Consider the following 144,179-nt stretch of genomic DNA (forward strand, 5'->3'; position numbering starts at 1 on the left):
AGGCACTAATGCCTTGTCGCTGCTTAAACTTCTGTTCTTGTGTTGTATAGAATCAAGGCTCTTGTGAACAGCCCTCTGGTTGTTACTGTTGGTCACCAACCATAACAGGATTAGGAGGTGGAAGAGTATTAATTTGCTGTAAATGCTGTGATAATAAGTAGGTAGGTAGAGAAGCAGTACTCTAGATCACAAAAACTGAGGAAGGAGGATCAATGCAAATTTCTCCAGTAGGCACCAGAGACACCACTGTGGAGTGTGGCCTTGTAAGTCCTCCAGTTGGGGGGAAAAAAACAATTAATTATATTTTGTATCAAACTCAGTAACCAGAAGCCATGAATCTCAAGGAAAGGAATGCTCCTTAGTTTGGTAGGGGGAAGGGGAGTTTTGTGGGGGTTTTATGTACACAGCATTGTTGTTAGCTATCACTATGCTTACCATAGTAGTGCCTACAGCCAAACTGAAATGAAAAACCTATTTGTGTGGTGTGCTTAACTTTCCTGCTTTCCTTAGGAGAAAGGCAAGATAGTGAACTAATTATGGTACAGACAGTGCTATGCATATGTCTTCCAAAGTTTGAACCTTAAGTCTGCAAGTCTTGAGTTTTGATTAACACTGTTATGGTTACCTTGAAATTCTGCATTGAGAATCTGAAAGCTTTAAGAGCTTGGGAGACAAACTACTGTCCTCTCTCTGGGTTCTATCTACTGCAAAAATGTTTGGCTACGGCATGGTGTGTCGTATTTTGATTGACTAATCTCTGGAATTCATGGAAGAATTCTGCTCAGAGGGGCTTTTGGAGACTGCTGCCTTCAGCCTTTTGCCAGGACCCTACATGGTTAGGTTTTGACTTCCTACAGCAGTGGTCTCCAAACCTTTCTGATCATGCAGCCCATCAGTAAAGATGTTTTGAGCATGCACCTCTGATATGTACATTTTTAACTATATACATATAACTAAATACTACTTAAGCAGCATGCACACCAGAATGCACACACAACAAAATAAAGTATAAGGGGAAAAATAAAAATGCTGTTTAAAAATATTTTTTTCTTTATCAATGACAAAAAAATATTTTCTTCCCACACTGCAAGGGATTGTATTGTGCCCTCCCCCCTCCTCCCCAGGGAGCATGCCACCCCACTTTGGAAACCACTGATCAACAGGACTGAGAGATTTGCCATCTCTCAGAGCAATCTGTGACAGTGCTGCACCACTATTATTGTGAAGATGTCTTTCTCCCCCTTCCTCTTAAGGCCAGACAGAAGTCTCAACAAGCATCCACCAGGTAGTGGTATCCAGGCAGTAGATGATCCCTGTTTACTCTGGTGCTCTGAGCTTCTCCTTGTCTTTCATGGGCCTAAGTCCAGTGACAGTCTTTGTGGCATCCCTCTTATACTGGGGAGGAGGAGGTGGCTGGGAAGAGCAAAATTTTACATGGTATTTTAGATGTCACCTTATAAATGAGGAGTAGTGGGTTATAATCCCTCACCCCATCGACTGTGCCTCTCTGCTAATACAGCCCAGTATGCTGTTAGCCTTCGTTGCTACGAGGACATGTGCTGCTGACTCATGTTGTTTTACCTTGGTGATCCAGCTGATTTAATGCTGATGTGTTTTTCAGAGACCGCCCTTAAGATCAGCTGCTAGTCTCTTGGAGATAGAAATGCTGATCCTTTGCATGTGCAGAGGAAATGCACTGCCCAATGATCTCAGCCTTACAATATTATTTAACCCCTAATGAACAATTGATGGAATAAAACCCGGAGTTGTATATGTCTCTAGAACATGAGAGTAATGCCATGCAACATTAAAGGACCAAATCTGAATATATTTAAGGATTGAGTTAAATGGTCATTGCTATTCAGGAAGGCAAGCTTGCATGCTGAACTGCTGAGTGCAACTCAGTCTTTGAGCACTAACATCATTTAGCCTTTTGGCTTGTTAGTGTAATCCATTCCTTAATGGTTCCTTGGATGCAAGTCTGGGGTCTAGAAACAAATCACGTCCAGTAAATGTAGATGCCTTCCCATTGTTTCAGCTTTGATAGCCTTCAGAAAAATCTTTCAAACTCTTTTCAAATTCATATAAGGAAAAGGAACAGCAATTTGGTTCAGGGAGTGGGGAATAGGTAGTTTGCTACCTAAGTCTCATACAAAGCATTAACCTACCCAACTTGGTTGAAATCTCAGGAAACTTTGTATTTCTCATGTGTCCTAAGACAGAATCAGTGCAGATTCTGAAAGAATAGTGTCAGCTGAGTTAGCAATCCTGAATTACACTTTAAATGTCTATTACTAGTTCAGTATATTCAGTGGCAAGGCAAGAAGTGAGGTAGCTGTTCATGCAGCAGTTGTTGCTCTGCATGAGTCAGTATGGATTTCTAAATAACCATCCCTTTAATACGCCACCAGTAGAAAATTGCTTCTCAGCTGATTCTGAGCTTAGCAACAGTGTATTTACCTATCTGTTCATCTGATGTGTTGTCTTCCAAGTCTGATGATCCCTTTTAATATGTCCACAAGAATGGTGTAATGAGTTTGCCTTAAATAAATCCTTAGATTTATCCCATGTGTTATTTTACCCATTCTGGAGGCTGCTGCATCCATTGGGTTTCAGTGGTGCAGGAAAACTAACAATAGGCTAGTGAATTGTTTGTAGTGGCTCTGCAGGCTGAGCCTTACCTGTTGTCCAAATTCAAGCTGCTTTTCATGTGTCCTTTTCAAAACATCACTAAATCCTACTAGGAAAGTAGCTGGAGTTAGAAGAGAGTTATATCATCCAGACCAGTTTTATGTGGAGTAAGGCTGGAAATATGGTATGCACATACTTCACTTTCATTATTTTCCATACAGAACAATATTTTCAAGATGTAGTTACTCTTACTATTTTGAACAGATACCAACAATTTTAAGCAGCAAATCTGAGAAAGCTTGTTATGCTATTCCAGTATGGTTATGTGCAGCCAGAGGCAAGGAAAATATTCTCTGTGTTGCAAAATGAGGAATACCCATGTGTTTGGCTGTCCAATTCTATTATTCTACCTATTTCAGAATCAGCCCTTCAAAGGATTGGAGGGAGGGTGGGGTGGGTTTGGTTTTGATTTATTTTATTTGAAGAATAACTTTATATATAAAAACATTTTGTTATGTGTAGCTCTTTGTTATGTCATGCCATTTTAGCGGAGTGAAATGACTCTGTCCCCCTATCATTGTCATGGTTTGTCATTCCAGACTTCCTTCTGACTTCCTTTCCTCTGTCAGACCTGTCTCATCCCTTTTTCTTTTTCCATGAAAGCCGAATTAAAAATATGCTCAGTAATGAGAAGCCTAGGACAGATACCTTCCCTTCCTATTGGAAAGTCGCATACTGTCCTGGTTTTTGGCTGGGATAGAGTTAATTTGCACAAGAAGCTGGGAGGAGATATGGCCAGGATAGCTGTCCCAAACTAACCAAAGGGCTATTTAATATGATATCATGGTGAGTATATAGCTGAGCCGTGAAGGAGGTGGTTTATTATGACCCAGACAGCACATAGTTACCCACAGATCCTGATGAAGACACAACCCATATAGCAGAAATTTGTATGAGCACATCATTATATTCCAACTCGTTGGCAGTAATAAACTGGAAAGGTGAAGAGGCACCAATGGTGGATGAAGTGTCTGGCTCACTCTAGCACTATGAAGAAAGTCTCTCTTCCTCTCTCATCTCATCTGTGAAGAAACTGTCCTGCATGGTTGAGCAACCCGAATAAGCTATGTCCTGTTCCCCACCTCTGCAGACCAGTATCTCAGGTGTTAGGAGTAAACGAGAGAGGATACAAACTGGCACGCACCACAAGCACCCTGTGGTTTTACCTACATGACCATGGAAAGGACATGAAGAAATGAGTTGGAAAATCTACCTTGAGGCGTGGATATATGAATTGCCAGGAAACACAATCGCACAAGGGGATTATTCCAGGAAAAATGCTGCTCCAGTTCCCAGCAGGCAGTTCCCCCAACAGAGTGGAAGGCCTGAACTTATGATCCTCTTGAAGGGACTTCTGAGTCATCGTATGATGGGTAGGATTGGAGGGGCCCTGCTTCCAACTAGGTGGAAGAAAAGGACAAACAGGTTTACTGGACTGTGTGGATCCAATGTCCTGGCATACCAGACCCCCAGGAGTATAAGATTGTAGTAGGCACCAGGGCACAGCATACCCTGATACCATCAAGCTGTGAAGGGGCAGAACCCATCTGTATTTCTGGAATGACAGTAGGATCCCAACAGCTGATAGTAGTAGAGGTTGAGGTGAGTCCAACTTGGAGTGAGTGGCAAAAGCACCCTGTTGTGACTGGCCCAGAGGCTCCATACATCCTTGGCAAAGACTACCTCTGGAGAGGGTATTTCAAGGACCCAAAAGGGTACTGGTAGGCTTCTGGCATAGGTGCTTTGGAGATGGAGGAAACTGAACAGCTGTCTACCTTGCCTGGTCTCTCAGAGGATGAAGGCTGAAGAACAACAGGTGCCAATTGCTGTCACAGTGGTGCACAGTACCATGCCAACTGAGATGCCCTGATTCCCATCCATGAGCTGATTCATCTACGGGAGTCAGAGAGCGATCAGCAGAATATACTCACCCTTTAACAGAACCATGTGGCTGGTGTGAAAGTCCAAGGGCGAGTGCGACTAACAGCAGACTATCATGGCATGAATGAAGTCACACTACCCGTGAGCCCTGCTGTGCCATACACACTGGAACTTCAATATAAACTGGAATCAAAGGCAGCCAAGTGGTACATCACAACTGGTAATCGCTTATATTTTTTTCTCAATCCCTTTGGTAGCAGAGTACAGGACACAGTTTGCTTTCACTTGGAAGGGCATCAAATACCTCTGGGATTGACTGCCCCAGGGGTGGAGAACAACCCCACCATTTGCCATTGGCTGACATGACTGCTCTGGAATGAGGTGGAGCTACGGAACACCTGCAGTGCATTGGTGACATTATTATATGGGGCAACACAGAAGAAGTTGCCTTTGAGTCATTTCTTCTAAAAGACATTTTTTCCAAAGTGAGGTCAAGGGACCAGCACAGGAGATCTGTTTTTTAGGAATGAAATGGCAAGATGGACATTGTCACATCCCAGTAGATGTGACCAGCAAAACATCAGCTCTGTCAACACTGGCTAGCAAAAAGGAAACACAAGTTTTCTTAGGTGTTGTGGGACTCTGGAGGACGTGTGTTCCAAATTACAGTCTGATTATAAGCCCCCCCCCCCATCAAGTGACCCAGAAGAAGGCGGCCCACAGCAATGACAAGACTTTGAACAAATTAAACAAGAAATAGTCCGTGCAGTATCCCTTGGGCCAGTCCGAGCAGGACCACATGTAGATGTGCTCTGCACCATGGTTGGGAAGAATGGCCCTACCTGGAGTCTCAGGCAGAAAGCACCAAGGGAGACTTGAGGTCAAGCCCAGGGGTTTCGGAGTCGGGGCTACAGAGGGTCTGAGTCCCGTTACACTCCAACTGAAAAGGAGATACTGGCAGTGTATGAAGGAGTTTGGGCTGCTTTGGAAGTGATTGGAGCTGCAGCCCAGCTCCTCCTGGCACCCCGACTGCTCATGGTGGACTTGGGTGCTCAAAGGGATGGTTACCTCTACACATTGTACAACTGATGCTAAGTGGAGCAAGTGGGTCACACTGATCACACAGCAGGCTCGAATAGGAAACCCTAGTCGCTCAGGAATTCTGGAAGTGATCATGGACTGACCAAAAGGCAAAGATTTCACAATGTCACTAGAGGAAGAGGTGACATGCTCAAGAGGCCCTGGTGTATAATAAACTGCCAGACAATGAGAAGCAATATGCCCTGTTCATCGATGGGTCTTGTTTCATTGTGGGAAGGCACCAGCAGTGGAAGGCTGCTGTATGGAGCCCTATACAGTGAGTTGCAGAAGCTGCTGAAGAAGGTGAATCAAGCCAGTTTGCAGAGGTGAAAACTGGCCAGGTAACTTCAGACATTGCTGAACTGTGGCTGGTGATCTGTATCTGTACTGACTCATGGATAGTGATGAATGCCCTGTGGGGGCAGTTAAGTGGAAGCAGAGAAACTGGCAGCATAGAGGCAAAAACTCATCTGGGCTGCCCTGTTGTGGTAAGATAATGTTGCTTGGCTGGAGAAGCTGGTTGTGAAAGTACATCTCATAGATGCCCATGTACCCAAGAGTTGGGCCATGGAGGAACATCAAAACAACCAGCAGGTGGATCAGACTGCTAAGACTGAAGTGGCAGATTTGGACTGGCAACATAACAGTGAATTATTTATAGCTCTCTGGGCCCATGACACCTCAGACCATGAAGGAAGAGATGCAATATATAGATGGGCTTGTGATTGAGGAGTGGACTCAATCACACAGATCATCCACAAATGTGAAACATGCACTGAAGTCCAGTAAGCCAAGCAAGTAAAGCCTCTCTGGTATGAAGGACAATGGCTGAGAGATAAATACAGGGCGGCCTGGCAGATCGATTATGTCACACACCCACAAACCTGCCATTGCAAGCACTATCTACTTACAATGGTGGAAACAACCACTGGATGGCTGGAAACACATTCTGTGTCACATGCCACTGCCCAGAACACTATCTTGGGCCTTGATAAACAAGTCCTGTGCCCAGAGTCAACAGGACTCATTTCTGAAACAGCCTCATAGACACTCAGGCCAAAGAGCGTGGCATTGAGTATGTGTATTACATCACGCACCAGCCTCTGGCAAAACCAAAAGATACAATGGGCTGCTAAAGGCTACACGGAGAGCAATGAGTGGTGGGACCCTCTAACATTAGGGTGCACATTTAGCAAAGGTCACCTGACTAGTTAAGTCTCGGGGTCTACCAATCAAGCTGGCCCTACCTAATCAAAACTCCCACGTACTGTAGAAGGGGATAAAGTTCCCATAGCGTACATGAAAATAAATTGAGGAAGGCAGTCTGGGTTATCCCTGCTTCAGGCAAAGGCAAACCCAGCCAGGACCTGGATGTACTTGGTGGGAGATGTGGAAGGATGGGGAAGTTCAGTGTGAAACTCAAGGGGATTTGATTTTGGGTGAGAATAGACAATGAATTAAACTGTAGACTGTTAATTGCTAAATAACCCTGCTGCTGTCGTCACTACTACACTTGCTATATCCTGTATTGCTGGTATTACAGTAAGAATCATCCAAATTAATGAAGGATGAATTTTGATGAAACCATGCCAAGTGCAGTGATGATGGAACTAAAACTGGCTTCAGCAACTGGCACCCAGCAACTTCCTTAAAATTGACATCTTCAGCCTGTAGACCGTGAGCATGGACCGCATCAGCCAGATCAGCCATGAGCTTCAGATGCAGCATGCAGCAGCACACAGCATCTCTCCTGCCCTGAAGTCATGGACTAAATGAAGGGATGAGGGATGGCCCATAGACTGAGGGAATGATATCATTATGTGTGTCTATATATGTATATATCTCAAAGGCAGGAGGAGTGGTGGTAATTAATTGGAAAGTGTAGGATCTGTGCATGACAGATGCTATAGAATAATGGGTGGATGGTGTCCTGCTGTTTAGCTGGGATAGAGTTAATTTTCACTGGGAGGGGATATGTCCAGGACAGCTGACTCAAACTGGCCAAAGGTGTATTCCATAACTTACGATGTCATGCTTGGTATATAAGGGGGAGGGGGAGAAACTGGTCTGCAAAGAGGGATTACAGCATGGGCTGGGCATTAAGCAAATTGCATTGTCTATCACCCACTTTTTATATTCTTTTGTTAATATTATATTTATTTTCCTCTTCCTTTGCTCTGCTGTCAAACTGTCCTTATCCCAACCCACGAGTTTTACCTTTTTCTGACAGTTCTATTCCCCATCCCACCAGATGGTGCTTAGTTGCCGGCTGGAGCGAAACTAAACTGTGGCACACGCTCAACAGCTCTGTATTTACTGTTAATATTTAAGGTCTGTCTGTCCAGTTCTAATCCATGTAATATGTTTTCTTTGGTTTTGTTAGAAAAATATTGTGTAATGCCAAATCAGGTTTAAGATTGTTTTTCTAGTTCTCTTATTAGTACCTTTCCCAGCAATACCTGTCACCTGAAGATTCTCATCAAGTTAATTGGATAAGCTTTTTTCTATAATCGTGCTTGTGTTTTAATTCTTCACAAGTAACATCCAGTGTCATCTACTAAATTTTGTTTGGTCTGAGATGAATGTTAACAGGCAAACATTTGCCCTTTTACAGTAGAGTATTTAATACAACACTTCGTGTTTTACTTAAGACTTCTAAGACTTTCCTAGGACTTTTTCAAAGATCTAGATAGACCTCTTCTGTAAGTCTTGAATGCAAGATATCTGGGTTTGCTGATTTAAAAGCTCTGTCTATACCCATTTGATATCCTTGCACTGAATGTAATATAGTGCTCTTTATTTGCAAGATAAGTTTATTGAGCACTTCTGCTTATTTTGAGGCCAACCTTTTGTCCCTTCTGTCTGACTTCCTTCTGCTGCACAGTGCTTTCCCTTTTTGAAATCCCTATTTGTCCTCATGTCTAACAGGAAGAGGCACCTGCAACTGGTGGACGTACCAAGTCTTACTGCCTGACCAGAATATATCATTGACTTGTACAGGTTGCTGCCCTTTGACCACTGATAGGGAGAAGACTTTTGATGATACATGTAGTGTAGACCCACACTGGTATGGAGTTTAAACCTTTAGTCTTCAAGACTAGTTCTGGGGCATTGCAGAGAAATCTAATATGGTATTGTCAAGAAAGCATTGATTTATTTTTTCCCTAGATTAATTACACAATCTGACAGGTAGCACTTTTATTATTGTTGTAGAGGGTGTCAGGAATAACACCATACCTAGTACCTCCTGTCAGGGTTTACTGATGACCAATGTGCTTCATCTCAAAAATAATTCAAACACTAGGATCCTGACATGGAATTCAGCTCTGTCCCAGTGAAAGCACTGAAGGCCATGTGCCAAAGGTGGGGTACCCATCTAAGCAGTCGGGTGCTTGTAGGAACCTAATTTTTGTCCAAAATTGTATCATTAAACACCTCTGCAAGAGAATGAATGAACCTGAGACCAAATGGTATATATGTCCAGAGCTGATCGTGTCTCAGAAGGGCTGATCAAGTTGTCATGACTGTCGTATTCTGTTCAGTTTGGGTTATGTGTAATTCTCACTATTAGACAATTTGATAGACATATGTTGATTTATGCCTAATTAATAGTGATAGTCCTGAGTGCATCATAAGTTATGGATTCAGTCAGAAGTTATTATGCATGATAAAGGAGTTAGTGCTTTCTTATGTAAGAGACTAGCTATTAGGCTTGGGAATAATGAGCTGCATTCAACTTAAACCTGGGGAAATTCAAGCCAGCTTAGTCTGAGAGTATGTGGTATTATAGCTTAGAGCATTGGAATTACCTTTCTGCCTGTGACATTGTAGATAAAAGGACAAAATAGTTGGAGCTATAAGATAAGAAATGACATAAGAGCAAGCTCGTCTGTAGCTCTCAAGGGAGGAGGAATGCCTTGTTTCTAACCCATGCTTCCAGGCTGCGTGTTTGTTTCACATTGAATGGTCATTGGACAATATCCTGGGAAGCTCACCATCAAACTTGCTAGCCTGAAAGATGATCCAAGTAATTTTCATCAGCCCTTTGCTACCTGCAGAAGTGGTGGGGACTGCCTGTAGCCGGGAGGATTTTTGATTAGTGGGAAAGCTTTTAAAGTAAGGTAGGAATATAAAACTCTGTCCTCATTACTTGGGAGGCTAATTAGTCTGGGTAATCAGGTATAAATGACTTGGCATGTGTGGTGATGTTAGGTTTCAAAATCTTCTAACCTAAAGATATATTTTTTTAAACTTGGCAGAATATGCCAGGAAAGTAAATGAAACATCTAAAATAACTTCAAAGTGCCTCTCCTGAGTTCACAGTTTTATTGTAGGACAACCTTCAGTACTGGAAAAGCTAACTCATCCTGTATATATATGAGAGGCTTTCAGTGCTTTGTTAATGCATTTTCTAGAAAATGTGAAGTCCTTTTTCTGTGTGAGTCTTCTTGTACTGATAGAACTGTATTACAAGTTTCCACCTGCGTAACACCTAGCTTAGAGGGGCAAACAAGTAAAAGGAGTCAGTTGGGTGGGATGAAAGTAGCTTTAGAGAATACTTCTGAGTAGCAAGCTGTAACAGCAACTCTTAAGTTAACCAAATATCATGTCTAGAACTTTGAACCCAAGTCAGTGTCTTAAGCTGACTGTATCACTCCTTGAATTTTATCAGGTATCTTTTTGTTTAAAATAAATTTTATGTGCTGTAACTCATGAGTGTCTTACGTTTTTGAGCAGATCTGTGATAGAAGTTTAGAAGTAGTTGTAGAGACTTTCATTAGCTAGATGATACCAAGGCAAAACTTTAAAAGCCTGTGACAGTACTGTCAGGCTCTGTAACTTTAAAATCGTACCTAATTATTTTCACCAGGCTACTACAAGTACTGGCTAAGAGAGGCAGTTCTGCCATAGGAATACTGTACAAGCTTATTCTCAGCTTAATCTTCATGTTTTTATGTTAAACACTGTTTTCACATGCAAAATGTGATTATCTTGTGGGAATTTTGAATCTACCATTCACTTATAGTGAATTCTTTCCATCTTTTTGTTTTATTAAGAAATATAAATTTCTCAATTATTGTTGATCTTGTTCTTTTTTCTCCCCGCCCCTTCCCCCCCAAGCTAAGTGTACTGAGCCTGGCTGGGATGGAGTTGACTACTATAACTTTGAGACTTTTTTTTCCTTTTTTTCCCCTTTCCTCCCATTTTTCTTTTTAAACAAAATCAAATACAACTTCAAAAGCAGCTTATTAGACTTGCAATACATATTTCCAGCATGGAAAAACAGTAATCTTAAGCTTTTCTGGTCTTAATTTTTCCATCCAGTCTTCATATAGCATTAATACACAACAATATAATAAAATGCATTACTTATGACTTGTTAATGTAATTGAAGGGGACGCTCGGCTGAATCTTGCTTTCTGTTACGCTGTTACTTGACACTCATCAGGGTTGGAAGTGGATCACTGCTTTCATGGGCCTCTTGCCTGGGTGGCTTTTTATCCTGTCATCAGATTTCATATAACTTTACAGTGTATGTTAGTGAGGGCTTTTTTTGTAATATAGTTACGAGGATTATAGTTCTGTGTGTAGACGTTACCTCTTCCTCCCCTAAGTTTTAGCTGCTGGTAAAGCTGTTAATGGACCTCTGGATGTCCAAATGACACAGCTTTAATTCTGAGTGTAATGCTTTTTTAAATTAATGTCAGATTTTGTAGATTTTTTTCCCCTTGTTATTAATTTATGTCTCGCTTCATCTTCTTCTAGTAACTAGTTGTTCCAAAAATAAATGTCTTGTTCGTTATAATAGTAGAGCAAATGAGTTGATGATTGAAAACAACCAACCAACCCCACAACCTGTGTCCCTGTCCGTAGCTCTCACGTTTTAACCAGGTTCATATGAACAGGAGCACTATATATGTAAGTTCTAAGGCACCTGCACTTCCTACTCCTCCCCAGTAGGCATTTTGTCAGCAGTACCAGTCAAATTTAGGCAAGATCTTGGTTTGTAAGCAGAACTACAGGACGGAGGTTTGCCAGCGCCGGGGCCGCGCTGTACCTTCCTCTGAGGTTCAGCCGCTAGAGGGGGCCTAGGCCTACCCTCTGGTCAGGCCCGCGGGAGCTGGCAGCTCACCTCTTCCTGTTCACACCTTCGCTGGAGTGTTGTGGAAGCATAATTCCTAAAGGTGTCCGTTTTCATAATCTTTTTAAGTGCAGCTGATTATTTTTTTTTAAAGGATAATTGTTCAAAAATATTTATATAGTTGTAACCATCTGAGTGATTTTTCTTTGCAGGTGATCTTGTGAATCCGTGTACCATCAATGATGGCAGAACATCCACCGTTACTGGATACCACTTCGATTATAAGTAGTGAAATCCCTCTTCTAACTTCCCCTATTGTTAGCGGGGATGGAGCTCAACAGGTAAGGAAACTTCAGTATCTTCTTTTTTTCTATTTTTTTCTTTTTCCAACAGCATCATTGACTGTAAAATCTAGTAAACCTTCATCTGCAGTATTTTTGTGCAGCGTTGGTCACATATGTGTTTTAGAGATTGAGGTGCATAGAAGAGATATGTAATGAATATGAAGCAAGAAACCTGTCTTGTAAAAAACCCATCTGTCTTGTGAAAGAATATCTTCATAGAAGGACGGGACCAGACAGCTTGGCAGTTGTGCTCAAGTCTTAATTTGGAAGCTATATGTTTATATTACCATGTGACCTTGTTAAAGGTAATAGACCTTCGCCTATGTTTGAACTTACTACCTGTGGCACAACATGAGCTAAAAACTGTATGGCCTCGAGACTAAGACTTACAAGTAGGTATCTTGAATGGTAGGACTTGTTTTTGTGTGTTAGTATCTGCCCAGACAAGATATATCTATATATATATTTAAAATTATTATTTATCTTTTAGACAAAATCAGTCAAGGTGATAGAAAAACTTATAATTGTGGTTTCAGAACACTTGAGAAAAGTCAGCGCCAATGAGGAAGGAATGTGGAGAAAAAAACATGCATACTCCATATCTTTAACCTAGGAAGAATACTTTAAGCCCCAGCTAAGCACAGTTCTGGAGAAGCTTCCAATAAGAGAGAAAGAGGGAAAAATAAGTAGTTAGCAGTATCTGAATTGACTGAGATCACTGCCTGTCATAGCAAAAGCCTGGACTTGATCATATAGCAAAGTTCCTGATAGTCTGTCATTCCCAAGCTTGATCTTTATGCAGAAGAAATAATTGTTTATCATAAAGAGGAATTAATTTGTAGAGTAAAAACACATAAAAGAGCTCTAAAATGAGAGTGGGGAATGGGTTGCAACAGTTCATGAGATAAGATTTAGGCTGCAATGAGATTTTCACAATGTAGGGGAAGCTTAAATGCAGAGCTGATAAATCTTTTTTTAAAATGAATTTATGGATAAAACATTCCAAAAAAAGGGAAAAACAATACCCAAACTTGCTTTCTCTTCCAGTTATTCTTTCAAATACTGACATTTAGAAGTAGTAATCTGTAACATATGAGAGGACAACTGTTATTGTTTCCTTACATGTTCTTCTTAAAAACTTTCAAACAAAAAAGAATAAAACATATCTACATAAAATTAAACATACCACTGCTTTTTTTTTTCCTGAATTTTGAATATTCTTTCTTTTTACTGTTGTTTAAAAATTCTTGTAGATGTATCACAGAACCCTTGAGGTTGGAAGGGACTTCTGGAGATGAGACAGTCCAGCTTTCCCCTTACTCAAAGCAGAAGCAACTAGAGCAAACCATCCAGAACAATGTCCAGTTGGCTTTTCTATGTCTTCAAGGATAATGAGCTCCACAAACTCTGTCTTGCAGCCTGTTCCTCAATATTCAGTGCACCCCCACAATGCAATAAATACGCTTTAGTGGAATTTCTCTGTATCAATTTGTGCCTGTGACCTTCCATTCTTTCTCTGGGCAAAGCTGAGAGGAGTCTGTCTTGGTTTTGTTTATTCCCCCTACCCTGAGGTATTCACGCACACTGGTGAATAGTCCCAACTCTCTCAGCTTCTCCTCATACAGGAGATGCTCCAGGCCTTTCATCATCTTTGTGGCCCTTTGCTGGACTCTCTCCAGTAAACCCATGTTCTTGTACTGGGGAGCCTACAACTGGACACAGAACTCCAGATATCTAACCAGTGCTGGGTAGGTGGCTGGCAGTGTTCTTCCTAATGCAACCCAGGTCCTGTTGGTCTTTTTAGATTTGAGGGTTTCTTGCTGACTCAACATTCAGCTTGTCCTATTCCTTTTCAGAAAAGCTACTTACCATCCAATCAGTCCCCAGCATGCACTGGTGCACAGGATTGTTCTTCCTCAGGTGCAGAACTGCGTTTTCCCTGCTTTGAACTTCATTAAATTTCTGCTGGCCTGTTTCTTCTGCTTTTCAAGGTCCCTCTGCACCACTAGTGCAGCCATCTAGCGCATCAACCACTCCTCCCAACTTAGTATCATTTGCAAATCTTGTTGATGGTGCACTCTGTCCTGTCACCCAGGTCTTTGAAGAACATAGTAAACATTATCTGGCTCAGTTTCAAAGTCTGAGGTAGATGACTAGTGAATGGCATCCTGCTGGACTTTGTGCTGCTGATCAAAACCCTTTGAGACTGGCAGGTTCAGTCAGTTTTCAGTCTACCTTAGTACCTGTGTTCACTCTGTACTTCATCAATTTCTGTGTGAGGATGTTATTAAAGACAGTGTCAGAAGCCTTGCTGTAATCGTGATAAACAGCATCTACTGCTCTCCCCCCATTCACCCAGCTAGTGTTTTCATTGTAGAATGCCACCCAGGTTTGTCAGGCATGATTTCCCCTTCGTGAGTGTATGCTGACTACTCCCAATCACCTTTTTACCTTTAAGGTGTTTGAAAATGGCTTCAAGGAAGATTTACTCACTTTATCTTCCTAGAGTTGAAGGTGATGTTGACCAGCCTGTAACTCCCTGGATCTTCCTCCTTGCCCTTTTTTGAAGATTGCAGTGACATTTGCTTTCTTCCAGTACTTGGTAACCTCCCCTAATCACCATGACCTTTCAAAGATAGTTAAGACTGAGTTACTTGTTCTGCTTTCCCCAAAAATAAGACTTATTAAGCCGTGCTGGGAAGCTTACTGTGTAAGGGTGCAAAATTTTGAGTCAGATATGAGCTTAAATGTTATTTTGAGGATACTTTTTCCTAAAAATGTTGTCTCTTTTTCTCCTGCCAAGCAAGATTAAAACTGGAAAACAAGCAAAGATTCTCTTCAAAGTAATGGATTTGTGGGGGCTTCTGTTAATCTTCTTAAGGGAAGGATATCATATATACTGTCAGTGTCCTTTTTTGCTTAAAAAAAACCCTAACACACAATGCTTATTAAGAATACTGTCCAAAGTGGAACCGATAGTGGTAGTGTTTATTTTAAAAAAGAGAAAAAGAGAACCTTCAGAAAGCATTGAACAGATTCTCCAGTTGACAGTAAAGTCAGTTTCATTTCATGAAAACTGGCAGTTATACCACAGTGTTGTTTACTGTTCTGTGTCCCACAGTGTCTGGTGAAAGTCATGACTTCCATTTTCTGTCCTTCCTTCACATCTGACACAGGACTCCTGAGGAACCCGCAGATGCATTTGCTCAGTGGCGGGAGAGTTTAGTGGAAGCCCTTTTTGCATATGGCCATTTAAAAGCCATCGCTAAATGGAAAATATCTTGTATACCTGAAATGCAGGCAGGACAGAACTGTTTACTCTGTCAGGGTTGCTCAATTAAGGCTTTGGCCACAGAAATGTCAGGCAGGCCATCATTTATATATAAGGGTCTTAAAATTATTTGCTATGTTTGGTTTATATAGTACACTAGTGAAAATTATATATACTTTCAAATCAAGTGTAATGTATTTAACTACAGCAGATTGTAATTCTGAGCCTTTTTCATATTTAAAAAAAAACAAAAACATTTTAACCTGAATATTTTAATGGCTTAAAATTGCACCAGGGGAGATTTAGGTTAGATATCAGGAAGAATTTCTTTTCAGAAAGGATTGTCAAGCATTGGAACAGGCTGCCCAGTGAAGTGGTGGAATCACCATCCCTGGAGGTATTTAAAATGCATGTAGATGAAGGGCTTAAGGACATGATCTAGAAGTGGACTCTTCAGGGTTAGGCTGTGGTTGGACTCGATCTAAAGGATGTCTTCCAACCCAGGTGATTCTATAAATACTTTATTGTATTCCCTTTTTTTTTTCCCATGTAAATTTTGGTGCTATGAGGAGTGTGAAGATTTGCCTTCATGATGGAGTTGCTCATTTTTTCTGAAAGTCTCCTCTTTACTTAGCTACAATATACAGATTTTATAGGGGCTACTTCCTTAAAATACAAAAAGTACTTCTGCAGTTTCTCTTTTAACAGCATCATGGTGTTGGATTGGATAGTCTGTAGCATAATTTGTAGTGCTGACAGAACTCAATTGTGTCCCCACAATCAAAATTCAGACCTGGTTTGTCTGTGTAAATAAATGTATATGTACTTCATGGTGTATAGCTTAGACTGTAGCTGTTCTAACTAGTTTTAGCTGGTCCTGACTGAAAAAGGTATCGAAAATCTAGTAAAAAACTCTTATTGAAATATTTTGTTTATATTTTGGTATTTCCTACATTAGACTAGTTTAACTGTATCCTAGAATTAGCAAGTCTTTTTTCTGTTGTGAAACATCTGAGGACTTTTAAAATCATTTCCCCCTCCTTGCATCTTACCAGGATTAACTATGATAAATACTGTGATTTAAATTCTATATATACTGCATAACTGAGTTACCAAATGGTTATAGACCATTCAGTACCTTTCTAGAACAGTTCATATCTTCACGATAACCTATTTCAAATACTTGAAATTCTCCTAGCAGTTTAAATGGGAAATAGCCGGACAAATATTTGAACATGTTGAGATGAAAGGTCATATGCTTCAACTAGGGGAAGTGCCTGATCAGGTTAAAGCTGTAACTTTCCACCATGGTTAAAAATAAAACAATCTACAAAGTTAGAGGAATGCATGCGTTCAGACCAGAAATTTGGGGAACTTAAACTGTGTGGATGTTCATATGCTACTTAGTGCTGCCATGGGAGACTGCCTCATCCTGTGTCCTGCAGAACGAGGGACTTCTGTTAGTTTCACAGGACAAAACTGGGGGAAAAAGGCAAAGCCCATTAGCTCCTCTCTCTCTCTGTTTAGTGCACTAGTACTGCTTTTGTACTTTCTTGTCACTGTTTAACGTACAGTAATGTACTCCCTGTATCTTGGTGGTGAGTAAGGCTGTGGATAAATTGTGGAGAAGATCCACAGGAGTTGATAGAAACCAAGTGGCACTAAGAAAACATGGTATGAGGCCATGTGCTTGAGGGTTTTTTATGTAAGGGTAACTACTTGCAGTGAGGCTCTACTGATTATTGCTGAGGCTGGACAGGAAGGATGTGTGTTTGATTACATGAGTCCTGATTTGATGAGGGGAGGTAAATTCATGATTGAGAGGAAAATGAGGAGACAAGAGTTCAAACTACTTTCTTTAACAGGCACTTTGTTTTCCTGATATTAGACTGATGATAAATTGTTTTGGAAAGTTTCTATAGCACCCAGTGCTATTCCAAGACAAACCACTTAAATTGCTGACACAAATATGCAGTAACCCTGGAGTTTGGGACCCTCCTCTGCACCTTCCCACTAAAGCTAATGGTTGCAGAGTGAGGCATCTCTATGTAACCTTGGTGTCCTTTATTACCAAAAAGTTAGATAGCACTCTCAAAGTAGCCCAGTACCTGTTAATTGTTTCCTTTTCTTTGGGGAGTGGAACACATAGTGTTTGACCTTTAGCTAGCTTTATTTCTCAGCAAGGTGTAGTGATAAAAAGTAAATACTTCTAGCTTGGGAAGTTGGTTGCTTATCCTCCAAATTTTGTTCAGAAGTTTAGATGCTTTGTGGGATTTGGAAAAATCCTACTGTATGGATATATAACGGTGGTATATGTTTCTGTGTGTATGTATACATAATATGGGAGGGGTGTTTTATATATATATTAAAAAACTGTTAAGTGCAAATTCTTTGAATTGAAATGGATATTTAGCATCAAATCTGCAAGTTAGTATTTCTAAAACCAATTTCTTCTTTAAATATTAGATCTTTTGATCTTAAAGTTGTTATTATCATGTTATAGGAGGAAATCTTCAGTCAGCAGAGTAATAGATGGTTATAAAAACAAATGAAATAATTCTGAGAATCCCCTTTTTTGTTTTCAGATTGTTTATACATGTGAAGTCACAGCAGATATATTATGGTGAAGATGTAAACTGCATTACTATATTCTTTTCCTCAGTTTTAGTTCTGATGCTTCTGTCTCTGAAAAGCATATGGTACATTATCAAGTTCCAGCTTGCTTTGTTTTCGCCTTGCTCCTGAAAATCAAGTCTAGAACTGCATATGTTTCATGATCTTAAGTTGTTTAACAACATACACTGTTAGAACTATTCTCACTGCTTTCCATATTGTGCTGTGTTTTGATTTTACAGAGCACACACACGACTGCTTCTGTCTTTTTTTTTTTTTTTACTGTTTTGTTAGGTGGGGGGGATGTTTGGTTTTTGAGGTTTGTTTGTTTGTTTTTAACTTCCCTTTGGCTCTATTGAATTAGCAGATATGTCTAACTTTTCCTTTTGGAGATTCATTAAGGAGTTCTTCAGTTGACAATTATTTTTCCATCCTTCAGTGATTTCATAGCATTTGAAGTGCACCAGAACTATTTACTAGAATCATTGGAACTCTACTGCATGTAATGCTGCAGTGCCAGTTTATGGAAGATGATAATCAAGCTGTATCTTTTTCCAGGATTGATTAGTACTTTTGTTTAGCAACCATTAATGGAAAATACACACCCAAACTTATATGGGACATTCTGTATACCAAAATTTTTTTCATAAAATTTTTAAACTGGTTGATTATTTTGATTTTTTAAAAAACAACAGAAAAAAACCACAACAAACCAACAACTATGAGGATGTGAGTTTTGATGCCTCGGGGTTATTAGATCCTTTTGTTACCTGAGTTAATCACAATTATTGGTCAGGAAGAGTGAAGTTCTGTCTTAGTTGGTGTTGTGGTTTTGTGTGGCAAGGTTCTGGTAGAGGAGGGGGTAATTTATTTTTTTTTCCCTTTGAGATCATAGTTTTCTCTTAAGTATTTAAACTATATCCTTGATTGCAAGATGCATTGAAAACTTGCTTTACATTTCCTAGAAGCAGCCATCATCCTGAAAAGATGGTGAGAATTCCAAATTCTTTGGTGTATAGTTATGTATGAATGCTGTGCTGCTTTTGGTGAGCAGAGAGCAGCATCAGATTTATTGCACAATTTATACTAGCATCCAAATATATTTTAATACTGGCTGTCTGAAAGTAAGTGTAGTAACAAGTGAAGGCTGTGTAGTTCATAGCCTTTCCTACTTGTATTGAGGATGAAAATTCATGGAGCAAAGTATTCTTATAAACCTCTGAGTAATCCTCCTCCTCTCTCTAAAACGTCTGTTTTCATTTGCGTGATATGAATCCTAGATTAATTTTGGTCTCTGATACAGTAGATTCTTCCCAAGGTACTTGAGGCAAGATTTCCCCTGTTGAATGAGTCTCTTCAGAAACTGACATTTGGGAGAATTGGATGACATGTGAAAATCAGATTTAAAGTCAGTTAGTCACTGTAGGTTGCTAACACAGTCAATCGGGACAAATAAGCATGTCCAGAAGATGATATCTTTCATGTTTTAGGAAGGTGACTAAAGATCTGTATGGGGTTTTTTGGTGTTTTGGTGGGTTTTTTTCTTTTTTATGAGGTGAGGAGGTGCAAGTTGCCTGGAACTTTAGGCACTGAGGTAGGCCAGTTCTTCTCTGCTATGTGTTGCAAATGTGCCCAGTTCCTGAGTCTGGTACTCCTCTATCCAAACCCTTGAGTGCCCTGCACTGAGGCGTGTTCCTTGGATCCTTTCTCTCCCCTTCTTTGTGCCACGGGACACTTAATGCCAAGTAAGTCAGGACCTGAATGCCAGAGTCCAAGACCTATGAAGTCACCCTTATTGCTTACATACATTTCCTCAGAAGACAGCTATTGTAATCTCTCTGTAACTGCTTTGCACAGTCATATTTTTTAACTACATAAACTCTGCTCTTGGAATATGTGAGAATTATGTGCTTTGCAAACAGGTAATGTGAACCACATCCCCTGGTAGCTGAAACCTGTGGGGGTTTTTTTGTTGTTGTGTTCCCTACCTCCATACCTGGTGATTGAGAGGTTTGTTTATTCATAACTGGGCAAAGTCCACCTAACCTTCTGCATATTACAGAATTATACACTTGATAGAGCAGCCAGAATGACACTCTCCAGGAAGAGTTAGGCTCAGGTTCACGCACCATAGGAAAAACAGCCCTTGGGTCTAATTTTTCTCCCTTTCTGTTTGTATTTAGAGGAGAAAATATATAGGAAAGGATTGGTAGTATAGATGTCTTCCACTAAACCCTTCGTAGAACCATAGAATCATAGAATAGGCTCGGTTGGAAAGGACCCCAAGGATCATAGATTTCCAGCCCCCCAAACACACCAACGTCCAGGCCTGGATCTACACAAGGTTGCCCAGGGCCCCATCCAGCCTGACCTTGAACACCTCCAGGGACGGCACATCTACCACCTCTCTAGGCAGCCTGTTCCAGCACCTCACCACTCTGTGTAAAAAAACTTCCCCCCTAATATCTAATCTAAACCTTCTCTCTCTTAGCTTTAATCCATGCCCCCTTGTCCTGCGATTATCTACCCTTTAAAAAAGTTGATTCCTCTTGGTCCAGTACTGACTGAGCCTCCCCATCCTGATCAAATGAGGATGCAGCCTTTAATTTATCTTTCAGCTCAGGTTTGTGTTGCCACATAGTGTTCTGATATACAGTCATACCAAATTTTGTGCAAAGCTGAGTGTGTAGAGAACTTTATTGGGGAAAAAAAGCTACTTTAGAAGTGCTGTTGAAACTCTTAGCATTCTAATTTTTTTGTAATTTTGAATTACTATATTATGCATTTCTTCCTTTGGCACTTCCTTCTGTGCTTTAATTAAGGTAGAAACACACACAGAATCACAGAATGTTACAGGTTGGAAGGGACCTCGGAAGATCGTCTGGTCCAACCCCACTGCCAGAGTAGGAATGTTAGACACATCCATCAGTCTTAAATATTGTGGACTTTTTAACTTGCTATGTCACCAAACAGTAATCTGAGCTGTCAGAAGCAATGTTGAGAAATATAAAATTCCTTTCTACTCCACTGTCACAGTTTTGGCCGGGATAGAATTAAGTTTCCCCCTAGTAGCTGGTATAGTGCTGTGCTTTGTATCTAGCATGAGAATAACGTTCATAACACGTTGATGGTTTAGTTGTTGCGAAGCAGTGCTTATGCTGAGTCAAGAACTTTTTGACTTCTTATACTGCCATGCCAGTGACAAAGCTGAGAGATGGCAGAGTCGGGACAGCTAACCTCAACTGACCAAAGGAATATTCCATTCCATACCATATGACATTATGCTCATTGTGTAGACTAGGAGGGTAATTAGGTATGATGGCCATTGCTTGGGAACTTGGAGGGAATTGGTCAGTGGGTGGTGCATCATGCATCTCTTTTGTATATTTTTTTCATTGTTATCATTATTATTATTTCTCTTCATTTTCTCTCCTATTAAACTCTATTTATCTCAGTCTGTGACACTTTTTTCCCCCCAATTCTTTCCCCCAATCCCACTGAGGATACGGGGGGGGTATGGGTGAATGGTTGTGTGGTGTTAAGCTGCCTGTTGAGTTAAACCACAACATCTGTATACTTTCTAAACCAACAGTTTATATGTTTCTAGAATCTTCTAAATTCTTCAGAAACCGAATATCCAAATTCATCTTCATTTTGCTGATTTATATTTTTCCTTTAATTGTTACAGTTGTGTTGCATGAGGGGATTGTTTTTAAAGGACATTTATACAAATTTTTATTTGAGGGGTTGTTCTGCAGAGTCCTTTTTCAAAGGAGAAGGTGGTACCTTCTTATCCCACCTATCACTTCAGCACTGCACAGCCAGCGTAAGCTCAGCTCCTGCTTGCTTGGTAAAGGTCTCCTCCACCAGTAACCTGCTGTTCACGGTATTTGCTGGCTATTGGAGAGGGAAGGAGCGTCTACCCGGCTTGCTGGGTTCTCTTTTGCGCTTCAGAAGGGTGAAGGAAGTCAGGACAAGGGCTGAAAGACCTCTGCCCAGTCTACAGAGGGAGAATCAATGGTAGCTTTATGACCTTTATGAAATAATGTATTCAGCTGTTAGGCCAAAGGTTGATCATGACTGCTTTATAATGTTGGATATTGTTTCTCTGTGAATGCCTAACTGGTTGTGCACAATTTCAAACGTGTCCAGATATTACTGACAGAGAAATTCTTTTAAGTAAGTAAAGTGCCATTGACTTGCGTCACTCTGTTCATCCTGGCTAGCTTTTGTAATGTTTGGAAGATTCTTCCTGTTATTTATCACTAGGTGTTTGTTTGTTACCTTGAAGGACAATACTGGTAAGACTGTCTAAAAATGGCACAACTGTTCAGCTTATTTCAGATAGTGTGCTAACTGGCAAATTATTTCTTCCCCTTTTCTCAGCATTAAGATACAGACTCAGGGAGACTGGAGGTAGACAGTCTTTGGAAGTACATTATTTTCAACAGGGAAGCACCAAAAAACACCCATTCAATGCAGAGTACTTTGTGGCAACTGCTGGTACAGCCAGTGCATCCAGCTGAAGTGCAGCTGAAATGTGTCTTCAGTTCTGATGCTCAATTGAAATAATTGCAAGGGTGTTTTGTTTCCACAAGTGTTGTGAAGAAGACAGGGTTATTACAGGAAGAGAAGATGACGGGGTTTTATTTATTTAAATGCAATATCTAAAAAACTATTGTGAATCAGATAAAAAAATCTTCAGAGTGCCTGTCTGTCTTTGAACAATGGTACATGCCACACTTTACAGCACTTGTAGATTTTATTTATTTTTATTTTTCTTATAGAAATTATTTCTTCTATGCTCTGAACATTTAGTAGCACCTTGAGCAGCTCGGGGTTTGGGTTTGAGGGTTTTTTTAATTGTAATTTTCACTTCAAACAATCTTACTTAGTTTTCCAAAATCAAATTGGCAGTCTTCTACCTTTCAGTACATCTACATGCAACTTAAATAAATGTTTACCCCCTGATTTTGTTTTGGACTGTTGCACATACACAGTTTGGTCAGGGGAAGGGCCTACTGAGGGAACTAGGCCCTGCAAAGTATTAGCTGAAAGCGCAGCCCTTGCTACCGCTTTGCTCTGCGGTACCACCTGTGTCCCTCATCCGGTTTTCCTTAGCATTGGAAAGCTGAAGTCCTGTGGACTTCAAGCAACAAATTGTCGTGAAATGAGCATAGTCTGGTTGAAGTCTTCTAGCTTTTATTTATAGAGGTTGATGTGTCTAACCACTGGCCAGGACCAGATGCCTCAGAAAGTTCCAGAGTTCAGTGACTGTCCCTAACATTGCTTCCTTCTAATTTCCTGTAAACAAGGATTAGCTTAAGACTTTGAAGCACAAATGTTTGTCTGTTGCATGATCCAGATTCTTTGAAACCTTGTGATACCCTTATGTTTATACTTTTTCTGACTTAAAGCTGCAATACCGGGATAATTTAAGTAGCAAATCTTCTGTATGCTTTATGCTAACCACTGGCTGTGTCAGTGCTATTGAAACAGATTGGGTTTGGTGTGAGACAAATAAAACTTTGCTTAGCCAAGCTGTGAGAACTAGGAATGCAAAAGAGACAAGACAAAGCAGGAACAAGTAGATCAAAAATGTAAGTATTTCTCAACAGTAAAGAATGAAACAGACATACTTAGGCAACATGCACTGACTGACACTCCTATATGTGAACACTAACAAGTCTTCAACATTTATCAGTGACATGAGGTGCAGCTTTTAATGTTTATCTTTTACTGGTCCTTCACAGACAACTTTTTATTTTTATAAAACAAGGCCCCAAAGATTTTTTTTCGCCTTCCTTTCCCAGTGATCAGCTTTCCACTGGTCATCTTTCACATGAAGAGAAGGGGGAGAAACTTATGAGTACAGTAAGAATTTTAAAAACCTTTTCATAAGTAAAATCAGTTTGTCTGCTAGAGTAGAAAAACAAAAACACCAATTCTGTCCAACCTACCTTTTTACAAAAGCTGGGAAAGCTTACTGAAATTTATCATTTTTGAATGTCAGTGCCACTGAACAGTCTAGTCATCTTTCCAGCCTCACTGTTTCCAGTTGCTTCTAGGGGTATTAGTGCATTCAGTGGTGCTGACAGTATCTTGTAGCAGTAGTTAAAGATGAAAAGTTTGCTGATTTTATTAGCTGTCATCTGCCTTTTAGAAAAATGATGCAGAGTTGCTTGCTCTTTCCTCTGAAAATACAGATAGGCCTTAGGAGCACATCACTGAAAAAGGATGACTTCTTTTAGTTTCTTCAGGACATGCTGTTATGACTTGTTTAAGATGAAATAGTTTGAATTGTATTTATTTTTTCACATCCCGAACATATAAATAGTTACTGCAACATATTATGAAATATTTACTTATTTCTGTGGATTTCCTCCCTAGTTCTGAAAACAAAGATTAGTTAATGGCCTTTACTACCCAGATTATAATCTAGATTCCTCAAGATTATAGTCAGTATTAGTTAGGGAAGGAAACTGTGTAGTTGGGGGAAACTGCTCAAATAGCTTTTGGAAAAAATAGAAGATTTTACAACTTTGGTGTTAAGAGTGTCACATTTTATTACTTGGACAAAGATCAGCATCTATAGAATGTTTATAAATAATGTCTTTTTTTTTGTCATTTGTACTGAAACCCAGAAGACAATTTAACACGCAAGACAAAGTTCTAACATTTCTTCATAGATACCACAGAAATGTGTGTTTGGTCTGCTGTGAATAGGGATGGTATAGTGCAGAGTTCAACTGAAAGTTTTCAGAACTCTCTATTGGTTACTAGCCAATATAAATGCGGAGGAAGGAAAACTTTAGGAAGTTTGAAAGAAGATGGGGACAGAAAAAATCTTGTGAAAGATGACTTGGAGAAAAAAATATAGTTGGAAGTGACTTCCTTCTCAACCAGGAAATTCTTAAATTGTTTTAAACTGCCAAGGGCTTAAGACCCTGTTTTAATTTAGTTTTTATTACTGATGTTTCAGCTGTTCCTATTTAATAATCTGATGCTGCCTGTATTACCTGTTATATAGATCTTTTGCATTTTCCCATTTAATCTGTTTTCTGAAAGTTAGGGGGAAAAGAGTAGTTTGTAGCCTCATCATCATCATTATGATCTCAACAGCAGATTTAGAACACACAATCAATGCAAAAATTACTTGTGCCTCATGTATAACTGACATCACCTTAACAGGACCGCAGATGTGATTCCATCTGGCAATTTTTGTGCTGCTAATGAATACACTCAAGTTTTACAGTGTTCTTTGATCAGTAGCTTTTAGGGATGTACAAATGCTGCTGTACTAGTCCTACAACCAGGGAAGCGCTGGCATAGGTGTGGTGACAAACCCACAAGTCACAGTAAATCCATATCAGAGCCGCAACAGGGGGATAGTATCTTGAGTCTCTGTCCAGTTTTTCCTGTTCACTGGACCAACCACTGTGGAGCCAACCCAGATGTAATAATATTTTTTGGTAGCCAAAGACTGTAGGTAGATGGAAAGAAACAGTAGCTTTGAAAACTAAACATTTTCAATAATAAAATGATACTGGATAATAACTGATACCTTGAGCCTAGAAAGCTTTTACTTGGTAAAGAATTTCATGCTGATCAAACATTAGGAATGTGACTTGAAGTTAAAATCGTGGAAAGTTACTTTTTTGTTAGAAGTAGGCTGTAGATTTGAATCCTTCAACATAAAAGCGTGTATGTGTGCATACATTTGCTTATTACCTTTGAAGACTTTACTATCCAAGTATTACTTAATTGCTTTTCTACCTCAGGCAACGTTTAATCAGTAATCTCATGTCTGGTTCCACATACCAAGTTGTTACAAAGCAGTTTCATCTGCCTTGTCTGTGTATGGGGTAGGAGGTGAACCGAAGTGATGCCCACATACGTGGCAGTTGGGGTAATTTCTCCCCAGAAGGGCGGGACGCCGCTTTTGCCCTGTGTAGCTGTCTTTCTGCAGGTGTGGGTGTGCCACTGGGCCCCTGACGTTGCTGCGATTAAAGACCATATTTGTAAGTTTGCCAGAAACTAACACTGGATTTTTTAGTTCATCTTAGTGGAGACTGATAGAGGAGAAACCATCTTTGTCAGCCACCTGAAATGTCTTAAATATTAATATCTAGTAAAAGGTATTTCTGGTTATAGTATTGTTTTGGGCAGACATGTATGTAAATTATAAAGCAAAACTGGGAAACACTTCTTTCTTTTCATGCCCTTTAATGTGCCTAATAAATGCACAGTGTAGAGTAACACAATAATAAAAAGAAAAAGTGCAGTAGAGTCCAGTTGATTATTTCTTTGCTGTATCTTTTTGTTCTCTATAAAGTGGGATTTTTTTTCCCCTCCCTCCTTTCTGGCTTATTTGCAGACTGAAGTCATGAGCTGCATCATAGATTCAAGTATAAAGTCAGAAGTTGGTTCATTCCGAGCTAGTACATCCTATCTGGGAATCAGGAGGCTAAATTAAAAATGCAGTTATAAAATGGCATATATTTGGAAGCTTTGTTCTCTTAAACCCGAACCTTCTGTTGACTGACGTTAGATGATCCAGAAGCAGATGCTGCAGCAGCTATTTGTTGATTTAGTTGCTATGGTGACATGATACATTCGTGTACAGCAGGAAGCTCACTGTACGTTGGCTAATTTGATAGGAAGGAAGGCTTGAGGTAGGTATTGCTGACTATATTGTTAATTGATCCTACCTTTCACATCCTGCTTCCACATGCTTTGTGGATGCACAGCTACAGAGGAAGGTAAAGGGAGATACTCCGGCGTGGCGTTTTAGGTTAAGGTGCCCTGTTCAGAGAAGGGGGAGGCAGTGCTCATCACTGCACCGAAGATTACCTCAGTATTAAGTGAATGGAACAGATTGGAGCAGCCGGAGTGGTGACTGTTGAATCTTCCTTCATCCTTTGTCACTGTGGTAGCACCAGTTGAATGAGAGAAATAAAAGGATGCGAGCAACAGTAAGTCAAAGTGCTAAGGCTTTTGAAATGGGTTTCGAGATAAAGCATGTCACTAATTAACATCTTGATTGGAGCTATTAGTGGAGAAAAATGTAATTGTTCTGAATATGTGCCCTAATGACAGAGCATAAATGTAGCTCTGCCTGGAAGTTGTGTTGTATTATATTCACCCTTTTCCAGAAATACACCCCTTTTTAATCTTGTTGCAGACAGGCTGTTAAAGATACAGTATTCATCTTACAAAGGGCTTGGCTGTACCTTCCCCCTCCCCGTCTTAACAGGTTTAGTTGAGGGGTTTAAAAATTTTTGAAGTCAGAATGACTAAAGGCATTAGCTACAGTGTTTTCCTAAATTTTTAAAATGTTCAGAAATTAATTTACAATTGTCCTTTTGGCTAAAATACTTCTCATCAGTACTGCTGTGCTAATTTCAGTTGCAGTATTTTTAGACAAACCACTGCTGTCTTTTTTTTGTTGTTGATGTATATTACTAGTGCATTCAGAAATACGATTTTGGTAAAGTCTTTCCATTATTGGTGATTTTTGCTGACAGTCATTTGCTACTGACTCAGCACCTGTAACCATATAATGCTAAATATAGATGTTTTCAGATTAATAAGAAAGGGAAAAAAAACCCAACCCTGAAGCTGTCTCTTTACTTGTAAAACATCTCAGAAAAGAACATTGTTTCTCTTAATACAGAAGCGGATTGTGATTTAATTCCTTTTTAAATTTGAGTTCAGAGAGGTCCGGGGAAATGTTTTTGAACACTTTACCCTCCTGGTTTCTAGGAAGTTTGTGTGGAGGAAGAAAACAAAATTCCCTACAAACCCCAAAAACATACACATCCCCTAAAACCACTCCAGGGTGAGGGAAAAACAGAACTGAGCTTTTCAGCAGTACTGTATTACTCTAATGTGTAATGTTTCTTGTCGTGCAGGAACAGTCTCTTGCTACGTTCTTTCATTTAGGTATGCTTCCACCACACTTACGCTCCGATTTCTTCAACATTATATATTACTTTAGCAATGGAGAAAATTAATGTAATGTATCCTAGCTCTTTCCTCCCACTTTCTCCTGTCCTTCTTGCTTCCCCACATTTTTCAGTGTTTTAAATTTGCATGCCAGACTATGATTTGGCTTTGCTGCTAAAGGACTGGGGTCTTTTTGTTAATGATATAGTTAGTGGTAGAGCTATTAGCATTCCTGGTACGTGTATTCAGAGGCTTTTAACTCCGTTGGGAAATTTGTCCCAGATTTTACTAATTCTGGAAAAATATGTAAATTCACGAAGCGTAACTAACTTCTTTTAGAGGAAGATATCAAGTAACTCATTCAGTCCCTTTCCCCTTCAGAAGGACGTGGGGGATGGCTGGGGAGAGGGACAGATTCCAAATATCCCTTTACACTGAAATTGAATCCGGTTCCTTTGGTTTTCCTGCCTTTGTGGCCGTAGACTGCTAGAAAGAGCAGAGTGCCAGTTCTCACGTGGGCTAATCCCACAACTTCACACATGACACAAAGTATTTAATGTATTTTGGTTTCTTTAGCCTCAGTCAGGATTAAAAAACGTAACCTTTTTCTTTTTGTCTTCAGAAGCCTGATAGTCTCTGATAGTGAAGGATGTGTTTGAGAGCTAAAATGCTGTGGATTGACAGAGAGAGCTTGACATCTGTAGAATTTTCTTTAATGCAAATAAAACCCCATTTCTTTTGTATCCCAGTAACTCTAAAATTATGGGTATAGTCTTTCAGCTGAGACTTCGCTAGTTGCATAGGCATTAGAAAAAAATTAAATATTTTTTAATTGTGTTGTATGTTTAGTAAGATAATAACTTTTTCTACAGACAGAGAAGCTTTTAGGTATAAAAGCATTTATTTGGGCAAACACAAACCTGCTACAAAAGATTTGAAAATGTGGCTCAGAATACCAAACTTGTAAACAAAATTATACTGTATCTGAATTGAATCTCGTGATGTTTGTGCTGGCTTAGAAGAGTTAGAAACTGTATTTCAGTCAATCTTGTCCTTTTAAAAATACAGGTGTTATTTGAATTGTGGCTTTAAATACGTAATATTTAGATCATCCTTATGTGGTAATGATATGCTAGGCAGTCTTCCATAAGCCTTAATTCAAATCTGATTTGTAAAAATTTCCCCAAATTAGGTAGGTCTTCTTACCTTTATGGAGCAGGGTGGAAGAAAAGCTTAGTAACTGTCTTAATTCCAGGTTTATTTTCGTTTGTGCCTGTGTGAAAGATCATCTAGTATATATCTAGACACAATCATTTATTGTTTGGGTGGGCTTTTTTTACTTCAGACTAAATTGAAACTTCTAGAACCTAAACAATAAATTAAAAATGTTATCTCTGTATATATACGTTAGCAGTAATATTTTGCATATGTCATTTTTTTTCCAAATTAAATCTCTTTGTTTTACAGATCCACTGCGTATCTGTAATTGATAGAAGAGACAAAATATTTTTGAGGCACTGTTTTGGGGCTGGCTGTGTTGTGTATGTATGTGTGTATTTGGGGAGGGAGCCTTGTTCTTTAGGGTCTTCAAGTTTTGTTCAAAGAGCTACTTTTGTACAGTGAGCTGACAAAGAAAAATGTGTCCAACTTGCCGTGAGATATTTTTTAAGTTAGTTTTTAGAGCTCATTGACATATTTCAGGTTTTACTCAGTGGCTTTTTTCCCCCTCCATAGGGACAGAAATATTTTGGAGTTCTAATTGTATTTACAGTTTCTGCTGTGGAAAGGTGTTGTCTTAAAGCAGTAGCATGCTCGTGGGTTAGTCCTAAGCTTTTTTATTTTCCTGCTCTGCAAGTCTTTCACCTCTTTCATCTAGGACCCTTATCAGGATGGAATATAATTTTCCTATTAGTACTTATCAATGATGTCCACAGGTTTTATTTCAGTCTTGCTTATGGAGAATTGTCATTCATTGTGCAAGCTTATTTATAATTTATCTGTTTTCTTTTTTTTGTGAAAAACTTTTCCCTGCATGTTGTACTCTAAGTATGCATTTGTGATGCCACAAGTCTGATGATGCCCTTCTGGTGGTGAGCTAGCTGAAACTACCTTGAAACTTGGCAGTCTGCTAATGCATCATTTCTTCTGTTAGTAGGATGGAAGTGGAGGTAGAGATACTCATAGAAGCGTGGATCTTACAGACAGAAAAAAGGGTTGTTGGTCATTGTTATTTCAGTGGAATTAATGGGCTTTTTGGCCTTAGTGTGCAAACGAGCATATTCAAAGCAGGATTAGTCAACTCTATTTTAAATTCCATTCTGCCCCTCGCTGTGTTCCAGTGAAGAAGTACCTTAACCTGCATATTTGCCTGGCAGAAGCAAAATGTTAGGCTGCTTAAGAAAGCATTCTGTATCTGTAAATACAAGGATTAGTAAGATAGAAATCAGCTATGTTTGTATCGTTTCCTTCTGCCTTTAAAAGACATCGCTGTGACCATACTGGTGGAACAACATACCTGTAAGAATCTTATTTTGGCTTTTGCAGCCTCTGCTTGGTGCTGATAAAAGTTACTTCTAGACCTTTCTGGAGGTGGATGTTAACATTTGGCCTTAAGTTTTCTCTTATTGGAGCAGCCCTCTCAGTCAAGGTGGCTAGAGTTCTGACTTGCAGAGGGCTCTCTGCTCTTTGTATACTTAGTCTTAGAATTTTTTTTTATGACTCCAGCCTTCTTATAAAATTAATTTCTTCAGTGTTACAAATAAGCTATAAAGCTTGAAAAAACACTCAAGTCCTCTTTCCTGGTTCAGTCTGCGGAAGCATCCTGTAAGTCTCTCTTGCAGATAGTTAAGAGTTAACCGAAGAAAAATAAGGCAAATTGAGCATTTTTCTCTTTGAATGTTCATACTGACTTTGATTCTTCAGATGCAAATTCAGAATCCATTCTCATCCTACTCACACGGATGTGTAGTAAAGGTAAATCATATACAAGATCTTCAGATTAATTTTTTGTGAAATTATCATTATATCTATTGATAGTAGGATGTCCAAGTCAGTGATGCACGTCTCTGTAGGAAGTGATCATACTACTTGAGCTAATTAAAATCATATTTTAATTTAAAATTCCTTGGGGAGAGAAATACTATGCAATAGTTTTACATGGAATTGTTGTATTTTAAGAGTGCCTTTATCATGTTAAGTCAAGATCAAATTATGATTAAGGTGAAGAATAGATTTTTTCAAAGCTAATAAAGAGGGTGTATCTTAACTAGTTCATCAAAAAGACAAAACGTTGTAATGCTTCTTGAGGCTACTGTTGGGCAGTATTCATATATTTACCTCTGCTCAGGAATATTCCTGGAGGCTGAGGGTAAGGGTCATGGAACAAGTCTGTTCTAGTGAACTATCTTTGCCTCCAGAAAGAGTGTCTGTGCAGACTGCCTGTTGGAGTGATCTCTGGAATAGTTTCCAGTATTGTCTGGGAGAAGCCTGCTCAGCGGTATCGACCTGTGTTGTGCTCAGGACTACTGTAGCATTGTTCAACATCTCAAGTGATGTTCCCAAACACTGCTTACTTTGTTTATACAGACCTGGTTTTAGGGACCACTGATGTGGTCAAGAGGATGAAGCTGTTCTAGGAGAGATTAGAAACATTATGACGCCTCAGTTTGCAAAGACAGAAGACAAGGGAAGGGAAATTTATAAGTTTTAAAAAATAATGAAGGGGGCAGATGAAATGTACTCAGAACTGTTGTTCAGCAGATCCCATAGCACAGGAGCTAGGGACATTAAACTAGGAGGAGATAGTTTTAAAATGGCTGAAAGGTGAACCTGAGGAACTTGCTGCCATAGGAGGCTGTGGAGGCAATTCAGAGTGTAAGCAAACTCAAAGTTTAGGCAAATTCATGGATAGTGACAGAGGGGAACTGCAGAAAGTGGTCTGGCATACGAGCTCTCCCTAAATAGCATCTCCAATTGATGTATTAGAGACAAAATGCTGCAGTAGGTGGACTGCTGACCTGGAATGCCGACCCACACCATGAGGATATTTTTTATGTTCTTATTTGGCTTGAGCAGCTGCCTGAGTTCAAACAGCAATTTCAGGAAAAACCTATTGAGCTTTCTGATACGTGGCATGATTCAGTTTTGTTAGGAAGATGGTCTTTGCCAATACGGGCTGTGTATCTTGAAATGACAGTAGAGGAGCAGCGAAGTAAATGCTTTAAAATCAGGAAAAAAGACAAGTATTCCATGCTGGTAGTCAATACTATTCCTTTTTGTAATGCTTTTCTCTTTTTTAGAACACATTTTTCTTTTAATATTGTGCTAAGAAGAAACCTTCTTTGAGCAATCCATACCTATTTAATTAAACTACTACAAAGCTTAGTGTACTGTTCATTTGATCTGGGTTTATCTTCTAAGATATCTTTTGTAGAATAAATTAAGTGCCATTGTAAAGTATGAGATTTCACCATTAAAACTATCTTCAGCGACTGTGTTTCAGGTATTCCAAACTTTAGTCGTGTGAGCTGGTAATTTTGTTCTATTTATGTAAGAACTGTTTTTAGGATAATTGTATAGCTGCAGTCTTGTCAACTTGAATGCTATTCTGTAGAAAGAGATACTGTACTGTTTTTCATCAGGAACTGTATTGAGGTCATGTGGATCATCATTAAATAACTGTTTAAAGGAAACAATTTATAGCCCTGGTGGAAATTACACAAAATTAGTTGTTGACCTAAGACTCCCATTTCTTAATAGCAGTGCCTTAACATATCTTGAACTTGAGATGAAAAAATACGTTGAGTCACAGTTGTGTTACCACTGAGAAACTACATGTCTAAATTTTATTAGGTTCTGTTATAGTTGGTCATGCTTTAAAAGTGCTTGTGGGATCCTAAAGCTTGTATCAAGGCCTCGCTGTCTTAACTTCACATTATTTTCTTAAGCTTGTGAAGTCCTTAATTACTGTTTTGTTGATTTAGAAAGAGAAATGGCATTTGAAAAGTGGCTGTGTTAAACGTGCCTCCCACTGAGATTGACAGATCACAAATGAGTTTTTTTCAGATTATCATAATTTATCTAAAAGGAGCAGACAATGGAAATCTGGAGAGAATGATGCATGTGGATAGCCTTTGGATAGCAGAGCTGTAGACACTGTGGGAGTAAAGCAAGATTTGTCACCAGAAGATTGAGGCCTGGGAAGAAATATCAGATTTTCCCACAGCTTTTCCCTTCATTCCAGCCAATGTGAATGTTTTGCCCAGAGGAGGAAGGAGATACCAGGGTCTAGAAATCTCACTCTGAAAGACAAGGGCCTCAGTTTTCTTAAGTACTGGTGTCAAGGTTCACAAAGTCAACTGTTAGACAATGAGCTGTGCAAGCCTGCCCAAAGCCACCTAAAATGAGATGAAAGAGCTGTAAATACTAAGCAACCCATAGATTTTATTTGCCTGGCACATGATGCCATGAAAGATCCATGTTACCTTTTCCTTTAGAGAAATTTTCTTGTATCTTTGATTATGTGTATCAGACTTCTACTAGAGAAGAGAGAATCCCTGTGAGTGATTGCCTGTCTCTGGCAATATCTCTTCTGACCAGAAAGCTATCAGTTTCTCTCTCTGTGCATAGCTTTAATTTTTCTTATTTCAAATTGCATTTACTGAAATGGTGACTACGTGTCAAAAAGTCTTTTGATTACTCTGGGGTTCACCAGTGATAAGGCTGGTCTAGCAACTAGATACGTGTTACCCCAGTGCAAAGAGTTTTGAAACTTTGGGAACTACTTTAACCCTGATTCAGACTTTTTTTTGACACACTTGGTAACAAATACAGCCTATCTTGGAACAGTTGTAAAACACAAACATGAATGCACGACATAAAAACAAGACTGAAAATGGGAGCCAGTGAAATAAAGATGCTGTCAGGCATCAAGTAGACTGTCCATTGACAGAAAGGCTGTTTCCTGTTCCTGGGAACTGAGTACATAATTAAACTGCATTAAGTCTGTGAGACTTCCCACCTCTTTGAGTGGAAGTCAGATGTCCTCAGAGATGTGAAAACCTGATGACATCCTGAGTGTCAGAGTGGAGTTGGATTCCTTCAGGAGACCTGTTGCCTGCTGTCCCAGCTACTGCTGAGCAGCATCTCACTCCATCACACCATGGTTGTGCTGTTGAGCCTTAATCTTCTCAACTAGCTGTGAAGTGAGCAACAAAGATTCTCACACAGGAGAAACTGCTACAAAAGAAAATCAGGAGGTGTAGGGTCTGTTCGCTGCACTTGGGCAAGTATGTGTATTCCCATGCTCAGCTCCTCTCTGCTAGCTGGAGCCTCCGGTTTGGATGTCCTGCAGCAGAGGTTTGGAGGAGGAAAACAAGCAGGTTCCCAAGGCAACATCATTACCCAGGTTACCAACCTCAGGCACTGACACAGAAAAAAGGGGAACACTGCAGGAATACCAGTCATCCCCCTCTCCCTACTTTAAAAGTAGGAATCAAGGTAATTATACCATTCATTGCCCTAAAACCTGAGGGCTTTGCAGTTTTCTACTTCTCATAGTTTATACAGTGTAGGCTAAGAATATTGAGCTGAAAAATTGTACAGATTGACATGTCAGCTGCAGCCAGAATGGCCTCTACCAGGAGTTAGGGCATACTAAATCAGCCAAAAGACTTGGGCAAATATGGTTATCCAACCCACACATAAAAGATGGAAAGATGTTCTCAAGTACTCTTGTGAAGCTTTTAGGTACTTCTATTCCAGTCTAAATTTCAAGCTAAAACTTTCAATTAGAGTGAAGAGGAGAAAGTAAATCAATGAAATATGTCTTTAAAAAGTTCTGGCTGCTTGTGGAGTCTGGAAAAGATATTACAAGAACTCATTCAGTCATATTTTTCTCCTTCATCACGTTCTGAAGGTGATACCCTGTTGTTAAAATGCTACCTTCAAACACTTAAAATAAACTCTGGCAATAGAATATTTTCTGAAGACCTGTAAGTCTTATTTGAAGTTCATGCATCAAATCCTCTTGTTTCTAAGTTTAGGTTATATTATGAATGCTAACTCTTAGTGATCTTTATATTCAGACAGACTTTAGAAGATCTAGAAAATTTATTAGCATGATAAAATGTAAACAGTGATACAATTCATTGGGGGTTGTTTGGGGTTTTTTTTTGAAGAGCCAAATCTTCTGAAGACATCTTTCTCCAGCACAAACACTGTACCACACAAAACAACTTCAAGTAATATTTTTAAGTGCCAGCTCAAAACTGAGCTAAATCAGTATTGAATCAGATGGCCCAAGTTTGAAAACGTGAATATCCACCAAATCTCAACGTAGTTGCAGCTTTTTTAGGGTAGAACTTGCCAACTGTTCATTAATTCATAACATTGCTCTATGAGAGGGGGAGTAATTCATATGATTTCTGCCTTTTCCTTTCTCTCTTGTAATCCTAAAATGCATAACACTGAAGTTTCCTGTGCTCTTTTTCTGTAAACAAGACCAGTTTTATTTTCTGTTAGCAATTTAACAGAGTAAACCTTTTGCCCATAATATTGTGGATTTGTGTATGTAAAGATCTGTCTCCGATTCACACCAGGAGGAGGAGGACATACACTCTATTTAGACATGTGCATGTGAGACTGAAGAAAGGAAATGATGAAATGCACCTGCACTCCTGGGGCGTGGGTTCTTTTTTTGCTTTATTTGTAATTTTAGCTCAGTTCTTCATGGTTATAAACTTGTTCTTTCAGAGAAAGGCCGTTTTCAAATGAGAATACAGAAGTCTAAAATGGTAACAGGCTTCTGCTTTGGTGCATGTCAGACTTCCTCTGTTTATTTTGGCTGATAACTCTGCTCTGCTTATCGGGTTTACAAAATTAGGGTAAACAGCTTTCCACAAATAAAACTATACGTATTGTTTCATGCCGTACATCTGGTGCACTTACTTTGTCATGACTTCTAATAATGTTCTATCATTAATGAATGGACAAAGATGCTTGGATCATGTAAAGAAGGAAATGACACAATATTTCCCTTATGTTGAAAACTGTTAGCCAAGTGGTTATGATAAAAATTCAAACATTGGGAATTCCAGGCTTCTGAAACGTTATGTAATGGTTTGATTAATGTTGAAGTTAATGTAATTTGTTGAAATAATTTAAGCTGTACAAAGAGCTTTTTAATTATACTAAGTAGTCAAGAAAATAAAATCTGCATGGGTGCTTTTTTATTCAGTTGTTATTCTCTCCTTGGTTCTTTGAAAAATGTTTGTTTAAAATACCTGCACTTGTTCTGATCTCTTTTTTTTTTTCCCCCATGGAAAGAAGACATGAATAATAAAAAATAATGTGTTTCCTAACCAGAAAAAGTTGGGGGTTTCCCCAGTAAATATTTTTTTTTTTACACATACCAGATTCTGTAACATATTCCTGTGTAATGGTTGTAAACACTCTTTTATTTTTAAGGTTATTCTTGTGCAAGTTAATCCAGGGGAAGCATTTACAATAAGAAGAGAAGATGGACAGTTTCAGTGCATTACAGGTAAAGCTGATAAATTTATTTTTTTATTTCCTGAGTCTGCATCAGGATAAATAAAAGGCAATTTGTGGTGTTGAAAGTAAAAGACTGACAGAAATTATTTTAAATACAAGAGCAGTTTAAAGACCTAAAAGATTAGGTGCTAAGGATCATTGGATTTAGATTTTGCTATCGTAAAGTACTTTTTGTTATATTAGATGAAATTAAATTTCTTGGGGAGGGGAAGGGGGGACATTTTCAATTTGCAAAGCAGGCAGGGAACTGCTGTTGTAGCAATTTTTTACTAACCTCGTTTATTACACAGACCTCAAATTAAAAGGTACAGTTGTTAATTTGGTTTGAGTTTATTATTTATTCTTTGCTGTCATGTGGCATTGTTTGCCTGTCCCAACAGGAGCTGCCTGTTACCCACTGCTAGTTTTTCATTATCTCTCGGGGCCCGATCGTGTCCTTTCTGAGTTCCAGCAAATGCAGCTTCATAGTACAGATGCTTCCTCTAAGCATCACTGACTTTCTGCAGTGGTCAGTTTGGATGTTGTTTTCTATTTCTATTCTGAATGGAAATTGCTATAAGTTCAGCCTGTCTACAGCTGCAAGAAACATGCAGCCAGATACTGCTACTGTTTAGAATTGCCACTTTACTAGGTTACAAGAGAGTATCAACAGATTCAGCTATGGGGTCACTTTTTTCCTTGTTATCTGCTGGGACCATGAATCCTACCTCCTCTTGATGTTGGCCCAACTTCAAAAGATACTGTTCTGGGAAGTTGAAGCAAGTATTTTGTAGCTCATTTCTTCCCTCTCTCTAGTCTGAGAATAGACAAAATGCCTGGTTTCCAGTGTCACAGGGAGGTCCTTTGGCTACAAAATCACTGATTAAAAGGAGGCCTTGGCTTCTAAGTAAGTTTATACTGACAATTAGTAGTGTTTCCATGACCGTTAACACCATTTTTCTAAATTTTGTGCTGGTTGCATAGCACTGTTGCTGCTTTTGAGCTACAAATGAATCAGTGCTGCAGCTCACAGTTCTGTAGGGCTTATTTGAAACTCAGTGGTGTAAGAATTACTTGACAATATCTGAGAGAAACATAGTGATTTTTGTCTTGTAATTTAAGCTAAAGAACAGAAAAGATATATTTAGCTTCTATTGCACAAACTACTGAGGAAAGAGGCCAGCATTACATTTTTGGTTTTAATTTTGATTTATCAGATGGGCTTGGAGATGCACTGAACCTATCCTTGCATGTTCATCTTGAAAGCAGGACATATGTGTAAGACACTGCAAAAGTATTGAGATCCTGTCTTCATAGATACAGTTCTGACCTTTTGTGATTTAACTTATCCTTGCTTGGTCCAAGTAGGCAGCTTGCTACTGTGATTTAATTCAGCTGCTGATCTCCTCATACTTCAAATATGAAAGTGACTGTGAGCAGTTATTAGCTGTTCCTGGGTCTCAATGGGTGTAAGCTCAGGGTAGGGTCTTTGCAACTTTTCAGGAAAGTGGCACTGGCTATCTAGAACCTACATCCCAAATCAGTATCACAACTTTTGCAAACGTTCTCTCTTATAGACATTCTCTTTGTCCTTCCCCTTTCCAGGAAATGAAAATAGGGCTTATAGTTGATAGTAAAACAGAGGTATTTTATATTTATGCACCCACTAATCTTAGAACAGAATCTAAATTGCACTTCATCTTATGGATGATGTTTTTCTAGTCTATACTTGCTACTCATGAGATGTTTCTGTGTTTTATGAGTGCTGCACTGATCTTTCTACCTTTGGTTGGTTGGTTCTGTCTGGCCCAAAGAAGAAATTACCTTAGTAATTGATGATGCACCTTTTTCATTGCACATACAGCAACTACTCAGGAATGTCTACTTTCCTGCTTTCAGATTTGTATAAAGTGAACAATTTCAGATGGTGTACACTATAGAAAGTAATTTGGTATCGGTGATCCTTTTTCCTCTGCCACAGCTTCTCAAGCATGGTTGACTTGGCTACAAAATGGATGACAAGTCTCCAAAATGGGTTACAGCCACAGGAGATGATTGTCTTGACTCTAAAGAAATAAAGCTCACATCAGTTCCCTGTTCTTTTTTTCACCGTATGCACTCAGTTATTAGGTCAAATCAAAGTTAAAGATGCGGAAATACAAAATGAGTATGGTTTGGAGGAAACCTTATAAACAAGCAGAGATGCTTATTCTTAAAAAAAGGCATGAAGAAAGCAAAGACAGATGAAATTTAGTGGAGGTGCAATCAGTGGGAAGTTAATTTAGTGATTATAATGTTTTTTAATGCTTTTTTTCCAATCTCAGTTTTTCTTGTAAATATTTACCCATCTTTGTATTCTTTTCTGACTGTATTGACTTAAAAGTCTCCACAAAGAATGCATGTTCAGTTTTTTCTGTGATGTACTATGTAGAAAGAGGTAGTATTACATATGTTAAAAATGTATCTGTATACTGCTTTGCAAAACCACAGCAGGTATTGCTCAAATAAAAACATGTAATTATATACGACAAATATATTGCTTATTGCAGTTGATGTTCTTGTCTTGTATCACACTCAGAATCCATCTGAAGGAAAAGAATTTGTACGGGCAGATTTTTCATGAAAGACACTTAGTACTTTGTTAGAAGAGTTCTCTTGTCCTTTTCAAAATGGTTCTGAGAACTTCCATTGACTTCATATTTTGTGGGATGTTCAATGTTCTGCAAATAACAAGGGATTCAGTTCAATATTGAACACGGTATGTTTTTTAAGGAACAGAAAATTTTCAGGTGCTGTTTTTCTAAGTCTGCTTTCTAAGTTATACTTCACAAAATGGTGGCTAACAAATATGTTGTCTCTTTGGAGTGAAGTCTTACTAAAAATATCCAAGTAAAAAGAGAAATAGTTTAAGATTATAAAGGATAGTAAGAATTTAGAGTGTTACACATTGACCAAAGATGAATACAGTAAAATGTAAATTCAGATTTTTGCAAGGCAGTTTGCATGGACATATGTTTAAACTAAACTTTTGGAAGTGTAGCACTAAAATGGGAGAATGGAAGTTGAGAGGTAGCGAGCTGCTGCTGAATGGATCCCCAGTAGAAAGACAGGTACCCAGATACAGTAGTTTGGATGATGTGGTAAGTCACTGTTCCTTGGATAGCTCTAGATCTCCTACTTTATTGCTGGTCAGCTCACCTTGACATTGTGCTTTCTGCTGAAGCCAATGTGGATTCTTTCTAAACCTAACCATATTGTTGTCGTTTCTTACATCATGTCCCTGTCTACTGGGAATGTTAAGAGGTTTCATCAGTCTTTGTCCTACTATTGTCAGTGTCCTGCACTTTGGTCGTAACAACCCCAGGCAACACTACAGGCTTGGGGCAGGGTGGCGGGAAAGCTGCAGAGAGGACAAGGACCTGGAGGTGTTGGTTGACACTCACCTGAACATGAGCCAGCAGTGTGCCCAGGTGGCCAAGAAGGCCAATGGTATCCTGGCTTGTATTGGATATGGTGTAGTCAGCAGGACCAGGGAGGTGATCATCCGCTTGTACTCAGCTCTGGTGAGGCCGCACCTCAAATACTGTGTTGTTTTGGGCCCCACACTACAGGAAAGACATCAAGGCCCTGAAGTGTGTCCAGAGAAGGGCAACAAAGCTGATGAAGGGGCTGGAACACAGGTCTTATGAGGAGCAGCTGAGAGAACTGGGACTGTTTATCCTGGGGAAGAGGAGGCTCAAGGGGAGACCTCATTGCCCTCTACAATTACCTGAAAGGAGGTTGTGGTGAGCTGGGAATAAGCCTCATCTTGCAGATAAGTAGTGACAGGATAAGGCAGAATGGCTGCAAGTGGCACCAGGGGAGGTTCAGGTTATAAATTAGGAGAAATTTCTTCTCACAAAGAGTGGTTAGGCATTGGAATGGATTGGCCAGGGAGGTGGTGGAGTCACCATCCCTTGGGGTGTTTAAGGAAAGGTTGGATGAGGTATTTAGGGACATGGGTTAGTGAGTAATGTAGGATGTAGGGGGCTGGTTGGACTAGATGATCTTGGAGGTCTTTTCCAACCTTAATTGATTCTATGAACTATCCTTACTTTGAATAGTCTATACATAGGATAAAATTCAGCATGAAAACAAGGAGAGTCAGTGTCTCACCAGGAGAAGGGAGAGGTGTGAATAAAGTGACTATTCTAGAGCTTTTCTTGAATCAATGAAGTGATGAAAACTTAAAGCACCAATTAATGGAGAAGCACGTGTGGATTATTTTCAGTGAGCTAAGCTTCTGCATTTACACCCAGGTCTCTGTACTGCCTTACTGCCTGTTTGCTGGTAAAGCTCTCACAGATGACCTGTAAAGTTTTGACTGTTTTGGAACTATGATGAGAAGTGGTTTCTTAATGTTGACCTCTTCCATGGCAGTTAAAGTTGGGTGAAAAGGCTTTTAGCATTATTTCCTGGTTTGAAGTCTTTTAAGGTTTGCAAGAGAGCAGTGGTGGTGAGGGGACCTGTTCTCCTTGGCAAATCCCATTCCTTCATTTTGGTGGAGTCTTGATGACTTAAAATAACGTGTGTATTTTCTTCCCGATGTCTTAGATTTATACTTCTGTAAAATAAGAAGCATGGATGCTTTATTATTTCTGTAGGTAGCACTCTTGGATCTTAGTTGCTTTTCTGTTGTATCTGTTATGCCTTAAATGCAGCTCCAAATGAGCGTTTCCCTGTGCTGGTTTTCTAAAATATGGCTCCTTTTATAAAATATTTTCCTTGGCTGCCTCGTGGTTTGTGCGAGAGCGATAACTTCTGCTCCCTCTTGACGCAACTTGAATTTAAACCATTTGTCAGTCTCTTTACTTTCCAAAGACACTGTGCTTTTCTTGCTGAGCTAGATAGGAAGATATCTGTGTATCCACGTGATAGACCAAAATGTTTATTTTCAGAAGAGCTCTTTTAAGTCTTTGCAACTGTTCTGACATACTGGAAATACCCAGACTTCTGTGGGTACTTCCCTTAAGCCAAATTTTTCTTCTGTTAAAGTGAAATAATCAGCTACATTGCAGTGATTCAGAAAGCCAGGTTTGAAATGTATGAATGGGCTGTCTTTGTAGAATTGAATTACTGCAGATCACTCATTCATGAATTCTTCCTATTGCAGAATAAATGAATGAAGATGACTCATCTTGAGCACATTTTGTAACAGTCCCAAGTTACAGCTAAGGGCTATTAAATGTTACTTGACATAATAAGAGAGACCACGTTCTATATGTCTCTGCAAAGGAAAACTGCCATTTTCATAATAAAATAAGAAAATTTATGTAAATTAAAACGAGTTGTAAATACTTCATGCTTTGAAATGAAATGAAGTATCAGAATTAAGGTTAGTCTCTGGGATAAAAGTTAAGCAATTTTAAACTCTTTTTTTTTCTCCTTAAAATAAGGAATAAAATACTTCTGAAAAGTGCTTTCAAGAAAGTCAAGAGGGAAAGAATATCACATCAGTTCTGAGACTACAGTTGTGAAACACAGACTGTAGTTCGTTCTAATATTAACTTCAGCTTTGCAGCAGCAAACCTGCCAGAGTATTGTGTGAGTAAAACCGTTATAGAATCACAGAATGTTTTCAGTTGAAAAGGATGGGTGATCCTGCTCTGGCAGGTGCATTGGACTAGATGATCTCCAGAGGTCCCTTCCAACCCATACTGTTCTGTGATTCTGTGACCTTCAGAGATCATCTAGTCCAACCCCCAACCACAACCAGGGACATCTTTTACTAGATCCAAGTTGCTCAGAGTCCCAACCAACCTGACCTTGAATATTTCCAGGGATGGGGCATCTACCACTGTTCCAGGCAGCCTGCTCCCAGTGTCTCACCACTCATAAAAAATTTCTTAGATCCAATCTAAATCTACCCTCTTTCAGTTTAAGGCCATCACCCTTTGTTCTGTCACCCCATGCCCTTGTAAACAGCCCCTCTACAGCTTTCCTGTAGGCCCCTTCAGGTACTGGCAGGCCACTATATAATCTTCCTGGAGCCTTTTCTTCTCCAGGCTGAGTAAGCACACCTCTCTCAGCCTGCCTTCATAGGAGAGGTGCTCCAGCCCTCTGATCATCTTCAGGGCCCTCCTCTGCACCTGCTCCAACAGCCTAATATCTTTCTTACGTTGGGGCCCCCGGAGCTGGACAGAGTACTCCAGGTGGGGTCTCATGAGAACAGAGTAGAGGACTGGAGGGGTGAATCACCTCCCTTGGCCTGCTGGTCATTCCTGTTTTGATGCAGGCCAGGATGTGGTTGGCTTTCTGGGCTACAAATGCACATTGCCAGCTCATGGCTAGCTTTTAATCCAGCAGTATCCTCAAGTTCTCTGCAGGGCTGCTCTCAATCTGTTATCTGCTGATACCTCCTACTAGGTTGTAGTTGTTTTCAATAATGTTAGAGCAACCAAACAGAGTATTTTAAGATCCAACTGTAACTGCTGTTTAAATATGTTTGAACAAACCCCCCCAAACCCTGGATTTATTTTATTTTCAATACAATTTGGTGCTTTGGTGTTGAGTTTTATTTCAAACTAATTTATTAATATTGGATGTGGTTAAAGATTAGTCACAAATTCTATACAAGTTGCCACAAGCCCCTCAGAAGGGACTTTGCTAGTTGCTAATGGTCACTGGAAGATGTTTCTTTCACAAGAAGACCAGAGCTTATTATCAAATCCTAAACCCACCATGTTAAGTAGAGGAAATGTGTGCTGTCATTCTGTGGTGATTTTAGAATGTGTTAGGATACCTGGCACCACAGTAGTGATCCCATATATTGGCTTTTCTTTTTGTATTCCAAGAAGAAAATAATTCTTCATCCTTGTTTCCATTTACCTGTTATTCATTTCTAAATACTGAAATGTTGCTTGGTGACATGGCTAAGTTTATTTGTTTTCCTTTTTGTCTTAAAAGATGTTTTACAACTTTTCTCCATTGTAGCTTTCTGAAGACACACAGGTAGGGTCTTATACATAGTTCATTTTAAAAAAAATTTAAAAGCCCAAATGAACCCACAACCTAATGGTCTAATCGAGGGTGTCCCTGCCCATGGCAGGGGGGGTGGGAACTAGACGATCTTTTAGCCAACCCAGGCTATTCTGTGATTATGATAACCCAAAAGCCATCCTAACTGGTAATCTCAGGTGTCTTGTCCATTCTACAAGAAGCTAAACATGATATGTGAGGCTGATACTGGATATAGACACTTAGATTAACATCGTCTTCTACACATTATTTTTAGGATCTCCGTCAGTAGTATTTAGAATGCCTTCATAAGAGACATTAAAGCTAAGACAAGGCAACTGAAAGTATGAGGTGACAGCAAGCTACAGTGACTTAAAGCAACTTAACTCTTGGTTGAGGATATCCATGTAGAGTTTCAGAGCTGAGTCTAGGAGTATCTTAACTTTAAAGCATCTGTTTGGAAATGACATTCAATATACACATTTTAGAAATTGTTTCATAGATGTTTGTATTTCCTGGTTCTTACAGTCAACCTAAAAATAACAGGAGCATTAGTTTTGGTTGACTGTGGAGAAGTATGATTGCAGAGGAGACTTGGTTCTCTTCTGTGCTGCAACAAGATGGTGAGGAGAGAAAGTGACCACAAAGCATGGTTGTAGCAGCTTGAGTTGGAGCCATCTCATTCCAAAATAATCACAGGTACAAGCTACTCTTTTTATAGCTTGGAGATATAAACAGAGTGCATGAATGCCCTTGCAAATTTTGTAGAACAGACAAAATTTTCTGCCTTTTACAGGTAGATGAGCATAATATACCTTCTGATAAGGTAAAGAAATAATGATGGATTTAAGCACTCGCTGTACTGCATATAGAATTATTGTGTATTGGTTTTGACACATAGGAGAATCTAGTCCATAATTCAAGTGCTATTGGCAGGGAAAACTTGCCTGTAAGCCCTGCTGCTGCAGATTTTTTAGTGCTGCTCCCCATACTGTGCTGAATTAAAGGTAGCTCAGGTTATGTCTACTTAGTTCTGCAGTCCTTTTTGCAATAGGGCAGAGGCAGTCTTCAGTCTTTTCAGAACCATCTCTCAATTTGTTTTCTTAACTCAACAAAACTTGCAGAGTGGTGCAAGACAAGGTCATTCCCCTGACCAAAATAAATTGTGGCAATCCAGAAGCCTGTTGTTTAGATCTGTCTCTTTCTGCTCTGAGGGTGGCCATGAGAACCAGCCTTGTAAAGGAGCTCCCTCAGCCTTCTCTGGGAACTGCGTGACCTTCTCCTCTGTTAAGTCTGATAACAGACCAGGTCTTGGTGGTCCCAGTCTTCTCCAACCCTTAAAGAGGCAGTCTGGGATGCTACATGAAGCTGTTGCTGGAAAAGATTACTTCCATCGTGCTGCTTTTCTGCTAGAGCAGCTCAGGTTATTGTTGTGCCCAGTTTGTTAGGATTGTAAATACTGTATTTCTCAAACATGCTCTTCCCAGAATGAACTAAAATTGCCAAAGGTTTTATTAAAAAGCAAACTGAAGCTGTTTTATCACTTTCTGCAGCAGCAAATTAAAAAGCAGGTTAAAAGGGAAATGCATTAGCTCAGATCTCTTTCACAGTGGTAGTTGTTGAGTATCTTAGGGAAAACTTAATTTTTGTATTATTGATTTCTATTTAAAACGTGTTAAATCTAGCATCTTTATGTGGACAAACCAGACGTATCTCTAATGTTTTTGTCTTGGTTATTTTCTTATTCTTCCATTAGATCTTTTTCTAACTTTTATTCTATCTTTACTTATTTCTCACACTTTGACATGTAAAAGAGTTCACAATTTACTACATTCATTAGGTGTTCAGTCAGGCTCTCCTTTTCATGTCTCATTTTCCTGTATATTCTGATCAGTTAATCTTCTCTTGTGTCCTGCCTTTGTTCCATCTCTTTACTACACCACAAGCTCCACACTGCAAACCTAGACTGCCTATAGGAAGGTTCTGGAGGCATTTATTTGAAATATCAGTGCTTCTGCTGCACACTGAAGACATCTAATTTTAGGTGTCTAAATGTGTGTTTCTATATGTGGCCTTGGATCTAAACTCCCATTATAACTAGTGAAGATTTAGTCACTAGCTGTAGTACAGTCAGTGCTTTTCAGCTGACATCAGTTAGCACTGAATAGCTCTCCAGGCTCCACTGTCTGTACTGACTAGATCTCCACTTACTATAATGGGAGTTTGAAGTCCTAACTTGCATGCAGACACATAATTTTAGATACCTAAATGAGATGTCTCCATTCTGGAGCTAAAGTCTGGCTATTATAAGCTGAAATAAGTGAGGCTACATCCTGAAAACATCTCATTTGAGTATGTTGTTTCATAGTTGTACCCGCAGTTAATGTCTTTTGTCCTCAGACATTTGAACTCTTTGAACTCATCCATTTCCATGAGCATCTAACATCTTGCATTTTACAAGGATGGTGCCAGGGCTTAGATGTGCATGTTGGGAATGGAGCTACAGCCCTAAGCTGTAGCTGGAGAAAGCCCATAAGACTTGGTTTCTGTTACTGTTGTCATGTCTGGCCCACAAGACTCTGAAGTTCTAACTCAGACTGCTGAGATTCAGGTGCTGCTGTGGACAGAGTCCAGAATCAGGTGGATGACTCTTGTATGAAGCATGTTAGGCTCGTCATGTTGCACCGGGCAATATTATAACAGTCTCCTAGCACTGCAGTCAGTTCATGTGTTTTCTTCCCTGACTATGTTGTTGCTGGGAAAGAAATAGCCCCGTACTACTTGCTTTATGGGGCAGAAAGAGTGGAAAATTTGTGTAGGATCTCTTCTTGCTTTCTAATGTAGAAAGTTTGTCTAGTGTAAGTAATTAGCAGTTTGAACTAAAGCAAAGAGCAGAGATGCAGGCAGAGGAGTCTAAAAAAGGTTTTTATTTAGTATTTTCACTTACTACCCTATCATTTGGAATAACTTATGCTGATAGCACTTTCTGTATTTCAGTTGGGTGCAGTCCAGTTAATGAACATAATGAAGTTTTGTGAAGATTGCTAGTTTTTCGTAATCTGATTAATTCTTTAAAAACAAATGGTGCTTTTATTTTACAGAAGCTAAAACTTAATGTTTTTAAGTTGACTTTGCACTGGGTTTCACAAAAATGGAAAGGCTAGAACTTTGTGCATCAAGGACATATTTTGTTTAATCCTTTTTCACCACATGTACAGTATGAATGCAGGCTGGTGTATCATCTGTTGGAAAATGCTACAGATTGTTAGATGAGACGCCAGGAAATTTCTTTATAGTTCTGCCCTGTGAGATTCAAGTTGTATTGATTCATCCCTGATGTACAGCTGTACCTGTGAAACTATTCAGGCTTCTGTCAAAGAAGTACTGTTAATGAAGAAATATCTTTAGATTAATTTTCATTTACTCCTGTTCAATTTGTACTCCAAAAAGTAGTCATGGCTGCCTTATCTTGTGGACCACAGTCAGGCATGTGATGGTTGTGAAGGGGGCAGACAGACTGGGAAGGAAACCAAAGTATTCATGGCTGTAGAGCATCTCTCCTGGCCATTATTTTTCCAGATTTCCTCAAGATAAGGTCCTTACATATGTTCAGGCTGCCACAGCCATACCAGCACCTTATAGGTCCTGACATTGAGCTGCCTGCATGTTTCCTCCTTCAGTTTTAAAAGTTACGTAGACAGAGGGCCACAGTACTAAGAGAAAGAAATTGGGCAGTTGGGACTGCCTGATTGCAAAAGGGACTGCAGAACCAAGTAGAAATCAGGCAGTTAAGACTCCCTTCCCTTCATTTTCACCTGTACAAGGCCAGTGCGTTGTCTGCGTGGCTCCACGCATACTTTTCTCGCCAGAGTGTCATATCTAACTCAGTGTTGCAACTTCAAATCCAGGAATTTGTTCTTAGTTTTGCTCTTTTCTAATGGATGAGTCAGCAGCACACGGCTTGATAGATCTGGCTGTGCATGTGGTATTAATAGTAAATGATCATAGTTGTCTTTTTTCGACCGTCTGTTAAACAGCCGAGGTTTTGTCAGCTTGCATGAGTTACATGATCATGACACTCTCCAACTTCATTAAAATCCTGGTAATATAACTTCCCTTCGCTTTCTTCCTCTTGCAGACATGCAGCAATCTGTTTTACATCTAAAGCAGTTTATTATCCAAATGAGGCAAAGAAGAGAAGAAAGATAACAAGGTCATTACAAACATATAGGCTAGCTGTGTGCAAATATAAACAGCTACCGTGTAATGCGAGTTAAAGACCAATTACTAGCATGTAAGTTCAGCCACTTAAAGCCATTAAGAAACAGTGTAATTACATGGGGTTTCAAAGAAAGCTGGAAGGACCAAATTCACTGCTAGTAAATACAGCTATGCACAGTGCTGTTCTTGTTTTCTTTTTGTCAGAGAAGCTCTTTCTCACACTACAAAGGGTTTTCCAGTTGTCCTTCGGCAAATGGAGTTGTCTGGAGCAGGTGCCCAAGGACACCAGCCAAAGTGCCTCAGGTTTCTTCAAGTGACTGTACAGCACCCAATAACTTGTAGATGGGTCTCAAGTTAATAGTATCAGATCTACTAGAGAAGTTGGTTACACTTTAATTTCCTTTTGTTTAATCAGCTATTCTGTGAGCACGTGGTTTATCTTCTGTACCTGCTCTCAGTTTGGTTTTCCAGAAGGCCATTCTCCAGCAGTTTCCCTTTGGTGTTCTACATGTAGGCCATCTTCATAGATACTGTGGATACTGTGTTTCTGTTGGATGATCTTGACAGTTGTATTCAAAGATAGAATGGATGTGTCTTCCAAGGCAACCAAAGAAAGAGCTGCAATAAGATTTATGAATGCCAAACGGATAGTCTATATTATTACTTCATTAACCTTAAAATGACTGAATATGGCATTGTAGTTTCGAAAAGATGGAAGCTACCGCTGGTTCATGTTCAGCCAGCTGTCAGCCAACACCCCAGGTCCATTTCTGTCAGACAGCTTTCCAGTCACTCTTCCCCAAGCCTGTAGTGTTGCCTGGGGTTGTTATGAACAAAGTGCAAGACCTGGCATTTGGCTTTATTAAACCTCATACAGCTGGGCTCAGCCCATCAATCCAGCCTGTCCAGACCCCTACGCAGACCTTTTCCACCCTCAAGCAGATGGACACTCCTCCACAATTTGATGTCATCTGCAGACATACTGAGGTTGCACTCAATCCCTTCACTGAGATACTAAACAAGACTGGCCCCAAGACTGAGCGCTGGGGAACATCACTTATGACCGTCCACCAACTGGCTGCAACTCCACTCCCCACAGCTCTAAGGGCTTAGCCAGCTAGACCAGTTTTTACCCACAACAGGGGTACGCCTGACCAAGCCATGAGCTTGGACATTCTCCAAGAGTTCCTCTTGGAGAATGCTGTGGGAGACAGTACTGAATGCTTTTCTAAAGTCCCAGTAGGCAACATCAACAGCCTTTTCCTCATCCACTCAGCAAGTCCCCTGGTAATAGAAGATCAGGTCAGTCAAGCAGGAGCTGCCCTTCATGAACCCATGCTGGCTGGGCCTGATCACCAGGTTATCCTACACATGCTTAGTGAGTGCACTCAAGATGAACCACTTCATGAACTTCCCTGGTACCAAGGTCAGGGTGGCAGGCCTGTAGTTCCCTGGATCCTTTCAGCCCTTCTTGTAGATAGGCATCACTCTGGTGAGCCTCCAGTCATCTGGGACTGCTGATAAATGATGGAGAATAGCTTAGGAAACATGGAGAGGTCATTTAAATCTCAAGACTGTGCTGAAGAAAGACCACAACAGGACCATGGGCTGAGGCAAAGTCCCAAAGCAGGAAAAGCCCTACTCAACACACACAGCTTTATCAAGGCAGTTCTGAAAACAGACAAAAAAAAAACCCCATACCAAATAACTAAAGCAGGTTGAAACAATCAAGTTCTCAGGAGTAGGGCAGGGAGAAAACTGTTGGCTCCAGAAACTGTAACTTAGTGGTACTGTAGCCTTCTCTTCTAATAATTAGAATGAAAGTTGAAGGTGACAAGAGAAAGATGGGTCTACGGAGTGTTGTCAGTTTTTCTCTGTTTTTCCCACAAGCTGCATTTAAGATTAGTGTCTTAGAAGACACTATTTGAGAGAAGTGCTTCTGTCTTACATCCTCAGCTGCTTTAGCCTTGAAGAGGTTGTGCTCTGAAAGGCACAGCTTTTCTGACAGAGTTCATTATTATGGTTTATGCAGCCAAGAGACATCACAGTAAACCTCTGAAGTGGCAGGTAGATTTAGAAAATTATAGGAAACATACATAAGTTTGCATTTATTCTTACTTTTTCTGGTGCTTTCCATATATTTTGTTTCTCATTTTGTGATCAGGCACCAGAATTGTTTTGATTTAAAAAAAGAAGACCAAAAACAAACCCCACTGTAATGTTCCCTAGCTTTTAAATTCAATTAAATCTGAAATGGCAGCTGACTTTTTAGTCTTATTTTTCAAAAGATTGTACAAGCATATAAAGCTTTCTTGCAGGCAGATCCTTGGAGTGTTTAAAGCCCAAAATGAGCTTGGGAGTTTGAGAAGCTAAATTTTTGCTGTTGTTGTTGTTAATGAGATACTTTTTTTCTGAATTGGATAGTAAGGGATCGAAAGCAGAGTGAGTACCTCTGGTTTGCTGTGACACTGCTGGCAATGCAGTTTTGGGGAGCATCTGGTGACTAAGCGATCCATCAATGAGTTGAAATATTTAGTGTTACAAGGTCGTGCTGAGCAACTGGGACCATGTTTTAACTTATTCTACCATGAATAAGTTAAAAATCACCTGCTAAGAGAGTTGAAAAGTAAAGGTATCAGCAAATGCTGAACCGAAGTACAGAAGACTAGCTAGTGTGAGCCTGACTTCTTATTTCCCTGACTTATGCTGGAAATGGATACAAGAGGACTGGTAGGTAGAGTTCTGAAATTGATTGCTGACAGTTTGATCACTTTTTACTGTGGGCTTCAGGCTCATGTGTTAGAGCAGTACTTTTCTACCCACACAAGTTGTAAATTTTTTTTGGGGGGGGGGTGGAGCCTTTTCAATAAAATATTTGTAAAAGGTGTTGTTTAATGCTTACTACACCCTTCTTACACAGAGATGGTATAAAAAGGAGGGAAATGCACCTTGAAAATACCCTATCTTTCTCTTAACTGTGGCTGTATAGATTCTCAAGTCTCCCTGCATTCCTTTCCAGCGAAGATATGAGACATGCTAGGCTAGGAACCTTATTCATATGCCCACACAGCTTTATCTGTAAGTTGTTTGCCAAGTTCATCTTCTGACAGGTCTTTAAAATACCATTCAGAGCACCTGTGTGCCCCTGACGGCCTCCAGCTCTGCATTAGGTTCACAGAATTTCAGCATGTTTTGTTTCTTCAGTTCTTGGGCCTTACTCTCTCATCTGAAAAATAGAGACATTGTTTTTGATGGGGAAAAAATCTAATCTCATCTTGGTGACAGTAGTTGAATAGAAGGGTGTTGGGTTTGGGGTACTTTTCAGAAGTACATAGATGTATGTTGCTAGATCATCTTGTATGGTGGTGGAGTGCTGTTGGGTCTGGACAAGTAGTACTTTTGCAGGTACACATTTCTGTGCAGCTTCAGAGAGCTGGATGGAGGTCTAAAGTGCCTGGGACCATACCACCTAGAAAAAGAGGCTGAAGTTATCTCTACATGGGATATGAAGGCCAGTGGAAAGTAAGTAGAAGGACTAGAGAATACAGGTGTAAAGAATTGCAGGGGTGCAGTGGACTCTTGAGGCCAGATACCTGCATGTTGTCTGTCTTCATGCTGCAAAATTCAAAGCTTAGTACAGGATGTTTTTTGATCTCTGTATTTAAAGAGCTTCAGCAGATGCAATATAACCTTAGTCTTTTGGGGTTTATTTAAAGGCTTTAAATTGTGCATATAATAGAAAAGAATTGAATGCTAAAGCATGATGCACAACTAGCCTAGAATGTAAACATATCCCTTCTTAATCACTCAGTAACCAATGCACTCAAGTATCTTTCAGCTATCAAGACAGTCTAGAAATAGTTGGCATTTCAGTTGATCCAAACAACTCCAATGGGATAGGTAATCTGTATTCCAGAAGTGGTAAAAGATCAACAAGAACATGCATTCACTGCCTAAAGAACTGTTGTTTGAATGGTACCCCTGAACTGAGGGAAATGCAGTTGTATGCAATGCAAGGACATGCATAAGATTAATAAATTATAAATAGGGATCTCCTCACTTGAAATTTGATAGGGAGGAGGAGGAAGCAGCAAGCTATTTGACTCACAAGATAAGTATTATCTCCAGTGTAATGTGTCTGTAAAGGTTACTATGATCATAAAACGCATTAGGACAGTTGCTAGTACAGCTTGGGAGGTTTAGTAGCATTTTACAGGAGTCTGCTGAGACCTCAGCTGTAATTTGATAATTCATGTTTACAAAAGATGAAGCTGAATCCAGGTGTTGTAGAAAAGCACTGTTAGGATATTCAGGAGCATGAGGAGCCTATTTTATAAGAGGAGAGTAGAAGAGCTTGTTTGGTTTGTCTAAAATGAGTTTTGTCAGAAATAGGTAAGTAAACACCAGAGATTTGAAAAAAAAAAAAACAAACCAACAACCCCAGACAACCCACAGCACAACTTAATGCCAGAGGTGGTTTAGAGCTCAGTTGGATATCAGATATCTGTGAATAACTTATCTAATTACAAGAAACCTCCTGGCTACGAAGATCATTGCTCTAGAACAGCACTCCAGTGGGAGACGTATGGGTGGAAGAACTGACTGGTTTGAGACTGGTCTTGATGTAGAATCTATTTATGATGGATCTTGATATATGATAATGGGGGAGAGGAATGAGGCTGCAGTTGCAGGTGAATAGACTTGATTCCTGAGGTGTTTTTTAGTTCTTGAGCCCCTGACGGTCCAGCAACAGAAAATTCAGATCTCATGCATCCAGATAGTAGTGAAATAATAAAAAGATTTCTGCTCAAAGGGTACATTTGCTCCCCCGTTATTAAGCAATTTTCTTGTCTCAGCTCCTTAATCAAGGACTATATTGATCCCCGCATAATGTACGATAAAGAGCTCCACTGCATGAATGTGTCTCTTCCCCCCTTTTTTTTTTTGTTTGGAATGACAACTTTTCTATGTCTGAAACAAGTTAGTTATTTCATCCCGGGTCTCTTGTTTGGCACAAGTAAGTAGATTCCTTGCATAGTTCTTTCCGGCTCTGAGTTCATTTTGGCTGCTAAAGTAGTGGGTATGTTACCTCCTAAAATGTATTTGGTTACAGAGCAAATTGAATTTGAAAAGAACACTGCAACTGCATAGACTTATCTTTGTGTCTGGTCCCTGCTTACTGCTTTACCAGATACTTTCTTTCTGATAATACATATTTATTAACATTGCTGAAAGCTTTTTATCAACGACAGCCTTTGACATAGATGCTGTTATTATCTGAGCTTAGTTACTTTCCCCGTGTGGTAACTTGCTTGTGATTTGGAGAACATAATTCCATGTTGAAGGGATATTTAAAGAGTTCATTGTGGAGAATCAAGCAGCCTTTGTCACATAAAACACAAAGTAGACCAAATTTTAGATGTAAATGTTGAAACAAGTTTAAAAGATTTAAATAAAAAATGTAAACACTTTCATTAGCCTATGATGATTAATTTTATTTTTTTTAAAAGCTAGCCCAGTCCATGAAAAACACTTTCCAATCACTTTCAACAGTAAAATGTGAGGTTTACAGCAGGTGGTTGAAGGTGTTTAGTGATCTGTATGATAGTACAAACATTTCACTATAGAAAAAGGCTGCAGGTGTTGAGAGTAAGTGCAGTGCCTTTCTATGTTGCTACCTCTGACTGAGAACATCAGTTCTTCTTTGTGTACCCTGATTTTGGGTTAAATAATTAGGGACCAAATTCCTGCAGAGCGCTTTGAACATGAAAATTCTCGTGTGTTCACCTTAAGTCATTAGCAGAATCAGAAGTCTTCATCTAAATGGTTTAGGTATTTACCATGTCAGGTGCAATGTTAAGAATTTTCAAGATCAGTAGTTTTTCAGTCAAACTTATTTCCACTGTCTTCAAAGCATCACCTCTTGTACTGTATTTATAGGCTTGTCTTGTTATTGTTGAAAAGACAGAGAAAACTATGTCTGTGCAATGAACTGTAATCGCAAGGGGCCACGTTCAGGGTGTTTGGATTCTACCGTAGTTCTAACTTAAGAAGCTTTTAGCTGTGGAAGTCTCAGACACAGCCCAGGTCTCACCCACTGAATCATGACCTAATTCTATCAAGCACATTGAACCCATTGCTTCTCCTGTTTTGCCCATGGAATTCCCTACGTGCCTGTAATTGTACAAAGCATGAGGCTGCAGGGGGGCAGCCAGAAGCTAGATATCAAAGACATGCTGGAGTAGAGACGATACCAAGACAGCATATAAATGTTGCCTTACTCTCCAAAAAGAAAGACTACGCATACTCGGGCTGTATTAAGTTCATCCTGAAATGCAAACAGTACCAGCAGCAGGGAATCAGTTGAAGTCACTCACCCAGAATTGAGGAGATACGATGTTTTAGTCTACTAAGTACCACAGAATCTGAACCTGTAGCTTCCAATTCCAGCAGAGTCCCCTAGCCGTGAGGCTATAGGGTATTCTTGAGTTTAGACTTTTCTTCATGTTGTCTTTTGGAGATGGGCATCTTCACCTCCAAAAATTAAAAAAAAAAAAAAATTCAATCTGCCTTTTTCTATTGCTGTAATGAAAACAGTCAGATACCTCTAAGATTTAGGTGAAGTTTTAAAGGCTAGCTTTGTATTTTCTGTTTAGAAGCTCCTGGGTTAAAGGAATTAAGCCTCATGGATGGGACCTTAGTGTGCTGCATTTCAGTTTCTAGTGGCCCATCTTCAGCAGACGTGACCCAGGTTATTCCATAGTCTCACATTCATAGCCCTGTCCTAGGCAGGAGCAAGGCATGGGGTTAATCTGCTTGAGCATAGCACAGAATTTAGCCGACCTACTAACTGAACAGGAAACTACTCTCAGAAAACTTGAAATTGGATAGGAGAGTGACTAGAGCAGGCCTGAACCAGATACCTGCTTGAGGACACACTGTCTGTGCTTAATGATTTGTGTCATTCGCTATGCAGTGGCTCCCTGATAAATGTGCAGAAGCACAGAGTTGTCCTCCAGAGGCAGCCAGTGAATCACCCCGCTGAGCCAAGTGTTTGCTTTAGATGCTGCAGAGTATAAGGTGTATAACATCAGATGGTTTGGGTTTGGTCTGATGTCTCATTTTTGTCGTTTGACGATTATGTAATTTGCTTGGGGCTTGTTCCCTACAGTTTGTGTCATGACAGAAGGATTTCACATTAACAAATGTCACCTTTTGAATTGTCAGCTTCAGGGACTTTTTTCTTCACTCATGATTTGAAACAAAACTGTGCAATAATGTGTCACTTTACCTTTTATTTCATAGTTTAGAAACCTACATCTGAACAGTTGTTTGTGGAACTGCACTGTTGGCAGAATCTTTTTTGGGTGTTCACTTGAGTGAACACCTCTAATGAAGGCATAAAAATAATTGTATGTGGTGAGTGTGAAGAGAGGAATTCTTGTAGAACTGAACTCTCTTTCCATTTCTTTGTATTGTTACAGAAGACCTTTTTGCCTAACAAGAACAGCAAACCCACCCAATGCAAGAGTTAGATCTAAGACAGTAAGATTTCAGTAGGACAGAGCTACTGGGCACGAGGGTTTGCTTTTTTAAAATCATCAGCTATCATTAACCTTGTACCTTTACTAAGAACAAGATTTAGCCCTGGGTTTGTACCCTAGAACTCTAGCTGAGGAGCCAATGTCATTCTAAATTTACCTAGTTTTCCCTCTTTCTGCTAAATCATGTAGAATCCTGGATTATGGAATTCCTGGAAAAGTGAGACACCTTTCATCTTGCTAATTTTAGTTTCATGTCTTCCAGTTAGGAATGACCACTCCCAAACTGGTCCCCTTCAAGAAAGATGGCATGTGGTTTATTTGATATTGGAAGGACTTCAGCTGCTCATAATCATAATAGGTCTTGTTCTGCTTTGGTTTTATTTTAAATGGATGACAGGCTGTGTCTGCATTGTATATGTTTATATAATTAGCTTGAGGCCTAAACAACTCTGAGGTTTTCAAAGTGTGTGTTACTAGATTCCATGAACTCTTAGTGTAAGTACGTCCTCAGAAGAGTTTGCCTTGGATAGAAATAAAAGTTTGAGTTGGACACCAAATTTTCTATGGGCTACCTCTTCTAGTATTAATTGCTTGCCCATAAACATGGTATGTGTCATAATACTCCACAGTTTGCACAGATTTTTATTATATCCACAGATTGTTCTGTGTTGACATCCATAGTTTTAGAAGTACCCTACCTTAAAATTTGGTAACGCTGTTTCAGCATATATATGTATGCTATTGATTTGCTTAATCGATATGTCATATTCAAGTCATAATCTATATGTGGATACATATGCACACACATATGTATGTGTATAATAATGGGAGGGCAATATTAAGAAATTTGCACAAAGGAGAGGGGGGACTTTCTCTGAATGCCAGCTCTGCAGTAGCACAACATGCCAACTAAGTTGCACTCGTTTCAAATCAGTACGGGCAGGTAAATACGCACAGAAAAAAAACCCTCATTAGTCTAATAAGTTCAATATAATGATGCTAAAAAGGCCTTTACAAGTAATTATACCATGTAATTTTTGGCACAACCAGGGCACAGAGGGCGGGGACTTAATTCTTGTTCCTTCCAAGATCTCTCTTCTCTGAATCAATGTGCTATTTTGTAGAAGTCACTGTCTACACGCCAGGAACTTCTTTCTAGCTGTTGAGACTCGCTTGCGCTGTTCACTTTTGAAGCACAGGAACTATCAGTGGTCGTGCTCAACTTTTCTACTTTCTGGTCTGCAGTGCTGTGTGGCAAAAAAAAAAAAGAAAGTCTGATTAGAAAAACACAAATTCTAGTGGCACCAACTGTTAAGATAATTAAATTGTAGTTTATCCTTAATATTGTGAATCAAATGGAACGTGATTAAGCAGTATGCACAAATATTAAATATTAGTCTGAAAAAGTTGCGGATCAGTGCTGCTCAGCGTCAGGTCCAGGGAATTAGGCTCTGCTCAAGGAAAAAGCTGAGCAAATAAGCGATGCGGTTAGATTAGAACAGGTGCAGATTATTTTTTCCCATTAAGAATAAAACCGTTTTGCTCAAAGCTGCTCTGTGTTAAGAATGGTATATCACATTTTACTCCCTTTGAAATGCAGTGATTTATGGTTCACCTGATATTTAAATTGGAAAACTCTGCGGGAGAGAGCGAGCGTAGTTTTTTGACATAACTCTTCCACGTAGTTACTAAAAAATAATACCCTAAGTCTAAAGCTAAACCAGGAAACCAAATGGAGTAATTAAACCATCTAGGCTGCACACTACAAAGTCTGTGTCGTATTTCCACATTAACATCTTTGATTCATTGGTTCTTTTTGTTAACAAGGTAGGATAGAATGATCACTGTGCCACACAGTTGCTTCAGAAAGAAAGTATAAAAACTTTTTATTGTTAGGACTATCTAAAAAAACTGAAATCATCCTTCAAGCTCCTGAGTTTAACTTCATGTTGTGAAGTTTTACCATTCAGAGGCATGGGCTTGCAGTCTTTTTTAATCACAAAATTACACAGTGGTCATTGTTTAGAAACAGGTGAAATGAAAGTACAGTTAATATTTGAACATAGAAACCATTGTCACCTTTTTCCTTTGAACTTTCCTAAGGCCTTTTTAAAAGCTGTACTAATGATAAAGTGCTATAGGAACCTGTCATCTGTCATCTCTGCACTTTGCCTATAGAAGGGACTTCACGTCTTCTTTTCCTTTATTTTTTTTTTCCCTGATTATGTACATACGGTTTCATGGGAAAGAAATACTGTAGTTAGGCTTCATAGCTTTCTTCTTTTACCCATTATTCTAAAGTCTCTGTGGCTCAAACTGGTGCTTTTTTTCCCCTGCTTTTTTGAAAGGACCTATGAGAACAATTTTACCTTTGGTTTTTCCTTGCATTTGCCAGCCTGCAGTCTACTGATAGATTTTTGTAGCCAATTAATATAGTTAAATCAACGTTGCTGCTTTGTCAGGTGCCGTTCCCCAGCCTTGATGGCAAAAGTAGACAGATGGATGGGGGAAGGGATTGTTTTGTCAGAATGAATTTAGAACATAAGGAGTATGTTAAATTGACAGCATTGCAAACCGAAGGCTTTGCCTGTGTCCTCACAGTGTTCATGGTTCCTTCTTGCGACTCTTCCCCAGCTCAGGCCTAACAGTAAGTCCTGGATTTGCCTTTCTTTTTCTCGTTATTTCTTGCCTTGATTACATGGCACCTAATAAATGTAAAGCTGACAAATTTTGGTGCCTATTAACCTGAAGTATTAATTCGGAAGCGTTTTCCACGCACAGCTTACGAGACAAACGTAGACCAATTGGTGGTGGTTGTGGTTACTGGTTTTCGTGGCTGCTGGGAGCCCAAAATAAAACTTTGAAGTCTTAGCCGTTATGTAAAAGATGGACTGGTGCAACTATTTGTGGCATCTGGGTCTATTGATTTACTGCAGCCCATCAGTGTTAGAGGGGTGTGCTGCTACGTCAGCTGTGCGCTCTATTGTTTCAGCTGCTGTGGCCTTTGTGTTTGATCCTGTCAGTGCTTGCGTCAGTGATGCATATCATCGCCTGTGTGATGTCAAAGTGTGGGTGTTCGGTTATAGAGCCATAGTTAACCTAATGTGCTGCAGTAAATCCTGAATGCTATTTCCTCCTGGGGATAACAGTGATTCATCGCCGTTCACATTAGACTAATGCTAAGTATAGCAGTGTTCATGAGCCACAGTATCCACACAGATTAGTATCAAAGTCATTGCAGCTTTCTGAACAGGGCGCCAGAAAGTGTTTCTTTGCAACCAGATCTGTGTGCGCACCTCCTTTCTTAGGTGTAAACTGATTAGCAGTTCAGCTGCAGGTAAATCCTGGGAAAGGATTGGGTTGAAGTAATCCCTTATAACTTCATTATGGTAATTAACGTAAATGATTTCAGCTGAAGAACTTGGGTCACACCAGCCAACGACTAGTGGTAGGCTACAGTAAGATCCAGAGCAGCGGTGCTGAGGGATGGCTAAGGAAGTCTTCCTCGGTGGGGATGCTGTCCCCTGAAAAGCCGCCGCGCTCGCTCCTTGAAGCCCGGCGTCGCGTCGCCGCTTGTGCCGAGGGGGCTGCTGGCCCGGGTCCCGCCGCGGCCCGGGCAGGGCGGAGCGAGGCGGAGCGGAGCGGGCAGCCGCGCACCTGAGTGAGCCGAGCCGCCCCGCCCGCCGCCGCCGCTGCCGCCCCGCCTGCCGCGGCGCGCCGGGGAGCAGCCGCCTGCCCGGCCCGGCCAGGCTCGGCCTGGCTTCGGCCCGCCCGCTGCCCAGCCCGAAATGAGCGGTAAGGTCTCCCGGGTGCCAGGCTCGGCCGCCGCGGTTAAACACAAAAGCAGGCAGGGCGCGGCGCCGCAGGCAGCCCCCGCGGCTGGGGCGGCAGCGGCGGATGGGGGAAAGCTGTGGTGGTGGCTGGAGAAAACAAATAATAATTAAAAAAAAAAAACAACGCGAGGAATCCGAGCGCTGCGAACCCCCTTCTCGGCGGTGCGCGGGCTGCGGAGAGGGGCGGCTGCGGGGGCCTGGGGGACCGCGGTGTCCCCGTAACCCTGCGGGGAGCAGGAAGGCTGCGCGCTGGGAGGCCATTACGAGCCCGGGTTTTATAAGAGCGGGGCTATGGGCGGTTACTGCCCCGGAAGAGTATTCGCTCACGCAGGCGGGGAGCAAGTGCTGCTGTTGCGCTGGAGACCCGCCGGGTTCGCCGCTGCCGGGAGCTTTTGTGAGCGGCTGGAAACGGAGCGGCGCTTAATGGCTAAAATAAAAAGCAGCGGCCTGTCCCTTAGGCGAGCGGTGGCGGCATCCTCGCATTTGCAGGAGTTGCTATGTTTAGATCCCAGCGATTATGCAGCGCTGGTAATTTTGCCACGCATTCGTGGTGGCTGTAATGAGCGCGATGAGGCTTTTAGAGTCTGCTCGAAGTGACGTGGTGGAGAGCTTCACCAGCTACTGCTGGGAGGGGAGAGATGCTTCCCGGTGTTGGGATTTTTTTATGTCTTTCCTGTTTCAGGTCACATACACCCCTTGTTGTTTGGGGTTTTTTTTTAAACTAGAATGCTGACATAAGGATGTCATAAGTTTTCCCTTTAGCAGTAGTAAAAACTACTCAGGACAATAATAAATAAGAAACCTGATGAAACATCTGTTTCTTGTGTTCAGGTGGGTTGAATAAACCTTCACTGTGTTTGATGAGTCATTTCTCAGGTATAAAGTCTCCCGCAGTACTTTTTATCCACTCCATAGATAAGAGAACTTGTATACCTGAAAGCATATTTGAGACCTTCCTTCACAACCATCAAGTTGTCAACATTCATAATATAGTGATTTGGATAAAGTCCATTCCTTTTATGTGCAATATAGAAAATCAGGTGTTTGCTTAACACGAACTCCTGATGCTGTTGTTTGCTGGTACTTTATAATCAGTCTCACCTCGTGGTTAAAACCCGCAGGCGTTGTCAGGCGCCAGCCTAACCAATACCTAACAATCATGACAATGTTTCTTGCAATGTGTTTCACTGAAGCAAAGCCAGTTGATTTTGAAAGGAAAAGCAAGTCTGGTTTTACAGCATATTAGCATTTTATCTTTAGATACAGGAAGCCTTCTTTCAATTTTTTGCAGGTAAGAGATGCTTTCTGTCAAGAAATTGGTTAATTTCACTGTGAAGACCCTATGGTCATTAAAATACATGAAGTCTGAGGAGTTTTTTTCCACACTTTGCATTTTCTTCAGTGTTTCTCTGCAAAATAACTTCATTCCACAGCCACTTGGAAATGTAATCAGAAGTAAATGCTAGCTCACCCTTAGATCTTTAACGTTAAAATAATAATTTCATTAATTCTGGAACTTGAAAGTGCTGAAGATGGGATGCAAGTTTTCAAACTACTGATTTGACTCTCTTTCAACTCAGCAATAATTCTTCAGGTTCATACATTGCCTTTATGTCTTTATTTTTGTGACTGCTACGTTATGGGTATACTGAAAATGGCTTTGTGGATCAACCTTTGTACTGGGTTGGAGATAACTGCTTTTTTTGTTTGTCAGCGATTAAAGCACTAAATAAATAAGCTTTAAAGAGATTGTTAAACAATATTCTTTAAATGTTTAAAGCAAAACAAAACAAAAAAGCCAAACACAGAGATACCTGCCAGTTTACCAAGAAATGGTATGTGCATGTATGAGTTCCTTCATCCCACAAAGACATTGAGGTTGCTGTAAAAAGTTCAAGTAACTGTGGTCTTAATTCTGAAATTTCCATACTTTTATCAAACTCACAATTTTAAACTATCAGTGGGTTTTACTCATTATAGAAAAACTACAAATAAGCAATACAAGATATGAACTGTGTAAAACCCACCTTCTTATGTAAGAATTTAAATCATTATTTGGTTGAATGGCAACTTAGGATAAACTTCCATTCCTGTTGACCTTTCTGAATTTATTTTAAGCTGATGCTCTATAGCATTTCCTCAGCTTCTCTTTCACTGCTTTACACTTCACTTTGATTTCTTTTTAGCACTTCATACATCACTGGAACATTGCAGCTCAGCAAAAAGACCCAAAGAAAGTTCAGTTCTCAATTTATAGCTTACTGTAGCCTTTCTGTTCATTGTTACATGGTTGAGACAGTTCAGTAAATCTTTCAATTAAGACCTTGTTCTTAAAGTCCTTTCCCACAGTTATGGATTAACACTTCATTGATAATAAAGCTGTGAGTCTTTTTAGGTAATACATTTCAGAACTTCTGTATCTCGTCCTAAAGAAGCCCCTGTAGTATGTGTAATCAGGTTGGATTACATGCTGCTTTTGTAGAAAATACTTTTTGTTCCTTTTTCCCCCACTTGTAGCGTTCAGACGTAGTTATCTTTATTTGTCTGTCAAGCTCATACTTATCAGAATGAGGTATGCTAACCTTGTATACTGTACTTTGCATTTACTTAGTACTTTCCATTTACAGATCTTAACTCCGTTTATTAAACATTAATGTGGAATTATGAACACCCTTTCAGAAGCAGTATTGAAAGTTTGCTAAGAGTTGGGTCAGTGCTTTTGGTAGCTCCAGTACACTGAATTGGACATTTGGAGAATGCAGGCTGGAGTGTCTGAATCCTAGCCTTATGCACTTGGTGCAAAACCTGGTCAGTTTGTATCATGTTTCAGGTTTTCTTTAATTATTAAACTTCAGCAATTGTTGCCTTGTCTATTTTAAACACAAGAACATAAGGAGGTCTGTAGGCAGTTCCTCTGAAAAGCCTGTGCCAAGGTGTGTGCTCTCGTAGGAGCCAGCACCAAATGCTACAGGATAGGGCAGGCACACAGAAGTAACTTTCTTGTTTCTAGCTTCCTGAACCAAAAGTGATACTTGTATTTCTTTATAGCTCTTAATGGATTGCTTCTCTCAGTTTGCTTAACTTCTGCACCTAGCCTTTAGTTTCCACAATGTTCTTAAAGCAAGGAGTTACACAATTTGGTTGTGCGTTTCATGAGAAATTGCTTTACCTGTTTTAAACCTTTTACCTGTTTACCTGATTAAATACCTCTGGCTCTTTCCCATGAGAAACTGTAAATGATTTATCTTGCCATTTTTAGGCAGTTTGTGGGTCCTTTTTTATAGGTCTTTTACTTCTGCTGCCAGCCCTTTTACATTTTAACCATCTTCAGGTAGAATAATCCTGGTCATTCTTTCCTGACAAACAGATGGAAAGCCACCATAAGCTTCTCCTCAGGTTGTTTTAGGGGTTTTGTTTGTTTGTTTTGTCCTTTTCTACTTCTGTATGTTCTTTTTGAAAGGTGGAAGCAAGCACTGCACAGAGTGCTCAAGGTATTGAGGTGCAGTGTGGATTTACAGCATAGCACAGTAATGTTTTCTGATTGTTCTCTGTTGTGTTAGTAATGATTTTTATTGTTGTCTTCCTTTCTGTAAGTGCCACTGAACAAGTTTAGCTGGTATGTCCTTAAAACTCCATGGTAGCTTGTTTACAGCTAACTTATGGCTTATCACTGTGAAGAAGTACTTCTGTTGGTTTTGCCTAGTTGTGTGACTTGGTACTTACCAGCACTATTTTGACTGCTTTTTATCATCTGGTCATTGAGTGCTGTGAGATCCTTTGCAGCTCACTCTGTACATACCAAAAAATTGTCACGTCACTATTCATTTTCTTTTCCAGAAATTTTGTTAATATGTTGAAAAGTTTAATTTTTGCCTGCCTGTGGGCCTACTTCAGTCACTCTGGGCACTTTGGAAGCTGATTGTTTACTTAAGCCAGTTAGGTACTAGTGAGAAGCCCTTTTTGTTTGAGAGAAGCCCTTTTTAACTGAAGGCAACATTGCTGCCTTAAAAGTCAGAAAGATTGTCAAAAGCTTGTAGAAAATCCAAGTATGTCACAGCATCCCTGTGCTCTTTGAAGGTATCAGATTTTTTTAGGCACTACTTTCTCTACAAATGCCACCTCAACATATCCCTGTTGTGTCATATTTATGCAGGTGTCTGCAAACTCTGTTCCTTCCAGTTTGCATGGTACAAGGATCATCATGGTATGACAACTTGCCTGATTAGCAGGAGTAGACTGACTTGTTTGTAATATGTGTGCTTTCCCCCCGGGAGACATTAAGTTAGCGTCCTGTTTGTCACCTCCCAGTCCTCTGGTACCCAGACCTCTTCAGGTGACAAGACCATAATAACAGATTGGCAGTGTTCTTTGCAGCTTTTAGCTGAATGTTATCTCATTTCAGCAATTTGTTTTAAATATTGAGGGGTTTGTTGTCTCTGTTTTAAAGCCTCTTCTATTGTGGGATGCTTCTTTTGACTTGTCACCTGTCAAGAAGTTTTGATTTAAGCTCTTTTGTGAGCTTACTGACAGAAAAGGGAGAAATATCTGCTGGAGATAATTTTTTTTTTATGTTTTTAAAGCTTCTGGGTTTTTACTAAATGTTTCTGGGTGTGCTCTTTGTTATGATTTTATCAGTACGTTTTGTTGTCTTTGTTTATCCATGTTATCTTGTATATTTTTCACAGAGACTTTGCAGTTCAATACGTTCTTTGAACTTTGTCAAATTATTAATTGGTGCTGTACTGATTATTTCTGTAACTCATTTAGGTCCTGCTCAGGTTCCAATGATGTCCCCCAACGGTTCAGTGCCTACAATTTATGTGCCTCCTGGATATGCCCCACAGGTATGTCCTTTCATTTGAATCTTATTTTATTTCTTTTCCTGCACATTATGGGAGTAGAACCAAAATACCTTATTCAGACTCCAGTTTCAGAGTCACTGTGATCAGGCAAGTAAATGAGGGGAGATGTAGTATCTCTGTGAGGGGAGACTTCTCATGCTGTATGTGTGTATGTTTGGTTGTATATTGACTACTTCCATGACAGTAACAAGCACAGTTCCTTGCTGAGATTAGGATCCTGATCTACTTGATGTCCCCTGAACAAACATAATCATGACCCAAATAGTTCATTGTGTTAGGATCTGTACTGAATTCTGGGTTAGTGGATGTTTTCTCTTGGTACCAATTTAATTTTATATACATATATAGTTCCACGTTTGGAAGTTCCCTGCAGACAAGGAGTAAAGCACAGCAGTCAGAAAAAGCATAGGAAAAATATGGAAAAAAATTCAACTGTCCATTTAGGGTAAATTACTGTATAATATGCATTTCCACTACTTATCTGAAAATGGGGCTTTGATTTTCTGTGCTGTACAATTCCTAATTTAGACGGCTGAAAATTAAATGTGAGCTAGATAACCTGGGCAGCCTTTAAAGTAGATTAAAAGGATGATTCCTCTTGGCTATTTTTGATGCCTGTGCTATAATGAGATGTGTGGCCTTCTAGATGGTGTCTCCTTCCCTCAGCTATAGAAGGAACCTAGGGGTTAGTAGGTCAGGCCTGGAAGTTAGAGCAGATGAATACCGCTCCCCATAATTCAGGTCTTTCTCATGATGGTCTTTTGTTGTAACTGGTGAGTCAGGGTGCACCTTGTGGTGTACACAGAGAAGAGACTGCGACACAAAATGCAACCAAAAAACCTTTGTTGTCCAGCAAATGTTACATTATTTGAACTGTATAAAACATTTGTCCTATAGCAAAGGAAAAGGCTGTTAGGTTAGGCAAGCTTATGCTCCAGGCTTTTACCTTTTATGTGTTGAAAGCTGGGCAATAAATTGACTCGTGCATCCTTCATAGTTGAGTCCTCAAACAAGCAGAAGAAAAAGAATTTAAAATAATCATGAAAATCTGTTTATCTTTACATGGCAGTAAAAAGTCTTCATCCTTATTTAGAGTTCATCTTTAAAGAACCAAAAGAATTTTTGAAATAAGTGAAATTGTGAATTTTAACATATTTCTTGAGTGCCTAATTTCAGTTGATGAAATACTTAATGTATGAAAAGTTGTGTAACCTGTGGCAATCCGACTAATCTTTGTGAAATTAATTTATCCTTCCTTTGAGGGCGGCTTGCAGCAGACAGGCTGAAGGACTGGGCCTTGCTGGGGTACTCCTGTCAGCTTTTCATTGGAGCTCGTTAGTGCAAGGATTGTGCTAACACAGCTTGCTGACTTTTGAACTGAAGGTGCCTCACATCTATCCAGCTCAGAGTACAGGTGGAATGAGCTCATGTCTGCTGTTTTCATCTGAGTAGAGGCATCATAGTCTGGGAAAATGTGTATTTTATAAGTCTTATGAAGTATTTACTGCTGACAAAACATACCAGCCGTTGTGGTTTATGAGGGAAGTTCCTGTTAAGAGCCAGAAGATTTGCTAGTAGTCTTGCAAACAGGAAGTCTAACACTGTTGAGCTAAGAGTTATCCCAGACTTAATACAGTCCCAGCAAAGTAACTTACATGGTTTCTTCAGACATAGTATATTTTTAAATGTCAGCAACTGCAAATATGGTTTGAGAGAAATTGGAAACCAGTTAAATGTCTAAAGCCATCCACCTGGAAGAACAAGTTCAGCATAACCATCTTTTGTCTGTCCCTTTTTATTTACTTCTGTTACACCTCTGCTTGCTTCAGTCCCTGTTTGGCAATGATACAGCATACTGGCCTCTGTTGGAGGTTGGGGATAACTACAGAATAAAGGATATTTGTTTTTCTTCTATCACATAATCAATTTATGATTTGCTTTTTATTTTACTTCTCCCTTTCTCTCCTTTTGGAACTGCAGTTCCAAAACTCTGAAAGAAAGCCCATCTTTATTCATCCTCTCTAAGCTGTTTGTTTTCACTGTCTGTAGTGAGTTTTCCAGTGGTGGTTGGTTGGTTTGTTCAACCAAGAAGGTCTATGCCAGAACTATGTGTTTTGCTTGCACAGTCAGGTTGATAGATAACTTCTTTATCTTTTTAACTTAAGATCACAGAATCGCAGACTGGTGTGGGTTGCAATGGACCTCAAAGATCATGTAGTCCCAAACCCCTGCCCTCCACTAGGCCAGGCTGCCCAAAGCCCCATCCAACCTGGCCTTGAACACTGCCAGGGAGGGAAGATGATATACTTGATATGATGCACTTAGTGCTTTTTGGAGGGTTTTTATCTGTGTAGGTGCCTAGTAGAGACTTACTGTTGAGTTGATGTTTGATTTAGAGGCACAGTTACAGACTTGTCAGACTCTTCATTTTACACTATTAAACTTAAGGTCCCTGCTGCTATGAATTAGGTACCTATTTCTGAGTTACTTAGGCTGTTAGCAGAAACAAGAAAACAAATAAATTATGAACTAAGTAGCCTGTTTTTTATGGAAGCTGCTTCCTGCATAATCTGAATGCGCTCATAAAATCATGATAAATAGCAAATTTTTGTGTAAGCAAGAAGGACTTAAATAATTAAAACTACATTTCAGTGCTTAAAGAATTTCATTGGACAGCAGAAGTTCTAGTTGTATTTATTGCTGTTAATATATCCTGCCTTTAGGTAGCACACAGCTATGGATGCATAGATATGAAGAGTGTCTTTAGTGAAATTACTTTCCCAGTAAGGGACAATTTCTGTATACTGAAAACAGCCCATTTCTTAAAGTCATGTGGTATTATGTATGTATTTTAAAGCTGTGATCACTTAGGTAATTTATAGTAATTTCCAGTTCTCTATGTAAGTAAGGTGGGATCAGCTCCGTTGTGTACATACTTTTCTATCTTCTGAGTGCGACTGCATATGCAGAGATTGTCATTCTACCATTACAGCAGAAGCATACAGCTGTGTCTGCGTGACTGTCTCAGTACAGTAGTGAAATTCTGAAAGTTTCCTAGACCAACCTCACGTACCTTGCATTGATTCAGCTAGCAGGGAAATTCTGGGGTGTACAGATCAGGTTGCTGTTAGAGAAAACAAAAGCAGAAGCTTCATTTCAGGTGTACCAGGTGCACACTAACCCCTAATGGAGACATGGTAAAAACTGATTGATTCTCCAAGTGATTCTGTCATGGACTTGGTGGAAATGCTCACATCAGAGCATGGGACTAAATTTAGCCAAGCCTATTACCCTTTGGCTTTAACAGTGGAGCCGAAAGCAGCTTGACACTTAGTGCTTTGATCTATTGATCTACTCCTGTTGTACAAGGTTTACTCATTGGCATTGGCGTATGTGCAGATGTCCCCACCTCATTTCAAGTGTCAGTGAAAACATACCTCATAGGATTACCTTGTCCCCTGCTTTTGAATGTAGATGTGATATTCCAGATTCCTTTCTTCTTATTATCCTTTTCAGGGTGAACATTTCATCCAAAAACTTACATTCCAGTTCCTGCTGTGGGATTATTTTACTAGGCAGCAGCATTCTGGGCACTGAAGCTACTGAAACCAATATACGACTGAGTCAAATTATGCCAAGATCACGTCTAGATATTACCAACGGTCATGTATTTTGGTGAATTTACCCAGAGTGATGAGAGGATCATCATGGCAGTCTTCCCTGTCTGTGATGTGCTTCAGGGAGGGACCCCTGTTTCTTGTCCAGTTGATTACTGACCCTTATTTAGTGATGAGTATTTTGTGCTTCAATACGTAGGTGCCTTTGTGCCTGCTCTTCACCAGACTACTGCATGCTACAGACCTCGGATGTGTTCCCAATACCATGCACAACACACCTCATTGCATCTTAGGTGACCACACTCTCATCATGGGATTACATATGCTGCTTTTGTTTCTTTGAACTTCTAGCTGTGTTGCTTGATGGCTGCACTCAGGTCCCTCAGCAGAAGGCTGTCCTGTCACATCTCCCATTTGCCATTTTTGCACAAGCCTCTTTGCACACCACAGAGTCTGACAGAGGCTATCACAAAGTCCCCTATTTGCAGTGATAGGACAGGAGATAATGGTTTTAAACTAAAAGATTTAGATTAGATATGAGGAAGAAATTCTTCCCTCCAAGGGTGGTGAGACACTGGCCCAGGTTGCCCAGAGAAGCTGCAGCTGCCCCCTCCCTCACAGTGTCCAAGGCCAGGTTGGATGGGGCTTTGGGCAACCTGGTTTAGTGGAGGGAGTCCCTGCTCATGGCAGGGGGTTGGAACTAGATAATCTTTAAGGTGTCTTCCAACCCAAACCAGTCTGTGATTCTGTTTTCTGGGTAGCATGTGGCTTCCTTCAAGGTGCAAGACATTGTAACAGGGGAAGGAGCAGGAATTATTTTTTAAAATTACCTTAAGTTGTGAAGGAGTCTTGAGTGGGATGACTACCATCATGCTAGGGGTTTTTTTGCTTTCACAGCTTGATGCATACGATGGGGCAGTGTTCCTTCAGGGTTAGTGTTCATGGGCTGGGTTGGACACAAAGACCAGACACGGTTGTGCCTCTTCACTTGCTATTTTTGTGGACTGAGGTCCATCCACCCATCCAACCACGTCTAGGGAGCAATCTAGGTGTTCTTACTGCAAAACAAATTGTAGCAGTGTAACAGTTCTTACAAGCAGTGAGAATGAGGGTGGAAGCAGGACCCTGGGGAGAAGCTAGGCTTGTGCTATAAATATAACTGGTTGTTTATAAGGTGGTGTTACCATCAGATTTTTTTTCCCCATCCCATTAAGAAATTAATGGCATTATTGTAGTTAATACTTAACAGATAGCTCTTTAATTGTCCTACCTCTTTTTTTGTTATGCTCCCCTGTTTTCTCAAATTTAAGGGTGTTACTGTTCCTCATTTTGTCTAAGCATCTATAGAATCATACCTTTCAGAGTATCATTCCTCTTTTGATGTGTGGTATCTCTCACTTTTCAGGTTATTGAGGATAACGGTGTTCGAAGGGTTGTGGTGGTTCCCCAGGCTCCAGAATTTCATCCTGGTGGTCACGCAGTGATACACAGGCCTCCACATCCCCCACTGCCTGGCTTTCTTCCTCTTCCAGCCATGATCCCCCCTCCACCACGTCATATATACTCACCTGTGACCGGAGCCGGTGACATGGCAACGCAGTACATTCCACAGTATCACACCTCACAAGTATACGGGGATCTGGGTAAGTAATTAATTGAATGTTGCAAGTTCTATCAAAGAAAATAATGCTCTGCTCATTTCCAGCATCTCTTACACTGATACATGAGCTTTATCAGGCAAGACTTACAGCTTGAATGTACACAAAAATTTTATGAGGATACCAGTCTTGTTTTTACTGAAGCTTATTATTCCAGAAGTTCTTTTAATTAATTTGACTTGTCTGTTCAGTGATCCATTAAACATACAGATTGTTTCTTTTGTGTATCAGTTATAGATTTGCCTGGGAAAGCAACGCAGGAAGCGTTTGTAGTGATTCAGCTGATGACTTCCCCTGAGATTCAGCATTTAAATCCATCCCTGAGCACTCTTCTGAGATACCATGTCTTGCAACTATCCTATTTGAAGCATGAAACAGGAGTTGTTAGTGTTCATTATGAAAAAAAAAAAAAAGTTTGTTATTTCTTATAATACTGTCTGCATTTAGTCCAATGTCTGTATTGAAATCCAACTTGAACGGTCAGGTGCTACCAACCTCAACTTAATACTGTAATTGAAGCTGCCTTTGGTAGTGCTATTGATTTTAATGCTATTTAGTGGCAAAGTGTGTGTACTAACTCAGGGATTGAGTTGTTAGTTTAATATTTACATTTCTGGTAGACTTGCTTTTCTTTAGATAAGCTGCTGCTATAAAGCAGGTGCAGACCTTGAAAGACTTTGAGAGCAATGCCAAAAGTTCTTGCTTTTAGAGAAAGAAGCTAGAAGCTATGGAGAGGTAGACTAAACACAACTTGGTCACATCAGTGGAGATGGATAGATTCTCAGTGTTGTGTCACACTACTAAACTCATCTAAAAATGTTCTCCTTATGGTCACTGTGCTTAAACAGTCGTGATGGGCAAAGCTGTCAGATAAGAATATAAGCAATGTCTTGATCTTCCTGGAATTCATACTGTTTCTCTATTCTTAAGTTATACTTTATTTTTTCCTTACACTACTTTGATAACAGTACATTATTAAATGCTTTTTAGTGTTTATTTATAGTTTTATTAATTTCTTGGTTCCCTGTAGATGGCAGTTGTTAGCTTTTAGTTTGCTAAATTAAGAGATTGGACTATGATAATTAAATTCATAAAAGATAAAGGGTACTTCTTAATGGAATAGTATTTTTTGACTTCTGATGCTAGTTTATATCCCTTTAAATATGAATTCAGTGGTAATTTGCTAAATTGCTAATGTAAAAATAAAAATTGATAAAGTGGGATTCTCTAGCTTTGCTTTGATGTGAGTATGTACATAAGATGCCCCTGGATTTAGGGAGGTAGAGGACTAGAAATGCTTTAATTTGTTACGTATTTTCTACAGATTTCATTCTGGGCCACTGACTTTGCCTATGGCTTTCAGAAGTCAAAGCCCACAGTTAGGCTCCTGTATGAAGAATCTCAGCTTAAGGGGGGAAAAAACCCAGAAGCTGTTAGAGCATGGTAGTTCTCTAACAAGAGCACCTGAATCTGTAAGGGTCAAGGTTCTCAATAGTCACCGCTTAGCTGGTAATCCTCTGTCGAATTTTCTGACCTAAAGAACCAGGAACGGAAAAGTTCTCTAGCTTTGTTATTTTTATCCCTCTTGCAAGGAAGTTTTTATTTGTTCTTGGGTTTTTTACATCCTATCACATAAGGAAAAAAAAGTCATGAATTTCACTCTTTAGACCGAGTGATCCAACTTACCTGAAAATGGACGCGTTCTGTGCTGGTTTTGAAGGTTGTTTTGGGGTTCTTTTTGAAGCTTTCATCCTTCATCATAGGTAGGGTTAACAGAGAGGAAAGAGTTGGTACCATGTGGTACACTGTTTTAAAGTTTTGAGTCAGTAAGCTGCTTCTAAGTGTGAAAGTGAAATGAGTGTGTATGTTAGAACTGGACAGAAGGGTTCAGCAATCCACAGGAGGGTTTTTTCATTAGTCTGGTGCTGATTTTTTTCCCCAAGCCATGAGACAGGACCTTGCTGTTTCTGCAGCAGTGCCTTGGGTTACTGTGTACAGGTGGAGCCATACTATCTTCAGTCTTCTCGTGTCTTTCAGTTGCCCTGTGCTTTCATGGGGATTTTTATCTGTTGATTTCTGCTGAAGTGCTATTAAAGGAGTAGAGCTCTGGTTGCATTCCAAAACGTCAGTGGTTTTTATTCAGCATTAGCACAAATGTCTTTCCATGTTAATAAAGTGGCATGTTTTTTTTCTGTGTTGAACTTATCCTGTGCTTTACAGCTCAAAGAAGATTAAGGAAACATTTTAAGTGTAATTTTTTTAGTAGAAAAAAGATGGGGGAAGGGAAGATTGCACTTTCTCACCTAAAATATTGATAATATCCAATTGCTGTCTGTTAGTTTACCTGCTGGACACTTCTGTTTTCTGAAAGGAGTAGAGATGTAATTTTACACACAAGTGCACAATTAACACACATAGCATTTCTGAATAGGTATCTAATTACACTCTGTTCCTACTAATTATTTTTAACTTTGCTTTCATTTAGACACTCTGCCTGCTCATGGAAGATCCAACTTTAGAGATGAAAGATCTAGCAAAACATATGAAAGGTTACAGAAGAAATTAAAAGATCGACATGGAACGCAGAAGGATAAGTTAAACAGTCCTCCATCATCTCCTCAGAAATGTCCTTCTCCTACAAGTGAACATAATGGACTTACAAAAGGACAGGATGCAGCTGGTATAAGCACAGGTTCTACCAAAAGCAAGTATTTAGGTAAAGGAAAAAGCAGTTCTCAGACCGACACAGAAGTAGAAGGTAAGTGTTAACAAAATAATATGTGTATGTACATGTATGTATTAATTATGCAAGTCTGATATCTAGCTGAGCATATATTTGTAGATAGAATACCACACTTTGACAATCTTGAAGTTGAATAGTAGCCCATAACTGCCCTGACTTAGATACAGTGGAGTGAAGGGCAGTCAGTCTGCCCCTCACATAGCAATAATGGGCCTAAGAGAACAAAACTACTGGCATGCAAGCCTCCATGGAAATTTGAGCATGTCTTAGTGGTCACTGTTGTGGTTTTGGTCCAGCCAGCAGCTGAGCAGGACATGCTCACCCCTCCCCTGTTGGAACAGGGAGAGAACACGGGCAGAGAAAGGCAAACTGCAGGGTTGGGATTGACACAGCACAGGGAGAGAGAAACAACAAATGTCAGAATACACAAACGGTGATAACACAAAGCACTTTACCAACCTGACAATTGACCAGATGCTCAGCTCAAACTCAGACCATCCCTGAGCTGTGTGGACCTGCGCCTCCCTGACTAGCCCCCTTTTATGGGGAGCATGAGGTCACATGGGTTGGAAAACACCCTTGGCCAGCTCTGCTCACCTGTGCTGGCTCCTTGTGAAAGTTAACTCTATCCTAGCTAAAACAAGGACAGTCATACTTCATAACACTGTTTAAACACTGCTTTGTTCAGAGTTATTGGTGCTTACGTTTTAAGGAATCGCTGGATATCAGTGGCTTGCTTGACATTGCTGAAAACTTGAAACAATCAGGTGTCTGATACAGGAAACCTACATTCAACTTGCTAAAAAGCAGTGTTTTGTAAAAGAGATATTGTTGTTCTATAAAACTCACATAATGCCTGTCCCTACCAACTCACGATTGAAAGGCATTTGTAGAAGACTGGTCTTTATACTAGTGTGAGTATGTTCATGTTTTCTAAGATGCTACCATACAGTGTGTTTGTTGTTTAAATACACAGCAAAGCTTGTGATCTCATAAATGGACTGAATGCCCTCAGTCTTGATCGTATGGTCATTGTCAGATCTGATGATGTGTCACTGTGCAACTTTCAGGTCACTGGCCTAGCATTTCAGATTCAGAACAGAATGTCAGAGACTTGTCATCAGCCAAGTACAATTTTCTCAGATTAGGGAGATGAAACTAGTGATGCTGAGGGAAACAAACCATGATTTTCTCAACTCATTGAGTAAGTTTACTTTGAGGTGATGATTTTGTGCCCTTGTGTATTAGATTGCTTTAAACCAAAAGGCATGTCTAAGATGTCTAAGATCAGGAAATCTCAACCTAAAAGAGCTGTTTAAAAATACGTGTAGATGATACCCTGTGAAAGCTTAGCACCAAGGGACACCTCTGAGATAGGACCCAAATTCAGAAGTTGAGCACTGTTGCTCCAAACTTTAATACCTTTCCCTAGTTCCAGAATGGCATTTGTCTTGGCTTCAGTTTACTTTCTGTTAGTTGGTATTTATCTGTGAGCTAACTCTACCAAGGCACAGGTGATAAAATGTACTGTTGCTTACATATGTTAGGAAAATTATGTTAACAATTCCTGAGAAGTATCACTAATGTTACCAGCAGTCTTCCACGTGATGTGCAATTTAAAGTACTGTAACTTGCCTGCCTATACATCCAAAGATAAATGTATAGGCAGTATCTCAGCCAAGAGCTTAAGTTCTCCAGAGCAGTAGTTTGTTTCAGGTTATACATTAATAAAAGATAACTAGGCTTTCTGTATTCCATTAAATCATAAAGCAGATTTAGAAATAGTTTTATATGAACAACTTCTTTGGGAGCTTTTTTGGGTTTATGTTGCTTTAGATGAATGTGAGCTGGCAAAGTGTTCTATTTTATACAAGTCTTAGTCTGTGCACAGTGTTTGAATTTGAAGAGCTGTTTCCCTGTAAAGTTGCTGAGCAGTATTCATGGGTGCTTTTTGTTTCCTTTGATTTTGTTTTTTAAGAAAAGGATGAAGAAACAAAAGCACTCGAAGCACTTCTTTCTAATATAGCCAAGCCAGTGGTAAGTAAATAAAGCTTTCCATAAATCAGAATGTGTCTGTGTGACTGTTGCTAGTTTATACACTTACCCCTCCTTTTCTTTCTCCAAGTTGAAAGGACCTTTAACTTCCCACACTAAAGAAAACTTGCTTAACTTCCAGTTACTGAAATGTAAATGACAAAAGTTTTTTTTTTAGTATATTAACATTTATGAAGCTAAAATTGTCTTGGTAATTATGTGGAATTCTTCTTGGCCACTCTGTGAAATGTCACTTTTAACAGAATTATTTAAAAAAAAAAAATACAGAAAGAGCTTGTAAGGTTTCCAGTAACATACGATGATGATGCTTCACATAAGGTGGTGCTTAACATCATCTCTTACTGTAAATTAACCATTCAGTAAACAGCTTTACACACCAAGCATCTCTGGTCATAACAAATACCTGGTGAGGTTTCCAAAACCTCACCAAAATGAAGTTTTGGAAAAATCTTATTTGAAAAGCAAAGGAAAACTAGGGCAGATTGCTTTTTAAGAATCTCTGGCACCTCCAGGGAGGAGACACAAAATTCTCCAAGGATGGTGACTGTCAGCAGTGGGCTTTTGACTTAAACAATTTCTTTCCTGGTTGTAAAAACATAATTTGCAGCCTCTGCATAGGGACTATTTAAAGAACTGTTGCCACATTCACAGTTTCTTCTGTGTTCTTCTCTTTCATCTTCTGGACTTTCCTTGGTCCTAACTTTTCTGTGAGGGCTTACACAGCTTTTCCAAAGATCTGCATCTCAGTCCTCAGTCCACCAGCTTTCCTGAGTAAAATCAGTCTCTGTTCCTTATTGTAAGGTACAAAAAGTCATTGCAACTAAAACTCCAGGAGGACCTTGCCATAGGTTTTTCCAGTCAGCCAGCTACTTCCTCTGTAATGAAGCACCCTGCTTTTCATCCTTTTGTGCCATATACGTGCATGTGCACACAATGCACAAAGCTGGTAATGAAGAGAAAACTTTCATTGGAAGGAAAGAAGGAAATACAGAGAAGAGGTGAAGAAGGAAAAAGATAGATGGAAGTAGGGTGATCCATTCTCTAGATGTATGCACAGACCCCTGCCAGTGGTCAGGGCATGCAGGATGCCATCCAAGTCTGGGGTGTTGTCAGTGGCTACGTTGCCAAGGGGAATGAGGACTTTGAATTTCCTGGGTGGTTAGAGTGAGACTGAGAAATACGATCAGCAGGTGGTGTCTTGCTAATGACATGCGAAAAAGCAATGGAGTGCCAGTTCTGCCTTGTTTTCTTTCACTTCCACCCTCAACACTCAACTGTCCATGCCTATTAGGCAAGCATGCTACTTCCCTTCCCCACCATGTCCTTACTTGAATGGCATTGCACAGAGCTGTGTACCTATGAGTGATCTCTTTGCAGACCTCAGAAGACATCAGAGGCTTAGGTCAGTGTTCACGACGCAAAAAGCCAAATTTCCAGCAGTTGGAGAGGCTTCAGCTTTGAAGGAAGTGGACTGTCAGGGCTGTGGGTGGGTGGAAGACAAGCTGATGTTGCAGCTTGGGGGAGTATGACATGATAAAAGAAAGGGAGGGAGGCTGTGTTACCTGCTTAGGCCTTGGAGGATCAGAAGCAACGCTCCCACAGTTTCTCCAAGGAAACATTTTCCTCACCCTCCCACAAGTGAAGTAGGAGATTGTGTTTTTTCACACCTTCTGTTTGTAGTTCTCATCAAAAATCTATTGGCAAGTTTTTGATTAATGTTTTGCTTGAAGCACCCACTCTGGGAACTGTGCCATGATGCTGCTCTCGATGGACTGTCAGCGCCCTGTTCCCTGGGTGAACTTCAGTGCTGGCACAGGCGATACTGGGTACTGGCTGTGGTGGTGGTTGTATAATCAGATGATCATATGGGTGCTGTGCAGTACTGTGTCCATTGCACCGTATCCTGCTCCAGAAAGTCCAGAGTAGTGCTGAAGACTGTGACCTGTCCTGGGCTCTCCCATATCTTAATGCCCAAGTCCAGGGCATACACATGTAAATCAGGTGGTAGGCTTTACGGTGTACTTTCATTCACACCTCTCTTCCAGTTCTGTGCAGTATGGGGCACACTGGCTTTGCTGCCTCCAGCCTCCCATCATGTGTTTTTATGAACATGTTCTCATTTTTTAAAAACTTTTTGCCTGTATGGATCCCCTGTCCTTCCATACGTGGCAGTGTTAAGTCAAGTTGGTAACACAGTGCTGCCACCAGATGACCCTTCTACTCAGGAAGGTCTTAAACTTTCTGTATCCAGATGATAGTTGGAGTAGTTCTGCAGACTGTGCCATGCAGAGTCCTCAGCCTTTGAGCAGAGTCTCCACCAGCTGTCATGTCTGCTAACCAAATAACAAAGGAAGCAGAGAAGACAAGGAGTCCTGAAAAGATGAAAGTAAAATGAAGAATAGAACAGAAGGCTGAGTATTTAATAAGGAGAGGCAATAGGAACGCAGAATTTGTGTGTTGCTTACACAGCACTTAAATCCCTTGGGAAGGCATTGGATTTTGTGGTTCATGCACGTTCTGAGTATGCTTCACAGAATCATGGGGGTCGGAAGGGACCTCGAGAGATCATCAGGTCCAACCCCCCGCCAAAGCAGCTCCCTAGGACAGGTCACACAGGGAGGCATCCAGAGCAGTCTTGAATATCTCCAGAGATGGAGACTCCACAACCCCTCTGGGCAGCTTGTCCCAGGGCTCTGTCACCATCACTGGGAAAAAGTTCTGCATATTGGTGTGGAACTTCCTATGCTCCAACTTGCAGCCATTGCCCCTTGTCCTGTCCCCACAGACCACTGAAAAGAGGCTGGCTGATTCCCCCTGTGTCCTACACTTGAGATATTTATAAACATTGATCAGATCCCCTCTTAGCCCTCTTTTCTCGAGGCTGAATAGCCCCACTTCTTTCAGCCTTTCCTTGTAGAGGAGATGCTCCAGGCCCTTAATCGTAGCCCTTCTCTGGACTGTCTCCAGGAGATCCCTGTCTTTTCTATACCAGGGAGCCCAGAACTGGACACAGGTGGGCCTGACCAGGTCAGAGTAGAGGGGGAGGATCACTTCCTTCGACCTGCTGGCCATGCTTGTGGGCTTTTAGGGTGTGATGCACCTCACCCACCAGTGAAATACTTTGTGTCACTGTGAATGCAATCCAGTTTGCATGAGCTCTGTTGTTTGGCTTATGTGGTATAGCTAACCAGGAGCTAACTTCTGCAAGCTGGACTGCTAATGAAGATGTGCCCACCTCTTACTTTCCTCACTGCTAGCACTCAAGTATCGTACTCTGCTCAGACCAGCAACCAAAATCAGTTGCAACTGCTTAAATAAACACGCAAACAAGTGTTGAAAAAGTCAAGTGTTGGGGTATTGTGGGACATCCAGGTTAAAGGGCAGCGTTGCATAATTGCTTCTTAATGACGAAATTAGTGATTATTGTCACACACTTGCATCATGCAAAGCTGGAGTTTTGTGATAAAATAGTGTATGAGGATGTCATCTAAGACTGCCGTGAAGCCAAAACACAACAGAGGAAAGTTTTTTAGAAGAAATCTTCATTTTAAAAATTCTTAATCACTTAATACTTTGTTTTTGTCCCTTATTAATAGTCTTGTGAGGAAGAATATAGTTGAACCTAGACTTGTCTTCAAGAATCATTTTCTTAGTTGGAAATTGAATCTGAAAAGCAGTACTGAACGTTTTATAAATGAGTTGGAGAGGATTAAAATTATATTTTCTGATTCTCTCTTGTCAGTGCTTGCAGCTGTGATTTTTTTGTTTTGTTTTTTTAATTTTTTTAGCAACCAAGAGTGGTTGAAAATACTCATGCACCTATATAGGAATTTACAGAAAACCTCCAGAACTTATGAAACATGTAACATTATATAGAGTGTAGGGCCAGAAGAAAAACGTTGTTGTTACTCGGTCCCTCTCCTACTGCCTCTCTGCTTTGATGCCTAACCTCTCATGCATGAGCTGTATTTCTTGGGTCCCCCACAGTCCCCCCACCCCCCTGCTCCAGGGTTGCGGAAAGGAAGAAAGTAGCAACTTCAGTGGGATGCTGGTGTATGAGGTGTGGGGACAGGGTTGGAAATTAGTTCCAATGTTTTTTCCCTGCCAAAGTGTTCAATGTTGTACCTCTTGTTCTGTTCTTCTGCCCATTAGCCTGTGCCACTCGGGTGGACACTTAGGTATCTGCCTCTTACACTTGTTCAGTCCCCAGTGCTCCTCAGCAGGGCTTACTAGTTTAGGCTTGGTTTCTTGCAACTGCTTGGCTTAATCCATGTGTACATCACTGATAAGGAGCTGGTGTTTTAACCTTTCCACCTGTTTTATGGCAGAGTCCTCAGTTTCACTGGGCTCCATCTACTGAGCCCAGAGACTTTGGTGTAGATGGTAAATTTTCTAGTCCAACAACAGGGCCACTAAGATGGATAGGGATTTCTGCAGGATGGAAATAGTGTTTCACAGTTTTAACTTACACATCCACCAATAACACAGCAGGGGAGCTTTCCTGACAGATTTTCCTTTCCTTTTCTTTTTTTTACATATCTTTTGTCTTTAACTATGTTACCTGGTCTTGTTTCACTGACTCTTTCAACATCTCTTGTAAATTCTGTTAAATTGTAGCTTATTGTCTCACATTTCTCCCTTCATATACGTATGTGTGCGTGTGTATGTGTAGAGGGATTATATAATTTTTGTACATTGCAGCTTTTTATGCACCATTAGAATGTCCTTCATTCCCAGCTTCTGTGAATACTTTTCACTTTGCATTTCTGAGCATGTTGGGTTCTACTGACTGTTGCTTTTAAGCAAATTGGCCACAGCAAAGCTTCAGCTCTTCGTAATATTCTTTAGTCACATACTTGTTATGCAAAGTAAAGCAACCAGAACGCCCTACAGAGTCACTGGTTTTTAGCTTGGTCCATCAGTTACTGCGTTAACACTTGCCAGTTATTATTTTAGAAGTCTTATGTAAGGTTTACGTGCGTTGACCAACAAACATTGCCCTTGGGGAGTGGCTCGGGATAACAATTTTTCATCCAGTCAGAGGCTTCAAGAACATTTCACCCTGTTCTCTGTTGACAATTGTTGGTATATAACGATTTCTACTAATACTCTGGGTTTTGCTAGTCAAAGTCCTCTTGAGTTGACTGTTACTCTGTAGTCTGTAATGTTGTCTTTGATCTCCCTCCCACTCTTTCTGATCTCTCTGTACTGGGACAGATGAAACCTCTAATCTTTTAATGTTCCAGTAAGATGTAATGCCACCTTTCACTTGTAGCAACCGTATTGCCTCTCTGGTGTAAAAGAAGATAGGCAGACTAAAGATGTAGGAAGAGAAATGTCATGTGTCAAGTGTATGAGGCAGTTTGGCATTAGTAAAGTGCTAGATGGGATCTTATGTGCAGTTCTGGGCAAAGCACTATGGTAATGAAACAGCAGGTGATAAGGAGAACAGTAAAAATGATCAGAGATTTAGATAAGTGAAGGGAGACAAATGCTAACAGTCTTGAAATGCATAAGAAACAACTGCAGAAAGGAACAGAAGATCTAACGTTCAACTCCATTGTGGCTGGGACTAGTTGGCTTAGCTGGTACTTAGAGAGATACTGTCTGGGCATTAGGAAAAAAATGTCAACTGTTAAGGTAGTTAAACGTAGGAATAGATCATCTCTCAGTGGATGTGCTACTTCTGGAGCATAGTAGGTACTTCAGGAACCTACGCTGCTTTCCTTTAGTATACATTGCCTCCTTCTGAAATCCAGAAACGGAGGGGGGGAACTAGAGTTGTCTGTGAGGGAGCTTTTATCACCCTAGGTGCTTCCCCACAACTCCAGAGACTTCCAGGAATATACTGAGGTGGTTGCAGTTCGTGTAGTTTGTAACCACATCAAGACTATAGTGGAATTTCTCTTACCAAACTTTGAATAGTGTTTCCAAGATCTTCAGAGGGTAATCTTAGTAGCACTTGATGCTTTTCAGGATGTGATGCATAGTCCTGTTAGCACGTAACAGCTTAGTGACATTATTTCCAAGACATTGAACTCAACTTTTTTTGATTTTTACCTCCTTTCAGTTTGTCTGTTACCAGTAAATCATCTCCTCTCCACTTCATTCTTGAAGTTGGCCCATATGAGTTTTTAGTTCAGTAGATTATAGCAATTTAAGAGCAGCAGTTGTGAAGATAGCATTTTGATTCTGATTCTCTGGTAACAGATTTCCAAAAGCAATTATTCCCAAAATAGATACATATTACAGTCATATTGTAAAACTAGTCATTTCATGTAATGAAATGTGTTTCCAGTTCTCTTATGAAATGACTGCAAATAGCAGGTGGGTGCAGCGTAATAAACCTCGATAGCAGACGTGCAATATTAATAAACACCCACAAATTTCTAGACATCCTTCTATAACAGATCCTAAAAATTCAGTCACATGTACATTCCTGTGCAGTCACCTACAGAAACACCAGCATCCCCAACCCCCTTGCATCACACGTGGGTTTCAAGCAGCACCCACTCTCCTGGGAGTGTGGGTGTCCCTAACTGCACGTCTCCTTTGGGAGAACTGGGTACTTTAGCCTTGCATGCAACTGTGTTGCTCCCTAAAATCTGTTACTCCCTAATATCTGCTAATCCACAGGCCATCTCCACCAGGTCACACATGCCCACCCAAGCTGTGGGTCCTTGCCAGCTGTACACGAAACTGCTGTCGCTCACAGCATCCATCATGCCTGAGTAGAGGCGGCAATGGTGGCAGGGCAGCTTTTCACACTGTCAGGCCACGTTTTGATCATTACCCTGTTGTACTCCAGCATCTTTTTTTCTCTGGTACGAATTTCCATGCTGCTTTTGTACTTCTGAAGCTGATTCCTTCTTTGTTCCAGAAGTCTGTTACTTCCTGGTTACCATGTAATTCCCCCGAGGGTCACCACCTTTAGCACAACGGGTCTGTTGGGGCAAACACTTCTCAGACAGTTGGAGGTGTCACATTCACACACACTGTTTATGCTCATATTTCTGTCACACCAGCTGCCACTGTCCAGACCTTTCTGCTGAGGGTGAGCTGTGCAGGCAAGCACCACCACAGGAATTCTTCAGGATGTTGCCCATACGTGTGTGTGTGTGTGTGTGTTTATATATATGTGTACGCACTTCGTGAGCATGCCTTAAGTGCAAGTGCTTGAGCTCAAAGTATGTTATCATAGAATCATAGAATGGTCTGGGTTGGAAGGGACACCAAGGATCATAGAGTTCCAGCACCCCTGCCACAGGCAGGGCCACCAACCTCCAGCCTGGATCTAAACAAGGTTGCCCAGGGCCCCATCCAACCTGGCCTTGAACACCTCCGGGGACGGGGCACCCACCACCTCTCTGGGCATGTTATATGTTGTAATATTCTGTTCAGTAGCAGTGTGCTAGATTAGAAACTGAGGTAGTTGTATCCTGGGGTAGTTAACCAAATAGGTTCTGATGTAATGGAGAGTCTACTTGTTGCAGTGCCCAAAGCAGAGTTTCTTTATGTACCTGCCTGCTACAGTAATATCAGTCATTTTTGAGAAACTCCTGAGCTTCTGCATACATAATAGGAAAACCAAAGTAAAATTTTAAAAACTTTGAAACAGGTGTCATGTAATTAAATGACTGATTGCAATATGTGGTTGCCATCTCCTGTGCTACATACGCGACACAGTCATTTCTGCGTAGCCCACTAGGTGGCACTTGTTACTTAGAAGTTTGCACTCAGCCCCGGGCGCTAGGATCACAGACTTCTCATGACATTTCTTAGCTGCCCAGCTTCATTTCTTCTGTAAAAACTAATTAGTAGCTATTAGATCGGTATAAAATATCTGATGCCGTAATGCTATATGGTTCTCTTCACTTCTGTTTGGTCCTGCCTAGCAAAGCAGCATTTATATACAATAGCATTTAAAAGACAGAGGTCTCAAAGTTGTGTTTCTACAGGTATCAGACATTCAGGCAAGAACAGCACTGCTTATGTGGTCCCCTCCATCCAGTGATACCAGAGAAGATGCTGACAAGAGTGACACACCAGATGCTTATACTTACGAAGTAATGATTTCAAATACTGGCAAAGATGGAAAGTACAAAACTGTATACGTGTAGGTGTCCGTTATTTTTTTATCTAATTGGTGTTGCTGTGAATAACATAGCTTTAAACCTCATTCAAAATGTGCCTCTTGTCCAGAGATTTAAGTACTTAGAAGTTTTGTGTAAATTCTCTTTTGAAACAAACTACTTTTTTCCATGTAATTGGTTCTGGTTTATGACTGAAGTGTCTACCATCAGTTAGACTATGAAGACTTTGTTCTTAGATATTTGAAGCATGTTTTAATATGCCTTCACTGTATTTACACCAGCTGCACTAGCAGTTAGATACACAAGTAGTGAGACATACAAATTGTATTTGTTATTTACATCAGTCCACGCTTCTGCTCCTACAAGGGTTATCCCTCCCTTCCCTGAAAATGCTCATGGTACCAGACAGTCTTGAGATATGAAATATAGTAAGTAGATTCACACAGAAGACAACTCTAGCAGTAGCAAAACAAAATAACCAAGCTTCCGTTATTTCATTCCCAATACAATGATTTTTAATAGTGGTGGGTTTTTTTTTAAACTTGGAGAAATAGAACAGAAAATACACCATCAAGGGTGTAGAGCTCTCTGATATGGATCTTTGTATTTAGCTAGTTTATCTTAGTCACCTTCCATGGATCTCTTAGAGGCAGTACATAAATCCTAAGTTGGGTATCCCTATCCTAGAAGCTTAGAGGAAAAAGAACGAGCTTTGATAGCACAAGCTGATGTCAGTAAAAGCAGACTAATAGATGTTAGTGAGGGCTGTTTACTGGGCTCCAACCAGGTTATGTGCTGGTTTAATTAGTTTTGCAAGGCTGAACTGAGCTGCTGAAGGCCCCAGTACTTCAGTGGGGTTTTGTGAAGTGAAATACATGCATTCTTATGCAGCTGATCTCACTAAGTAAAGAGGAAAATAATTATTCTTAAAAAAACCCAAACAAACAGGACAATTAAAAAAAAAAAGCTAAAAACAAAAGAACAGAAATCCCTAAAACACTTTCATATTATTATATTTAGCCACAGAAACCAACTGTTAACAAATGTATTTCTTAGAAGGAGTGTTAGGTGGATACATTAGATGACGTTTGTCTTTTTATAAACATATGGGATTCTGAAACTGTCTTGTAAACCAAATCATCTCTCTTTCCAGTGGAGAAGAAAATAAAGTTACTGTAAATGATCTCAGGCCAGCAACTGATTACCATGCAAAGTGAGTATCTCCTTCTGTTTTCATTAAATTAAATGGAAATGTTTTTAAAGTTTCATTTGATCTGTGTGTTTGCGTAAGTCTTCAAAGATTGTTTACCACATCTCCCCCTCCTTTGAGTCACAGATCAGTATTTTTAGTTCAGCTGACCACTCAGCCCAATTTGGAGCACAGAGCGTTGTTGCGCCCTCACCCAGTATCCATGCTCTTTCCATCTCCTGTCATGCCAGAACAGTGACGTTTGGTGTCCTTGGAGCCAGGCACAGGTGCTGGTGGTTTGCTGTGTTTCCCAGAGGCAGCAGAGGGAGGTACCTTGCAGAGCAGCGTGCTGCTGCTGGCCACTTGAAGGTCAGGTTACACAGTTCTCACTTTGCTCCGGAACCAGTGAATCTGACTCAGATGCATTATTAAACGTGCCTCTAGCTCAGTGTAATTCTACCCTTGTAGCAGAATATGCTGCTTTGCTGTGTCCCACTGAAGAAACAGCATAGGATTGAAAAGATCTAGTTGGGTGTTGTTCTTCCCTCCTTTTTGAACTATTGGAGGGTTGTCTTCTTTCTTGATTTAAAAAAAACCCAAACAGTATGTATACAGGAGTTTATAAATACATAACACTGTAAAGGCAGAAGTGAAGGCCACCTTAAAAGCACTGTCTTTTCAAGAAATAATTCTAAGCGGAGAGTGTGATCCAAGTCAGAAGAGTTGTGCATCTTTTGACACGAGCTTTAGAACGTCAGCAGTAGGGAGGAGATTGCTGTCGTGTAAGTCTTTCAGCATTTGCTCAAATGGGAGACCTACATTCCTCGTCCTGAGTGTGAGGGAGTCTGTACCTCCAAGTACTTCTTTCCAGGGTATTCTCCTGGAAGCCAAACCAGAAGCAAAGAAGGGTTGGTCTGTTTGTTGTCATACAACCCATTCAATTCGGGCCACTACATGGCCTGTAGTACAAGCTCAGGAGAAGGATGAATGACAGATTAACTCGAAACTCTTCATATGCAAATGTTGTCCCTGTCTTTCTTTTTTTTTTTCCTGGTTTTGGTAGCGTTTATGTACTTCACCCAATGATGTCAGAGCCTAGGAATTCTTTTTCCTATGTAAGCCCTTTTTTATCAGGCTGCATTCAGATTCTTTCTTGCTTAGTTCTGGTCACTGGAGAAAATACATGGGAATAGATGACTTAGAGATCTGTGCTCTTCCTGAACTTGGAGCTAAACAGAGTTCTGCCACTGCAGACACTGACCAAAATCAATGAAGATGAAAAAGACAGGACTATAAAGATAATTGAAAAATTACATATTTGCCACTGTGTTGAAGCACAACTTTGGACACAGCAGTAGCCACTGTTCAAAGGTCTCCCTCTCCCTGTTGATGAAATCTACAAAGCCAAATTTCTGTGACTTGTCATTCATGCAGCAAGAATATATAAGGGCTTTTGCATCCAGCAAACAGAGATCTTAACGCCAGAAGAAAGAGGCTTTTGAAGGTGTTGTTTTTTCTTTCAAAGGAACAGGTGAATCAGAAGAAAGTAATGCACAGGTTCACCCAAGGAGGAGACGAGGCGCAGCTACACAGCTGACGGGGCAGAGGGCAGGAGGAGAGGAGATAAGAATCCTGTATTTACTTTGGGAGAAAAGCTATTAGAAAAACAAACCGTATCGCTTTGAGAATTCACTCTGAAGTACATGGAGAGTTAAGTCATGGCCTTCTTAAAGGAAAGGGCAGGGCAAACAGACTCGGCAAGGTCTTGAAGGAGTGCAGAAGATACTCTGAAAATATATCCACAGCTTCTGTGCTCATCTGATGAAAGCATTTGCAGAGGAATTATTCATAATATCAATTAGTATGTCTACAACACATAATGAGCCTGCAAGATGTTACCATTATTTTCCGGCCGAAGTACAGCAAATAACAGACAGATTTCAAATGTAATTGTGTGACTAAAGCTGACTGATGGTAATGATGTACATCCCAAGTAAAGGACTCTTTCCTTCTGCATTACTTCTGTTGACCAAGGTGCTTCTGCCAATTACTTATAACAGTGATATTTTAATAATGTGACAGGAAGGCAGTAACTTAATTCTGAATACTCTGTTTTTTTGGAAACTATATATACATATTTTGAAGCAAAATGTTATTGGCTCTTTTCCACTTCAGAGTCCAAGTAGAATGCAACTGTGTGAAGGGGAGCCCTTCAGAGGCAGAGAGTTTTACCACAACGAGTTGTGAACCTGATACTCCAAATCTGCCCAGGATAACTAATCGGACCAAAAATTCTCTTACTCTGCAGTGGAAGGTAAGAATTGTTTAAAATACTTTAAAATAAATGTTTTAAACTCTCCAGAATTGTTACGGGTTTGTCATCAAGCTGCCAGTTTTTGGAGATTTATGTCAAAAACTCTAATGTCGGTCAAATTCCCTGACTGGAAATACATAAACTGAGTTAAATGTGGACTTTAGTAAAGATAGAAGGATTCCCAGAAAGGCAAGGATCCTTTTTGAGTAGTTACTGAGTCCAAATGAGAGATGGTGGTTTGAGTTCCAGTCCCCTTCTGTACTCTCTTTTTTTATTGAATATGGGCTTGTCTGTGCAAAGCAAATTAAGTGATCTGGAAAGACTGAGGTTTGAGCAGACCTGCAATCTAGCTGTTCAGAAAAATACAGTAGCATTACACACTGCTGCCAGAATACATTTTAATGTCTAAATAAAAAATAATACACACACACCCTTTCCCATGTTACAAGCATTCATAGGATGGAGACTGAAATACTAGACTGTCTTGGCAAGTGAAACAATCGTATAAGGGGAACATCATTTGCCTTCCACCTTTTCTTGCCATGATTTGACCTACACAAGCATTTTTTCCTTAAGTAGTCTTGTATCCAATTAGAGTTCTAATTTTTTCCTTTTCCTGTTGCAGGCATCTTGTGATAATGGCTCTAAAATCCACAGTTACCTTTTAGAGTGGGATGAAGTAAGCAAGTTACTCTTTTTTTAATTTTGTAGGTGTTATAAAAGTAAGTGTATGTGACTGTGCACATCAAGTGTGAAAAGTACAACTTTTGTCTAGAGGCATGTGACAAATAGGTAATTTGTGAAGCAATTATGAAAATATGATTATTGCCTTTTTTTTCTTGGGAATTATAAAACAATAGGATCTCAAGTCCATGATTCTGCCACTCTTAATAGTGGCTTTTTCACTTGTAGTCCAATACTTCTTTCAAGCACTGACACTGAAGGATCCGTTTCCTGTAGCAGTCCTCCATTTATATGAAGGGAGTGGATTTATTATGGCCCCAAAAGCATCTTCCAGTCCCTACCTGGATGGCTATCCTGAGATGGCAGAGCTACAGAAGCTTCATGGCTTTTTCCTTCCAACCTTGTAAAGCCAGGAAAAAAGCCTCTTAATTATTTTTTATATATTTTTATATTTATGTATGCACACACAAAGTTTTATATGCTAGTCCCTCACTATAAGGGAGATTCTTGAGTTATGTTTCATTTTTTAAAAAGTTTACTTGCTGTTTATGTTTGTTTTAATTGATGTATGCACATATATTAGGATGAATAACATGATTAACTTCTTTTCAGGGAAGAGGAAACGGAGAGTTTTGCCAGTGTTACTATGGCCAACAGAAGCAGTATAGGATTACTAAATTATCACCAGCAATGGGGTACACCTTCAGACTAGCAGCCAAAAATGACATGGGAATGAGGTAAATATTACTAAAATATACAGAAATATGGAATACATATGTGTGCTTATTTGGGAAAAACACTTGATGACATATGAAGAAACGGGTCTTTTGTCTGAGATGAGATAGAATCTACAATAGTTCAGCTGGAAGAGACTCACAGTGATCATCTAGTTCAACTGCATAGTAAATTCACAGTATGTGATTGGATTATTCGGTTTGCAGATTACTTGTGTACTAGGAATGACCTGACCCTGCTTGAGTAGGGCAGGTTAAACAATGTGGCCTCCAGAGATCCCTTCCAATTGCAGCTAGTTTGCAATTCCCAGCACGACGTGTTTTGCCCTGGCATGGTATGGGTACATACTACAACCACTATGCTGTGTGCATACCTAACATGTAAATGCTACAAACATCAACCCCTCGTAGAGGTAGGTAGTACACCTCCTTCTGCCAGACTTAGCCTCATTTCCTGAGCAGCCTGCTCAGACGTTTGTACACAGTGCCCCTGGAACAGGGACTGTGAATGTGGCACACACAACACACAGGCTGCTCTTCCATGAAATCGGCTCAGGCTTTGCTGATGGTTGTTAACTTTGGGTTTTGTAGCCTGTGCTGGCCACTGAAGCTGCTAGCTCGGTCATATTTCCTACAGCACATACCTGTAATAGAGTTTCTGGCTAAGCACCACATTGTAGGGACTCACACATTTAGGGCAATTGGGGCTTTTGTGTCTGATGTTATAAACACTTTTCTAAAATTCTGAGGTCATGGTAAAAGATGAGTGACTCAATCAAAGGGATAGAATTGAGTCGTTTAAATGCTGCAGTGCTTGTGCTGCTGCTGTGCTGACCAGAGGGTACCTCCTACCAAGCTCCTGGTTCCAGCGTGGGGTTTGACATGGTATTTGGTCAAAGGTAGTTCCTGAAGCTGGTGTAGCAATTTTGCAGGGTTTGTCATCCCTCCTTACATTTAGAGTTTTAGTGATGATGGTGTGAAGGTGTGTTAGTAACTGCTGGAGTAAGAAGTAAGTCTGGCAGAACTCCCGCAGCTATCTGTAGGTGTGTATGTATTGTGTTCTTTGCTATATCCTGTTACTCTGGTATGTCCCTTTGTCTAAGGTGTCCTGTTAGTCTCGTTATCCTGGGAAGTGGACAGAATATGACATTACTATGTCACTGAATTATTTAGAGGTTCTAGAGCTTATTATGAATGCTTAGGATGTATCGTTGTTACTTTTGTTACTTTTCAGAAGTTACAGAGCACCAAACATTGTTTTCAATTTTTGAATGAATGATATGACTGTAGAGAATATAAGAACTTGGGGGGAATAAATAAATTACTGGTTTCTCAAGTTATGATAGCACTACTTTGCACATTAGTTCTTGGGAATGCTTCTTGGTCTTCAGGCAAAGCAAATAAACCTGGCTAATGGTCACACCCCTGAGGCTCAGCATCCTTAGAGCAGACTACCAGTGTCCCCGCTACCTAGTAACACTTGGACCCCAAGGTCCTGTGTGGCATAAAACCAGGGCTTCTCCAGCCATCAGCCTAAAATTGCTGGTTTGCATTTTTTAAAATTCAGTGTTTGAAATACTATGAGCATTGTGCTGCAGCTCACTAGAGTGGTGTTTTTATGGCATGAAAGAGAGAGTGTGTGGCATTGTGTGCTTCAGCTGGCACAATGAGGTGCTTGAGGGACCAATGCCCACTTGGACAGCATAAAGCATACTGAGCCAGACCTGGGGTTGTCATTCATGCTGGGCAGAAGAAGTCTTCTGCATTACTATTAAGTATGTGAAAACTAGGCCTGGCTCAGGAGATCTGGGGCAAGTGATAGGAGTCTATGGAGAGTACTCAGGGAATGTGTTACATATAGTGCTTACTCCTATGTCTTTCCTTTAGCATCTGCTTTGGACTGCTGTCAGAGGACACTATAGTGTGCTATAATGACTTTCGGTGTGCTCCTACACAGTCTTTATTATGTTACTGCATTCTGGCTGATGCTTCTGGAATTAATTATTCTCCGAGTCGCTCCTGGACTTTGTCTTGATGAGATTCAGTTGGAGCTGTTCAAAAAAACAAAAGACAGGGAGTGAGCTGGCAGTTAAGTGGGGTCCAGTGCACAGGCTGTCTTCCTGTGCCCCTTCTGTGTCTGGGTGTAAATGTACCCTCTAGGAATACCTGCACATATTGCAGATTCTTGCAGCGTAAGCTGGTAGAAGACACTGATCAGTTAAGTACCCTTCTTAAACTAATCATGCCAACTAGATTTTTAAATTAATATTTCATGGCTTGTAAAGATGCACTTTATTGTCTTTACAGTATTATTTAATTAAGAAGTCTCTTGAAATAATACATGTTAGGGTAGAGTGCCTGATTATTCCTTATGAATAATGTTGAGAACCTAAGGCATCTAGAGACAGAATTTTGTCCCAGTGATTTTACCAGCAAGGACAGACATTTTATCTTTGATTTACTAATAGTTTTAAATTTAATTGTAACCACACATGAAACAGTGGCAAAAGAAAACTGGAAAAATAAATCTATTTAAAAGATAGATAGCTTTACTGTACTTTTGAGTGAACTGTTCAGGAGTCATTCAGATGCGAGTGTCACTGGAACTCTTTTAATTTCAGTGTATTTTGGAGTGGTTCAATCAAGTAAAGAAGTTCAATCTTTTCAAGATTTTAACTTTAGATCTGCTTTTAAGCTGACTTCTTCAATGGTTTGTTGCAAATAGAGATGGGCTCATTAATTGACGGGCGTTCTCTAGCCTACCTATATAATGCTGAAAATTTTAAGTAAATTCAATGTTTATATCACACCATCATCCTTTCAGAGATTTTTCTTGTGACTTTTTGCAAGAGAACAATTACTATTCCCCCCAAATTTAAAAAGTTTTCTCTCATCTTGCACTTTTTCACTTCTTATTTCACAGTCTGCCTGTCCACACAGACTGTATGTCTGCTTTGGGTGCTATCAACCCACTTGATAATGCATTGTCTGAAAGATTTGTTGTTATTATTTTTGATGGCAAAGAGACTCCAGAGCAGACCAAAATTTACAGCTTGTGTGTTGTTATAATGTAGGTTGGATAAGAGAGAAAGTGAGGTTGAGGTATCATTATACAGAGATTTTGCAGGACAGTCAGGTTCACACACACGAGCTATTTAACTCATGCTGTTGTTCAAGCCATATGGAGAATTTTGTTTTCAAGGCTTCCAGCTGCTCACTGATGTAATGCCCAGCTTTTACATTAAAATTTGATGTTAGTTTCATATGGTTAAAAAAAACTAGACTAGCTCTTAAGCCTCTAAATGTTTCTTCAGGCCTGGTGTAGAAGCAGCAAATGCCACCTGAGAAAAGGGTGTTTTGGTTTTTTAAGTCTAGCTGGGTACATGTCGCACCATCTGTGCGAGCATAGTACCTGTTTACTGACTTTGGCATCCCTCTGTCACAATAGCTCTGTTTATGTAACTTTACCTCTATTTTCACTTCAAGGTGTTTCAAGTGTCATCTAATCAGATTTACAGTTCTGTTAGGAGATTCACTGGTCTACACTGGAGTTCATTAGTTCTGCAGGAAGACTTTCATATTGGCAACTCTTAAAGTAACTTGTCATTGAATGAGGTTATTATTCTATTGTTTTCTGAATCACTAGAGAAACAGTGCACTTGAAGCACATAATTGCTGCCTGGGGAGTGAGATTTTTTTGAGATCTTCCCATATATGCTTTTATGTTTCCGTGTTTTCATTCTGGATAGCAAGGACACTGTACAGTACTGCATATAGAGGTCTACTGGTTTAGAATAATAATATGAAAAAGCAAAAAAGTTGTGAATAGCAAAACATTATAATTATATTGTACAAAGGAATATTTCAATTATGAACACATTAACCTTGTTCAGATGTTTTGTTACTGACAGACTCATGGGCAAGTTAAATTGTCTGCATGTACTGGCTTGTGATTTCCAGTTGTGCAATTGTCTAAGAAACTGTCATAGCTCTGTTCAGTAAGAATTATGCTTTTCTATACATGAATTATGGTGTCTAGTTAGTTTACATGTGTCTGTTTTAAACAGTGGTTTTAGTGAAGAAGTCCTGTATCATACCTCAGGCACTGCCCCGACCACACCAGCAAGTCCTTTGCTGATTAATGCTGGAGTTACTTGGTTATCCCTACAGTGGACAAAACCCTCAGGAACACCATCAGATGAAGGAATCTCCTATATATTAGAGATGGAGGATGAGAACTCAGTAAGTTTAGAATACTTACTCTCAATATTAAAAAAGACTACAATGTATGTTTGATACATTATTTGTTTAAGTGTAGCAATGATTACTTTTGCTAGAATACTCTACAAGGAATGTTATTTTCCAAGCCACATAGTGCTCTCCTTTTTATTGTGACAGTAATCATTGTTAGTGCTATTAAGCCCCAATCCTGCAAAGACTTTTCAATTGTTTTTAATTCGTGAACTTGCATGTGAGAGTTAAGCCTTACAAGAACCAAAGCAACATGATTGCATCGTGAAGTGTGGTCCCTCTAGATGTCATTTCAACCAAACCACTTTTGTTTTAAAATGTTCTTCCCTTTGAAAGTGGTAGGTATAATTTCTGTTGATACTGTTTATGGTTTTCTTTACTGATCTTTTCTCCTCTTCTGATTAGAGAATAGTTAATTGATTTCCTCCTCTCCAAAAAGAATCCCTGTGTTTATTCAATGAAGGTGCACTTACTAATTTCTCAGAAGAGCCTAACAGTTACAGTTATTAATTACTGAAACAGTAATTTATTTGTATGAAGTATGTTACATGGTCTGGTCTGCAAATGCACTGTATAAGTAATCCTATTTAATTCTGCAGGGATATGGTTTCAAGCCAAAATATGATGGTGAGGATCTTACCTACACAGTGAAGAATTTGAGGCGTAGTACAAAATACAAATTTAGGGTAAGATTTTCTCATATATTTGGAGTTTGGGGTGGGGCTTTTTGTGCAAGAGGAGCTTGAGATTGACTCAGAAGTGGGGAGGGTCTTTTTTAAGGAAAACCAAATATGACACCAATTTCTTACAATTTTAGTGTCTTAAAACTGACCCCCGAGGGATCTGTATGGGGGCCCCATGCTGTTCATCTTCACAAATGATGATGAGATTGAAAGCACCATCACCAAGTTTGCTGGAGACCAAACTCAGTGGTGATATGAACACACCGGAAAGGAGAGCTAGAAAGGCTAGAAGAGTGGGCTAGCAAGAGTAGTAGGAAGTTTAACAAAGTCAAGTCTCAAGTCCTGCATCTGGGTCAAAATAACCAAGGAGTCCAGTATAGGCTAGGAGCAGTCTTGGTGAAAGGGTCCTGAGGGTCCTGGTGGACAAATTAAGTATGAGTAATGCAACTCTTCAGCGACAAAGGCAAATTGGATCCCGGGCTGCATCTGCCATGGGCATTACTGGTGAAGATGAGAGATGTGAACATTCAACTTTGTTCAGCTCTTGTCAGGCCATACCTGGAGTACTGTGTCCAGTTCTGATCCCCACAATTCAAAAAAGACAGTCTGGAGAAGGTCTAAAGGAGCGCCACATGCCCTTTAAGGAAAGCCTAAAGTAGTTAGATTTTTTTTGTCCCTGGCGAAGGGTCAGGGGAATCTCATCACAGTACTTAAAGGATGGCCACGAAGAGAAGGGAGGCTTTCTCTTCACAAGGAACCACACAAAGAGGACAAGGGGCACTAGGTGCAAGTTGCACTGGCAGAGGTTTCATCTTGGTGTAAAAAAGAAATTTTTCATGGTGAGAACAATCGGTCACTGGAACAACCTCCCCAGACATGGGGCAGAGTCCCCGTCACTGGGTGCTTTCAAGGCAGGGTACTGGGTAATCTCACCTCGGCTCGCTTTTCCCTGAAGGGTGGGACCAAGTCATCTTTCAGGTCCCTTTCAACCTGGGCTGTTCTAAGCCAAACTGGAGTAGTTGCTTGGATTTTGGAACAAAGCTAAAGGCATATCCTAGAGTATGAAGCAGAGTCAGAATAATGTCATCTCTTCCTAACAAGGGAAAAATGCAGATAGTTGTCTTACATACACCTACAATAATAATTGATAAGGAAGAATTGGGAGCTGCTGAAGAACAGCATCTTTTTGCAGTATGAAAGGTAGTGGTTTAAGGGTTGGTTGGGTAGTTTGAGTTACCACTAAAACAGTGTAGGTACTCCTTTTCAAATGATAGGAGGTATTTTGCAATTCTGAATACGATTACTTTTTTAAGCAGAAAAGGCTATGATGGGGATTAATCTTACAGTATGAGTACTTGGGGGGTTTGTACATACTTTAAAATATACCATCTATTCCAAGGGCTGTACCAAACTATGACTGTTAAAGCCACATACTAAAGAACAGCTAATAACCTTGAAGCAAGCTTTTGCTGGACTCAGTCGTCTTTGAAAGAAATCCTATGTGCTAATCATACACATTGCTAGTAAATATATAGTTAACATAAACATCCTAATTTTCTCATTAATTGAAAAAATCTCTGTTTATACCTTATTTTTTTTACAAAACAGTAAACAGAAGCCTCTGTTCACTCATTTACAGGGCATAAAGGAGAAAGAAATGTTGTGTTAATCAGGTCTTTAATTTTTATTATAGAGGGGAAAGACTTAATTAGTAGTAATATTCCTTAAGGCTTTTGAAAGAAGCTTTATAACCATTGGAAACCTTATTATAATACGTAAATGCTAACCGTGCCTGTTTAACTTCATTTGTAAGAGCACAAAGACAACCAGATGATTGTTAATCTTGTAAACTCTATCGGGAGACTTAATGTCTGAGAGACATGTTAGCTCACATTTCCTTTTCTCAGTCTGTGGTAACATTACTGCTGTTGTTTTGATTCTGTTCATTTTTAAATCTAAAAGCCAAAAACCGTCTTTTTAGGTTGTTGAGCTTTTTGCCAGGCACAAATGGAAATATGTAGTAAACTAACTGCAAGCACAACTAGAAAGTAAATAGCAGCAATTTGCTTTCCTAGAATCACAGAGAAGTCTAGGTTGGAGGGACTTCTGGGGTTCATCTGTGTCAAACTTGTGTAGAAAGCAGGGCCTTAGGTTAGGTAGTTCATCCCTGTCTTAGCCCTGTTGAGCTTCAGGCTCCCAGCACGGGAGATTTGACCACTTCTCTGATCAGCCTGTTCTCATGGTGATTAATTTATTTTCTCATATGCAGCTAGAATTTTCCCTAATGCACTTTGTGCCTATTGTCTTCTGTCCTGTCATCACACATCCTTGTGAAGATGGTATCTTCATCTCCTCTGTAACAACCTTTTAGGTATTGGAAGGCTGTAATTAAATTCCCCCAATGAAACTTCTTTTACCTTAGGCAGAATAAACCCAAGTTCTGTGTCCAACCATTTAATCATTATGCTGGCTCTCTTCTGGATTCTCCAGTTTTCCAGTGTCTCTCTTGAACTGGAAGGATCAAAACTGGACAAAATAGTCCAGGTGTGGCTTAAAGTGGTGTAATTGCATCCCTTGTTCTACACAATTCTTGCTGATGCATCCCATGAAACAATCTGCCTTTGCTCCTACCAGGATGCTTTGCTGATTTTTTTTGTCTTGCTCTCCACCAGAATCCCAAGGTTCTTCTCAGCGGTGCTGAAAAAAGCTGACTAGCCAGTCAGACCCCAGGCTGTGCTGCTGCTGGGGTTATTCCAGCCCAGTGGGAAGACTTTGTCTCTGTCAAAGCTCATACAGTTCTTGTCAATGCACTTTTCCAGCCTATCAGAGCCTGTTCGGTGGCTCTTCCTTCCAGCATAGTGCTCTCTGCTCCTAGTTTGGTGTCATGTGCAAACCTGGGGAGGGTGCATGCACTCCTGGCATCCAGATCACTTCTAAAGATACTGAATAGTGGCTACCATTGTGTTGACTGCTGAGAAAATCCACTCATGAGCAGCAGCTAATTTGCCTTTGAGCCATTAACCACCACCCTTTGAGTCTGGCATTCTCTCAGGTTTTCCACACCCCTCTTGTGGTCCATCTGTTCTGTTCATAACTTACTAGCTTGCCTACATGGATGTTGTGGGAGACCATGTCAAACTAAAATCAGGGTAGGTGATGTGCACAGCTTTCCCCCCTCATCTATTGAACAAGCTGTTTTACTTGCATGAAGGCACTCGGGTTGGTCAAACATGATTTACCCTTGATGTTCACCTTCTTGTCCTACATGTGCCTGTAAATAACATCCATGACAACCTCTGCCCTAATTTTCCCTGGGACTGAAGAGTTTATATCACCTTTGCTGTTGTTAATAGTTTGCCCATATAAATAAATTTTTACCTCTGAATCTGTTTCCTTAAAAGAAGGTAGCAAGAGACCTCTACTTCATTCATCTCAATTATTCAGGTTTCTGTAGCAGTTAGTAAAGCATCACTTTTTGCTCTTTAATTAATTACATGAAAACATTTTTACCTCAATGGGAAAGGAATTGCAACTAAAATTTTAATGCTTCCAAGTTTCTTCAGTGGAAGCTGAAAAGTGGCCTCTTTGCAATATATCTTGTTCATCACCTTTTCTTTCCATGCTTTTATAAAGGCTGTTTCTCACGCTTACATTAAGTTATCGATAAATTATGCAACTCTGATAAAAAAGACTTGTTCTTAGACGTGTGTAATTTCTGACAATCTTAGATGGTTTTAAAAAAAGTCCAGTGTGGTGGTTTGGCCCTGGCTGGAGGCCAGATGCCCACCAGAGCCGCTCTATCAGCTGGACAAGGGAGAGAATATGTATCAAGAGGCTCAGGAGTCGAGATAAGGACGGGGAGAGATCATTCTGCAATCAGTGGCACAGGCAAAACAGACTCAACACAGAATAAAGAAAGAAACTCTGTAATTTATTACACTGCAGTGCACACCCAGTGAGACCAGAGTCAGGTAATGAGGAGTGTAGCCAGGTCTTAAAGTACCTTCCCCCACCCCTCCCTTCTTAGCAGACTTCACTTTAGTCATGATTTTACTCCCTTCTTCCCCCACATTGTGGCACGGGGAGGGGCAGAGACTGGGGGAACGGGGATTTCGGTCAGTTCCTCATGAGTTGTTTTCCTTCTTGGCCAAGGGGGGCATTCCTCACACGCTTCTCCAATGTGGGGTCCCACCCACAGGAGACAGTCCTCCATGAATTTGTTCTTTCCCACAGGGCTTGTCTCTTCACCAGCTGCCCCAGCGTGGGTCACTGCTGTGGGGTGCAGTCATAAATCACAGAATGTCTCTCAGTCTCTCAGGTCACAAGCCCCCTGCCCCCGCCTCCCCAGAAAACCTGCTCCATCGTGGGCCTCTCTCGCTCATCTCTGTGTCTCTGTCTCTCTCCACGGGCTGGAAGTGCTGACAGAGGTTCCAACATGGGTCACAGCATCTTCTGTATGTCTCCACCTGCTCCAGCATTGGGGCCTCTCCGCAGGCTGCAGATGGGGTCTTGGCCTTTTCCATGGGCTGCTGGGGGACACCCGCTCCACCATGGGTTTCTCCAGGGGCTGCAGGGGCATCTTTCTCTCTGACACCTGGGGCATCTCTTCCTCCCCTTCACTGACCTTGGTGTCTGCAGAGTTTCTTACATCTTCTCACTCCCTTCTCTGGTGGCAAAAAGTGGCTGCTTGTGGGTTTTTACTACTTAAATATGATTCCCAGAGGTGCTGTGACCAAGGCTCGGCCTTGGTCAGCAACGACTCTGGCCTTGAGCCAGCTGCTATTTACTGCCAGGCCTAAGGGAACTTTCTAGCTGCTTCTTGCTGATGCCACCCCTGGAGCACCCCCGTCCTGCACCAGAACCCAGCCATGCAAAACTACAACTCCGTTTTCAGATACTTGACTTGAAATCAAGTGGCTTGTGCTATATTGAGCACCATGGATTTCACTATTGGCACCAAGATTTCTATGTCCTGATTACCTTTTATAGTCAGGCAATGCTTAGGTTTCCTAAGTAGAAGCCTAACTTTATGCACCAACGTTTGAAATTTGAGAGAGAGGGAGGGTTGATTTGTGAAATACTTTTTGGGGTTTTTTTCATGTTCAGAGGGGTTTTATAAGGCGTTTTTTTCTGGAAATTTGTAGGAATTTTTAAGTTCAGTATAGGGCTTGTTTAACTATGGGTCTACCAAAAATGTAAAATGAAGGTATATAATAGCTTCAGCTACTTACTGTATGCTCTCTGTCTAAAGGTGCATACAAATTAATTTGACCTTTCCATTAACAGTGACTATCATATTACGGCCAGTGCATTCATTCTATTTATAATATTTTTTTTAATATATATTTGCAGGTCATTGCGTATAACTCAGAAGGGAAAAGCAGTCCAAGTGAGGCAGTAGAATATATTACTTGTCCAGACAAACCTGGAGTACCTTCAAAACCCACAGTGAAAGGAAAAATTCATGCACAGAGTTTTAAAATAATCTGGGGTAAGATTGTTATCCACTTGTGTTTAGAGAATGTCTTGTGTACTTTATAAATATAGGATAGCAGTATAATAGTGTAATTATGTAGGAAGAATAATATACAAATTGTAATAGGGACTGTTGTTCCAGGAGACTACAATAATGAAAAAACAGGAATGTTAATTTGTGTACCAAGAACTTCTTAAAGTTCTGTTTCTCTGGCACAAAAAGTAGATGCCATGAAATTCTGGATTCTATCAAAAGAGCCAACTTCAAACTGTCTTCAGTGTTTAGTTTTAATAGGTAAATGTTTTTATTTGCTAAGGAATTTGAGAAACTTTTCCTTAGGGTCATGTGGTTTAGCCTTATTCTGTGAAGTAGGAGATGAGACAGTACTGTGTGAGGCAGAAAATCGAACAGTAAAAGGCTTTATCTATTGTCGCAGGTGATTTAACTTCTTACCTATTTCTCTTTAATAGTGTGTTTGATTGGATTGCATTAATAATAAGAAAGTTACTTGTAGAGTGTAGGTAGTACTCAGCGAGTCTATTCTTCCATCTTTCCAGAGTGCTTTGCTACATCAGAGCCTGACCACGGTCTTTTAAGGATGATATGTAATGTAAGAAGTTGTTAGAAATACCCAACTTGTAAATTGAAAAATATCTAAAATATCTAATTATATAAAAAACCTTTAATAGTCATTATTTTGAACAGTATTGTTCTCTCTTTTTTAATACGTGATAATTAATGTGATAATTTTATTTTTCATTTGGAGTAATTTGTTACCTTCCAACCAAAAAAGTACTGCGTGCCTTCATAATACATCTCATTGTGATATGATATATAACCCTTGCCTAAGAGCCAACACCATTTCATTCAGAGCATATATAATGTAATGTTATAGCAGCAGTGCCCTTCTGTGTGGAAGTATCATCCTGTCTTTATATTTGTCCAGAATGTTGGGTTTTCTCCACATTGTTCTCTAAGTGAGCTCTGAGAAACTCAGAGAGAGCGCAGTAGGCTTACGTATCAAAGATAGCTCTGTAGGTTCATGTCTTGTATGTGAGTATTGTACCAGAGAGGATTGTGCACTCAATTTCTAGTGATGTTTTAAGAGAGTTAAACTTTCAGTGTAGAACTCCTGACTTCTGTTTTCTCCCAAAATATTTAGGTTTTTGAAATCCTGTCCTTAAATAATTTTGAAATATTCTTACATGCAAATTAGTATGATAATATTTTCCGATCTGCAGTCCGAATTACAGGACCATTAGGATCTATGTCTCTGAAACCATAATCAGGCAGCCTTCCACAGCACTTCAGACTGAAATGTTTGCTGTGGCATCTCCCAGGTGCCCAATTCACTTGTCACTCTTCATCTGTAGAGTATACAGTAGGGTTATGAGCTGGCAGCTTCGCATAGTGGAGAATTGGAGTGATTGCAGCTCTCCTAGAGTGCTATAGCTAACTAGGATGCTCTTTGTCTAAGTAAGCACCCATCTTCAGTCAGCTGTTACTTTTGCCTTTTGTAAATTCTCCCCAAAAGCTACAAAATCCTTTACTTTACCTCACTTAGTGGGAATGTTGCTGCTTTTTATAGATCCCCCGAAAGACAATGGAGGAGCAGCAATAAACACATACATTGTGGAAATGTCTGAAGGCTTAAACGGTGAGTATTAGGAGCATATGTTGGCATTCAGCTGTGTTCTTTTTTCTGCCTGTGTGTGCCTGTGGGAAGAGTAAAATGTGTATTAGGCCAGGGAAAGTTATTGCAGGGGACTGCCATTAAAAAAATAGGGACATTGCTGTTTGTAAACAGCAGAGGTTCTTTTTCTTCGGCTTAGAAAGAAGATGCCACAAAGCTCTTGTGTTGAAAGAGATGCTGATGTTTAACTTGTTAATGAGGTGTGTTCTCTTTTAGAAATGAAATTACACATTTCAGACGTTTTAGGGCAGGAAGACAGGGCCACGTACCTTTGTTGGATGTGGGACAGCTGAAAGAAAAACTAGTGCTCCGTTTATCACTATAAAAGGAGAAGGGTGATGCACTTGGGATAACTTCCTGCTGTGTGCTTGCTTTTCTGTTCTATCAGACAGAGGGGAAGTTAACAGTATTTCTTAACTAGACATAAAGCTATCCAGCTAAATTATTTTAAAATCTGGATCTTTTCAGCAACCTTATTAAATTCAGAAACACACATTGAGAAGGAAAGTTCATACTTCCCCAGTGCTGTGTCAGATTAAGACAGTAGTCCCCAGATTCTAATGGCAGCCCTGCCAGGGGTCTCAGCTGTTGTCCTTTTGATGCTTGGTCTGTCGCTTTCCTTACTCCATCACATGTTGCCATTAATTCACTTTTAGAATTATTTCCCTGAGCCTTTCACGCAGATTTAGTGAGTGATGAATTATGTTTCATTCCCAGAGCACTAAATGCTATGATGTGTTGAGTTGTTGGAGATGTAATTAAAAGGGCCCAGGTTCCCTGCTTAAACTCCTGAAAAGAGAGAGAGAGTGCTGAAGAGTTTCTGATTTAAGAATCTGACTGAATAGCACAGCACAAAATCAGTATTTCAGATGGTGCTGGGCTATTCCGGAGTGGAGGAACAAGCTTCCTCAATTGTAAACTGTAGTTACAGGCTGCAAAAAGAATGGGTTTTCTCCATGGAAAATTTTGCTTTTGTATCTTTCCTGTTTTATTTGGTTACAAAGTTTGAAGGTGCTTGCTGGCTCAGTAGGAACTACTTCATTGATTCTTCTAGTTAAAGTGAATACCAATTAAGGAAGGTATTTCACTTCAGCTGATCTATACATATTTACTGAGGAAACTATCTGTGAAATGATTCAATCTCTATCCAGGAAACTCAAAGCAGGGCTTAAATTTTGTTGATAAACATCAGGCACACGCTTAATTAGTGACGCTAGGATACTTGCAGTGGCTGGTACTGAAGAGTGGCAGATTGCAGCTTGGTTCATTGCACGCTTCCTCCTAACCCTTCAGGAAACAAATGGGACACGATATACAGCGGAGCTGCTCGGGAGCACGTGTGCGACCGACTGAATCCTGGCTGTTCCTATCGCTTACGCGTGTCCTGCGTTGGGGAAGGAGGACAAAGCACGGTAATGTCAGCTAATGTTTTTATTAAATAAAATCTCTCTCCTTTTAAGAAAATCTGGTCCAGTAGTTAATAAGGAAATACTGTGCAGAAGTGTCTAACCAAATAGCCATAGTGTGTACCTCAGAGGTTCCCATATTGATGCAGTGTTTCAAGGTTCTGCTCGTTTCATAGAGAAATTAAATGTGAATATGTTTTTTTATACTGTATTTGGCTTAAAGTGATTTGTCTTATTTACAAAACCAGACACTGTGTTTCCTGTGCGATATGCTGACAGAATGTCTTTTCTTAGTGCCTAACCCAAGACAACAGTGTAAATTTAATGTTTCCCATGTGGTCAGTGGAGTACCCTGTCTGAGTGGCTGAGGCAGCCCAGCAGACAAGGGGAAACATTTCCTCAGGCTTTACAGGGATGCTCTCTTCACATGCTGGCTCAGCCACAACCCAAATGTTTATGCTGCCCTGCCTTTCTGCATTCCCAAACAGTTTGGTGTGCCATACAATGCTCCTCCATATGTACACCTTACACAGGCACATACTTGCACCCTCACTTCTGTGTAGTTCAGCCTCCAGAGCCAAAGCACCATGCTGTATTCTTCTCCCTTCCTCCCAGCAGCAAGTGTAACAAAGCCAGCCCTCACTCTCTATACATTTCCAGCAGGGCTTCGCTGTCAAGCTGATCTCCTGGAAAATTTTAAGGCCCTGTATTCTTGGTGTTTACATTTCTTCCCAAGCCCCCCTTTACTTTATGAAGTTCATGTGTTCTTCCTCCACATAGAAGGCTCTGCAAAGATAGCCTTGCCCACCTCTATCTTGTCTTAAGAATAAATCTGGACTCCTTCAGTGCTGGCTGATCTGCAGTGCTTTCCCTCCTATCCCAGCTGAGCCAGCTGTTGTCCAGGGATGGGGGAAGGCAGTATACTTCCCAGTCACCTAATCACAAGTGCATGTATGTCTTTGGAGACTTCTGCATTGCCAAACTCCTTCCCTACAACCCAGCTCCGTTAGTTTAGAATATTTGAGTACGAAAAAGAAGATAACTTTGAGAAAGTCCTGTACTTTCTGAAGGTGTCAGAAATCAACAGGAGAACGGTAAGGAAAGATGTAATAAAACTTCTCTGTAGCTTGTCATGGGCATATGCCTCCTGAGAAAAATTCTGCTTTTTAAGTAGCATCTGTTGTTCAATACAGCAGTACATTTCAAAGGAACTGAAAAGCAGCAGAGCTTCCAATCTACTCCTCCTGGAACACACGTAGAAAGCAGTTGTGAAATGAGACTCCAAGATGCATCTGTCTTGTAAAGTAAAAGGCTTTCCAGCTTCACGTTTGCTCTGCTTCGCGCTGAAGCTAATAACCCCGCCTTGCCCCTGACTCATTGCTGCCTGCGTCCAGGATAGCCAAGGCCATCTGCTGTGTGTTGGTACACTATTTTTGCACACACTTCAAATCAGAGGCAGAAGTTTGTCACACATTAAGGATTAGTAAGTAATAAAAAAAATTGAAATATCTTTTTTTTTTTCAATCTCTTCTGATTGACCTTTCTGCCCAGTTTTGCTTTCTGGGTGGTTCTTGCATAAAAAATGTACAAGCCTTAGAGTAAGGTTTTAAAAAGCATTGATGGAAAAGAGAATGAGTTTACTTTGAACAAGCCATATTTCAAGCATCCATTCCAGGTTTGTACTTAACTACTATTTTTAATTCTACCTCTTGCGTGTGTACCGAACCACAAAAGCAAAAGTTAATTTAGCATATGATGTGATTACTGTAACACATTTTTGTGATGGAAAGACACTCGACTGCAGGGTTTTAAAAATAAAAAATAAGAGTAATTTATTTTTAAACCCACATGCAGATTCAATACGTCACTACTGCAGGTTTCATGGGAGAAATGCACTATTGCTGTTTAGAAGTACAACTACACTTATCACAACCACAATTGATTCACAGAATACACTGCTGCCAACACAGCAGTCACAGAATGCAGTATTACTGCCCACAACAGAGTCACTAATACCACCCACAGGCAATTCACAAGGTTTAATATAACAACCACAGCAGATTCACACAACACACTACCACAAGTGTACTAAATACTACTAGTGTGTTAGTTAATCACCCAAGACTACAAACCTAAAGCATATTAAATATTCACTTACCCATCTCTCCAGGCAAGAGTTCTCAGTACAGCATCCTGGCCAAGGGGGAAGAGTCTCCTGGTAGAGTTGGAGAAGCAGCTCCCCCATCTCAGACTAAATACAAGGGTTTACAATTTATTTTACGTCTGATATACATGACAGTGGGCAGGACTCTGCAGAGTGAACAATACCACCTTCCATGTTTGTCATTAGCAGTGTTTCCCCTTATCTTTTGCCCTATCTGTTGCATATCTTTGCACTGTCTGGGCCCATTGAAGCCGAGTGGGGACCCTCTGTCTTGCCTTTATCTTACTGCTAGGCAGCTGAATAGTGGTTTGATTGGGACTCAGGGCATATTGTTAGTTGAAGGAATTCCAAGGCTCAACCCAGGTTTCAGTTCATTGAATTATGCAGCACTGCCAGTTTAGTCTGTTTTGCAGGACAACTCAAGTCTGAGCTATCTGCACAGCTCCCTCTGGGTTTTCTATGCTGAGATGGGGCCTCAAGGCAATCCATGGCTGAGTTGCTGGGCTAGATGTTGCCACCTGACAGGCTAGACATTGCTGCAACCTCTGAGTCAGACAATCCTTACAGTTTTATATAGGTATTATGAGAAATACATACCAGAACACTTCAGCATCTCTGTGTATTTGAAGATATTGTTTAAAAAAATGGAAGACCCTGCTTCTGACTCAAGTATTTGTCTTTACTTAAGGCATAATTGAAAGTGCCTTGAAGGTGGCCTAGATGATTTCATTAATCCATCATTCCTTTGTAGGCATCTGATTCTTTACTGGTGCAGACACCAGCAGTGATTCCTGGTCCATGCCAGCCTCCAAGGCTACAGGGTAGACCAAGAGCAAGAGAAATTCAGCTGCGCTGGGGTAATTCTTTTACAACTTTTACTGAGGGTAAGAGATCCAAATGTGTGTGTTACAAGTTAAAATTTATTAAGATTTTCTTTCTTTCTCATTTCAGGACCACCTCAGGTAGACGGTGGTTCGCCCATTACCTGTTACGGTCTGGAAATGTTTCAGACAGAAACTGATGAGCACAGAGAGGTGTACCAAGGCTCTGATGTTGAATGCACAGTCGGCAGCCTTCTTCCAGGAAGGATGTACAACTTCAGACTGCGAGCAGCTAACAAGGCTGGGGTAAGCAGGCAGTGAGTTCCAGAGACTGACATCAATATTAAGGATCTACTCTTTTAAGAAACATTTAACAGCAGTTTTAAAATGAGGATTTACTAATGTAGAGTCACTTGATTCACATAACTTATTGTTGTGTGGGAAGAGACAGTTAGACGTCAGTTTATGATAGAGGGGGGTTTAGATGGATTTTAGATGGTGGGAAGAGAAAACATGCCTTATATGTGAACAATAGTGGTTAGAAGAATGCTAAGTACTTTATCAGAGCATTGTTGCAACTTGAATAACCTCATGTGAAGTAAGTTAGTAAGTTATTTTCTGTATACACTATTGTAAATTGATTGACCCTTATTTTTACAGCTGCTGGTGTTCTAATTAGTGTTTCCTGAGTTTTTTTTTATATATTTAATTTAACGTCTGAGTAGACATTCTGTCAGATACAAGAATATTTTCTCTGTTGGAGTATTAAATATATCAAAGCAAATTGTTATGGTAGAATTAGCTTTATTTAATTATGTATCCAAAGTCCTGATTTAAAGGCAGGGAGGCAGGGCTGCTTGTGTTAGTTTTATGAAGAGAATATTATTGAACAATCAGAACCAGTTGACACTGGGGAGGTATTTGCAGCTTAAAGCTTTAAAGCTCTGGATAAACTCTTTGTCTTTTTTTTTTAATCATTTGTTTCTTCTAGATAGAGACATATCACAGATTGTGATATGTTACAGAGCAGTTGTCATTTAACTTAAAAATAAGGATTTGGATAGCACAGTCTCGTTTTGCCCAGCGTTTGAAGTGTCAAATTTATTCTGATTGCATTTGCTATGAGAAGTGTCTTGCAGCTGTTCTGGAGGATAGTCAGGTACTGAAATAAATCCTGAATGCACAGTCCACAGAGATTTGTTTTACAAGCAATATAACATTTCAGGCTGCTTTCATAAGTCCCTACTATGGTAAAATCTTATATAAAAAGTAACAACTTTATTCTTACAAATTAGTTGTGTCAATTCCCTTTTTAATAGTTTGGACCCTATTCAGAAAAATGTGAAGTAACTACAGCACCTGGACCACCAGATCAGTGCAAGCCCCCCCAGGTGGCCTGCAGATCTTCTGCATGTGCTCAGGTGTCATGGGAGGTAAGAATGCCATCTTACACTTACCTTAACGTGACCGTCCTCTGGTTTTTAAGTTCAGCTTTAAAAGCTTGAGATGGTATTTTAATCACATTTTTAAACATACTTACCTGATTATCCAGAACTGGGTGGGTAGAGCCTTAGAGTCATTCAACATACCATCGTATGACGTCTCCAGTTGGCAGCCTGCAGGTACTTGAGACCTGACTTTGTTCTTTTGTTTAACAGTTTCACCACAACTACTGCACTGCATTTCTGAGTGATGCAGGCTCTTCTTAAAATTTTTCCTTTAATATAGTTATCTTTCCTCAGAGCGAATATATCCACATAATACAATAGATTATTGTGCATTTGCTGGCTTTATAAGCTGATTTAATTTTATATAATCATATCAGTAATAATGTAGCAAAAGCCTCACAGACTTCCTATAAACCCATAGTATTTAGATATCTGATTAAAAAAATGCAATAGATAAAAATTAAGCTGGTAAAAAGGAAGATTCTATCTGTGAATACTGTTTAAACACAGCTTTTCAGTGCCTTGAGATGGAGTGAAGCATCTGAGTTACAGAATGGTAAGGAAAAAAAGACAAAATGATCTCTGTATTTAAGCATCTGAAATCAAAATTACTTTGTGTAGAGTAGTCTCTGCAACAATAAAGTGTTTTAAGCTATAGGTGACCCAAGGTCAGTGATGCATTCTGACTTATTTCTGTTGTACTAAATTAAAAATCAGTGAAGAAATGGGAAGGTAACATTCCTGTGGGGAAAAATCCAAACCAAACTTAACAAACAAAAATGCCCATATAGTGGTGGTGAGTTTGGTCATGTTTTTTCCAGTCAGTGAATTTAACTTCTAACTATTTGTATCCATTTTAAGGTTCCAGTGAGTAACGGAGCTGACGTCACGGAGTACCGACTGGAGTGGGGCGGTGTGGAAGGATGCATGCAGATCTCGTACTGTGGGCCTGGGCTCAACTGTGAAATGAAAGGGCTTTTGCCTGCCACTATATATTATTGCAGGGTTCAGGTAAAGATGTAAAAGCACTGTCAGTGAAACCTGGACGGGAGAGCTGGCCCTGCTGTGTAAACACGGTGTGCTTTCCATTGGCAGGCAGTGAATGTCGCAGGTGCCGGCCCGTTCAGTGAAGTCGTGGCATGTATGACTCCAGCCTCCGTACCCGCCGTTGTGACTTGTCTTCGGGGATTAAGTGAAGATGAAGTTGAAAGTCCACACTATTCTCCTTCCACATGCCTTGCTCTAAGCTGGGAAAAACCTTCTGACCACGGATCTGAAATCCTCGGTTACAGCATAGACTTTGGCGAGAAGCAGCCAGTAACTGTTGGGAAGGTTCTGAGCTATTTCATAGATGGCTTACAGCCAGACACTACCTACAGGTATGTCATCACACCTTCTGGACATCCAACTCATTCTTCCACAAGAGTAGAGTCTGTCTTTGTTTCTTTTGGGTTTTTTTTAATTATCTACATGACACTCAGAGGAGTATTAGTACGTATACATTGCGGAAAAGGAAGCTTTGTAACAGTGGCTGGCAGAGAAGGACCTGGGGGTGTTGATTGACAGCTGGCTGAAAAACTTCTTCACAGAGAGGGTTGTTAGGCACTGGAACAGGCTGCCCAGGGGAGTGGTGGAGTCTCCATCCCTGGAGGTGTTTAAAATATGGTTAGATATGGTGCTGAGGGACATGGTTTAGTAGTGGATGGCAGGTTAGGGTGATAGTTGGACTGTATGATCTAAAGGGTCCCTTTCCAACCAAGGCAATTCTATGATTCTGTGATGATCTTCATAAGTAGGTGAGCTGTGCTGGTTTTATTTTCTTTCAGGAACAATTTATTTTAGTGTGTTTATTGCTCTAGGTCTGTGGTATCTGTCTGGTTAACGTGTCAGTTTCACTGAATTCAGATTACAGATTCAGATTAATAACTGGTTTTTGGACTAGATGCTTCATAGGTAGCCATTTGACAACATAAAATCCATGCAAGGAGGGATCCTGTCTAGTCTTTACTGAGTGAATTGTTTGATCTAATGGCAGCTCATCACAATTTGCAATGCTTTTTCTGCAAAAATACAGCATGTTTGGGTGGCAGTCAGCTTGAAGAATATCAGTTTTAAAATCTATCAAGAAAACTTAAATATATTTTTGAAGAATTTCAGTTGCTAAAAACACCCCTTACAGGAGAATGTCAGTCCCACTGAGGTCAGATTTTAAGCCCACACTGATTTCAGTGTAGTTAGGGTATCATCTGGCTATGGAATTTTCTGCATCATTAAAGATATTTATGCTCTGTGTAAGACTACAATATTTGAAGGCAATTTGAAGAGCCATTGCTCTCTGTGTCAACAAACTGAAGAGAGAGAAGTTTTTATTGCAGAGATGCTTCTGTATTTGTAACCCACAAAAGTGCATTTATAGAATACTCTGTCAACTCTGTGCAGATAAAACATGTCATATGTTAACCTTTGTTCTGTGCTGTAATAAATTAGCATAATATTAAATATTACTGTAATGAAGGGAGAAATATTTATTCATAAGCCTGCCTACACATTTGTGTTTCAGTATTTTGAAAGTGTGTGGTTGATTGCTTCAGAATTTAATTATTGTGATTATTTTTTTCCAGTTACCTAGATACTATTTTAGACAAGCAAATGTTAGCCTGCAAAATGAGATTAGGCATGCTTTGTTCTCTATGGCTACCTGTGAGATGTATAAAGAGCCTCAGATTTCTCTGTTTCCTGCTTTTTCGTTTTTAGAAGTAAATTTATTGTTTATTTCTTCTAATTCTTACTTGTAAACCTAATGCCAGCATTATTTTCCATGGCATATCCAAATTTAAAAAAAAAAAAATCCCTGAATTTTGAGTTCCACAAACCCCTCAGCCATGTGTCCTTTGAATCCTGGTTTCCCCCTCTCCCTTTCCAAGCATAACCAAGATGGCTTGTGTTTTCAGGCACCCAGAGATGTGTTCTTACCAATGAAAACAGCAAGAGAGCTGTCTGGGCACCATCACTTTGTTTTCACATGAATCTGATCTATTCCAAGAAGCCCATAAAACCGTCCTGTAGTCATCCTTAAACTTACCTAATACAGAAGTCAAAGATATAGAATGCATTAGGTTGGAAGGGACCTTTAAAGGCCACCTAGTCCAACCCCCTGCAGTAAGCAGAGACACCTTTAACTAGATCATATTGCTCAGAGCTTCATCAAGCCTGACCTTGAATGTCTCCAGGGGTGGGGCCTCCACCACCTCTCTGGGCAACCTGAGGATTCAGCTTTTTTCGGGGTGTTTCTTTTACCTCCACTCATCTCTCCAACATGTCAATCAAAAAATTTGGTACAGGGCCTGCAGGGTCAGGAAGATGGACCACTCCTGAAGTAGCAGATAGAGCTTTTGCATCTTTTTCACGTATTTTTATTTTGAATCAATTCAACTCTGGCAAGGGAAGTGGCACTCCTGCTTATTTGTGACAGTTTATGAAAGTGTAATACTGATAAAAGTCTTCCTTGTAGAAAGTGCCATCTCTCTGCTGCCATTGTTCTCTTGACTGTGAATGGTGGAAATGACCAGATGTTGTTCAGAATCTAATTTCAAGTCCTTTTATTCTCTCTTTTCCAAACACTAGAGTACGAATTCAGGCCCTGAACAGCCTCGGAGCGGGTCCCTTCAGCCACACCATAAAACTGAAAACAAAGCCTCTCCCCCCGGATCCACCTCGCCTGGAATGTGCTGCCTACAGTTCCCAGACTCTCAAGCTGAAGTGGGGAGAGGGAACTGGAAAAGCTCTAACTGACTCCATTCAGTACCACCTCCAGATGGAGGATAAGAACGGAAGGTTGGTTTTGGCATCGCTTTAAGCTGCCCTGTGTCACTGTGGTCTGATGGCAGCAAAGGGCAAAATTCCATATGCTTTGTTGAATTTACAACAGACATAGGAGGTCATCTCGTCTGGCAAGGCAAGAAGGGCTGTGGGGTTCCATGCTGGGAAGTACAAGATTAAAAACTTCATTGTTTTTCTTCATTTACAGTTGCATATGAAGCGTTTAATGGAATGTTTTGTACCAGCACACTTCCTCTCATGTTTGATTAAGTGTTTTGTCAGAGTATCATGTCTGATCAGTCTTGTGGATTTAAGATACTTGATAGTGGAAGGGATGAATTCTTTACTCCCTGTCATCTTTATATGCAGTTATCTTTAGTGGAAAAGAAACTCACATGGTACAAATTAGTATGTTCAGGGATCTCTTCTCTCCTATTAAATTGGAGTGTAAGATGAGATGGTACAGCAGGTACCCTTGCCTGAATGGTAATACGCACAGTATTGCTACGCTGTGTATCACCTCTGAATCTCTGAGTAACTTCAGCTTGACAGTGAGACAAAATAGATCTGCTCGGTGAAATTGCTCTGCTCTAAGGAGGAAAAGAAATTAGACTCTGAACTGGAAAGAAATACACTGTCATTACCAAAGACCAGGTTGTGTGCAGGGACAGTCTCTTCAAAATTTCAAAGAAAGGTTGAAGGAGATGATAACCCCTGCAGAAAGGGATAAACTTGTGCTGTGTCCTGGGGATACCAAAATTGAAACTCAAATGAAAACTGCCAAGATCAGTTGGTGTAAGAAATATAACATGAAAGAGGCTGATCTGCAAAGCTCTCAGAATGGGACTTGTGTGCTACAAGTGTGACACCTGCCTCCTGTGCAGATCTTGAGTGAGCTTCTCAAGTTCCTTACCTCGATGTACCAGAGCAGTTGGATCCATAACCCTTTCTCAGGTGCAGAAGGGAGAGTTTCAGAAGAGCAAAAAGCTAAAATCTCGTTACTGAATTTTGAAAAGCTGAAAACGTTGGGGAGATAGATGGCCAAAAAAAAAAGCTAGTGGTGCCTGCAGCTCATGGAAAACAAGAGCTGCTATCCTCTCCCATTGTTTCAAGTGCAGAAACGTTTCTGAAAATGCTTAGGATCGTTTTTGCCAAGAGACACTCTGTAGTACTCTTAAATTTATTTTCATTTCAGAGACAAGAGAAGTAAAAACTTGGCCCTGGAAAATGAGCTTCTTATTTTATTGTAACGCCAGAACATAAATATTTCTGGGCTTCTCATTAGATTCTGGGAACTAAGGGGAATAAATTTCAAGCCAGTACAGTAGCTCCTTTGGAAGTCCTCTTCTGTGTTTGAACTAAACCACTCGTTCTGCTTTCAGGTTTGTATCCTTATACAGGGGACCGTGTCATACATACAAAGTACAAAGACTCAGTGAGTCAACGTCCTACAAATTTTGTATTCAGGCCTGTAACGAAGCTGGAGAGGGTCCCTTGTCTCAAGAATATGTTTTCACTACTCCCAAATCTGTCCCAGCTGCCTTGAAAGGTAAAGGTGCTTCTTTCTTCATTTGGGATGGGGTGGAAAGTTGGTTTGGGTATTGTGTTTTATTTGGGGTATCGAGAATGCTGTTCCCTTTTCCAAGGGCATACAGGAATAGTAAGGGAATGCTTCTTTCATGTAATTGCCTAAAGCCTAAAATATTTGCTCCAAAAATGAAAGGCTTATAATTTATGCATTTTTGACATAAGAAGGTTTGTATTTAGAATCCTTGCTTAGGATTCTTAAGAAAGAGTGAGCAGGCTGTTGCAGTAATTCAAGTTGGGAATTCTTCCTAGTATGATTAGAATAATTTTAAGTTTCTTTTTGCTCGTGATACCCCCTCACAGTCACCAAATTTTACTTGTTTTCTCTTGGATGATCCCTCAGCTAGCAAGAGACCAATGTGAATTGTTAGCTGTTGTTCCAGAAAACATTGTCAGAAGACTGCATTTGAATCTGAATCTTTTGTTTCTCTGAGACAAAAATAGCAGCTAGAACATAGAATTTTACAGGGGAAGTGATGGGGAAAGCAGAGCTAGCTGTCACCTTTGTGCTTTCTTCCTTCAGCACCAAGGATAGAGAGAGTAAACGATCACACTTGTGAAATCACATGGGAGGTTCTGCAGCCCATGAAGGGTGATCCAGTTATCTACTGTCTTCAGGTCATGGTGGGAAAAGACTCAGAATTCAAACAGGTATGATCTGTTTAAGTCATTGTATTTTTCTGCAATTAGTATTTGTGATGACTATTTTAGATTAAAGAGTATTGTGTTCCAGTCTGGTTTTAGTCACCGTGCTCACTTTTTGTTACTAAATTATATGAGGTAGTATCTCCTTAAGTCATTGTTGTAGAGAAAAGAGATGTATGTTATATAAATACTGCAGTAAGTTGCAGCCTCTCTGATGTTTTATAAATACACCTTGACACCCTAAGTGGAGAGGACATCGTCCACTGATGGGAAGACCTGACAAAAAGGAAACATCCACCCAACAGTACAGAATGGAGTGAGACCTGCAAGAAAAAGAACAAAGGGTTGTCTTTGTGCTAAAGGCTGTTCAAAGGCAGTAAACAATGTTATAAAAGCTTTGATGTTGCCCAAGTCATACTTCTGTACAGAGAACTGCAGATAGGAAAGACCCCCTACTTATGCACTGTAGATACACAGGTGTAGGGAAGAGTGATTACTTTTTTACCACGGGGCCATCTCATTAATAGGATGTGCTGTAACTATGAGGGTCTAGCAGTTGGAGTGTGTGTTTGAATTTCAGGTTTGAGTATCCAAAGATGCAGTTTGAAACACCAAGCTGCAAATGAGTCTGCATTTAAAAGAGGATGTCCAGTGCTAATTTTGCTTCCCTATAAACTGTCTGATAATTGACATGAAATTAGGCTTGGAAACTCTGTTTCACACTATTAAGCAAGCAGGTTTCCTTCCAGAAAGGAAACACAATTAATTCTGGTATATTATAATTTTATTATAGTTCAGTATTAAATAAGTTTTGCCTGTGCTTTGGTAGATTATAGGCCTTAATGTTTTCATAATTCATAACTTTTGGTGTAGTGCTATGTTTGTTACGTTCATTTGTAAATTCTTTCAGTAAAAGATGAACCACAGTCTGAGGTGTTTGTTATCTTTCCATGTGGATATTTTTTAACTTTAGAATTGTAAAAGGAACACTTAAGTGTGTCAGTGAGGCGTGATCAGTGCTGCTTCTAGGCACTGAGTGATTAGCAATGTGCACTGCCAAATGAGCTGGGCAAGAAAATAAAGGTTCGTCCTGGGAATAGCAAAACAGACTGAGGTGCCTGATTCCTGTTGCCTCTCCAGAACAGTTTAGCACAGTAAATTAAAAGAAAATTAAAATATTCATTTGCAAAAATTAAAATTGGAGCACTCAAGAAGTAAAAATGGTAGAAACAGCCTTAAAGATACTTAAGACATGATGGTGACTATTTTCTTGGACACAGAAGAAAAAATAAACAGCCTGGAAGTCCATTCCAAGCTGTTTACTACCATTTCCCTGCCAAAACTTCACTCTCCTCTACTCCTTCTCCCTGATCCGTCCGCTGAATGGCTCGTGTCGTTGCTCCCTGCATGCCTCAGACAAAACTTAGTCCTCTGCTGTCTGAGCTGTGTACGTCAGTCAGGTTCTTAAAGGGGTTGGGAAGCAACCACATAAATACCCCCTCAGCACTGAGGAGGGGAAGGCAAGTTCCGTTGAGGCGCTGGGGACGAGCAGCTGAGGACAGCAACTGCTGCCAGCTGGCGTGGCTGCAGCTGGAGTAGGATGTGTGTCAGGGGCCTGTTGCTCGCTACCAAATGCCCGGTACAGAGCAGCAGGGTTTGAGGAAGCTGCACTTCCGATGACCTGTCCTGGCGCAGCGTGGGAACAGTTTCTTGAGAGAACGAAAGGTCTCCAGGTTGTAAATTCCAGCAGAGCTCAGCTGCCTGGCTGTCAGAGGACCTTCTGAGCCCACGAGCAGCCCCAGGCACAGCAGCAGCTCTTCAAAAGCAGCAGAGATTGCTGACTTCTTCATTGAATGTTTGGCAGTTTGCATTGGTGAAATGCTGTCTAAGGGTATGGTAACTGCAGGGCAAACTTCTGCACGATGGGGTATTTCTGCATCCTGCTACCAGTGTTTAGCCTGGAGAAGAAGAGGCTGAGGGGAGACCTTATCACTGCCTACAACTACCTGAAAGGAGGTTGTAGAGAGTTGGGCAATGGTCTCTTCAGCCAGGTGACAGGAGATAGGACAAAGGGAAATGGCACAAAGCTGCACCAGGGCAGGTTCAGATTAGATGTTAGGAAAAAAAATTTTACTGAAAGAGTTGTCAGGGCCTGGAACAGGCTGCCCAGGGAGGGGGTTGAGTCACCTTCCCTGGATGTGTTTAAAAAAGGGTAGATCAGGTACTTAGGGATATGGTTTAGCATAGGACAGGAACAGTTGGACTTGATGATCGTAAAGGTCTTTTCCAACCTCGTGATTCTGTGATTAAATAAAGGAAATCCAGATAAGGGCTGGGGGGCAGGGGGAGTGGGAAGCGATTTAAAGAGATAAATCGAACTGCACCGTGTTGTGCACATCATAGCTGGGTACCTACTGATACAGCTACAAACAGAAAATTGCACCCACACAGGACTTCACTGGTTTTTCCAGGACCTTTATGTAGCTGTAGATGAATTGATTAGAGGAACCAGCATTTAGATTTCACTGAATTAGGCACTTTGTGCTAAGGAGTTTTGAACTGGACTTGAGTGTCCTTGTGTCATCCAGCCAACTGAGAAGCCCATGGAGAGCATCCTCATAAGTCATCTCTGTCTTGGGATCTGATTAAATTAAGAATCCCAGAGAGGACTCTTTGCAGCTTTCCTGATAATGGTTTATCCTGGGATAAATTATAATACCATAAAAACACAATGTCTTAACTACAGCAGAGTATATTGGATTGAATTAGACTTGATGAAGTAGCTTGATACAGAGTTAATTACCTAAAATCCTCTGATACAATACTGTATGTCATCCTGTGGTATATAGTATTTACACTGCAGGTGGTTGCTAAAATGCCCCAACACTGGGGCTTTTGGCAGAGTTTACTTGGTGTGGGCACCTGTCGTTCTAGTCCTGTGCTTCACCAAACGGACCAGAGAGGTTATTTGGCATTTAAATCCCATTTGTGAGCTTTTTGTCCATTTTTCCTCACGTGGGTGAAGACAGGAGCGCGGAGCTGTACTTGTTACAGTTACCCCCACGCACCCACACAACAACCCCAAGCACCAGTACAGGTTGGGGGTTGGTCTGTGGGGAAGCAGCGCTGTGGAGAAAGACCTGGGAGTCCTGTTAGGCAACAGACTCTCCATGAGCCAGCACTGTGCCCTTGTAGCCAAACAGGCCAATGGGATCCTGGGCTGCATCAAGAAGAGCATGTCCAGCAGGTCAAGGGAGGTTCTCCTGGTGAGGCCACAGCTGGAGTTCTGTGTCTGGTTCTGGGCTCCCCAGTTCAAGAAGGACAGGGAACTGCTGGAGAGAGTTCAGCGGAGGGCTGCCTGGATGATTAGAGGACTTGAACTTCTTTCATATGAGGAAAGGCTGAGAGAGCTGGGTCTGGTTAGCCTGAAGAAGACTGAGAGGGGATCCCATCAGTGCTTATAGATACCTGTAAGGTTGGTGTCTAGAGGAAAGGGCCAGACTTTTCTCACTGGTGCCCAGTGACAGGACAAGGGGCAACAGGCACAAACTGGAACACAGGAAGTTCTGTCTCCATATGAGAAAAACATTGTTTACTGTGAGGGTGGCAGAGCACTGGCACAGGCTGCCCAGAGGGTCTGGGGAGGCTTCTTCTCTGGAGATACTCAAGAGCTGTCTGGACGCTGTCCTGTGCAGCCTGCTCTAGGTGATCCTGCTCGCACAGGGGCTTTGGACTAGATGATCTCCAGAGGTCCCTTCCCACCCCTGTGAATCTATGAACCTTCACCATAAACAAAACCACACCAGACATATATATATATGTACATGTGCATCTATGTGGGGCGTTTTTACTTGATGCACTGTTGTTTTCTCCCTTTATTGCCAGGTCTATAAGGGTCCGGACTGCTCGTTCCGATACACAGGCCTCCAGCTGAACTGTGAATACCGTTTCCGTGCGTGTGCCATTCGCCAGTGCCAAGAGACAGTAGGTCACCAGGACCTGGTAGGCCCCTACAGCGCCCCAGTGCTGTTCATCTCTCAGAGGACAGAACCGCCGGCCAGCACCAACAAGGACGCTGTGCAAACCACAAGGACACAATGGTCACAGAGCGACCAAGTGTGCGCTGCTGTCATCCTTGCACTTTTTGCTATCTTTTCCATCCTAATCGCTGTTATCATTCAGTACTTCGTAATAAAGTGAAAGAGAAAGAGAGGAGGTTTATTTTAGAACGCTGCCCATTACATTTTTACTTTCCCATAACCTAAAAGTAATTCTGTTCTCTTGCTTTTACAAAACCAGGCATTTAGCACCGGCATTGGGACTGATGCAAACCTTCTCAGCCTCTTTCAAACGCTTTACCGGTAGGTCTAGGCTGACACACGTGTCACTAGAGCGCAAGCCACAGAAATACAATCGTTTCTTTAACATGCCTTCTTGCAGCACAGACTCTTATCTGGGGCAGGCAAGTGGTGTCTGTGAACAGGGGTTCCACCGGTAAACGCCAGAGTCAGAATGGTTTCCTGGCCCACGCTCCTAAGGGTTGCTACCATAACAGGGAAGAATGTGTAGATCGCATTTAAAACTTACACTAACTAACTTGTGCTGTATACAATATTAATCCGATGCTGTGAAAGCAATTTAGCGCTGTATTTCTACCTCCTCATTTGTCTTAATTATTTGGGAAGCAGGATTTGTGCTGAAAAAACAGAAGGGGCTTTTCTCAGGCAGCAAATAATAAAAACTGGATGGAAGAGTATGCATGAAGGAGGCTTCTTCTCTGATAAATGTGGAGTTCTTCACTGCAAGTAGCTGTTTTGGAAAGACTACAAGGAGATGGCACAAGTGGTTTATCTTACCCCCAGGATTTGATGTTTACTTACAAAAAAAAAAAAAAATGCCTCTTTTACTTCTTATGAACATAGAAGGGAGAGTGTGAGACAACTTTGTAGACTTATTACTTAAATTGAGAAACACGTTTCCAAAGTTGACCTTTGATCGGATGCAGTTTATACAGATGTCTGTGCCCTCTGATTTTGGCTTAATAGATTAATAGATTTTTCAGATCAAATTCATTACTGAATTTTTGCTGTTTACCCAACATCCACTTGCCATATCCACCAGAATCAAGCACTGCCTTTTTTTTTTTGGTTTGGTTTATTTTCCGTTTCTCTTTCTGTCTGTCTTTCTTTGGGGCACCAAATCAGAAGACGAAGTGTAGTAATTTGCACCAGAAAACTTAAAAAGCTGCTTTTTTTCTTGAGATCCTAATGTTTAATGTAATGTCTCTTTGGATACTGTACCAAATTGTTGGTTGCATGTAGTTAATGTTGCATTAGAGCACTTTGCAATTTGCATAACTCATCAATGTTTTGTGAGCTTGCATTTGTGAGTTCTTGAATGACCAGACTGAATTTTATCAAGTATCCCATTGAACATCTCGCTAGATGTCAATGACTGCCAGTGACACAGAGCTTGTAGTTAAACTCTCTTTTTGGGGGGGAAAAAAAAAAAAAAGAAAAAAAAAAGAAAAAAAAAGAACTTTCCTTGTCTCATCACACGTCGTTATACACTTTGTAATTAGCTATTCTTAATTTATTTGAGTTACAAGATAGTGGATCATTAATGACTTCTAGTTGTGTTCAGTTTAGCATTTTTAATGGTATTAAACACTTCTGTCGGTCTTAATAATAATAAAAAAAGGAACCTCTGTCTTGTGCTTTGAAGATCTCTGAAGAATTTCTCTTATATTAGAAACGGGCATGTATTGTAACTGTTTATACGTCCGATGACCTGTGCTGTAGAATAACGTCGCTGAGTTTCGTTTCGTTCTGGGGTTTTTGGGTTTTTTTTTTTCTTAAAGAAGAGGAAAAGAAACAACCAACACAAGAAATGGATGAAGAACTTTGGCCTCCACCTGGCGAGAACGACCCGTCTTTAAAACGTACTGTATGTTTACATCCTATCCCGAACTTGTGGTTTGTACGGGGAAGGCCGACACCTTCCCGCGAGGATACCGCGGTTAACTGATGTTTTCTAGAACCTTCTTTAAAAGTGCCATGTTTGGCAGTGCAAATGAGGTGGCGTGTAACAGCCCAGAGATTTCTTACGGTTGAATGTCGAAAATCGGTGAGATTTGTTACTACAGTTAATCTGCAGTGACTTTATGTTTTTCATAGTAAAAATTCAAAATGAGCTCCTATTTTTGATAGTCATTTAATAGTGTATTTGCCATTCGGGCCTCAGTGCGTTATTACTGCATTGAAGACAGTTTTTAATGTAATCTTAATTTTACCTCATATACTGTACATTCCAAAAACCAAGAAAGAAATTTAAAAAAAAAAAAAATTAAAAAAAACCGCAAAGGAAAAACTCTAAAACTTTTTAAAAGGTTATAGATACACTACCAAACATATCACTTTGCAGTTGTGCAACGTCGGGCTCCGTGAAGACGAACCTGTATAGTCTGATAGAAAACACACAAACGATGTAGCAAAGTACCTTGGAAAATCTGTGGAAAATAAAAAGTATCATTCTTTTTTTTCTTTTTTTTTCCTTTTTTTAAAATTTATTTCCTTTTACCTTTCTTACCCCCTCCCCCCCCCCCCCCCCCACCTCGCCCCCGAGCCTGCCTGCCCCGGCCCGTCAGCACGGAACGGCCCGCCGAGGCTCCCTCCCTGCCCCGCCGAGGCGCTCTCCCTGCCCCGCCGAGGCGCTTTCCCTGCCCCGCGGAGGCGCTCTCCCTGCCCCGCCGGGGCGCGCTCCCTGCCCCGCCGAGGCGCTCTCCCTGCCCCGGGGCCGGCGGCGGGCGCCCCGCTCACCTCAGGGCGGCTCCGGAGCGGCGGCCGCTTCCCTCGGGCTGCGGCGCCGCGGGGCGGGGCGGCGTCGCGCGTTACCTGAGGGGCGGCGGGAGCCGGGTGGCCCCCTCAACACCCCCACATCCCGACACAGCCCACACGCACTCCCGCCAACCCCCCCGAGCCCCCCGCCGCGGGGCGGGGACGAGGCCGGAGGAGCGTCGCTGTCCGTCCTGTCCGCGCCCCCCTTTCCCCCCGCCCCACCTCGCAGGGCGCGTCCCGCCTGGCAGCGGCGGCGGCGGAGGGGGCTGAGGCGGCCGTGTCCCCGGCGGCATGTGGGGCGGCGGGGGGAACGGCAGCGAGGGAGAGCCCTGGCCGTGGCCGCCCTGCGACGAGAGGCTCTGTTTGGCGCTGCCGGTACGGGCGCTTGTCCCCGTTACAGCTGTCTGCCTGGGGCTCTTCGTAGTCGGCGTGGTGGGGAACGTCCTGACCGTGCTGGTCATCCACGGCTACCGAGACATGAAGACCACCACCAACCTCTACCTGGGCAGCATGGCCATCTCCGACCTGCTCATCCTCCTGGGGCTGCCCTTCGACCTCTACCGCCTCTGGCGCTCCCGGCCCTGGATCTTCGGGCAGCTGCTGTGCCGCCTCTCCCACTACCTCAGCGAGGGCTGCACCTACTGCACCATCCTCCACATCACTGCCCTCACCGTGGAGCGCTACGTGGCCATCTGCTTCCCCCTCAAAGCCAAGGTGGTCATCACCAAGCGCCGGGTGAAGGTGGTCATCGGCATCCTCTGGGCCTTCGCCTTCCTCTCCGCCAGCCCCTTCTTCTTCCTGGTTGGCGTGGAGCAGCCCGACAACCACACCGACTTCAGCCGCGAGTGCAAGCCCACCCCACAGGCTGTGGAGTCCGGCCTGCTGGCCACTATGTTCTGGGTCACCACCTCCTACTTCATTCTGCCTGTCATCTGCCTCAACGTCCTCTACGGCTTCATCGGCCGGGAGCTGTGGCGGAGCAACGCGCGCCTGCGGGGCCCCAACGCTGTCCTCCGCGAGAAGGGGCACCGCCAGACTGTCAAGATTTTGGGTGAGTCCCTCCTCCATCCCCCTTCGGGCTGGGGCTGGGGCTAGAACCACAGCTGCGGGTCCATGGCTGGGGCTCAGACCAGGGCCAAAGCACCTGCAGCACCCATGCAGGGTAAGGATAGCGTGGGGGAACATCCCAGCCACATCACTGGGGTCGGTGCTCCCGCAGGCTGCCGCGGCGGGGATTTTGTTCCCTCAGGGCTGCGGCTTCACCCTGCGTACGGTGGCACATGGAGCAGCATGACCACCTTCCGTAGATACACTGTTTGTCGCAATTCTACCGGGCAGAGCCGAGTAGGAGGTAGCCTGTGACTCCAGAAGATCCGCGGGAACGCCAGCGGTCTCTCCCAGAGGGTAGCAGAGTGCCTCTGCCTGACAGCTTTCTGCTCCTGAAAAATAAGTTTGGCTTTTCTGAGCGTCCTTTCATAGCTGTCCTGGGAGCGAATCCGCTGGTTGCCTGAGCAGGCTGGAAAACAGCCGCTTAACCCTTGCGAGCCGTTTGCAGACAAATCTGATAATAGCCAAGGGCTTCCTGCTGATCATTTTTAGTTCATTTAACTCAGTCATCCATCGATTAGCCTAGCGCCAGGCTGGGGAAGGTTAGACAGCGCAGCCGGGGCTTTACAGTTTGTAAACAGCAACTGATCTGAAGGGGGAGGGGGAAAAAAAAGGAAAGAAAGAAAGAAATCCAAGTATTGATTAATGAGCATAAACCCAAATCCCCTGTTTGAGGGGGTTCCTACACGGGAGGGAGACTTCTTTTCCCAGAGGGGTGGTCAGCTGGATGGAACTAGCCTAGTGCAACGGGAAGAGCCCGAGAGGAAGGACATTTTGGTGACTAGTTTGAGGAAAAGCTTTACGGTGGAGTAGGCACAAGGTTTTCCAACAGCAACGCTGGTGACCCTGATTTCCCCAGACCGACTCCCCTTATCTCGGGGAGCCAGTAGCACGACCTACGCGCGCAGCGTGTTTCAGGCATAAACCCGCTTTGGCTAGAAGCCTTTTTTTTAAGCCCTGAGAAAGGCGGCGGGTGCTCCATAAATGACGTAGGTGCACTTGCAAACAAAACTAATTAAAATATGGATACAGTAATGCATTTATTTAATTGTTCCTCATCTGCTCCTGCTACGTTGCTGTTGCAGGAGTGTTTGTATTTGTAATTGTTTGCGTTGTGCTAAAATGCGCCGCAGGACCGGGAGAACAGCTGGAGCGGCTCAGGCTGGAGATCCATCTAGTGAAATATCTGTCTCCAGCAGTAATTGTCTGGGGAGTCGCGCAGGAGCTTCAGTGGGGGAAAAAAAAAAGCAGAAGCAATCAATAGGCCAACCAGTCTGTAAGTCTTCACGTTCGCAGCCACCCCGATGGAGCGGCGCAGGCTCGGGGGCAGCTTGGGCGACTGAGGTTCCTACGCTGCGGTCTGTGTCAGTAGCTCAGAGTGGGCTCTGCAGTGAGTGGGGCTGCCGTGTGCTTCCACAAAACACCTCTTTCTGCGCCCGCAGCCGGTCTCGTATCGCACACACGGCAGTGCAGATGCTGCCCGGGGAATCTCTGTTGTGCCTGATGTTAGTACGTGGGTGTTACACCACCATTAGCTATCTCAGCAAGCTCCTCTCAGAGTTTAGCCGAAGATTTTACCAGTTACCTTTCAAGCCAAAGACTAACGGTCGGGCTTGGTGCTATGCCCATTTTAATTGTTTTCTAACAATCTAATGCCGTTATTTCCACATTTGTGCTGGTCAGCCACGTAAAATTTAGGGTTTACTGGATGGTTGAAAAGATAACTCCTTAACTCTCTGTTTTGCCTTACAGCTGTGGTGGTTCTGGCCTTTGTAATTTGCTGGTTGCCTTTCCACATTGGCAGGATCATCTTTATAAACACCCAGGACACCAGGACGATGCTGTTCTCCCAGTACTTTAACATATTTGCTCTGCAGCTTTTCTACCTGAGCGCGTCCATCAACCCTGTCCTCTACAACCTCATCTCGAAGAAGTACAGGGCAGCCGCCTACAAGCTGCTCCTGCCACACCGCGCTGCGGAAAGGGCTTTCACGGTAACCAAAGAGGCGGGCGGCTCCACGGACACCAGCGCCAGCACCAGGCACGAGTACGCCACCAGCTTCTGAGACCGCAGCCCGCGCTCTTTCGGAGGAAGGGACCCCCCTTCTCGCAGGAGAGCAGCGAAAGGACGGACGTTTGTCAGGCCGCCTGGTGTTTTGCAACCGTTTGTATCCCAAAAGACTTGTGTGGGGGTTTTTTTAGTAAAGCAAGCAGGGACCACAAAGTAGTGAGAACGACGTGGAAGACAACTCAGTAGGAGCAGCCAGAGTAAAGTACGAGTAGCGCCGTGGTTTCAGTTCGTCACACGCTGTTCGTCGCATTCGTGTTCTGTGCAGTTTCTGGGGTTTTTTTAAAACTCGCACTGCCCAGGGCTGGAAAGGGGGAGGGGGTCTGGTGCAGCAGCTCTGCTGGGGCACAGGAATGGGTACAACTCCCAGGCAGCCTTTGCCACTTCAGAATGGTTTTCTTATAGACGGGATTTTACAGAACACAGCCTTGCCAGGAGATGGACACGGAAGAAATCGCCCTGAACACCCATGGAAGAAGGGGACATACATTTTTACTGCCTTGTAAATATGAAGGGGAGTTTCACCGACTCTTCCCTTCAAAAAGCGTCTCCTCTGGGCTTAACCCTTTTGATCTGACCCATACAATCAAGTAAGGTCTTATTATTTATATACTGGCAGCCAACCCCCTGCACTGGGAAGGGCTCAGACATTCCTGATCACTTCCTTGTGATAGGCCCGGAGGGTTTGATGCTGTCAGCGGTTCGTCTCCACGGCATCACGGTATAGAACAGCCGAGTCAACCCCTCTTGCCAGATGAAACCCGTCACCCCAGGACTTCCAGCTGCGTGGCTGCAAGTCAAAAGCCAGGTCCCAACCTTTGCTCCAAAGATTTTAAATGCAGGCTTGAACTGTAGGAGTTAGGAAGGAGGCTTCTTGGGAGGAAGAGCCGGAAGGGGTTGCAGGACCAGTTTCTCCGGCGACACGCTGCACCTGTGCTTTTTACCTGGTACCTTCCTGGCTACAGCGACACACATCTGGGCCAGGATGGATGAAATGGGACTGCGCTTGCAGGGGCATCACTGGTGGTACGTCCACGCTCACCCTTGGCAATTAACACGTCTGTGTGCCACGCGTACAGCTTACTGCCGCGCGGAGGCAGAGCTCAGCATCCAGCTCCGAGATCTCACAGCGGCAGAGTTGAGCCCAGGCCTTCTCCAGGTATGTAAAAAATACCCCCAATTCCCCGTTTAACAATTCACTAAGTAAAAATCTAAGGACAGAAACACCACCCCAGGTCACTGCACACACGTGAAGCTTTCTTCTTCTGTCGGCTTCGTTGCTGGGGGAGAGCAGTTGTCGGCAGGGCGAGGATGGGTTGCTTTTGCTGGGGACTCTGTGTGTCATTAAAATGTTATAATAAAAGAACAGCTGGTATTCTGTGTTTGTTTGAACAAGTTATTTTTAACAGTAATCTTTGTAAATGTATGTAGACAGAGGGAGGGGCGGGGGTAGTTTCATCACATCGCTACGTGGCTGAGGAGCCTCCTCTGCGTGCCCGTGCTCTGCTGGTAGAGGCTTTTCCTTTGCCACCCTGCACTGTGAGGTACATGCTTCCCCAGCAGGAATGTCCCCAAAAGAGATCCCGGAGGTGCCACGAGCACGCGGGGTGAGCGTCCGGCGGCAGGGAAATGCCCTGGTGGGACGCTGCAGCAACATCTCCCTCTCCTCTCCCCGTTTCTCCAGGGTGCTCTCCCTCCCGCAGAGAGCCCCTCTTGCTCTCTCTAGGCACCCCTCTGTTCTCCAAGCAGGGGGGTTGTCCAGGGCAGGGCCCCATGTGGGTCCCTCACGGCTGGGACCCGGTCTCGTCGCTCGGGAGGTGGCTGTTTCTGCAGGGAGCTTCAGGCAGGGGCTGCTCCTGCTCAGCCTCAAGACGCCGCTGCACAAGGCTTCTGCTGCCGGTGTCCGGCTCCGCGGTTAAGGTCTGGCTTTCTGGGAAAGACATGTGCCCCCCTGTTACGCGTGTCCCTTTTGCACACTCGGTAGGATAACGCACGCAGCGAACAGCCTTGGCCAGGCTGCAGTGCCCCTCATGACTGCTCTGTCGCCAGCAGAGCAAACGCTTCGGAAGCAGCCGGAGCTGGCGGGGTTTCCTCACAACGAGCCGTGCCTGGCGCTGCTGGCTCTGGCGGGCGGCACAGGGAGGGATGGTGTAAAGGGGTGATGCTCTCTTATTTATTCCTAGGAACTCTGTTTTCAGGTGCAGGCAGGCAGCCTCTAAAGGCAGCGCTTCAGGAGTGGGTCCCACATGGGATACAAAATAGAAGGGGAAAGGGGCTGGAGGTGCAGAGCAACTTTGCCAGGCAGAGAGAGAGAAATCACAACGATAAATTTAAAAGGAGGAAAGGGGAGGCTGTAAGAGAAGAGCAGGGAGTATTGAAGCACTTCTGAACCCCCCCCCTCGTTACAGTGACGAGCCCAGGAAGGAAATCTGGTGATCTTCACACAGCTCCCAAAGGGCTCGTTACAAAGGGCTGCGCCCCGGGGGATGTGACACCAAAACGAACCACCCAAAGTTCGGAAAGGATCTAAAGCTGCTCATGCTTAAACACGTCAACGGGTTTCTCTGGAGGGAGCGGGAAGAAAGTCCTCCCACGGACCGCAGCCTGGAGCGGCGCGGTGACTGACGCGGGGAGATGCTCACCAGGCCCCGCAGGCTCCAGTGCCGGGGAGTCCGAGCGGGAGTCCCGCTGGTTCAGGGACCGGCGGCTTCGGGCAGTGCTCACCGCCGCCCCCCTGCCCCACGCCTGCAAAGCTGCCGGGTGCCCACCGCTGCCTGCAGGGCAGGGAGAGAGAATTACCAGCGAATTAAAGGAATGTAACAATAATTTTAAAAATCATGAATACATATATATATATAAAGAAAAAAAAAAGAAAAAATACATATAAAGAAAAAAAAATAGAAGGGGAAGAGCTGGTAGCTGAAAGGCAAGTGAGAAAAGACACCTGGGAAACGCAGGGAAACCCTCCCCTTGCGGGGGAGGCGGCTACATCTGCGAAACCTTAGCGCTTCAGCGCAGACACATAAAGCTTGTGAAAGCTCTACAGTCTAAACAGTTGTGACAGGGAAGGAAGAGCGATGGTCTCTGATGAGCAGATCATTAGTACGAGATCCACCCGCGGCTGCTTGCAGGGCCAGCCCCCTGCCAGCCCGCTCAGACAGCTCCATGCATTTACTGATGCCTGCTTTTAAGTTTGCCACATCTGTTCGGCCGACCCTCTGAGCCACACAAAGGAAGTGGCTGAAGTCGTTGGGGAAAGGTTTCTGTGCTCAGATACCTTCAGTTAAGCATTCCTCAGTGAAACATTCCTGTTAATACCCAGATTCATTCCAAGGACAGTCAGGTTCTCTCAGGGCTAATCCCAGTGTACCAGCAACAGGGAAAGCAGCGGCCACCGCAACGCTGGGCAAGCCCCACGAAGTCACCCTGGGACACTCTTCCCATTTGCTATCGAATTCCCACCTTCACAGCTGTACTCTGGGAAGAATTTCTTCCTTGTGAGGGTTGTGAGGCACAGGCTGCCCAGAGAAGCTGTGGCTGCCCCCTCCCTGGCAGTGTCCAAGGCCAGGTTGGATAGGGCTTTGGGCAACCTGGTCCAGCAAGAGGTGTCCAGGCCCATGGCAGGGGGTTGGAGCTTGATGATCTCTGAGGTCCCTCCCAACCCACACCAGCCCCTGATTCTAATTCACAGAGAGGTTGGCAGTGCTTTATTACAAGAACACAAACAAATCCCATTTTCCTTTTCCTCCGCCTTCAGAAGGCGTGTGAACCAAGCACATGAGATGTTCCCAAGGGCATCTCCTGCAAGGAATTAAAACCTTCAGACGTCAGTTTCCAAGTGCTGCCATTCCAAAAAGTAGCTGGCAGAAACTGGATAGCGGCACCCTGACTCCGTGGGATCATTCCAGGGAAAAACCTGCAAGGATGCTGCAGATCCACCCTGGGGCATCCCGCGGGAAACTCCCTTCCCCCGCCCCGCCCCCCATCGCAGCTGCGCTCTGTGGAATCTTGGTGTCACCAGGGGATGGTGAGGAGGCTGTCACCTCCTTCCCAGCCTCCTTGTGTCACCTGCCCTCTCCTACAGCAGGCTGTCCCCTCAGCTGGCACTGTCTCTGTAAACAAGAAAGGCTTTTGGCTGTCCCTCTTTCTCCTGGATGTCCCGATGGGAATTAAAACACACAGACACCTAGCCAGAGGCGCTGGCAGCAGCTGTCCTTTGGGTGAACGGGCGCTTCCCAGTTCAAAGCCGCCGAAACGCTGCTGCCTCCAAAGGCAGCTTGCAGCCAGCCCAGCACACAGGGAGGTAGGTGCCTTTTCTCCCTCCGGCCACCCAGGGTACCTGCTGCATCACCCCGTGGGAAACACGAAGCCTAAAGTCACCTCCACCATGCAAATGAAAAGCAAGCGGATACAGCACTGGGGGGGTCAAGCATCACCTCCTATCTCACCCAGGGACCAGCTCACCTCCACCAAAATAATCCATTTCCACGTTGAAATTGGTTGCTGGAGGGGTGTGCACACCGCCTTGGGGACTGTTCACAAGCTGGTTTGCTGTTACGGTGTTCCCAGCACTGCGATGCTGCACGGGAGCTTTGGGGGGAGGTGGGGGTTCCTGGAGCTCAGAAGAAAAGTGGGGGAAAGGACAGAAGGTAGAGGGGAGGAACAGATATAAAATTCAACCCCTGTGGATCTTGGAACCAGTTCTTGCAGGGCAAAGCACAACTTCCACCCTGCCACAGGCTGAGGGCCAGTTGTTGTCTGTTGTCTCAGCTGAGCCCTAAAACCAGTGGGAGCAAAAGCAACACTGCCTCCTGCTCAGCATCCCTACCACAGGAAGCCTCTGGCGACCTCAAATGCCAAGGCTGATACCACCCAGTACTCCCACAGGCCACACCACCTAAGCCAATACCTTCCAGTACATTTAAAAAAGCCAACCTCAGGCCAGAAACCGTCTGTCCAAGTTGGGAAGCACCTGAGATGAGCTCCAAACCTCCTAGGAGCAGCAGCTCTGAGCAGCAGCACCCACTGCACCATCAGGCCTGGGGGTGGGCATGTCCCAGAGTCCCCATCCTCATCCCCCTTGCACTTCCCCTCAGTCCCCTTTAGAGTGGCTGGGGGCTCCCAGGCCCCCTTGGACAGCAGAAATCCAACAGTACATACCTGGAGTGGCATGTACCCAGGGAGGAGACAGAACGGTGAGACTGACAGCTCTGTCAAGTCTCCTGCTTTGTCCTTCCTTCAGATCACCCCCTCCTCTGAGGTGATTCCCCACTATTTCTGTCTCCACGCACCATCTTTCCTGCCCTTGCTGCAGGCACAGATAACCCTGTCTGCCCTCCCTCCTCTTCCCTCTCCTCCTCCCAGCCAGGACTCACCAGGATCCATTCATCACCACAGCAGTTGTCTGCGACAAGTACCTCTGCCAAGGGTCTCTTCCAGGCTGCCAGGGGCTGCTGCTGAGCCAGACGCCTGGACCACAGCCCGACCCCACCAGCCGGGAGCCTGTCTGAGCTCATGTTGAAGTTGTTTAAAGTTTCTAAGCCACCCCTTGTGAGCTGGTGTTAAAGAAAGATTAACCCTTAAGAGGGGCTGGGCAGATTTTATTCCTCCCCCCAAGCTATGGAGAAGGCATCCCTGGCTTTATGTTTGGGGCACAGCTGTGGTGGGTTGACCCTGGCTGGATGCCAGGTGCCCCCCAAAGCTGCTCTATCACTGTCCATCCTCAGCTGTGCCAGGAGGAGAAAAGGTAACAAAAGGCTCTCAGGTCAAGATAAGGACAGGGAGAGATCCCTCACAGATTACCCTCATGGGCAAAACAGACTCGACTTGGGGACACTGATTTATTACCAATCAGATCAGAGTGTGGTGATAAGAAATTAAAGCCACATCTTGCAACCCCTCCACCTCCCCTCCTCCCGGGCTCAACTTCACTGATTTATCTACCTCCCCCAAGCAGCACAGGGAAACAGGGAGTGGGGGTTGAGGTCAGTTCATCACAGGTCATCTCTGCTGCTCCTTCCTCCTCAAGGGAGGGCTCCTCACACTCTTCCCCTGCTCCAGGGTGGGGTCCCTCCTACGAGAGACAGTCCTCCATGAACTTCTCCAATGTGAGTCCTTTCCACTGGCTGCAGTCCTTCATTAACTGCTCCAGCATGGGTCCCTTCCATGGGGTGCAGACCTTCCGGACCACACTGCTCCAGCATGGGTCTCCCACGGGGTCACAAGTCCTGCCAGCAAACCTGCTCCAGCATGGGCTCCTCTCTCCAGAGGCTGCAGGTCCTGCCAGGAGCTTGCTCCAGCACAGGCTTCCCACCAGGTCACAGCCTCCTTCAGGTGTCTCCACTTGCTCTGGCAAGGGGTCCTCCACAGGCTGCAGAGTAATCTCTTTAAGGCCTTGCTGCCCTCTTGCCCCAGCATGTCCCTTGGGTGCAGCCTGGGACAACATTCAGCTCAGGCTGCATGTCTGCTGTGTGGGGAGGTGTCACCTCAGCTCTCACGCTGAGGCAGGTCAGCCAGAGCCTGCCAAGGGGCCCAAGGCTCACCCAGAGGCTGTCGCTCTCCTCCCAGCCCCAGGGGCAGGCAGGGGCTCATGGCTTCCCTCACCACCTCAGAGAAAGGCAGTCTGACCTCACAGGGCAAGCTGTCCCAACCATAGGATGCCACACAACTCTGGGTTACCACTTCTTCACACCCTACCTTGAGCTGTGTCCAGAAACAACAGGGCAGAACATAATTTTAGGGAAGATGCTCTGAGACGTCCCTTGAGCACAGCAAAGATGGAAGGAGTTCTTGCTGCATTTAAATGCAACAGGGAGTCAAGAAGTAATAGCTACACCTCAATTAAGTGGACAAGAACTGAGCCTGAGCCCCCCACAAAGCACAGTGAAGAAGATTAAACCCAAGAAATCTGATGACCCTGGCTGACATGGAGGCAGGAGAAAGTCACATTTGGCCAGCAACAGGACAAGGGGCAATGGGTACAAGCTGGAGCACAGGAAGTTCCGTGTGAATATAAGGAGGAACTTTCTCACTGTGAGGGTGACAAAGCACTGGCACAGGCTGCCCAGAGAGGCTGTGGAGTCTCCTTCTCTGGAGACATTCAAAACCCACCTGGATGTGTTCTTGTGCTATTTAGTCTAGGTGATCCTGCTCTGGTAGGGGGTTTGGACTCGATGATCTTTCAAGGTCCCTTCCAACTCCTAACATTCTGCAATCCCCAAAGCCAGTGGGGACTGAGGACTTCAAATACCAACACTAAATAAAAGTAAACAAAAATTAAGATTTTAAAACATAATAAAAAGCCCAACACGTGACACAGGTCAGCTCTAAACCAAGTTTTTCTTCACCTTCCAGGCACCCCACAGCTTCACCCCCTCCATGCCAGTCATCCCCCTCCTGTGCAAAGGCTGCTGCTGCTGCCAAGCATCCTGCAGTGCCCACCTGTCTATCCTCACTCACTGGGAGGGGGAAGTTCCCAGAAAAAACTGTTGGTGCCCCAGCCCACCCGCACCATTGGGAAGATGACACTGTCTCCCCTGAGATGACCACAAAGCTTATTATTACCATCCCTTAAGAACTCACTGTTCCTGCAGTGCTTACTGAGAAGTCTCCAAACCAAAGCACCAGAGCTGTGTACCAGTCCAATGTGGTGTGCCAAAAGGATGTCCTCAGCCCCAGAGAGGTTACCTAACACCCCTGCAGTTAGCCACAAAGAACCCAAATTCAGCACAGTAAAGCAGCCTGAGAGGCATCACCTCAAAGTCACCAGAACCAGTAGAGTGGAAGAAATGCCAGAGGAGAGGGTGAATTTACTGGGAATGGGAGGAGAACCACCAGCAGCTGTGTGAGGCACTCGGATTGCTTGGAGGGTGGTGTGATCACTTTATCAGAGATAAGAGCTGCCCTGGCCAGAATAGGAGATCAAGGGGACCCAAAGGATGAAATGATCTAAGGTTGTGGTCCTTTTCTTTTCCTTTTACAGAACTTATTTAAGCTCTCCTGCATGACAAGGAGCAGCACAGCAGAACACAAAGGATGGTGGGACCCTGGGCAGCAGCAGCAGCTAACACATCTCAGAGTTGCCACAGCAAAAGCAAGTCACCTCTACATCAGTGCTCCCAGAAACGCAGCTATTACGCCAGATGACTACCAAAGCTCACGTCCCTGCTCAGTGTCTCGGAGCCCACGACAGCTCCACGAGACTCAGTACCTGCCTGCTGTCATATCAGCAGTACCCATGCAGGACACCGCATCCTTTCTGTGCTCTGAAGCTCTGCAGAGGCTGCAAAGCGATTCCAGGAAGTCTTTGACAGCAACAAAAGGAGGGCCTGGCTTCTGCCATGAATCAAGGGCACCAGCACGGACCGGCCTGCCGCTAAACTGATTACGGAGGGAAGCACGAGGCCCCACAAACGCGCAGCTCCTGAGCAACAACATCTGCCCACCTTAACAAGGAAATCAGTTCCCCAGTTTGAATTCAGGTCTGCTCTATGTCTGTGCCATGCCAACACCCCCAAAGGCCAGCAGTGTTTTGACCCTGTGCAAGTGAAGGCTGTTCACAGCCACACAAGAGGAGTCTGGAGAGAAGCAGAGGCTCCAGCTCTCCCGCAGCAGCTGAGCCCAGAGTGGGGAACATTTTCTTAATCCAGGGTTTTGATTCTGCTGATACCAAGTCAGGCAGCATTCACAGGCTCACAGAACAGCAATGGTTGGTAGGGACCTCTGGAGATCATCTAGACCAACCCCCCTGCTAAGGCAGGATCACCTAGAGCAGATTGCACAGGATTGTGTCCAGATGAGTCTTGAGTATTTCAGAGAAGCAGACTCCCCTGCCTCTCTGGGCAGCCTGTCTCAGTGCTCTGCCACCCTCAAAGCAGTTTTTCCTCATATTGAGATGGAGCTTCGTGTGTTCCAGTTTGTGCCTGTTGCCTTGTCCTGTCACTGGGCACCACTGAAGAGTCTGTCCCCATCTTCTTGGCATCCACCCGTAGCTATTTACAGGCATTGATGATGAGTTTCCCCTCTCAGTCTTCTCTTCTTCCCAACCCTGGAAGTTGAGTTGAGACTTACAGACATCAGCTTTTCACCCTGCTTCAAGAGACTTCAGCAGAGACTGCTGAGCTAACCTGGACAAGCCGTGTCTGTACAAGGCAAGCAACTCACCCCACTCCCCCAGAGCAGACCTGTGTGCTGACTGTGGCACAAGGGACTGGCCCTGCCAGGGCAGCAGGAAGGCAGGCTGCTGCCTTCAGCAACTGAGGAAGATGGAAGGACCTTCAGCCCTTCCCTTACACAAGCTCTCTCAGCCAGACCATCACAGAAAAGGGCCCTCCACACACCCAGATATAAACACGTGACCCCTGTCCAGCAGATGTTGCGCTATCAGAGCGCTGCAGGATCCCTGCCCACAGACCTAACCCTTGTGCCAAGAAGCTGGGCTGAGATAAGACGAGCTGCTCCCACACAGAGCAGTGACATGTTTTTCCTGCCTCCGGGAAGTTACCCTGTGCAGAAGGGACAGGCCAAGAACAGAGTAACATGTCTCCTTATGAAGGGAGATCCCTCCTGCGGAGCCTGGGAACAGGAAGGAAGAAGAGGAAGATGAAGTTGCCTTAAGACCACAGCCCTGGCTGAGACAAGCCTGCATCTTGCTGTGCCTTTCTCAGAAGAGCAGCAGGAGGTGGTCCCCGTGGAGCGGAACCTCCCCTTCCACAGTGAAAAGACCCACCTCACCCCATTTCTTCTTTGCATGGTCTGTTCCCTCCTCTAACTGATTTGGTCTCCAGAGTCCATTTTGCAGCAAGTGGTGAGAAACAACAGCTCTTGTCAGATGCTGTAATAGCCAGAGTCTTCATTTTCAGTTAGCTTCTTTTCAGTCATTTCTTGCTTTGTAAAGCACATGTGTGCACGAGGAGCAATCTGTCTCCAGAACACCTTTCCATGTGGAAATGGCAGGTTTCATTTTAGTCTGGGCTCTAGGATTACTGGATTTATTCCTAAATAGGGAAACACAATTGAATTCTGGCCTCCTTGTCACTAAGATGGGACAGAACTGTCAAAGGAAACACGTAACAGTAAGAAAAAACTGGCAGGTAATCTCTGTTACTAGTCAGGAGACAAATCCAAGTCAGACCATTTGACAGCACACATCATTGCTTCATCACCAGCACCCAGAAAGACAGCTCTAGCAGGAAGGGTCTCTGCTGGCTTGCAGCTGGGGTGTGGGGTTTGTGCTGGGAGCCTTTCAGGTAACTGCACTTGGGAACTGCAAGCTTCCTCACATGAGTGACAGGGAATGAAATCCCATGCCCAAGCTCAGGGGAGTTGAACTGTGAATGAATTTGGGTTGCAGACCCACGGGGCAGCAGAGCATGGAGTGGCTAAAGCCTTCAGCTCGTGTTGAGGCCAGTGGGGCAAACTTGGGGTGGTTGCTGAGTGTCCAAGGCACCCCACCAGTGCTTAGCATCATTCAGGAGGAACCCTAACGCAGCCAAGGAACACTCACCACCTTGCTGGATGTGTCCGCCTCTCCACAGTGGTTGTTGTTTACTAGAGGGTATAAACAGGCAAGCGTTTTACTCCAAGTATCTGTAGGTAACCACAAAAAGAATTGCTCCCAGGCTGTCAGCATGAACATGGCCCTGTTAGGGAGAAGAAAGGGGGATCACCAGCTGCTTTCAGTGACCAGCACGGGAAGGGCTGTTCATAACTCACCAGTAGTGCCATGTGAAGCCTGGCAGGCTGCTGGACTCCTTTCCCCCAAGGGAGGGGCTAGGACCTATGATCCCTACAGCAGGGCTGTTTGCACAGCCCTTTTTCCTGGCCCCATTTTGTGGTGCAGACAGATGCTGTCTTCATTGCTGTCAAACTGACTTGAGTACAGCTCCTAATCTTGTTCTTCTTCAAAGCAATGAAAAAGGCTGCAAGTGCTAGAGCGTGACGTAGACTTAAAGCCCAAGATTTTGGAGGAGAGCTCTGGTTCACCTCCTTCCTTTTTGCCCTCCCTGCAGCTTGCCCAGCAGGAAAATCCACAAGAAGTGCCTCACCTTCTCCTGGTGAAGTATTTCAGAAGCTGAAACACGGAGGGCCAAAAAGCACCCCCAGGACCTGAGCCCTCAGGCCTGGACCTCCCACTTGAGTGCTACCTCGGTCTCCTCTTGCAGCAGGGCAAGGCATGGACAACACCAGGCTGGGTGACCCATGGTAGGGGAGTGGGCAAGAAGATGCCCAAGCTCTGCACTATGGTACCAGCAGACACACTCAGCACTGGACTCTATTAAAAGCTTGTAGCGGGCACGGCCTGCACAGCACCTTGAAGCTCAAGTGTCAGCAACAGCCACCACCTCAGTACCCTCACTGTGGCTACCTGCAAAGACTGTATAGCAGCTATATAGACAAAAACTGAGAGGAAGAAAAAGAAAATAAAGAAAAAAAGAAAGTGAAACACTCCTCATACAGCCACCTGAAAGATCACTCTTATACCACAATCTAGGCATGTGCCCTGTGAGGTTGACTGAAGCCACATCACACCTGCCCAAGGTAATGTCCCCAGGGTCAGGCTCTCTGAGAGGCTCCTGCTCAGGGCAGGTTTCCCTGCACAACATCTCAGCTGTCACAAACCACGCTTCCTGCCACCACACGCTCTAAATATTTCCCTTTCCACTGCACACACCACAGGACACTGCTTTATAAAGCAAGCACTCTGCTGTCTGTCCTCAGTTCATTTATACAGGTTTTGTTTGTGTGATATCCGGGTTGTTATCTGTATCAGAGTTATACAAACACTTTCTTAGAAGAATTTAAACATGTGGAAAATGTTTGCCATTTATCCCAGCCACTTCTGAAAGGTATATTTTTTATCTTTTCCCAAGCCATAGTTTATAACATAAAATACTGCCTTGACATTTTGATATATGTGACACCACTGATTGTTGTCAATTAAAAAGTCATTCTGTGCTAAGTAACATCATAGATCCAAAGCACAGTAGCAATGCATCAATAAACAGTTGTGTTCCTGCCATCTCTGCAGAGATGCATGCATGCACATCCAAGTACCTGAAGGAACATTAAACAGCACTGCAGATGAAATAGGTAACATGGATATAAAATGCAGCTAATTAATATGGCTCAGTGAAACAGTGGTTCATTACTCAGCTGCTGAATACAGACATTCTGGGCATCTAAGTCAGCAGCTACTCCAGATGACCAGTGCTTGGGCATGAACACAGGATTAACCTCTCACTCCACAATATTCCATAACCCTGGTACGACCAAAAGCTTAGGACCTTTCTGATACCAGAGCAATGCAATGTCTTTAGTGTGTATAAATAAAGACACCCTGACTATATAGGGGCATCTACCCTCTAGTACATCTGATAGAGGTACAAACTTAGGCTCATAGACAGCTTCACAGGAAAGTAGACACATCTGAGATTATGGGGGGGGTGGGTAGGTGTTAAATGGCTTAAAGAGCCTCTGCCAAAGGCATCAGCAAAAGCTTTTTTATTGAAGGAAGATGTTTTAAAAGTGAGACAAAGTTCTGTGTCAAGGCTCACTGTTACTTACTGCAGAGGATACAGTAATGGCTCAGTTGCCAGTACAGACATATAACACAAGGTTATGTGCAATACCCGTCACATACCTGCCGTTGGCAAGGGGTGTCTCAGCCTCAAGGAATAACCTCAAGAGACATCCCAGCTCAAGGGCAGATCACTGGGAGCAGCCAGCCACTTAGCAGGCCTCGAAGAAGGTTCACTTGGGCTATCGTATGTACAGAATGAAGTGGTTGGCTCAGTCAAATTACATGCAAAGCAAAAGGTAAGCAGGAGACTCCTTGTCAGCTTGCTTTGTTCCTTGATGAACGAGTCTTGGAAGAGCCACCTTCTATTCATGCCTTAATCACATGGTCAGTGTTCCAGTTTCCAAGCCCACATGTATAGATGCTCACCATGTCACCCTGTTCCTGGAGGGGTTCAGAGAACCAGAGAATTTCTGGGCCCAATTATGGCCAAGGTCTTTGCTTCCTTTGGAGACTGAACCAAACCACCACGAGTTCCATCAAGGAGGACAGCGCATCCATCAGAGAGGTCAAACGCAGCAGCTGCAGAGTACAAAGCACCAGCAAACTTGACTCTTAGGTCTGGAGTGTCAGAGCTCCCATGCTTACGTCCCATTGGAGCACTGATCTGGTGTGCAGCAGATGCCTCTGTCCCTGGGTGAAAGCCTGACCTCCAACAGGGCGACAGCACATGCAACCCGTTCTTAATGCAAAGCACTGGAAGGAAGAAAATTACCATCTTGCTTATAAATGGATTTATTTTCCTCTCTTAATTGTTTTAATTAATGTAATTAATTCCTGGTTGTTTGCTTGCTTGATGTCATTTCAATTATTAGGTTAACATATATTTTTTTCATACTTAACAGCCCAATGAGGCTGAAGGATACATCTGGTCTTGCCCAAGAGCAGTGCAAAAGCTTTCCTCTAATGAGCTGTGAGAAAACACATTGCCAGCAGAAACTCCTTAAACTCAGCTTGCAGAGACAAGCTGTACTTGCAGAGTACAAACAAGCAGCAGGTATCTCCTGTGTAAGCTGCTGGGCCTAGCTGCCACTTAATAGCTCACCAATAAAACTTAAATAAGAGGAAGGCTGGGGTTTTTTTAAATCCAGAAGGCAAACCCAGGGTCAGAGTAGAAGTACTAGAAGTTAATAAAGATTCCACCCTCCAGAAATTAAGCACAGGAAGCTCTTCTTACCAGCTCTGAAACAGATTATCAGCTTCATTGCATACCATTATACTCCAGCTAAAGACTTTGTGGTAGGTGTAAAGTCATCTGCATTAAGAGGGTGAACAGTAGTGCAGAAAACCGTGTTTCAGGATCTAAAACCTGTAGTGCACAGGTCACTGAATTATTGTGGTTGGAAGGGACTTTTCAGATCATCAAATCCAAACATCAACCTAACCTGCTTTGCTTTCTATCTTTAAATACCACATGGTTGTCAGTTAGGTTTTGATGTAAGGACTCTTAAATGTTTATGTTCTTTAATTTTCAATAAAAACAAAATAAAATGTTATACCTGAGACAGTTTTTTCTTCTGATCACATTTTATCCCTCCAATAAAAATCATGTGCAGAAAGACACTGCAAAGGAGGTAACTGTCAATCAGGACTTAAGTTTCCTCAGCAAATCAACCCCAAAGATGTGGTGATAGTGAGATTCCCAGTCCACAGATATCATCAAGGTGAGGGTGTAAGAACATGCCAACGGTGACACAAGAAGCACCAGAAAAGCCTGGCAAAACAGCCTGGTAAATCCCAAGTAACCGCTGCAAACAGTGTCTTGCTGAATGGCTATTACATTATTTAAGAGGACAAAACCCTTAAGTTTGTCAGCTAAGACAATGGCACAGCTTCCTAGCACTGGTGGTATCACAGATACCTTCACAAATGGAAACACACCAGAGGTCTGAGAACTCAAATGACATGACAATGTGACATGACAACTTACAAAAGACATTTTGGCAGAGCGAGCTTTAGGAATGGGATTTCTCTCATCTACCAGATCAAAACATAATCCACCAGTGACAAGAGCCTTCTGGGGCACTTAGAGTGAGGAATCCTAGCAAATGGGTCTGCTAAGTAAAGGAAAAGGCAGGGGGGAGAGGGGCATTAGACCATCAATCACTTGAAGACATTGGGTTTTTAAGACACAGATGCAGGAACAAACTGCAGCTGTTGAGAGAAGCAGTAGGTTTTTCCAGCAGGTCCCATACAAGCAGAAAAGGCCCACCCAGAAATTCCTGACAACCTGTAAAGTCAGTATTGAAAATTTCAACTCAGCGACTAACATGCTGGATAACTGGAGAGGTTGAACTACCTTGACCTGTACATAAAAGGGACAACAAGGCTAAGAACCCCTTTTCCTCATTACGGTCCTCTACACTGGGCAGTGATGCTTTCTGTACTAGGGTTGGGACAACTCTCATTTTGACCCATTTCAGGGAGTGACATGGTCTCTCTTGGTCCTGGAATGAATGAGTACAGAGATGTCATCAGCTGCCTTCTGTAGCTTTTAGCTGCAGCTTTTGGTGGCAAGCAAACAGTAAAAGCAAATCCTTTAGTCCCAGGCCATTGAGAGCTTTTAAGTTCAAGATGAGAAGCAGAAGAAAAACCAGTATAGAATGGGACATATCTGTTAGTCATACCATCTCTTCTGAAGAGGACTATTTATGAAGAAGACAGTTAACATGATAAGCTAACTGCAACTTAACAGGTGACTGCTGCTGCAATCTCAATTTCCACTTACTTTGGGCTTGCTGACCCCTGAAAACCCCACCCCACCTCCACACCCAGCTGTGAGTGGAAGCACTTAGGCACACCAGTCAAAGACGGTGGTCTGAATCAACAAGCTACAGGATGGGAAAAGATGCGTCTCCAACACAGTGGAAAAAAAGACCACCACAAAATTTACCAAAGCAGGGAGACTTCAGTGGTTTTGGGATACCTGAAGAAGATGGTCATATTGAAAGGTAGATTTAGCTTGCTGCAGATCTGTTTTAACACAAAGTATCTCTCCTCTGCTTTCAGCAATGGTCCGGACACATCTGGGAGACTGAGAAGCCAAAACGCACACGTCATTTTGCAGTCTCATAAAGATGGGGCTTAGAAAGGAATTTTTCCAAGTGGGGAAAAAAGGTTCATCTTTGATAGTCATGCAATAAGCAGTAACTTGCACAGCAAAGGAATCTATTTTAGGCCTTACGGGAAATAAAAGGCTCCTCAAAGAGAAACAACGCATAACCTAACTCATGCTCTCATCCAGTTTCCAGGCTTGTATTGACTTTGAGACTCAGAGTCTTTGGTGTTGCTCTAGGTCACATACTTGGGAATCCTTTTATTAACTTTTAGCCCTAGACCATCTAGTCTAAAAGGACTAATGACTCACTTCTGAAACACTTCAAGACTGGACTTACAACAGTCACTGGCTCTGAATAATTATTGTGGTTGGCTGGGGTTTTTTTTATATACATGGGAGCAGCTTATTGATTTATCTAAAAAAAAAAAAAAGCCATGGAGAAGCTTTTACATACCCTGATATTTAGGAAAAGTGGCAGAGACATTAAACATTCCACCACAGAGGCTCTGGTCAAAACACCCATAGGTCATAGGGAAATGCCTTCGTTTACACAGACCACAAAGCCCAGCAGAGCTTATTAATGAAGGCTGATCCCTCCAGACGCCTATGGTGAGAGCTGAATAAGCTGCCAGAGCACAACCCCCAAATCCCTCATAACATCACAAAGTGAAGCACAGCAGCAAGGCTCTGATTCGTGCTCCAGCTGCACCATTTGGAGCTGAGCTGCCTGCTGCTGAAAACAATTTTCTGGGCTCCCCTCAGGTGCGTGTGACCCATCCAGGCAGAGAGCTGCCATCTCCTGCAAAGGTGAACAACACTCAACTCCAAAATCCTATTCTTGCCACTACACAAGACAGCCAAAATCACTTCCCAGTTAACAACAGCTGTTCAGAGAGCCACTGTGACCCACATGTCAGTTTTACAGCACTTCCTAGGAACAGGGACAGCAGACAAAGAGTTAATTTTGCATATGCATGAAGTGGTATTTCAGCCTTGGGCTTCTTCCTGCTCCTCTTACACTTCCAAAGCAGTACACAAATAGTGAATTCTCTTCAGAGGGCAAAATACCACATACAATTAAACTACATCTGAGTTCAATACAAAGAAATTATGATATATTAAGCATGGCACTTGCCCAAACACCCACACCCACAACTTTAAGGGGGAGATGATTTTTCACAAGCATATTTTTTTCTGCACTGTTTTCCTGCTGAAGTGTCCAAACTTCTGGAAACAGCCTGCACTTCGGAACCGGCCTGATACCACCTCCCTGTTGAGTCCCAGCTACTTCAGGAGCGCCAGACACCAAACGCATCCCAGTTCAACATTCCTGGCAACATCACAAGGGCAACTTCAGTTGCCTTTGCAGATCTTTCTGAAAGCCATTATTTTTAACAAAGTTGCTAGGGAGGGGAAAAAAAAAAAGAACCTCCTGCCCTTGAATCCCACATATATGACATCAGGAAAAGAGTCTCTTGCCAGAGAAAATGGAGACAAAACCCAAGTGGCAAACTAATTAGGGGATATTAACATCACCTCTGCTGTGCAGCAGATTTGCCTGCCAGCACCTTGTCTGTTCTTCATCTCTCCACAGTATTGTCAAGAGATTCAACCCACAGAATCAAGGAATAAAATCTTGAGTGTCTCTGTGGGCACTGGGTTCATTCTGAAAGACTGCTATTTGAGATTTATTTCCTGGAAAAGGACTTGGGCATTTATGTTTTTAATTACTGCAACAGAAAAGTGATTCTTCTCTTTTTTTTTTTTTTTACCCCAGTCTCTGCCCAAAGCCCTTCTAGGATAGTAAGGCTTCATGTACTTTCAACTAGTAACTGATTTCAGGGATGATCACATTTCTTCCAAAGAACCACTAATTGTTTCATTATCAGTGTACACAGCTTTGGGATGAAGTAACTCATCCCAAAGTGATGAATTAAATTTCAAAATCTTGAAGCTATTGTATACTACAGCCCCTTTTGTAATCAGTAAGGATTACCTGTTCTTGTGAGACTCCACCTGGGTTACCATATCCAGCTCTGGGGTCCCCAGCACAGGAAAGACACAGAGCTGCTGGAAAGAGTCCAGAGGAAGGACGCAAAAGCGATCAGGGGGCTGAAGCACCTTTCCTATGGGAATAGGCTGAGAGAGTTGGGCTTGCTCAGCCTGGAGAAGAGAAGGCTCAGCGGAGATCTAATTACAGCCTAATACTTAAAAGAGTCCTACAGAAAAGTGGGAGAGGGGCTGTTCACCAGGGAGTGTAGGGATAGTACAAGGGGTAACAGCTTCAAGCTGAAAGAGGGTAGGTTGAGATTAGATGTTAGGAAGAAATTCTTCCCTGTGAGGGTGGTGAGGCTGCCCAGAGAAGCTGTGGCTGCCCCATCCCTGGCAGTGTTCAAGGCCAGGTTGGATGGGGCTTTGGGCAACGTGGAATAGTGAAGGGTGTCCCTGTCCATGGCAGTGGGTTAGAGCCAGGTGATCTTTGAGGTCCCTTCCAACCCAAACCAGCCAGTCATTCTGTGAATTACAAGTCATTCTCTTCATAGAATAAAATATATGCAATATGAAGTCTGTGTATATTCTAATTTAACTTCCACTAACCTGTTAGCCCATGAACAGAGGCAGTCAAATACCAAACTCATCTTTCCCAATTCCAGTGCTTTGACTTCCAAGAAAAGATATCCTTAATTATTTACTTAAAGACAAAAATTGTTTAAAAAAACCCAAGCAAAACAACAAAAACCACAGAAACAAACAAACCAGACAAAACCCGAGCAAAAGAAGCCATGCCCTTTTCTCACTGTGACCTTGGACAGTCAAAGTAGCAACCTCAGGGCAAGTTCTCCTGAGCCTGAAAGTCAATTCATACATGAAGAATTAACCTGGCCTAGTCAACCCCTATGTTAAAAAGATGAAAAAAAAAAAAAAAGGAAAACAATGCATTTTCATAGCATCCTCTACACTGACAACATCTTGCTCGTTTGCCTACAGGGATGTAAGCACCACTAAATAAATCCACACTGGAAAGGTCTAAGCACCACAAAATAAAACCTCACTAACAAAACAAAACAACATCAGAGGAAGCTCGGTTCTTGTTTCCCAGAGGAAGCAAGCAGCACAGGCTGAAAGACGGCTTTTGCCAGCACACTGCTCTGGAGCAGCAGTGCTGCCGCGACAGCCAGAAGGAACACGGCTTTTTGTGCACTTAACTACGGTATTCAACCCAGCAAAACATCTCCTAGGGCACAAGAGAAACGACCCCAACAAACAGGGAAGTTCCTGCTTCGAGCCACCTGTTCGGAAGCTGGCTGGAGATGCACATTCTGGCCTGTGAGGCACACCTGGCCCTGCCAGGGTGTCCCTCGGGTCCCTTTCTGCCCACGGGCTTGAGTTTCCCCCGGGAGGCCGCCAAAGGCCAGGCCGGGGCTGCAGGCCTGGCCGGGGCTGTGGTGCTGGAGACGAACGCTCCCCTTGACGCCGCACCCCAGCGGGCAAAGACCACCGCGAGCAGCTGCCAAGGCGCCCCGACCCCCAGAGAGGTAAAACCCCGCAAAGGGGAGCGGGGCGGAGGGGCACGTTCGCACGTTACGATCCCGCTGGCGAAGGCGGAACCAGCCGCTCGCGGCCGGCAGCCGCCTCAGCCGCTGGCCCGCCCTGTCACGTTAAGCCCCACCCTCTCTTTCCAATCCCGCTTCCTATTGGCCGAGGCGCCCGCCCGTCAGCGGCGGTTGCCATGCGGACGCCCCCGCCGCGGCGACACCCTGAGGGAGGAGCGGGGCGGCCATGGGGGCGGGGTGGGTGAAGGAGCGGGTAGCGGGCGGTCCCGGTACCTGTACCCGCATCGGACCTGGCACCGGTACTGGCACGAATGCACGGCGCGGAGGAAGCAGTGGCGGCGGGGGGGCCGCGGGTGAGCGCGGCGAGCACGCAGACTGACAGCATGGCCGGTGAGCACCGCCCCGCGCCCGCCGCGGGGGGCCTGGTAGCGGGGGCAGGGGGGTGGGGGGGGCTGGACCGGGGCCTGCCCCGGCTGAGAGGGAGCTGCGGTCCCGCCGCGGTGGGGAGCGGGCATGACGGCGGGCGGGGAGGGCAGGCAAGTGTGTGTGGGGGTGTGACCTGACCGGCCTTTCACGGGTCTCCCTTCGCCCACCGGCTACTTCGGAGTGTTCATCGAAACGGTTCATCCTCTCGCCGGGGCACTCGTACGGCTTGTCCCTCCCGGGGCTGCCGGAGAGCTCCCGCCTCTCTCCCCTCCACTGCTGTTTCACAGACTGCTCCTGCCCCTGCAACAAAGTATTGCCCCCCTCCTCCCGTGTCGTCCCGTCCCGTGTCCGTGCCCCCCCCCCCCCAGCCCCCGTATACACTCATTCAGGCGGCCTTTTGATGACATAGGCTTGTATTTTCCCCCCACACCCCCCAAAACAATCCGGTTTTCCATTGCCCTCACTAACCCCTAGAGCAGGGCCCGCCTACAAATAGAGAGCAACTTCCTCCCGAAGCTGCGGATGCCCAGACCAAGCGGGTTTTGGTAGATCTCGTGTATCCCATCACTGCAGTGCCAGGGGGACAGTGCACACATCACCCCCCATGGGCTGTGTATGTAGTTCCCTTGGCTGAGGAGCACAACAGTGCTGACAGGTCTCCTCGTGGGTAGGTGGGGTTTGTGTCTTCCTAGTTCTGTGGAAATCCTGCTTCCAAGGGAGATGAAATCTGAAACTAGTTTCTAGTTTCCTTTTCCCAGACAGAGAGTCATGCCATTGATTTCCTCCTCCTTGATGATGTCAGAGCACAGTACCCATAAGATGACTTCTTACAAAAAGCCTTTCAGACTTTGAACTAAGGACTCCTCCATTGCAGCCATGGCGTAATCCTGTATCTCAGTCACATCCGGCTGGGCAGTGCCCTGCTCCTTTGCACATGTAGGTGTGGAAGCAGCAGGGTTTTCAACTCTGGCCTTCACAGCATCCTTTCCCTGGAGCACGCTTTGCCTCACTGGAGCAAAATCCACAACCTGGAGGAACAAATTCGTACCTTTGTATGAAGTGGGGAAGCTGGGAGGATTTGACACACCTGAAAAGAGCGTTCCTTTCATACATGGTTTTGCCCTCAGCAGCAAAGAGCCTGATTCCTTTGCTTCCCCTGTCTTCTGTAGTTGCTTGAAATTCTGTAAAATGTCTTCTACCTTTTTTCCAGGCCATTTCAGCCAGTGTTCTTTTCACTCTGTTGAACTTAAGGGAACATTGAGCTACAGAAATCGATAAAGATGCTGATACATCGATATGATAACTGACCACAAGCCTTTTCCTTTTTCATCATAATATTCTTCTGCTTCTCATTATAGATTCATGTCAGTTCACAGCAGGGCTGTGAAACGCACATTCTTTTTTGTTTCCCATGTGTTTGACAGGTCACGCTCAGATTAGGCCCAAGACAACAAATACTAATTCACACTTGTTTCTGGTGTATTCTGTTTGAAATCTCTGTATGACAAATTGTAATCCATTTTAGAAAACATGGTCCTGTATGTGTGAGTTATTATAAAAGGCACTGTTTATTAAGCTTAGCATTTGGAACTGTACCTGTGTGTACTACAACAGGAGAGAACAGGGACTGTAATGAGAATGAATTCAAATACCCACTTAAGAAAACAAATCCTACGTGTTTAGATGTGCCTTGTAGACTTACTTTTACAGTTCTCTTTTAGTACAGGTGTGCTATTTGCCATGTACATTTCCAGCAGTACAGTGTCTGTGCTAACCAGGTGCCCCTTGGGGTGCTTGCGCACAGTGGGATAGCATAGTTGGGTGGCCTGAGGAGTAGTGGATGAGAGTGTGGCATCAGATGGTGTTGCTGAGAGGTCTGTAGTTGCTTTCCAGAATCCCCAGTAATTTTGTTCTAACTTCTGTGTGAAAAAAGCTACTTAAATGACATCTGAAAATTATATTCCAGTCATGGGTTGCACATGTTTATCTGCTGTGCTAATTGTTTGGGTTCACAGACATGTCATTAAACTAACCCTCTCCCACAAAGCACACTTAGTATCTGATAATATCTCTTCCAAACTGCTGGAACGGCTTAAATAAATGCTTTTCTCTATTCTGTTCTTGCCTCTAACTTCTCCTCTTTTGCAAAAGCTGTAACATTTGCAGGAAGGGATAAAACAAAAAATAATATTATTGTCAGGCAGCACTCATGAGACCTCCAGAGGAGTATGTTCACTACATGCTCTTGGTAAGCACCCCAAAATAGGGACTGGAGCTATTTTTAGGATTACATGCAAAGTGCAAGGGGCAAGAAAGCTTTACATCTGCAGTGGTGTAGACATGAGTGAACAATGCAGTTCCTTTTTCATTTGTGGGACAGTTGGTAATGCTGAGCACTGGCCCTCACAGGACAGTGACCAGATTTTGAGTAGAAGCACAGTACAGCAGAAGGTGCTGGTCTGCAAAGGGATTTTCAGCTACTACCTCTTTGGTTATTTAGTCAGAAGTAACGGCCTGAGCAATGGCTTTGAAATTTTTTAAAAAGTCTAACCAAAATTCAAGCAGACTGTAAAAAAACAGAAGCAGGTTTCCCCAAAAGTGATGTAACTGGAAGGTTTCACAATGGCTCATCCACTCTTGCTGCGGGTGTCAGTGTAAGGTAATGATGCGTGCCTGGATATTTTTGCTCTCCTCTGTGGTGAGCCCGAAGCCGAATCACAAGCTGTGTCTCCAGTTTTTGTAAGCATCTCTGAATCACTTGAGCACGTAAGTTACACTGGATCTGATCTGTTGTTTCTGCTCTTTATCTCTGAGTAGAATTAACTCACTGGATTTCAGTGAAAGTTTTGGCACTTTCTCTTGTCGCACAGATCTGATCTCTGCACCCAGATGTGAGCATTCTGAGTTGAACAACTCACACCCTGAAGAGGACAGTGGGGATTTGGCTGCTGCAATAGCAGAAGTAGTCAATAAACCATCTTCTGTTGCAGCAGTGGTGTAGAAGACCAGGAAAACATTGTTCAGCAGTGGGAGGTTTCTTTATAAATATCATTTAATAAATATTTCTTCTTTTTTTTTTTTCTTCTAATGACAGGTCAAATGCCAAGACTTTCTAAGGTCAATCTTTTTACTTTGTTCAGTCTCTGGATGGAGCTCTTTCCCTCAGCTGAGCCACAGAAAAAATCACAGGTAAAATGCCTTCACTTTACTGTTAATCAGTCTTCATGAACATCTGCTAGTAGCTCCTGCAGTGAACTTAACATCACTGCTCTTTACATGACAGATAGTCCTGAGGGGAAAAAACAAACAAAAAGTTGATAAGCGTTTTTCAAGTATTTTTTTAGACTAGGAAAAAAATCCACTGGTGGGAGAAAACCAGCAGAATGGTTAAATGGTGTGCAATTTTGGAAAAGCTTTGAAAGGCAAGGTGTACCCCCAACAGGTGAAGCAAACAGTAAAAAAATGATGGTGGGTATTTTGAAAAGCATAACAAAGGAGCAATGGTGTACACCATGTACTTCTTAATATATGCTAACTCTGGCTTTAAAATCAGTGTGGTTGATGGTGTAGAGATA

At 42.3% G+C, this 144,179-nt stretch overlaps 3 protein-coding genes across 3 annotated transcripts in view; all 3 read left to right on the forward strand.

Moving 5' to 3' along the window:
- Positions 1 to 11,973: 11,973 nt before the first annotated feature.
- FNDC3A (fibronectin type III domain containing 3A) lies at positions 11,974 to 115,184 on the forward strand (the record flags this gene model as incomplete). The annotated part of the gene is made up of 25 exons (XM_084279092.1): positions 11,974 to 12,075; positions 36,377 to 36,452; positions 63,804 to 63,880; positions 68,921 to 69,158; positions 71,659 to 71,931; positions 73,895 to 73,953; positions 81,930 to 82,087; positions 83,218 to 83,277; positions 85,429 to 85,567; positions 86,193 to 86,246; positions 86,864 to 86,988; positions 91,053 to 91,227; positions 91,836 to 91,922; positions 97,272 to 97,410; positions 98,984 to 99,052; positions 100,382 to 100,500; positions 103,410 to 103,515; positions 103,610 to 103,785; positions 104,799 to 104,912; positions 105,789 to 105,938; positions 106,023 to 106,306; positions 108,552 to 108,761; positions 110,129 to 110,295; positions 110,857 to 110,984; positions 114,864 to 115,184. 25 exons carry the CDS (start codon positions 11,974 to 11,976, stop codon positions 115,176 to 115,178), a joined length of 3,600 nt encoding a protein of 1,199 aa, XP_084135218.1. The 3' UTR covers positions 115,179 to 115,184.
- A 2,915-nt stretch (positions 115,185 to 118,099) lies between these two features.
- Positions 118,100 to 120,987, forward strand: MLNR (motilin receptor; the record flags this gene model as incomplete). The annotated part of the gene is made up of 2 exons (XM_084279398.1): positions 118,100 to 118,865; positions 120,674 to 120,987. Exons 1-2 carry the CDS (start codon positions 118,106 to 118,108, stop codon positions 120,985 to 120,987), a joined length of 1,074 nt encoding a protein of 357 aa, XP_084135524.1. The 5' UTR covers positions 118,100 to 118,105.
- A 22,704-nt stretch (positions 120,988 to 143,691) lies between these two features.
- CDADC1 (cytidine and dCMP deaminase domain containing 1) overlaps positions 143,692 to 144,179 on the forward strand; it is a gene marked incomplete at its 5' end in the record, with an annotated part of 8,726 nt that continues 8,238 nt past the window's right edge. The window contains one exon of the mRNA XM_084265544.1: positions 143,692 to 143,793. Coding sequence (XP_084121670.1) covers positions 143,692 to 143,793 — 102 coding nt within the window. The remainder of the gene's footprint in view (positions 143,794 to 144,179) is intronic.

Source organism: Gallinula chloropus (assembly GCF_964237585.1).
Source record: "Gallinula chloropus genome assembly, chromosome: 1".
In the NCBI taxonomy this organism is placed as follows: domain Eukaryota; kingdom Metazoa; phylum Chordata; class Aves; order Gruiformes; family Rallidae; genus Gallinula; species Gallinula chloropus.